Source organism: Malania oleifera, chromosome 9 (genome assembly GCF_029873635.1).
Source record: "Malania oleifera isolate guangnan ecotype guangnan chromosome 9, ASM2987363v1, whole genome shotgun sequence".
NCBI classification, from domain to species: domain Eukaryota; kingdom Viridiplantae; phylum Streptophyta; class Magnoliopsida; order Santalales; family Ximeniaceae; genus Malania; species Malania oleifera.
In genome coordinates this window covers 80,488,069-80,632,247 of record NC_080425.1, presented here as the reverse complement: position 1 = coordinate 80,632,247, position 144,179 = coordinate 80,488,069, and the positions used below count along the sequence as shown (strand labels likewise).

Below are 144,179 nucleotides of genomic sequence, written 5' to 3'. Positions count from 1 at the left end.
CGACGAATACAGGGGATTCGTCGCCGAAGGCTTAAGAGAATTCGTCGACGAATACAGGGGACTCATCGACGAAGAAATACCGAGAGAGGGTTTGAGTCGACTGAATTTCGTCGACGAAAGACGGACTCGTCGACGAATCCTGTTCTATAAGTATGGAAAAATCCAGAAATTACTTCATTCTTAAGAAATCTCTATCCCTCCTCTCTCTCTCTCTCTCTCTCTCTCTCTCTCTCTCTCTCTCTCTCTCTCTCTCTCTCTCTCTCTCTCTCTCTCTCTCTCTCCCTTATCTCTTCGTTTTTGGCCCCTCCAGTCGTTGGATCGAAGATTTGAGGCTACCACGACGCTCCTAGCTAAGTTCTCTACGAGTTTGCCGGAGCGAATCGTTGGGGAAACGAAGTTAGGAATCATCTCTAAGTTGAGGTAAGGTTTTTTAAACCAAATTTGATCTTATGGTAGTTATAAGAAATGATGTACGCATGAAAATACAAAAGTTTAATACTGGGAGTTTCAAGTTTTAGGGTATTGATCAGGAAATCCTACAAGGGTTAGACTAGATTGTTTTGGGGGCTTTCTCAGTAGTCAGATAAGGGGATAAACTAAGCTAGTTTTGTTTTGAGAAAATGCATGTATTTATATATATATATATATATATATATATAATTTATATTTGGAAACTACTGTGGAAATGATGGTATGTTGAATATGTGAAAATCTGTTAGTGTGGCATGAGTATAAAATGTTATGAGATACTGTTTCTAGAAATGTGTTTGTGATATGGATTTTTATGGTGGAAAACCAACGTATGGACCGAGATTTTTATATGTTTTGCTAGCATACGGGCCGTGCTATGTGACTATGATTTGCCAGCGTACGGGCTGTGCTATGTTTTGCCGGCGTGCGGGTCATGCTATGTGACTGTAATTTGCCAGCGTCCGGGCTGTGTTATGTTTTGCCTACGTACGGGCCGTGCTATGTGACTATGATTTGCCAGCGTAAGGGTTGTGCTATGTTTTTCCAGCGTACGGGCCGTGCTATATGACTGTGATTTGCCAGCGTATAGGCTATGCTATGATATGTTTGCCGGCGTACGGGCCAATGATTTTCATGATACACGTATATATGCAAAATGATATGATTGATGTGAAAATAAATGATATAAGATATCTATGTATCACGATTTTAGTATATGTTATATGATATCAGAACCTGGTTGGCTTGGTCTAGGCTAGCACTTGCACGGTACCGTTGCTGTGTGTCCATGGTCTTCGTGATCATGATCTTTGTGTTAACGCCGCTGTACGGAGTAGTGTGAGATTGAATGGTCGATGTGGTTTATAAGAAGTATGATGATCGCCCCTGGTGTATGAACTAGGTCTGGCAGACCCATCAGACTTACAAACTATATGTTTGACTTGGCAGTGGTTGGCCAACCATTGTCAGGTCCCGCCTTCAGGCCACACAACCCAATCATGTGAGGGTAATACATGACAACAGTCAGCTAACCTACCAGGAATGTTTTTGTGATATTATTATTGTATGAGATGAGATATATTTATGAAAATGCAATATGTTCTGTCATGTGTTGATAGATATATGTTTTCCAGATTTGACGAAATAGTACTCATTGCGTTATGTATGGTATATGTAGAACACAGAATACTCATGTTACCATACATTGATATTAGTTTATTTCCCTTACTGAGAGGTGTCTCACCCTTAAATTTTATTAACTTTTCAGGAGTCCCAGATAGGAGAGCGGGAAAAAGCCCCACTGATATAATATTGTTTATCTGCCCTTTTTGAAGGGTAAATTTTTGTAAGGACGGTTAGATTTTGCGGAGAATGTCCCTAGATATGATATTTGGGATGTATATACTGAGATACAGTGATTGTAGTAACTCTGGTGTTGTAATGCATGTTATGATGAGATGTATATGATTATATGTTTTCTGCTACTTAAGCTTCTGCTATATATTCTGATATATCCCTGGTACCCACGGGTCCAGGTGGATGGTGACCTACTGAGCTGGAATGTATGACGTTGATATTATTATTTAAAAAAAAAATATGTGAAAAATGAGCAAGTCGTGACATAAAATGTGGTGTGCTTAGGAATGATATATGAACTACTAAATCAATGTGTAAAACAAGTCTTTGGACTTGTATTTATAAGCAAAATGGGCTACTAGCCCTTTTATGGTTGTTAGGTAAGTAAAATAATTGTTTTCTCTGAAAACTAGTTGTTTATAACCGTTGGGACTTGAATCCCGACACAAATCGTCGACTATTTGACCCGATTTGTCGACTATTTGCCCCAATTCATTGAACATTCACATTCTGGCTGAAATCGTCGACGAATCACCCCAAACTGTCAATGATTACCCCAAACTTAAAAAAGTCATCAACATGAAAGTTGTGGAATTTTTTCTTAGCTTTCCATAGATACTAAGATGGTCATTTTTGGACTTTTCTAATAAAAGTTATGCCACAAATACCAAAAAGTGTTCAAAAATTTTGATAGGTGCATAACTGAAATTTTAAACCTAACCAGGACCAAGTCTGTACAAGATTATAATACTAATAAGATTTAAAACTTGTCCTTATGAAAATATACTTGATTTAATTGAATCTTTAGGTACATAAAAATAGTTTTGAATCAACCGGAACCATTATATAAAAGTTCACAATACCAAAATGTTAAAAACTTGTTCCTTATGAAAACATATTTTGAGTATAGGATTCTTTTGTCAAACTATTTGTCTTATCTTTCAAAACTATGATTGTTGAGTTTGTGACTTGGTGAAATCCTATAAACTCATGTGTCCTAGTATGCGTATGCATTTTGCTTAACTTTTGCTCAAAAATCATGCGTGAAACAAAACTGCAAAAGTTACAATGAATACAACATCAAACACTCCTCATTACATATAATACATATGATTCTACATTAGTTTCGTTGGATGTATTTGAGTTCTTCCGAGTGAGTGTCCTTCTGATCTTTCCTATTCGAACGTCTACTCAGTCCGATCTTTGCCTTTAATCTAGTAGTTCATGTATTTATCACTTGTACATGTACTAAACATGATCTGCAAAGATAGGATATACTAAAAACCACAAATAGGTTAATATCATCAAAACACATTAAATATGATTATGAAGCCATCAAGGCTAACGAGGATAACATCCAAGTAGTAGTAGTAGTAGTAGTAGTAGTAGGGTTTAGACTATATACCGAGCCGAAAATAGCCCATCTCTAGTCTCCTCTTGAGATTTAAACACGAATCTTCAATATAAAAATCTTAAATTTTAATCACTAGAAATGTATCGTAAAACGTTTGATTAAAGTTATTAATATCCAAAAGTTTTTGCATACCTATGTCAGTAATGCAATTGTATGTACAAATAATGTTTATATTCAAATAGTTCTTATTTGAAAAATAGTATATCTCAGATTATTTTCATACTCAAAACAAGGTTATAAAATCAAAGAATAATTTTTTATAGAGGTCTTTGTCATGCATATGACATCCTAGTTAACAATAAAATAGAATTCCCAAGGTGAGAGATGTTGGAACCTCACCTTAGGAATTTTATAGGCATATTATCAAATTATTCTTCAATTTTTTTGTTAAATTATTTTGAAAAAATTATAACAATCAAATGAATAAGGAAACGGGTATGACAGTTAGAAATTTGAAATTAAATTCACTATTTTATTACATTTCAACATTTTATAATTCTTTTGTTTTTTCCTAATGATTTTTTTTAGGAAAATAAAGAAAATAAAAATAATAAAAAATTATTTTTTATTGTATTTTATCTTTACATCAAATAACATAAAAACCAAAAAAAAAAAAATTATTCTAGTAAAATTAAAAAATTAATACAAATTAAACGTTAATCATGTACAAGATCAAAATTTTATTCATTGATTTTTTTATAAGTACATACATACATATACATGGAGCCTTGACAATCTACTCTACATTTCTTAGAAAACCTTCAAAATATTCTATATAGCTTCATTATGATGATAATTCTAATCATAGGAAATATTAAGGAATGTTTTTCATTAAAGCTAGTGAATTAAATACAAACACCTTATTTTAGTAACTTCAACTTAGAATGTGGAGCTAGCCACATTCAATTTATCTTATTCAAGCACCAAATTATTGAGGCTTCATTCCAAATTTTGAAAATGTAAAGGAAAAGAAAAAGGAAACATAAAAAAGAATTACAGAGGAAAATGTGTGAAAAAATATTATTTTTAGTTTGATAATTAATAAAAATTATCATCCCAATTGTGACTATCATGTTTGATGCTTCTTGCAAATAAGGATAGCGCTACAAGCAACACATGTCCTACTTTTCCAAACCCTAAGAATAATAATACCATTATCAAGGTTAAAAGGAGCAATACAATCATTGTTTACTAAGCAATAAAAGTTGTTTCTGGTCCTCCGTGTTCAGTTCTTTTTCATAAACCCTAACAGTCACTTCTTTTATATTTGCATTTTCAGTTTACTAAATTACCATGATATTGTTTATTGAAACAATTACATTTGCAATGAGCACCATTTGCGACCAAAAGATGAAAATGGACAAAAGATGCGAAAGAAAAAAACCCTATTTCCATTAAGAAGTTCAAAGTTAGCAAGGCATTGGAAGTAAATTGTTGCATGCTCTATGGAATCGTGGTCTAAATGGAATTGAAATTTAGGATTGATTCCTATTTCGAGATTTAGTTTTGTAAATGAGAAAGGGCTTGTATTTCAATGACTTCCCATTAAGTTTAAGCCCCTTATTCATTAGGCTATGCTGGCCGAAGCCACGCGGTATTGGAAATCACATGAAGGCTTTTTGAGGTTTTGGGTTTTGTGCATGATGTGGAAATTTCCATTTTGAAAGAATCACTTGAAATTTCTAGCCAAACAAGTCATGGTTGTGATTGCCGATCCGTTTGAAATTGAGAAAGTATTAAGAAAAGAAAATAAAAATAGAAAATTTTTTTCTTTTTCATATTTAATAATCAAATAAAGTGAGAAAGAAAATAAAAAATATATCAAACCAATCAATAAAATTGTAATTTTTTACATCCTTAACTTTCCATCTTAGACAAGAATACACTTTTCATTTTTTTCAATTATCTCATGTATATATATACCCTTGTAATCCTTGTAATATTTGAGTATCAATAGAGAAAATTATTTTTCTCCAAATTTTAACATGGTATCAGAGCATATATAGTTCAAAACCTAATTTTCTTCCTTTTCCCTAACCTTCCTTGCCCACCGTTTCTGAACGCACGCCCGGCCTTTCTCCGGCGTTAGTCGTCTTCGTAGGAATTATATAGGAACAAGAACAATATTTGATTCCTTTTTGAAAGGATGGAAATGAATTTGTTTGTAGTGATTAAGGGAATCCAAAACCAAGAAATGAGTTATTTATACTAAAAAAAAAATAATTTCATGCTTGTACCTAATTCTAATCATTATCATTGTTATTAGAAATTTCAATTGAAAAAAAAAAAGCTCATTGTTCATTGTTCAACGATGCATAACGTGCCATAAAATCAACTCCCCACGCGGATCGAGACCCCTCATCAATAAAAAATTAAACGTCAACTCCAGAGATCGAAAAAGAAATCTTTATTGGTTCTACCTCCTATTTTTTTAAGAAGAGGATGAATCCTTTTTATCGAATGATTTGGAAGATCTGAGATGAGAACCACCCACCATGTCCCTCCTCATCCATGTGGGCATTTCGGAAATCCTCATCTTTCCTGGCTGGCATGTGTATATATTTTATTCCCGAAACGGAAAGGTTGATCAATTTCTGCATTATTAGTGGAATCTTTTTCATAGGTCAAAACTTAGAAAAGTCAGAGTCAACTATTGAACGTCTCAGATTTCATCCGTCCTATGTCCATGCATGTGGACGCCAGCTCCCATGCATTACGCAACCACACAGGTGGCAGAAAATATTATCCTTCTTCTTCGAGTTTTTTCCCATTTTATTATTAAAAATAAATAAAATATCAAATAATACTCTGATTGGAAAAAAATTTCTCAAACTAATGCTCGCGTAATCTCGCAACTTGATGCTGCAAAATTTAAATTGATGGGCCGCTGGAAAAACGACGCGTGGCAAAGAGATAACTAAATCTTGCAACTCCAAACTGCGAGATTTAAAGAGAGCAGCCAGCGGGAAGTTGACGCGTGGCACGGAGGGAGAAAATTTCGCAGCTCCAAACTGCAAGATTTAAAGGGAGAAACCAGCGGGAAGGTGATGCGTGGCACAAATCTCGTAGCACCAAGTTACGAGATTTGTCTATATTATGAGTTAAATATGCATTTTTGTATTACATCAATTTTATTATGCAAGTAATATTTATGTAGCAATATGATAATAATAAAAAATGAATACTAAAATAAAAGAACTAGAACATTTTTAAAAATTGAAAATATATTTTTTAATTTAGTGGTAGTTGAGCAAACGCATATATAATATATTTTTTCATAAAATTAATTAATTATTTTTGAATTATTTATATTTAGAACTTACTTTAATTTATTTTATATAACAATATAAATTAAGAAATGATCTAAAAATTGGAGATTTTTTTTAAAGTTAAATTCCAGCTAGTCGGTGAGTTCAAAAATAAATTTTATTAAAGTTAAAAAAACTCGACCCGAGTTTTGTCTGTAATAATGATACAATTTTTTTAATGAATACTATATAATATATATATATATATATATATTTATATATTTCTGAATATAATATATGGATTAATTTAAGGTATTCTTTAAAAATTCATGAGTGCTTCATCAATTTAAAATCCAATTGAAATTAGGAGTTTAAACTATTGGACTCTTTTCCTGTTGAAAGTGTAGCAGTCAAAACATTTTTCTTATTTATTATTTCTTTTTAAAATTTTTTAATTTTCAAGAGCATAAAACTTGTGTCATGTGTGAAATGAATAGGCAGCTCTTCTAGACTATGTTCAAATGGAACAACATTGTACGACTGTTGTACTGATTTGTAATTAATTAAAAAATGTAACCTAATTAAGTTACCTTCAAAATTTATTTTATTAGGGAATTATATTAGGATTTAAAAAAAATAATCAATTATTAGATGCATGAAGAGTGTGGACTATTGCGTAGAAACAATTTTAATAGAAATTCAATTTACAACCCCTGAGTCATCAAGGATGGGATTGTTAAAAAATATTTGAAAATCGATATAATTCAAAATTTTAATTTTAACTAAATTCAAAACTCGTTTAATAGATTTGTTCGGTTCGGTTTTGATTTTTTTTTAATAGTCTTTAGTTATCACTTCAATTTCAACTTTAAATCTAATTAAAGCGTGACATAATAATTTCTTGCATGTAGTGGTAAATCAAGTTAGAATTTTTTGAAGGATGGAGGGGAAGAGATTGGGACAAAATTGTTAAGTTTCCACACACACTTAAATGTCTAATTTGTTTTCAATGTCTTGGAAAATTATTGGAAAATTAGCTTAAAAAAATTTATGCTATTTTTTTTTTAATACACAAGTAATCTTACTTTGACTGCCCACGACACAAAATATATCGCCAAGAGTAAAATCCATTAACCAAATACCATACAAATTTTAGCGATATGAATTTTGCAGTAAAAGATAATTCAATTTCAAGAATTAACTTAACTAGGCATGCAAATTTTAGCGATACGAATTATGTGTCATTTTTTATATTTGGCAGTATTTAATTCTTTGGAGTAAAAGTCGAATCTTTCACTGTTTAGTTAAATAAAAGTTATTTCATTCATCTCAATTTAATTTGGAAAATTTATATAAAAAAACTTCAAGAGTATGAAGTGTGCACAAGACACATGACTATTCAAATGAAATTAAAATAATCAAATATTATACAAGTGAAATAAAAATAATCAATGATATATACAAAAGAATAAAAAAATAATCAATACTATACAAATGAAATCAAAACAATCAATCATATACATACAAATCAAATGCAATGAAAATAATGCTAAACTACTCTGTGCCACAGCGAGGTCGTCTTCGGGGTCGTGGTGGTGCTGTCTGCGTCTACCCTCTTCCTGTTGGTCAGCAACATCAGGTGTCCTCTCCCGTTGTCCTGGATACGGACCCTCGCCGCCAAGAGGTACTACATACTCATCATCATCCATGCGGAGCGCACGCGGTGAGAACTGATACGATGTCTCAGGACGTGAACGAAGCAGCATAGGGGGTGCATCAACCTCCACCCATCGTCAAAATGCTCGAATCAGATGGCCCTGGATCAATCTTGTAAAAATGCATCGCCGCATCAAAAAAACTATATACAAAAGAAGAAAGGTCTGAATAAGTCACAAACTGCATACGAAATAAACGCGACGGTCCAGCAGCATCGCCGAGTTGGGTCCTTCTCGGACACCTTGTGCGATTATGTCATTCTTGATGACATATACTACACGTGCTCCTCTTCCTACCTTCCCTTGCGTCCATCTCATTGTGTATATGGGAGCTCCTAGGACGACCTTTATGTCGAGCATACGCTGGATTTGCCTGTATAGTCGGCAACGAGGATGCTGGCTAGTACGCCTCGTGCATAATCGAATGAAAATCCGCCGCATATGTCGCATAGTGTTCGGTGGTGCTCCAACAAGACTCAACGTACTGCATAGCATTCAGACGTGTCTCCGCACATGCAGCGAGAAGGTGGGAGCATGGAAAGTGCAACGCTTGCCATTTCCCACACGAGCATTCGTGCGTATCCTGAATGCGCAGGGTTTGCACGTTGTTTCCTTTATGAGGTCCCAACTACGCAGTCGTAATGCTAAAAGTACCCCTAGACCGGTTGAACGTCGTCACGCGATGTCCGATCGCCTTCAACTTCCTTCTTTCCATTGCTAGCAATATATGAGGAGTGAATGCATTTCCTCCCGATATTGCGTTACGAGCAGCCTCCCGTCCGCTGTTGAAATAATGTGCAACGCGATAAAATGTCAGTTGCACAAGGGCAGTGATTGGGAGGCTACGAGCGCCCTTCAGCACGGCGTTGAAACATTCGACGAGGTTAGTCGTCATGTTCCCATACCTTCTGCCACCGTTGTGGGAATGAGTCCACATATGAGGACAAATCTGATCAAAAAACGTCTTCATGGGTTCCCCACCCTCATCGAATATCCTCTCCATCCATATGTTGAACTTTTTTACCTGATGCTCCCTTCCCGCTCGCTCAGCCATTCGCTTAAGATTGACACTATGCACTTTCGTGCTGAAGTTGCTGACCACGTGTCGAAAGCAAAATCGGTGGTAGGCACGTGATGGTTGCCAATCGGGATTGCAATGCACTGCAGCGAGGATCCCTAGATGCCTATTTGATAAAAGACAAATGTCATCCCTGTCGGTAATTAAATGAAGACAACACATAAATCAATTCCATGTGTCCAAACTTTCCTCTTGCACAATAGCGAATGCAAGGGGAAATATTTGCCTATTTGCATCCAAGCACGTCGCAATAAGGAGTTTTCCCTTGTACTTACCATACAAGTGTGTCCCATCTACACATATAATAGGAGGAAAATAGGGAAAACCCTGAATAGATGCTGCGAACACCCAAAGTACTGATAGAAATGTTACGGTCTAATCGCTACCTGGTATAGGATTCCACCTCCACTTGACAACAGTATCAGGATTATAGGCACACATTGCTTCCATCCACCTAGGCAAAGTCTGATAAGACTTCTCCCAATCGCCGAATACTTGGGCAATTGCCTTTTGTTTGCCCAACCAAATCTTCTTATATGAGATGGAATAACCGAAACGACAATCTATGAATTCTTTCAATGTAGTGATAGAGGTCGACGCATCACCCCTTATCATATTCACAATCTCCCTAGCAATGAGGGACGACGTGATTTGTTTATGGTCTTGTGAGAGAAGTTCATTCAAGCATGTGTGCGGACCATCATATTGAGTGATTTCGAAAAATCAGTGTTACTGATGATACATCGCATGCAGTCTCCAACTGCAATCGGAGTTCTTACACCTAATAACCCATAACAGTGGGGTCGACTGCACAACGTGGAAGTCATGGTGTGTTCGAGCGTGGTATATTCGCACAGCAGCTATCAACTGATCTTTCAACCCAAATAGCATCCCTTTACTCAGCTCAAACGATTCATCCCAACGAGTTTCCCGTATAGAAAGCTCCTCACCATGTGACAAATCTGCAGCATCTACGTCAATTACACAATACATAGGAGGTTCGTCAATGAACTCGGTCGTATACGTCGCATCATTCGTTTCACGGGGGGGTGGGTCCACTTCATCGGGGAACTCGTTCGTCCCTTCACCAATTTCCTCCTCATACGTGTCATCTTGTAAATGAACATCATTCGTAATGTTCATCCCCTCGTCTAGCGCATTAATCGCTATTACGAACAACGATTCTAGTTGTTCTACAGAAACTTCTTCGCAAACACCATGATAATCCGTATCAATAATAGGTCCTGCATACGTCTGCGGCTCGAACGACGATCCCGAACATTCGTTCATATCCACAACAAGCATCCCACCAACATGTGGATCTTCTTCCTCCGCTTCAACCACACAAGTGGCAGAAAATACTATCCTTCTTCTTCGAGTTTTTTCCCATTTTATTATTAAAAATAAATAAAATATCAAATAATACTCTGATTAGGAAAAATTTTCCCAAACTAATGCTCACGTAATCTCGCAGCTTGATGCTGCGAGATTTAAATTGATGGGCCGCTGGAAAGACGACGCGTGGCAAAGAGAGAACTAAATCTCTCAACTCCAAACTGCGAGATTTAAAGAGAGCAGACAGCGGGAAGTTGACGCATGGCACGGAGGGAGAAAATCTCGCAGCTCCAAGCTGCAAGATTTAAAGGGAGAAACCAACGGGAAGATGACGCGTGGCACAAATCTCGCAGCACCAAGCTGCGAGATTTGTCTGTATTATGAGTTAAATATGCTTTTTTTTATTACATCAATTTTATTATGCAAGTAATATTTATGTAGCAATATGATAATAATAAAAAATGAACACTAAAGTAAAAGAACTTGAACATTTTTTAAAATTGAAAATATTTTTTTTAATTTAGTGGTAGTTGAGCAAACGCATATATAATATATTTTTTTCATAAAATTAATTAATTATTTTTGAATTATTTATATTTAGAACTTACTTTAATTTATTTTATATAACAATATAAATTAAGAAGTGATCTAGAAATTGGAGATTTTTTTTTAAGTTAAATTCCAGCTAGTCGGTGAGTTCAAAATTAAATTTTATTAAAGTTAAAAAAACTCGACCCGAGTTTTGTCTGTAATAATGATACAATTTTTTTAATGAATACTATATAATATATATATATATATTTTTATTTATATATTTCTGAATATAATATATGGATTAATTTAAGGTATTCTAAAAAAATTCATGAGTGCTTCATCAATTTAAAATCCAATTGAAATTAGGAGTTTAAACTATTGGACTCTTTTCCTGTTTAAAGTGTAGCGGTCAAAATATTTTTCTTATTTATTATTCTTTTTAAAATTTTTCAATTTTCAAGAGCATAATACTTGTGTCATGTGTGAAATGAATAGGCAACTCTTCTAGACTATGTTCAAATGGAACAATATTGTACGACTGTTGTACTGATTTGAAATTAATTAAAAAATGTGACCTAATTAAGTTACCTTCAAAATTTATTTTATTAGGGAATTATATTAGGATTTAAAAAAAATAATCAATTATTAGATGCATGAAGAGTGTGGACTATTGCGTAGAAACAATTTGAATAGAAATTCAATTTACAACCCCCGAGTCATCAAGGATGGGACTGTTAAAAAATATTTGAAAATCGATATAATTCAAAATTTTGATTTTAACTGAATTCAAAACTCGTTTAATAGATTTGTTCGGTTTGGTTTTGGATTTTTTTTAATAGTCTTTAGTTATCACTTCAATTTCATCTTTAAATCTAATTAAAGCGTGACATAATAATTTCTTGCATGTAGTGGTAAATCAAGTTAGAATTTTTTGAAGGATGGAGGGGAAGAGATTGGGACAAAATTGTTAAGTTTCCACACACACTTAAATGTCTAATTTGTTTTCAATGTCTTGGAAAATTATAGGAAAATTAGCTTAAAAAAATTTATGTTATTTTTTTTTTAATACACAAGTAATCTTGCTTTGACTACCCACGACACAAAATATATCGCTAAGAGTAAAATCTATTAACCAAATACCATACAAATTTTAGCGATATGAATTTTGCAGTATAAGATAATTCAATTTCAGGAATTAACTTAACTAGGCATGCAAATTTTAGCAATACGAATTATGTGTCATTTTTTATATTTGGCAGTATTTAATTCTTTGGAGTAAAGGTCAAATCTTTCACTGTTTAGTTAAATAAAAGTTATTTTATTCATTTCAATTTAATTTGGAAAATTATATAAAAAAACTTCAAGAGTATGAAGTGTGCACAAGACACATGACTATTCAAATGAAATTAAAATAATCAAATATTATACAAGTGAAATAAAAATAATCAATGATATATACAAAAGAATAAAAAAAATAATCAATACTATACAAATGAAATCAAAACAATCAATCATATACATACAAATCAAATGCAATGAAAATAATGCTAAACTACTCTGTGCCACAACGAGGTCGTCTTCGGGGTCGTGGTGGCTGCCGTCTGCGTCTACCCTCTTCCTGTTGGTCAACAGCATCAGGTGTCCTGTCCCGTCATCCTGGATGTGGATCCTCTCCGCCAAGAGGTACTGCATACTCATCATCATCCATGCGGAGCACACGCGGTGAGAACTGATACGATGTCTCAGGACGAGAACGAAACGGCATAGGGGGTGCATCAACCTCCACCCATCGTCAAAATGCTCGGATCAGACAGCCCTGGATCAATCCTATCAAAATGCATCGTCGCATCAGAAAAACTATATACAACAGAAGAAAGGTCTGAATGAGTCACAAACTGCATACGAAATCAACACGACGGTCCAGCTGCATCGCCGGGTTGGGTCCTTCTCAGACACCTTGTGCGATTGTGTCCTTCTTAATGACATATACTGCACGTGGTCCTCTTCCTACCTTCCTTTGCGTCCATCTCATTGTGTATACTGGAGCTCCTAGGACGACCTTTATGTCGAGCATACGCTGGATTTGCCTGTATAGTCGGCAACGAGGATGCTGGCCAGTACGCCTCGTGCATAATCGGATGAAAATCCGCCACATATGTCGCATAGTGTTCAGCGGTGCTCCAACAAGACTCAACGTACTGCATAGTATTCAGTCGTGTCTCCGCAGATGCAGCGAGAAGGTGGGAGCATGGAAAGTGCAACGCTTGCCATTTCCCACACGAGCATTCGTGCGTATCCTGAATGCGCAGGGTTTGCACGTTGTTTCCTTTATGAGGTCCCAACTGCGCAGTCGTGATGCTAAAAGTACCCCTAGATCGATTGAACGTCGTCACGCGATGTACGGTCGCCTTCAACTTCCTTCTTTCCATTGCTAGCAATATATGAGGAGTGAATGCATTTCCTCCCAATATTGCGTTACGAGCAGCCTCCCATCCGCTGTTGAAATAATGTGCAACGCGATAAAATGTCAGTTGCACAAGGGCAGTGATTGGGAGGCTACGAGCGCCCTTTAGCACGGCGTTAAAACATTCGACGAGGTTAGTCGTCATGTTCCCATACCTTCTGCCACCGTTGTGGCAATGAGTCCACATATGAGGAGAGATCTGATCAAAAAACGTCTTTGCAGGTTCCCCACCCTCATCGAATATCCTCTCCATCCATATGTTGAACTTTCTTACCTGATGCTCCCATCCCGCTCGCTCAGCCATTCGTTTAAGATTGACACTATGCACTTTCGTGCTGAAGTTGCTAACCACTTGTCGAAAGCAAAATCGGTGGTAGGCACGTGATGGTTGCCAATCGGGATTGCAATGCACTGCAGCGAGGATCCCTAGATGCTTATTTGATAAAAGACAAATGTCGTCCCTGTCGGTAATTAAATGAAGACAACACATAAATCAATTCCATGTGTCCAAACTTTCCTCTTGCACAATAGCGAATGCAAGGGGAAATATTTGCCTATTTGCATCCAAGCACGTCACAATAAAGAGTTTTTCCTTGTACTTACCGTACAAGTGTGTCTCATCTACACATATAATAGGAGGAAAATAGGGAAAACCTTGAATAGATGCTGCGAACGCCCAAAGTACTGATAGAAATGTTACGATCTGATCGCTACCTGGTATAGGATTCCACCTCCACTTGACAACAGTACCAAGATTATAGGCGCACATTGCTTCCATCCACCTAGGCAAAGTCTGATAAGACTTCTCCCAATCGCCGAATACTTGGGCAATTGCCTTCTGTTTGCCCAACCAAATCTTCTTATATGAGATGGAATAACCGAAACGACAATCTATGAATTCTTTCAATGTAGCGATAGAGGTCGACGCATCACCCTTTAACATATTCACAATCTCCCTAGCAATGAGGGACGACGTGATTTGGTTATGGTCTTGTGAGAGAAGTTCATTCAAGCATGTGTGCGGACCACCATATTGAGTAATTTCAAAAAATCGGTGTTTCTGATGATACATCGCACGCAGTCTCCAACTGCAATCGGAGTTCTTACACCTAATAACCCATAACAGTGTGGTCGACTACACGACGTGGAAGTCATGGTGCGTTCTAACGTGGTATATTCGCACAGCAGCTATCAACTGATCTTTCAACCCGAATAGCATCCCTTTACTCAACTCTAACGATTCATCCCAACGAGTTACCCGTATAGAAAGCTCCTCACCATGTGACAAATCTGCAGCATCTACGTCAATTACACAATACATAGGAGGTTCGTCCATGAACTCGGCCGTATACATCGCATCATTCGTTTCACGGGGGGGTGGGTCCACATCATCGGGGAACTCGTTCGTCCCTTCACCAATTTCCTCCTCATACGTGTCATCTTGTAAATGAACATTCGTGATGTTCATCCCCTCGTCTTGCGCGTTATTCGCTATTGCGAACAACGATTCTGGTTGTTCTGCAGAAACTTCTTCGCAAACATCATGATAATCCGTGTCAATAATAGATCCTGCGTACGTCTGTGGCTCGAACGACGATCCCGAACATTTGTTCATATCCACAACAAGCATCCCACCAACATGTGGATCTTCTTCCTCCACTTGAACCACATGCTCAATAGACGTTCCCGGCTGCCCATCCGCGACGACACCCATGTGAGGAATGTTTTCGACATATAATTGCACAATCAAATATGTTGTCTCTACGCAATGTGCATCCAACACAATGCGCAAACCGTAATCATCAGTTACAGGAACAACCTCATAGAAGACTGTATCATGATGCCCTTTAATCGGGTATCTTGCGGTTACCCGTAATGCATATTGATTTGGATCAATATGCAAGTACTTGTATATCTTCGTATACAATTTAGTTAATTTACACCTATGGCCAATTCAAATAGGTCGAACTGGAGGAATACTATAACTAACATCGGTTTGTCCGATTATAATGTGACCCCCCATGTACAACAATACCGTCACCGGAATACTGCTTGAACTTCCTGCCATCTAGATCAACGCTCGGGAAAGATAAAAGACCTATGCAAAACAACAATTATATGTATAAATGATATACTAAGTCAATAGTAAACAAGAATTATTTTCACTACGTTCATGTGCATGCAATCTACCCTAAATGTTTCACTTGTCACTTCAAAAATATTTTTGCATGCATTTCTGACTTTTCTACGAAAAGTCCTACCGAAATTTCAGTAGCATGCCAGGTGTAATTTGAACATTTACCCATTTTTACAATGATCCTGAAACGTTTGCAAGCAATATAATAACATAGTTTGAGCATGCGAGAACCTATGATATCTACCAGCATGCAATTCACATCACTGCATCAGCCATGTAGGAGACATTTAAATTCGCACTCGGAAAAAAAAAAAAAAAAAAAGACTTATTCACTTGATAACAACGTATTTTTTATACTTATAATAAAAGTGATTGTCCTAATACTACTTGTATAAGAAAACGTTTGATAAAAGTAGTGGTGATGAAAAAAAAATCTTGTGTTAAAAAATATGAACCACAAAAATTGAAACACTACTTTTTTTTTACGAACCCTAACTAACATTTTGAAGCAACATAACGCATTATTCATAGTTGTACCTTTATTTGAAAGAGTTTTGTTAATTACCTAACTAATAATGATGACAATGGTAATATTTCTTTTACAACATATTTTTCTGCATAAATGGATTAGTTGATTATGAGTTGGTCAAATAACAATAAACTTAAGCACGAGAGTAGTTGTGAATGTTTATTCATAAATCCAAATGGTTATAAGTGCTCGTTGTTATATATATGTGATAGACTCAGTTTACTTAAAAATTTCTCGTTTTAAATGAACTGTTCAAAAATATAAATTCTAAGTTGAGTTCCACTTTACTTAGTCTCTTTGACTTATGTAAGAGATGAACTTAAGAAATAAATTTTAGAAATTAATCATTCTTAATAATACCTTACTAAACGTAACTACTATATTTTAACGAAAAAAACAAAACTTGATTCATTTGCAACTTCCCTAATTTTTAAACATAACATAAAGGAGTCGGTGTTCAAATCCTTTTAAATTGTCATTATTTATTTAAAAAATTAAGAAAAACAATTGTGAATTAAACAGAAACTTTAACTTTATATTTCATAATAATATATATTAAATGGACCAACCATAAACGATAAAAGTAGCTACTCGTAGTATATAGGTTTGATTAATTAATTAAAACTGGAACCATAAAACTACTAAGCAACTATAAAATATTTATAAAAATTAAAGAATTTATTCCATAAATATTTTTCCAAAAAATATTCTTAATTTTCAAGAACACCTTACATATAGTTACCACATAATAATCGTTTTGCCTGCACATACCTATCACTTACAAAACCTATGTAGACACACTATAAGTCAATAGAATAAATTTCATTTGATTTTTTTCATGACGACGATGATCTCAAATATCAGACACCCACATGATACGAATTAAACAATTAAATTCGACAAGTAAATATAAATATATTAATAATAAAGAAATAAGAAATTTCATTCTAGGAACAAATTAATCGATACATACTTGCAACTATATATGAACTACAAACTTGAGAAAGTGATCAGCTTGCATAGTTGGAACTTGCTCTGCTGCTTAAATAGTGGGAAGGGTGGCTGGATTCACTAAATAAGAATGTGATTTATATGGTGCAATATGTATAATAAAATAATTATTCTTAAATTTTTTCTTAGTATTATGTATGTGAGCTAAATTTAACAGGCAAGCAAAACATGAAAATAAAAATATAAAAATTTAAATAAATTAAAACTAACCTTCGTCTAGATGCAGCAACAAACCCAAATTAATCCAAACGAAATTATGAAATAAATCCAACTCAAAACAGAAAATTTCTCAGTAAGTAAAACAATAAATTCATGTTTTTACTAAATAAAAGAAAACCTACCCCATCTTCTCCCTTAAATAGTCTCGCCTTCGCCCGAATGGTCACCTGCAAGCTCGAACAGTCACCTGCAAGCGCAAACGGTCACCTACAACAGCCTCTCTGCAATCTGTTTCTCCTGCAAACGGTCGTCTTCTGAGCGCTCGGGAGTGTTTATGAGCAGACGAAGCAAATCTTGCAAGTCTATCCTGCGAGATTCTCCACGTGTCACACGCAGGGCCATTTCGAAGACAAATCTCACAGCTTAGTGCTGTGAGATTTTGCCACACATCACCTTCCCGTTGGCTGCTCCCTTTAAATCTCGCAGCTTGGTGCTTCGAGATTTGCTCCCCTCCGCCACACATCACCTTCCCGCTGGCTGTTCGGTTTAAATTTCGTAGCACCAAGCTGCGAGATTTAGTTCTCTCTTTGCCACGTGTCGTCTTTCCAACGGCCCATCAGTTTAAATCTTGCAGCATCAACTTACGAGATTACGTAAGCATTAGTTTTGAAAAATTTTTCCCAATCAGAATATTATTTGATATTTTATTTATTTTTAATAATAAAACGGGAAAAAACTCCTTCTTCTTCTCATTGTTATATTTTTTTTATGAGACAATTTCTAGCATCGTTTTGCTTGTCTGATCACTATTTTTTATATATACACCACTCACCAAATTGTTGTTCATTATATCTATTAAATTTGATGGGTCGCAGTGCTCTCACGAAGGCTTTTTGAGTTTTTGGGTTTTGTGTATGATGTGGAAATGTCCATTTTGAAAGAACCACTTGAAATTTCCAGCCAAACAAGTCATGGTCGTGATTGTCCATCGGTTTGAAACTGAGAAAATATTAAGAGAAAAAAATAAAAATAGAAAAAATTTTACTTTTTCATATCTAATAATTAAATAAAGTGAAAAAGAAAATAAAATCTATATCAAACCAATCAATAAAATTTTAGTTTTCTAGGTCCTTAATATTTGATTTTTGTTGATTTTTAATCAATATAAGAGCAAATTTTCATTTTGAGTAATATTTAATATAGAGAGAGAATATAGTAAAAAATGAATTTTCTTCTTTTTTTTTTTTTCCAAATAAAATTTTTAATCCAGTCTAGCCCAGAGTAAATTATGGCTTATAGTGTTGGAAGGAACCATAAGAGACGCTGTGGATATCATATGGGCTATCAGTTATTATATTTCATTTTTTTCATCAGCTCTCGTATTACATTTTATACTAATTACTGCTACACTGATGATTTAATGTTCAAAATTAAATATTATGACAATTGCGAAAAGAAATAATGTTGTGATAGGAGCATTTTTGAAAAAATATTTTGTTTTTCATTCCACTTTGGTCACTGCAAGAATATCAAATCTTAGAGAAATAAGGCCAAAAGTCTAAAATTGTAATTCAGTCATTTTGCAAGAATACCAAATCACAACAATTGTATTTTTGACAACAGATTCATTTTTACCTCAATTTATTTCATTATTTTTACTTTGATAATTCCTACTTTGGTTTACCAAACACCTCAACGGCCCATTTTATTGAAGCCTAATGGTTCGGTAACATAGATTTCGTAGATTTCAAGGAAATTCGATATAATTTTAAATTTTATCTAAATCCACATAAATTTAAATTCAAAATGGCAAAAATTCATGCTCCCTAATGTAAGATGGGATAGAAGCACAATCTTATCGCGCCCACAATTTTGGAACATGAAGAAAAATGAATTTTATCAACAAAAAATACTGAAGGCTTATCATTTGGAGTCGAACTAAAACATTACTTGAAGGTTTCTTTTGCAACCATACTGCTAAAGTGCTAATTTATGCATAGGTTTTAGTCTAAAGACAACAAGTACAGAAGGCCCTAAGATAAATATGAGCTTTGGTAAAGCATAGAGCACGACAATGCAGGAAAAAATATAAAAAGAGAAAGAGACTAAGAATGGATTATATTTTGTCGATGGGTTTTATCGAGTAACAAAGCTGATAAGGGTCCATAATTCAATTATGATAAGGGTCCATAATTCAATTACATAATGATGAAGACAAGCTAAAAAGGAAAGAAGTTACCTGTCGTTTGATGAAATTTTGCAAAGCCCATGTTTTGCATCTATCATTCTTCTTCCTGTTTCTCTCTATTCCTCTTCCTCCCTTCTTCTTCTACTTCTTTGTTCCTTTTTTCAGTTACTTCTCTCTTCCTTTAACTTTTATTGTTTTCAATATTGCTCCTTGGTGCACCCTCAGTCAGTCCATCATTCTCCATAACTTGAGAGTGTAGAGTTCTCCGCCAATGGTTCATGGTGAATGATGCTGCAAAACATTAGCTTCATTGTTTTTTACAGCAAAGAAAATCATGTTTTTTCAGCAACAAGTTTGCAATTAAGGATCACAATTACGTATCTTGGAAAAATATTATTTCCATTTCTTGGCACACAATGCCCCTCTTGATAGGAAATTCAAACACTACTGCCCGGGAAAACTAAATACTGTTTATACAATTTAGTTTTCATGGAATTTAAAACGCCAAATGCCCCTGTGCTTCTGTGATGTAAACGATCAGAACCAAATCAAAATTGAAGTAGAAGAAAAGGAAGCTTTATCCTGAAGAAATTGACAATTTCCAAAGCCCAGAAACCAATTGCAGCACTGCTTCAGCGACTAGTTTCAATGATGGACCACAACAGTAGTCATAGCCAAGCCATAACTGTTGGCTTTGTCAAGAGTAGTTATAGTTCAGAACTTGGCTCTTCTAGGTTGTCTTCTTCCAAAATAGGGCACCCACTAATGTCCAATTCCTTTAGTGTGGTCAACTGAAGGTAGCGCGGCAGTGCCTTTAGCTTGGGACAGTCTTCAACTTTTAGTGACGTAAGACATGGCATTACCTTCATATCTATTTCTTTGCCCAATCTTGTTCCCACATCCCACTCTTCCCATTCGTCCATGCCACTAAAGCCGAGTTCCTTCAACTTTGGAAACACAATTGTGCCGTCAGCACCTTTCTCTTGTCTGTCATCATCATCAATCTGTATTCCTAAAAACTCAAGACCCACCTTCTTCAAAATAGCCATGCCCTGTATAATAAGTAATTCAAGTGATGGCAATATCCCGAGAGGAGGCAAACACGCACAGTTCTTACAGCCTTTGATGTTAAGTCCTCGCAGGTTAGTCAATGAGGTAATCCAGTTGGGTATCCGGGTGCCTCCATAAAAAGATATCACTAAAGATTCCAAGTCTGGGGGTGGCTGTAAGGCTTTAAGTACCTCATAATCCTTAATTTCATCCTCACCCTCTCCAGAGAATTTCAATTTCAAATAGTGGAGGCCATTCTTCTTTTTCAGTTCTGCTTTCTCAGCTTCCCATGCTTTTACCACATTTTTCAACCCACTTATTTCAAGGCTCCCTCGAAGGTTGTTCAGATTTCTCAGATATCCAATCTTACATGCTTCACTATCATCACCAGAACCGACACAGAAACCTTCTAATGTCCGAAGGGAGATTAACCCACCGATGCCTTTCGGCAACACTCTTAGACTTTCAGTTTTCAAAATCTGAAGATGTCTCAAGTTAACTAGATTCCCAATTCCTTGAGGTAGCTTTTTCAGATCCGGACACCAATTGAGGTTCAAGGTTTGCAAATTACACAAGTTGCATAATGTTTCTGGCAAAACTTCAAATAAATTATTGGATAAGTTTAGGTACCTCAAATGTATCAATCTCCCTACTTCGAGTGGAACTTCAATTGCATTACCACTCAAATCTAATGCCCGAACAAATGCCATATGATCAAACGGATCACATGGGGCTATGAACATTCTTGAGAAGGTTAGCAAGAGGGTGCGTAGTTTTTTGGTGTTGTAATTGGAGGAACGAAATGGGGCCATTGCTTCACATTCTACCGTTAAATGACGGGCTTTTCCACAAGACAAGTCCATCTTGAGCTGTTCTTTGCCATTGGCATCCACAATAACACATTCATTCTTTGTAAGGAATTGAGCGAAGTCATGCACTAGATCGTGCATCTTGCATAAGATTATTCCGCCAGACGAATCTTTTTCAAAATCCTGGAAGAAAGAGCGCATTGCCAAGTTTTGGAAGTAATCTTCGCCGGTTCTCTCCATCTCCAAACTTCCTTCCATGCCAAGAAAACCTTGTGCCATCCACAGTTGAATCAAATTGTCCCTCTCAATCTCGCAATCTTTTGGAAAGATGGCACAATATGAGAAGCAACGTTTCATTGCAGGAGACAAATCATCATAACTCAACAGCAAAGCAGGGGAAAGATGTTTTTCAACAACTTCCAGCTGCCATATTTCACTGCCCAAAACATGCTGCCAATCTTCTCTATTGTCTTTCAAGCGCATGAGACTTCCCAAAGTCTTTGCAGCAAGGGGCAAGCCCTTGCACTTGTTTGCTATTTCCCTCCCAATTTTTTCTAGTTTCTCAGAATCCTTCTTACTCCTCCCGAAGAATGCTATCTGACTAAACACCAACCAACACTCCTCGTCCGACAATGCCTTCAAGGAATGCACGCAGGAGCTTCCCATCATCTTCGCAACCCTCTCGCTGCGTGTAGTCACCAAGATTCTACTACCCCGGCCGCCATCGCTGAGAGAGTGTTCCAGTGGTTCCCACTTCCTGTAGTCCTCAGTCCACACATCATCTAGCACAAGAAGAAACCTCTTTCCCATGATAGATTTGTGAATGCGCTGTGGCAAACCTTCCCAGTCAAGAGAACTAGCATAACCCACTTTCAAGCCACTCTCTTCGTCCAGAGCCTTAAGAATTGCATGAGCAATCCTTACCTCATCAAAGGGATCTGACACGCACACCCAAATCTTCTTCTCAAAATGACTCATCACTGCCTCATCATTGTAGGCTAATTGAGCAAGCGTCGTCTTCCCCATCCCCCCCATGCCCACCAAGGAAATGAGTTGGGGACCCTTATCTGCCTGACTGCTCTCACCCAACAACTTCCCCACTATAACGTCCTTGTCTAGATCTCGACCTTTTATTCTCGATACATCGACAAAAGATGCAGATCTCTGTCGCGCGGGTTCTTCAGCGACAACCCTTGTGGATTTAGGGATGAAACTGTACCTATCTTTCTCTTTAGAAATGGCATCCAGCCTACCATTTATGTCTTTGATCTTGAGGGCTATGTCACGACGCAGAACAACTCGACTGAAACAAAAACCAGGGGAAGGAATTTTGCAGCATACCTTCTTCCTGGGAACATTTGGAGCAGTTTCAGCTTTTTCACCAAGTTGTAATTGGAGAATCGCAGTCCTCCACTCATCCAACACGTCCTCTGCATCGTAGGCTACGTCCTTGAGCTTCTCTAGCCAGAGTCTCACCCCTTCTTCATGGACTTGTCTCTTCTCGGCATCTGTGAGAAGGGCTCCGATGGCCTCGAGGATGGAGGTGAGCATTTGGACCTGCTCTTCGACGCCCACAACCAGCCTCACTTCATTTTCGATCTCCTGCTGCATGACTGAAACCAACTGCCCCAGCACTGCAGAAACAAGAGCATCAGCCATAGTTGGAGATGGTGGTTGACTGAACAAGAAAGGGAAAACGGAAACTGAATATGTTTCTCCAGTTAGCAGCCAAGGGAAAGAGAAGCAAAGCAAATATACCCAATATAAAAGCAAAAGGTCTTGAAATGGCACAGCTCCTAAAGCAGAAAATGTTCTTGCCGCTTTTTTTATTTTTATTTTTTTACTATAAAAAATAAATTACAAATATGCGTTAGTTTTTCTTATCAATTTTTTATTTTTATTATAAGTTTTTAACTGTTTGGCAATAAAAATTAAAATTCAGATTTTATTATTTTTCAATTATTTTGATAATATGTTATCATAAATTTTAATATCCAAAAATATTTTTTTTAATTCAATTATTTATTTTATATATTTTTAAATTAAAATTAAAATCAAAGTTAAATGATGATATGAACTTAAATATAATTAAAATAAATATATACATAAATTTTAAAAAATAATAATAAATTTAATTATAAGATACTTTTACTATTTTTCAATTGTCAAGTCCAATAAAATTTTTATTGTAAAGTAAATTTTGAAAGTAGAATAATTAAGTAAAAGTAGAACTATCTTCTTATAAAAAAAAGTAAATTTTTAGTTTTTATTTCTAATTTTTTATTTTTATTTCTTTAATCTTTTTATAGTAATACCAAACGTCCCTTAATTTTATATTTTTATGTGTTAGTAGTCTATTGTGATCATAGAAAACGACAATCTATGATTTTATTATAACATACTTCACTTGTCGTGGGGAAACTATAAGTTATGATTTAATAATATTTCTCCCGACTAAGCATGATTGTTCATAGTCACACGACACAAAACTAGTTTTGAAACATATGAGGTTGTCCACAAAGGGGTCGCCAGCATCCTCAAATCATGTACTACCATTAAAAAATTATCTCATTAGTAAATTAATGAGTTTGCATTTGGTGTAAGCTCATCTATCCGATTGAGTTTGAATTTTGAGTTTTAAATTTTAAAATTTTGAATAATATTTAAATTATATTTTATTTAAATTTATCTAATTTAAACTTATATTTTATTTTATTGTAGTAAATTAAATAAAATCCAACAAGTGCTCCTTGTGGTATTTGTGAAATTTTTGGGAGCAACTTATTGGTTTATTAGAGGGAGTAGACTTTTCGATAAATCATTGGTATAGAGAAGGGAATAAAGTGGCAGAAGCCTTGACTCGACAAGGTGCGATGGGGAGGAATAATTTGTTTACAAATAGTAGTCAACTTCCTAGAGTTATCAATGGTTTGTATAAACTGGAGAAGATGGGTACGGCGTATATGAGGTATGTTTAACTAATTTCTTGTTTGTTTTGGTTTATACTTTATGTTGTTTATCTTTTATTTGTTTTATTGGGGGAAGTTTGTTTTATAGATTCTTGTTTTGTTTTATTTTGTTTTGTTTGGACTTGTACCCCTGTTTTGGCTGGTTGTCGGTGTTATTTTTTGGGAGGTTTTTTAAAATTTTGTCTTTTATTTCTTCCATTGATTGTTTTGTAATCATGGTATTCCTCCGCCAAAAGTAAATAAATGGAGGTGCCGCCCTTCTTTTTTTAAAAAAAAATTAAATTTATCTTTTAATTTTAATTTCATAAAAATAGGACAAAGGTTACGAAGGAAGATAAAAAAATAAAAAACACTAGTTAGAGATTCAAACACACACACACACACTCAAACACAAACAATACACGGTCAATTGGGCTAGCAATTAGCAAACAACACCCATACCTCATTCTAGCAAATGGATAATGCATAGAAAACTTAATTCCAAATCACAAACACAGGAATGTATTGAGTCTTAAGGTAGTGATTGGGAGCATGAATTTCAGAGCGTGAATTTAGATTTTGATAGATTTGGATAAATTTTAATATAATTTTATACATCATATTATTCATATCCAATACAACTCTAAGTCTAATGTCTCTCCAAATATGGGGTAAAAGTATTTTAACCCTATATTTAGAGAGATCTTGGATTCAAAATCGTATTGTATTTTAGTAAAGTGTTCTATAAAATTAAATTAAAATTTGTTTCTATCCATCCAAATTCAAATCCAAATTTCGAAATTCATGTTTCCCAACATAGAGTGAAAGAATTCTTATCACTCACACAATCGCGAGCCTAAAGTGAACTTCATGAATTCAATTTGAACCTTGAATGGCGAGAATACTCTTAATATACTATTTTCGAGAAGTCAAATGTCTTTTATTAATTTAATTATTTATACAATAATTCGTACTATCAAAGAAAAGTTGGTGATTTTGGCCTTTGTTCTTTAATATATGTATATATGTCACAAGAATGGCAAATTTTCTTGCACTCTAATTGTCAACTTATTTCCATTATTTAATGAAATTATTGTCCATCATCCCTTGCAGGTTTGTCTCTTGTCTTGAACAATAAAAACACTTTGCATCGGTGACCTGTTACTGAACTGAGCCCACCAACCCATCCAAATGGAAAATGAAGGAAGATATTTTTATATATATAACCATTGCAGTCTATCTAGTCGTAGGCAAGATGAAAATTATCCTTACAAGCAAGAGGTAGATAGTGGGAGAAGACGCCCCGGGCATTGGCACAGTGGAAAGCGGCTGAGCAATTCAGTAGGAGCATTGGGGATTCGATTCCTGATTGATGTACCCAGTTGATCTGTCCAGCTAAAGCTAGGGCAGCTGGAGATCGATTCTGTGATGTGTTATGGGAAGTGGATGGCCCAAACGTCCAACATGGCCGTGACTAAGTTATGTCTGCATTCGATTAACCGGGGGGGTGAACCAGGAGGGAAGGCCGCTATCCCGTGGGTTTGGTGCTGCACTAAAGGGTTCAAAGGGCTCGTCAATGGTTGGAGTTCCCACATTGTCAAAAAAAAAAAAGATAGTGAAAGAAGCCATCAGAAGCAACTACTTCAACATAATGACTTAATGAATTAGCATGTTTGGTGCGTTATTGTTTTTTTTTTATTCTATTTCTGATTTTGTTTTTCCAGAATAAAAAGCCGAAAATTTTCATATGTAGAAACATTTTTTTGGGGTTAAATTATTCATTTTGTACACTATTAAATTAAAATTAAAATTAAATGATCATATAAATTTAAATATAATTAAAAATAAAAATATACATAAATTTTAAAAAATAATAATAAAGACAATTACAAAGTAATTTTACTTCTTTTCAACTGTCATGTCCAATAATTTTTTTATTGTAAAGTAAAATTTGAAACTAGAACAATTAAGTGTAATAATAATAATAAATTTTATTTTTATTATAGTAAATTTTTAATATGTATTATTTGTAATTTTAATATTTTAATCATATTTTTCTATATTATGATTTAAAGATGAAAATAATTATGTTTTTAATTAAAATTTTTATTTGTATTAGTTTTATAAATGTTAATCAAACAGGTTGTTGGTTTCTAGTTTTTAGTTTTTATTTTTAGTGTTGGGTTTTCATTTTCTTTTCTCTAATTTTTGACAATAATACCAAACGGCCCCTAAAATGTTAGGTTGTTTAGTGTGATATTAGTTTTCTATTTCTTCTTTTTATTTTTATGATAATGCATTTGTTTGTGTTGTTGATTTTTTTTTTTTTGTTGTCAATTTTAAATTATTTTTTGAGTAACACTTAAATCAAATTTTAGTTGTTTTGTCAGCTTCTTCATGATACTTTAATATTAAAATTAAATTTTGTTAGTTATATTATTATTATTCATTATATATAATACCATTTTATTAAAATAAAAATATAATGATTATGTGAATTTAAAATATTATTAGGATAAAATATTCATAAATTTTCTATAATTATGGAAAACTAAGTCATTAAAAAGTCAAATATAAAGTAATTATTTATAATATTGTAAATTTATATTAATTTTTCATCATTTTAATTAAAATTTTAATTGTTATATGATTTGAACACTAAAATGAGAATTTGTATCCGTAAATTTTTAATTTATTTTATTTTTGAATATTAACTAAATAAGTTGTCATTTTCGGCTTCTAGTTTATATTTTTTTCATAATTTTTGTAGTGATATTATTTTAATGTGAACTTGAATTTGTAATGAATGAAAATAATAACACAAGAAAAGTATACTCAAACTAAGTTTCTAATTAGAAACACCGCGGAAACAATTGAAAAACAAATCCTTCAATTCCAAAAATTTGAAAAAATAGGTGGGACTTCCACTCCCTACTATCAATATTTTTTTTTTTTATTACGCCAGGTTTCCTTCGCTCACTGGGTGCCAACCCTTGTCAAGACTAGTCCCACGCCTGCGCCAGCCGAACCCACAGTCATCATGCAGAAGGTAAATTCGAATATGCAGCACAAGTGGCAAGAATCGAACTCAGGGTTATACCAATAAGTGGCCCCCTCCAAGCCAAGCCCAGAACATCTCTTAGCTTACCATCCACGAAAAACTCGCTGGCTCCTCAAGGGCAGTAATCGGATTTGAACCTGGGGTAATACCTCCAAGCGGCCCTCCCGACCTCGCCCTTGCCACCTGGCCATGTGCCCGGGGCCAGTCCCTACCTTCATTAGCTACATGAAACTAATTTTTTTCTCTAATATAAAATTGCATATAAGAAATGAAAAGGACCTGATGGTATGAAAAGGGGATTACCTCGTTTTGGTCATTTTTTTTTGCAAATGTCAAATTTATCATTATATAAATTTTTTTCTTAAAATAATTAGGCCCCTATCTGAAATTCAAAAAATATTGAGGAAAGAAAAGAAAAGGAAAGGAAAATATCAAGAAATTTACATTTCCATGTTTGGTTATCAAGGAAGGTGAGTAAGAAAATAAAATACATACCAAATTTATGAAAAAAATAATAATTTTATACATTATAAATATTTTGTTTTTTTTTATTTTTAGTCATATTAAAACAAACTTTCATTTTTTATATATTTTACAGAGGAACTGTAACGCCCTGAACACTTAAACCCGAGTTCGACGCGTTATACCTGATAAAATCTCTAATAATCCACATACTAATATCATGTATGAAGCGAAAAACATAATTATAATCTTCCAACGAATATAATACCAGAGTTTACTAATTCTAACTATAATTCATAATAAATCATCCATCACCTGCATTTCCATAAATCTACATAACTCTCAAAATATTTCAGTATTTTCACAATCATTCCTTATTCAACAGTCTTAAAATATAAATATTTACATTCCCTAAAATTAACATAGAAATATACCATTTTCTTTTTCTATTTTTCAATAATGCTATAAAAACCTCGAACTCTCAAAATTCGATTTCGAGGAAATCCTGAAAAGAATAAATTCATATTCGGGTGAGACACATCTCAGTAAGAGAATAAATCATATATTAAAACAGTGTGTGGCCAACATGAGTCTATATAACAACAAAATATTTAACATTTGAAAATCATTACCATAATTTCTGAAATCATTCTTTGAACCTAATCAATCACATGTAAAAGATTTAACCCACGAGATTACCTAAGGATAGGTGTGATTACCCGCCCATACAAGTAGCACCCTTCTGCTCTGATACATTATGCAGCTACTGCCACACCTAATACAGCAGGACACTTGCCTTTCTCAGCAAACCCTCAGGCGAAGAGTATGCCCTACCCAATCATAACGTGTTCTACGAGCATAGATACTTCTAATATCATAATACATTGTTCTTTCTGTAATTATTCAATCATTCACATATGTTTATATTCATAACTTTAACATTTCATTTCATTTCACTTTAAGTGATTTTTTCCCATTTTACATTGTTCACATTTCATATTTTATTTTTATTTCATTCATTTTCATTTTCATTTTCATTTCATTTCATTCCATACCCAACATCTTTCAGTTGTTTTACCAAACATTTTTCAGCTATTATACATTTACCCAACATCTTTCATTTGTTTTACCCAATATCTTTTAACTATTATACTCAATATTTTTCAGTTGTTATACATTTACTCAACATCTTTCAGCTATTTTATCCAACATATTTCAGCTGTTTATATGATTGCATTAACACACACAAGCAGCATAGTTCATATCATATTTCATTTTCAATGTATTACTTACTTAACCTGCATCTTATACATTTAACATATATTTCCACACAACATTCCTATTTACTCATGCCACACAATTTAACAATAAAATTCATACACTATCTGTAAAATTAGTCAACTAACATTTAATGTTTATATACTGAAAATATCTTTCATTTCTTATATAATTATCTTGAAAATATTTTTCCACTTTCATCAGTTCATTTTCGCATATACGTATCTAATAAACAGCCCTAAATTCAAAACAAAAATAAGTTAAACAGTTGACATTTTAAACTCATACCGAAACATATACACGTACATATAATATAATTTATTTTTTATTAAATTCATAAAAATTCTGATTTAATATATTTTTTTTTCCTTATCTGGTTTCTTGAATTACGCCAATAGGGACCCCAAAAAGATGCCTGTGGCACTCATTCGGACTCTGAAATTAAAAATTCTAGTTCCATGTAATTAATCATGAATAAAATATTATTTTAATATTTCTTAAACCATAAATTATAAATAAATAAATATACTCTTAAATATAGTCAAATTACCAAATTTCTCAAATTTCACTCTCGCTTTAGAGTGAGGCCTAAAAAACCTCAATTGAAATTTTACTTATGTCAAAATAACGACGATTGTGACTAGAATCCTATGGTGGTATCTGATCATCGATTTGACTGAAAATCTAACAAAAAATTGAGAGGTGGAGACGGAGAGGCGACAGAGAGCACAGAGAGAGAAGGAGAGACGTGCCAATTGTTTCAGGAAGCTAAAAGCTTCTTGAAGTTGTTTTTTTTTCTTTCTTTACTTACTTAACTTAACTTACACATACTTTTATATATATATATATATATAATCACCATTTTACTTTATTTAATTAATTCAAACTAATTATGTTTAACTAATAAATTACTAATAAAAAATTTTAATTTAATTTAATTTTTTTTATATTTCCTTTATTTGTTTATTTAATATATTAATTTAATAATGTTTAACTAGTTAATTGATTAATAATTTTAATTTATTAATTTTTTTTAATTTTTTTTCCTATGTTATTACAAGAACATACAAGTGAAAATGAATTTCCTCTTTAATTTTCTTTCCCCAAATAAAATTCTTGATCTAAACTAACCTTTAATAATTAAGGATATTAGTGTTAAAAAAAAAAACCCAACTCTCTAAAAATGACGCAGTTCAAATTTCAAATCTCTATCTAAAGTAGTTCTATAACTATCCATAATTTAGTCCTCATAAATCATCATAACTATTACTTTAATTAAATTTAGTTATTGTCAACTTATAATTATTTCTTACATCATTTTCTTAAAATAAATATAAATTTTAAAAAGAACATGACTACTTATAATCAATTCATACATGTACATTTAATTTTAATTAAAAATAATATATTTTTTATTTTTTATTTTCTGTATTCTTTTAGTTTAAGTAATTTTATTTCCTAGGTCAAATAATCATTATTGTGTATAAGGCTTTCTTTGGCCTCCAAAAACCCTAGTTTTAAATTCTGTCTAATTTTGAATTTAAAGCCAAAACGAAATTATAAAAATCAATTAATTTTTTTGTACAATTCGTAAAAATACATTTATCGTTATGGCATGTAAAACTTGAGATGTTGCTCTCATTTTTAAAGAATATAAAATAAATACATAATATTTTTTAATATTACTACATTGCATTGTTGTTGGATTTATGGGCTTATGAGTTACACATAGATCTTGAAAGTTCAATTTGGTAGGATGGTGGTCCTACAACATGCACTTGGGGGTGAAATAGGAAAATTGAGGTTTTCACCAAGGGTTTGTTTTGGATTAAACCTTTTGCTTTGGATTAAATGTTGGATTAAAATTCAATTATGGGCTTATATGTGAAATAGTTATGTGTTGTGGATTGTCTAAAAAGGAAAGACTCTATTTAAAAGTGATCGATTATTTTGGATTATAATGGATTTTAATGTATCCGAAACGGTTGTAGACCTTTAATGTGTAGATATTTTAATGATTATTTCTGTTTATTATGATGGGCGAAAACGAAAGTACACATATATGGCAAATGGTTATATATATAATGGTTATAGTCCCCGGATCGCATGGACGGTTCTATAATTTTTCTTTTGTCATCTCATCGCTAAAAGAGAGTACAGAGAACGCAGAAAGAATTCTTTGGGCATTACGTATTGATTTGGATGGCTACTCACACGGTTCGACACATCTTGGAACGTTATGGATTCAAGTACGCTTCCGCATTCAGTTTAATGTTCTTGATAATTTGACATGACTGATTCTGACATGATATGGTTCTCATCAATTAAAAAAAAAAATACTCTTTAAGTTCTTACAAGTGGTATCAGAGCGGTTTCATGTTAAATCATTGGGAAATAGTTTCTCAATTTTGGGTTGATTTGAATAAATTTATTTTATTTTTTTTAATATGGAAATTTGAATCCAATAATAATAATAATAATAAGAACTATATTGGAAATTTTGTTCTTTGCAGGGATCGTGAGATATTTAGTTGTAGTTTAAATTTAGTTATTATATTTTTGAGATAAAGATTTGGTTTGAATTTTTATTTTATCTTTTAGTAAATTCGAATCAAATAAATATTATAGCCTAACAATTTTTAAAGGGAGGATGTATATATATATATATATATATATATATATATGTCTTTAAAAATACCCATATTTGAATTTATTTTATAACTTTCATCCTTTGACCATCGTCGCCAAAGTGACCACTCCTGTGGCAATCAATTTTGTTTTAAAAAATAAACGTTTTGTGTGTGTGTAACGTATGTAAAATTGATCGGCCCAAAGGAAGATAAATTTTTTGACAGAATTGCAAGTGCACCTGTGGTAATAAATGCATGATAATTTTTCGGTCTATTTAACATTTGAATAATAATTCGGCCCAAAGGAAAATTTATTATTCGACATATTCTTATTATCAACATTTGAATACTGCACCAAGATATCACTTACAAATTAATATATTTGTCCAAAGATAAAATATTAATGGAGTACATGATATCTTGAGATGAAAATTACCTATTTTTGAATTTAATTTTGGTTCAGGATTTTATGTGAGCTTGTTTTAACTTTTATGGTTGTTTGTTATTCTCTATTCAGCTATGACTCCTACTAATATTACATCCATCATCAATTATATTCTTATGCTAAATGGCTCGAACTTTAAGTCATTGATAGAAAACTTTTTAATTATTCTCGGAGTCATGGATCTCGACCTTGCATTAAGGATTGATTCTTCCCCACCTATTACAGACAAAACTACCTCTGATGAGAAAAGGGATTTTGAAAGGTGGGAGAAATCAAATCACATGTGTATGATGCTCATGAAGAGAATTATTCCAGAAGCATTTAGGGGCACTATGTCAGATAAAATAATTACAGCTAAGGATTTCCTTGCTAATGTTGAAAAGAGGTTTGTCAATAATGAAAAGTCTGAAATTAGTACACTCTTGACAAGCGTAATTTCAACGAGGTATAAGGGTAAAGGTAATATTAGGGAGTACATTTTAGAGTTGTCTCATCTTACTTCTAAGTTGAAAACACTTAAGCTTGAACTCTCTAAGGACTTGTTAATGCATTTGGTATTATTATCCCTTCTAGCACAGTTAAGCCAGTTTAAGGTGAGCTATAACCATCACAAAGAGACCTGATTTCTGAATGAGCTCATCTCCCACTGTGTACAGGAAGAGGAAATACTTAAGCAAGATAAGGCAGAGTGTGCTCACCTAGCCTCGACCTTCAAGGAAAAAGGGAAGAAGATGAAGAAGGATAAGACTGTTGCAAATACAACACCTCAAAAGAAACAGTAAAAGAAACCTACCCAACAGGAAGGTACAAGTTGTTTCTTCTCTGGAGCTGAAGGGCATAGGAAGAAGCAATGCACCAACTATCATGTATGGCGTGCTATGCTTCTTAATTTGGTTTGTTCTGAGGTTAATTTAATTTCGGTACCTGAACACACTTGCTTCTGGTTCTTTATCAGGTTATGGTAATCTTTATATGATAGATACAATTGTTTCATTTAATGAACCCGTGCATTTAAGTACACGTGGTACCAAGAGAAAATTAATCGGGGCGAATTCAGCTACGATATGGCACAAGAGATTAGGTCATATCTCCAAATGGAGAATGGAGAGAATTGTGTCAGGAGAAATTCTAGACCCCTTAGATTTCACAGATTTTAATGTTTGTGTAAATTGTATTAAGAGAAAACAAACCAATAAAAGGAGATTTGAAGCCAATAGGACCTTGGATGTCTTAGAACTTATACATACGGATATTTGTGGGTCATTCCCTACAGTTGCTTGGAATGGTCAATAATATTTTATAAAGCTTTATAGATGATTTTTCCATATATGATTATATATATCTCATTCATAAAAAGTCACAATCACTGGAAGTGTTCAAAAATTTTAAAGTTGAAGTTGAAAATCAACTCAACAAAAGGATTAAAACCATCAGATCTGACCATGTTGGTGAATACTATGGTAGATATGATCGTTTAGGTGAACAACATCCAGGGCCGTTTGCTAAATTCCTATTGGAATGCAGTATTGTCCCTCTATACACTACGTTGGGTTTGCCCACTATGAATGGTGTTGTTGAGAGACGAAATAGGACGCTTGAGGATATGGTGAGGAGTATGATTAGTCATTCCACCTTACTAGAAACACTCTGGGGAGAAGCACTTAATATTGCAACATATATACTTAACAGATTCCCAACTAAAGCGACTGCCAAAACCCCTTATGAACTTTGGATAGGTAAAAAACCTAGTCTAAACCACTTTCATATTTGGGGATGTCCAGCTAAGGCAAGACCTTATAGGCCTAATGAAAAGAAACTCGATTCAAGGATAGTGAGTTGTTGTTTTATTGGGTGCTCTAAAAGATCCAGGGGGTACAAATTTTATGATCTTAGAACTAAGTCATTTTTTGAGTCAGGAAATGCCCTGTTCTTTGAGGATATCGAGTTTGCGTAGGGAGATAAAATTAGGGACTTTGTCTTTGAAGAGGAATATGTAGATATTCCCACATGTGTTGTTGGCATTAATCAAGATTTTATTCTTGACCCTGTTAAAGACACATTAATTCGAGACAATGTTGTAGAACCTCCCACCCAAGAAATTATTCCAGGAGAACACACTCTTACACTTAAAGAAGTTATGCCATTAAGAAGATCCACTAGAGAGAGAAGAACTTCTGTCAAGCCATGGAAAGTTCTAATTTTCATAAGTGGATTGATGCCATGAATGAGGAGATTAAGTCCATGAAGGACAATGACATGAGGGATCTTGTCCCATTGCCAGAAGGTACAAAACCCATTGGTTGTAAATGGATATTTAAGACCAAGAGGAATTCAAAAGGCAATGTAGAAAGGTATAAGACTCGTCTTGTTGCGAAGGGCTTTACACAGAAAGAAGGCATTTATTATAAAGAGACTTTCTCTCCAATTTCCTCGAAAGGCTCTTTTAGGATTATAATGGCATTAGTGGCGCATTTCAATCTTGAGTTACATCAGATGGATGTAAAGACAACATTTCTCAATGGTAACATTGATGAGACAATCTATATGGTGCAGTCAGAAAACGTTGTGTTAGAAGACTCAAAGAATATGGTTTGCAAACTAAAAAAAATCCATCTATGGACTCAAACAGGCATCTCGACAATGGTATATTAAGTTTCATTGGGTAATTATCTCGTTTGGTTTTGAGATGAATTTAGTTGATGACTGTGTATGTCATAAGTTTAGTGGGAGCAAGTATACTTTTCTGGTTTTGTATGTTGATGACATCTTGCTTGCCAACAACGATATAGGCTTATTACACGAAACCAAAAGATTTATAGCTAAGAATTTTGAGATGAAAGATCTTGGTGAAGCCTCTTTTGTGTTAGGGATACAAATACATCGGGATCGTTCTCGGGGTACTTTAGGACTATCATAAAAGAGCTATATCAAAAAGGTTCTTAAAAGATATGACATGCAAGATTGTAAACCAGGTGATACCCCTGTGGCTAAGGGATACAAATTTAGTTTCAATCAGTGCCCTAACAATGATTTTGAGGTAAAGGAAATGCAGAAGATTCCCTATGCTTCGGTTATAGGTAGTCTAATGTATGCTCAGGTTTGTATGCGTCCGAATATTGCATACGTTATTGGGATGTTGGGCAGGTATTTAAGTAATCCAGGAGCAGACCATTGGAAAGCAGCTAAAAAGGTCTTGCGGTACTTATAGAGAACAAAAGAATGCATGCCACGTATCGGAGGTCAGATAAGCTTGAGATCGTTGGGTATACTGACTCTGATTTTGCGAGATGCCGAGATAGTATAAAATCTACATCGGGCTATATTTTTTTGCTCATTGGAGGTGCCATCTCTTGGAAGAGTGCTAAAAAGTCTCTTATAGCCTCTCCCACCATGGCAGCAAAGTATATAGCATGTTATGAGGCGTCTAATCACGGAGTATGGCTGCGGAATTTTGTCATAGGGCTGCACATAACAAATAGTATTGATAGACCACTTAAGTTATTTTGTGACAATAAATCTACAGTTTTATATTCCAACAACAACAGGAGTTCAACGAAGTCGAAGCATATATACATCAAGTTCCTAGTTGTTAAAGAAAGAGTTCAGAGTAGTCAGTTGTCTATAGAGAACATTGGTACAAATTCTATGGTTGCGGATCCACTTACTAAGGGATTGCCACCTAGACAGTTTCATGAGCACACTACTCAGATGGGTGTCAAATTTCTAGATGATGTTCAGTTTTAGTGGGAGTTTGTAATTATGGAGTTTTTTTTTTCGATATAGACATGTTTTTTAGTTATTCCAATTTATGGATTATTTTGAGGTTATTTTCTACAAAAATAAAGTTTGGTTTTCACACTCTGATTTATGTTATGGTTTTCACAAAGGCCGCCTTGATCCTATGTTAGTACAATTGATGGACCGGATTGGTTATAGATACATTTCGGTATGCTAGCAAAGTTGAACTCATTTGGTTATTTTTTGCAATACATAATTATGAGGTTACACATATAGCCCAAGTGGGAGATTGATCAAAGTTCAATTATGAGCATATATGTGAAACAATTATGTGTTTTGGATTGTCTAATAAGGAAACCCTATTTAAAAGTGATTGGTTATTTTGGATTATAATGAGCTTTAATGTATTCGAAACGGTTGTGGGCCTTTAATGTGTAGATACTTTAATGGTTATTTCTGTTTATTATAATGGGCGAAAACGGAAATACACATATATGACCAACGTTTATATATATAGTGGTTATGGTCCCCGGATCACTTGGATAGTTGTATAATTTCTCTTTTGTCATCCTATCGCCAAAAGAGAATACAAATAACGCAGAAGAAATTCTCCGGACATTATGTGTTTATCTGAAAGGTCATTCACACGGCTCGACACATCTTGGAACGCTATGGATTCAAGTATGCTTTCACATTCAGTTTAATATTCTTAATGATTTGACATGACTGTTTCTGACATAATGATTGTTCTCATCAATTAAAGAAATACCTTTTAAATTTTTACATTAAATACTATTAATAATAAAAGATTTTTTTAATATGACTAAAAATTAAGAAAAACTAATTTTTAATAATGTGTAAAATTAAAATTTTGTTTTTAAATTTGGCATAATTTTTATTTTTCACTTTTCTTTATAACCAAACATAAAAAATAAAAAATAAAAAAATTGATATTTTCCTTTCCTTTTCCTAATATTTTTCGAGTTTCAAATGGAGTCTAAATGTGATCCTATTAACAATTTGGTAAATTGCACAAATAGTCTTGAAGTACTCTAGGTCAAGTTGCACATGGGTCCGAGAACTTCAATTTCTTTTCTCTAGTGGTCAACCACTTAATGCATCGATACATATGTTTTTGCATTACACAATTAAGAGGGGGATCTAGTACTCTTATGCTATGTTTGGAAACATAAATTTCAAACCTTCGATTTTGATTTTGATGGATTTAAATAAATTTCAATACAACTTTATATTATGTTTTATCTAAATCCAATACAAATCCAAATTTATAAATTCTCCAAACATAGAGTTAGTGTTACTGTCAAAATTGTATCAACGGTCTCATCAACCTTGATACTTATGCTAATGGTATAATTTGTGTCTTAAAAATAAAAAATAAGAAAAATAGTGTAAAATTTGGATTTTATATTGAATAAAAAACAATACAATCTTTAAGTATATTTATTACAAGTTCATTAAAAATTCTCTTGATCTCATTGAAATTGGATTTTTCTATTCGAGAGCTTGTGAGCGGATTCTCAATTGTGAATGTGTGTATCCTTCGAACACCAGAATTGACGATTAGTGGAAGATGAATTTTTGTTGATTCTTCATACTTCAACTTGATTGTGAAGAATGACTTGTTTATATGATGAGCTAATCGTGGAAGAATTATTGAGAAACTTGTTATTCCTCTTTGACTTCGTTGATCCTCATAATCTCTAAGCGTTGATCCTCTTCCTTTTTTATTTTATTTTTTTGTCTTTTTTGCAACCCCCATTTCAAGAAGTCAACCAACGCTTTTATAAGCTTAGGCTAGGGTTGAGTTAACTATATCTTGTTATGTGTCCTTGAATTTGAAGTTTGGCTAATAAGGTAGCTAGTAATATATTTGGTTAAGTCTATTTTCCTTTGTTAAGTCATTATTCATGAAGCTTAATATAATTTTTTTATTAATTTGAGTCTATTAATATAATTAGTTAGATATTTATGCATTTAATTTGACTAATTAAATTATTTATTTAAAGTTTGCAATGAAAATTTTTTTGTCTACACCTAAAAATACAAGAAAGGGGAACGGCTTAGGAGGATACAATGGCCTTGGAGGATTTCTTCAAAGCTTTAGAGAGAGAGAGAGAGAGAGAGAGAATCTAGCCTTATTTGATAGTAAATTTGACCTTATTTGAGAATCAAACATCCCTTTTATATACATTTTCTTACATGGTAAGCACGTGGCAAGCCTTGGATAGTGACCCCCTTAATTGCTTTAAATTCTCCTCACATATTAGCTTTGTGTTTTGGGGGGATCATCGTTTCTATTACTTTTGGACTGCAGAAGCAAGCCCAATTAGATGAGATTGCATATTTGAGGGTAGGACATTTCCTTGTTATGATTGCTCTATATATTTTTAGGATAGGCAATCTTAGTTATAGGGTTCGCCCGTGGCTAACATGGTCTATCCTTTTTCTAGATAGGCATTTGCTCGTGCAATTAATATGTTGTTGATATACTTGTTTCTTCTCAAGGAAGTGTTTTGGTAACATGGTCAATATGTAACTAACATGACATACTCCTTTTAGGAAAAGCGCTCTTAGCCATGTGGTCAACACATAGCCATGTGGTCAACACCTGATTGACGTGACTCTTGATTCTTATACTTAGTTTTTCATTACACATAAGGTATTTGAGCAATAGAACTCTACTTGCTCCCTCCATGCATGCACAATACTAATTTAACATGTGAATTAACTAAATAATTCTTTAAATAAATATGTTCTTTTTCACATGCAAATTTGCTTAAAATAATTACCAAGTATTTAAATTCTATTTTGCTTTGTCTCCCATCGAATCATGTGACATGTGATCTACCATTGTTTTGCTATAAATTATCAAAACTTGCCTAATTTTTTTTCTTTTCTGAATAACCTTCTCTTCTGGTTTAATCCCTCATTTACATATGCAATAGGGAAATATGAATAAACAAATCATTATAATTTTGCGTTTTGCATTTTTATAATTGTTTTGAATTCTATAAATAAAAAATGTAAATTATTTTGAACGATTATACAAATCATTATAATTTTTTGAAAACTAAAAATAAAAAATAAAAATAAATTTGCATAATTAAAATGGTCTTTATATTTTTCTTTCTTTAGGATATGTGCAATTGGAGTACCCGATAGATGCCTCCGGGGTCTGCTTTCATGTCCTTAAACAGACTCGTTGCATCTCCTTTTTGAACTTCGCGGGTTTTCGCATTCCAGCCCAAGACCCATGCAATAAACCCTAGAAAAATCATTGCCAACACTTCACCCTGTCATGCAACTCTCAGAAATGCGGGCTCTGCGGACTCTCTACTCCCAGAAACACCTTCTCAACCCCACCAGACGTACACCCGGGAAGCCTTCTTCCCTCGCCCTCTGCAAATCCTCGCAAAATCCCCATGTCCCCCACCATCGCACCAGACTCATTCATTCCACCAGCGGCCGCCACAGTGAAGAATCGAGCCCCAAAGTCGATGGCCCCAAGGGATGGAGTAGTTCAAGTTCGTGGATTATTAATAATAACAGTATGGAAAGTGATGAAAACGCCACTATTTTTACTGTTTATAATCCCGTCTCCGGCCAGCTAGCAGCGCAGAGAGGAATAGAAGGAAGTGATATTCAAGAGCCGGAGCCGAATAGTTCAGAGAAAGGTGAGATTTCGCGAGAAAGATCGAATGGGAATTTTGGAAAAGTGAACTCCGTTGGTGGGTATCGCGAAATTGTGCGGAATAAGAAGAAGGGGAAGAGTAAGGTTTGCTGGGTGTGTGCAGATTGTGGGCATTCGGATGGACAGTGGTGGGGAACGTGCCGAGCCTGCAATAGCGTGGGCACGATGAAGCAGTTCTCCCCAGGGGAGGATCGTGGTGGTGGGGTGTCGACGAGCGGGTTTGAGGTGTCAGAGAGTAAAGTGAGGTCGTGGCTACTGCCCCAGCCAGACAAGATGCGGCCTATACGGTTGACTGAAGTGAACCGGGGAGATGATCAGTTGGATTGGCGGATCCCTTTGTAAGTTTTTTGTTGCTGGTAGGCTTTACAATTTGTGAATTATGCCTTTTAGTTTATCTGTCTTGTTGTACTTTTGTTTGGAATTCAGATTTTCTGCAGCAACCGACATTATTAGAGATTGAGTTGGAAAAGAAGAAAATGATGAAGCTATAAAAGAAAGCCCTGAAAAGTCTCGGAGAACTTAGTATCACACTCAAAAATCACGAGAACAAGAACTGAAGCAAAAATTAAAAACCATAAAAAGAAAACTAAAAACTGAAAACTAACAATGTTAATATTTCTAAAACTAAAATGAATCAATGACTTGATTGCTCATGTTTGTCCTTGAATTAGATAACAATTAAAAAATGTTTAAAATAATAAAAATACAAAAAGAACACAAATTACAAATATTATTATAAAAGTAGACATTATTATAGTTATTTTCTTAATTACTATAATTCAGAAAAAAACAAAAAAAACTAATGTTTTGATGCAGCGAGAACAATTTTTTTTTTTTTTTTCATTTTAAAGAAAAATTTTGGATGTCTTTATTTTAATTATGTTTTAAATTCATGCAGTCATTTTATTTAATTATTTTTAAAAATTATGTATAAAATGAATGATTTAATTCCCAAAAATTAATCATTTGGATATTAATGAATTCTGGCAACTGAAAAATAGTTTTCAACTTTTTTTTTTCTAAAACAACTGAAAACTGAAAAGTGAAACAAAAAACTAGCAATGTGAACAAGTGCATGCTGCACATTGTCATAACCTGTTTCTTCACTGTATATAACTAAAATAGAAAACATGAATGATACCAGACATCCCCTTTCGGCTCAAATGACGAGTAAACATAATTTCTTAAGAAACAAAAGAGGAGAGGAGACAGCATGTGACAGGTCTCTAACAGGGCAAGTACAAGCTCTTATATTTCCATGCCACTTGACTGGGCTACAATTTGTAAAGGCTGTGTTGGCAATGTACTGATATTGCTCTAAAACATAAATAGTTGGTATCTATTGTTAGTCTTACATTGAAATTTTCTCATGCTTGTTACATGAGATTAAATGTTGCCCTTGTGCCTCATTTGTAGTTACATTTTGATGTACAAAAGAAACCAAATTCTTTATAAATGAAATGTGCTAGATTGTCCATTAAAATTGCTTTTTCATTATGGTACATAATTGAAAATTTCACACCATGCCGTTGATGAAATTCTTATGCTATATTATGGAATATATGCATGATGGTTTTCTTTACTATGTCATGCCAAGTGTTTGGTTTGTATATTTACGTTCGGTATTTTAGGCCTGGACTCTTTGGAACTGAAGTTGCTAGGGTGCTTGGTGGTGGTCTTGTCCCAGGTATTGTTTTTGAATTCTGATTGGGTTTGGTTTACTTGTTTATATTCTTGTGCTTATTTTTTGTATGGCATTTACCTTCAACTGATTTATATTTAGTTTGGTATTACTTTTAGCTTTACGGTCTTTAACCTGAACCTAAGTTGTTTGCTAAAATGCAATCCATGCTAAGTTTTAGAAAATGTTTTGCTCATGATTATCCCTGTCTTGGTTGCTTGTGATGGATGTTTTGAGTAGGATGCTCTTTAGATGCAGATCTTTAGGTTATTTGGAGGGTTATTGTTGTAGGTCTGTGTTTCCCATCATCAATTTGTTAATGACACAATTTTGTTCTTCAGTTTGTTAATGACACAATTTTGTTTCTTAAAGAAAGTTTAAAGGTTCTTAACAATGCCCCAACTGTCTGCAGATTTTTGAGGTTGTGTTGGATCTTAGGATTAACTTGTTTAAATCTAGTTTGGCTAGGGTGAATATGAGTGTGCATGTTCTCCCTCGTTATGCTTCTTTGGCTGTTTGTAAAATTCAGGATTGGCCTTTGACTTATTGAGGTCTTCTGTTGGGAGGAAATCTGCTTTAGTTTTCTTTTCAGGATCCAGGAAGTACAAGTATTTTTCTTTAGATGGTCGTATTACATTAATTTCAGTTTGTCTTTCTAGTATTCCCATTTATTCTTTATACCTTTTCAAGATTTCTTTTAGGGTGGTCAAGTGTTTGCAGAAGTTGATTAGAGATTATTTGGAAAAGGGTGAGGGAGGAAAGAAAGAGTCATTTTGTGAGTTGGGACATTATGAGGAAGCCTAAATCTAAATGGGGCTGGAGGATATGAATCCCTTTGGCATAAGGTTATTAAGACTAAATACAGATCCCATAGGAATGATTAGGATGCTAAAGAGAGGGGGGGGGGGGGGTGGGGTTGGATTTTTCTCTTGCAAGTCCTTGGAAAAATTTTCTACTTTCCCTTTTTTGACTTAATACAGGGCGGGGGATGGTTCTAATGTTCCTTTTTGGGAGGATGTAGGTGGATAGGGTACAGGCCCTTTTTGAGGCTTTCCTTCGTTTACTTGATCTGTCAAACATTCACGATGCCCTTGTTCTACATTTTTTGACACTAATATTTCTTGAAATCTTGTTTTTTGGTAGTCTCAGTGATAGGGAGGTGGATGAATTTAGTTCCTCAAGTTATCAGTTTCAATTTTCTTAGGACAAGAGAGTTTGGTATTTTATAGTTTTAGTGTTTTCTCTTGTAAGTCACATCCTTATCTTATTTCATCCCTGTTGAATTATTGAGTAAAATTGAAAGACCTAGTCACAATTATAGTTCTCTCCAAGTACATAAAAATGACCATGTTACCCGTACTAATTCACACATGCTTATTAACACAGCAATAATGCACAGCAGTAACATGATATAACCACTGCAATTATTAACACTTCCCCTCAAGCTGGAGCATAGATATCATATGCTTCTAGCTTTTTACAAAGGATTTAACCTGAGCACCGCCCAAGGTTTTAGTGGATAAATCTCAAGTTGGAATTCAGACTTAACATGAGTCATTGTAATGAGCTCCTGCACAAGTTTCTCTCAATAAAGTGAAAATCAACATCAAAGCTTCTGCGCAAGTTTCTCTCAAATAAAGTGACAATCAACATCAATGTGTTTTGTCTGCTCATGGAACATTAAAATGGAGGCAATATGAATATTGACTTGATTATCATGGATCAGCTCCATAGGCGGAGAATGTAAAAAACCAAGTTGGAAGGCCTAGGCTCCTTTTAAGGTTAAGGCTTTTTTTTGGTGCCTGATTTTGAATAAGGTAAATGCTACTAACTGTTTGTGGGGGAGGAGGCCTAATAAGGCCTTATCTCCCAATCTCTCTGTGTTTTGCTAGCAGAGTAGTGAGACTGCTGTCCACTTTTTTTTTGCGATTTTCTTTAACTTGGAAAAATTATAGAATTACCTTTTAACATTGTTAACAATGTTGGGTTAGTTGAAGCACTGGGGAAGACCTGTTTCTTATTTGATTTTGATGTTTTTTCAGAAGGAACAATGCTAGAATAATATGCTTTGTGCTTTAATGGCCATGTCATGGTGCATTGGAAAAGAATTTGATAATTTTTCAGGGAAAACCCTCCCCAGGTGTTTGCTTTTGAAGATGGTGGTCTTCTATGCTTCTCTTTGGGCTTTAGTGGCTGCTGCTTTTACAGGATTTCCAGTGTTTCATATCCAAAGTGACTGATGATCCTCGTTATATTGATTTTTTGTAACTACTGTTGTGTTCTTTTGTAGTTTTGTTTTTTCATTTTTTTTTGCACGGACGTCTGTTCCTCTGCTTTGTGCATTGTTTCTTCCTCCAAAGCTTTTCTCTTCTTATATAAGAACTGTCTTTGGTCAATGCCCCCTTCCCCTACTGGTGCTCTTGTTTTGTGTCAAGTCGGATATTAAGAGCCTAAATTGCTGTTTATCTTTTTGGTTGTAGGTTCATTGGTTCTGGTTGGTGGTGATCCTGGTGTTGGTAAGAGTACGCTGTTGTTGCAGGTAATTTCTTTTTCTAAATGACTAGATTATGGGCTTTGCTTTGAGCACATCTGTTTGAGTTCAAATTCTTTTCACTGGACTGCTTATGCAATTGAATTTCTAGGATTCATTTAATTTGTAATTTTCTTCTTTCTTGTTAGTAGCTCTGTACTGATACTGAATCCTAATTTTGAATTGGAAGATTGCTGCAATGATAGCTGAAGGATGTGGGTTTAATGCACCAGCGCCAGTTTTGTATGTTTCTGGTGAAGAGGTTAGCACATAACTGCTAATTAAGTAGCCCTTCAATCATGCCTTCTGACATCCACTTCCTAATTTTTTGTTTGGGATATTTGCTCATTTTCATGTCCTAAAGTTGTGTTGACTGCACATGAAAACAAAATTATTCAACTTCTATATCATCCTAACATTGCTTATTCTTTTTCATTAAATAATTTTTTATATTTAATTTCTAAAATTGAATCCAATAAGCTTCCATAGGCACTTCTTTGTGGTATTGTGGTCTTACGATTTAACACAATTTAATTCACTTTTAGAAGTTTTTTGTCACATTTTTATTTTGAACAGGGAAGCTTGCTTCAAATGCTCTTTTAATGAAGAAGATTTTTTGTTTCCTTGTAGTTTTAAAAACCCTAGAATTTGGTGCCATAACAAAGTTACATTTCTTGGCTAGAGCTAGTTTGCCATAGAGCTCTGTATATGATGGGATTTCAAGTGCATTTGTTTACACTTAAGAGGCTCGATATAGAGCCAGTTCACTGAATGGACTCCAAATTAAGAGACTGATGCTGTTTGTTTACTTCTCTGAATATCCTTTGAACACCTCTAATTCAGTCAGCTACAAAATTGTTGCTGAATGTCATTCCGATGCTTGTGTGGCCGTGTACCTCTCCCTTTTTTCTGTCCCAGTTACAGATCAGTGTTCTCCTGGCAAGCAGCAGTTCTGCATAAATCCAGAATCAAGGCGGTTATACTCCTTGCAAGCGTGAAAGAGTACAGGAGAGCCAGAATCATGGTGGCCCTCCTCTTCCTCACGCTGGCCTCTCAGTTTCTAGCTAATTGAAGTCTCCCATGAAATTGATGAAAAATCAATGAAGAGTAACAAAACTGACAAAGAAATCAGTTAGGGCTATCAAAATTTGGGGTTGGGTCTCCGCTGTTGCTGCTGCTATTGAGTATGTATTTCCAGCATATCTCCATGGCCAGCTGCTGTTTGTTTTTTGGGAGGGGTGGGTCTAGGCAAGAAGACTCCAATGAATAACACAAATCAGCAAAAAGACCACCTCCAAGGGAGAACAGCCAGAACAAAGAACACCCAGGAAAAGAAAGACAAACTGGCAATGAATCTCATGGCCTACTGCTGTTGCTTGATGATGAAATTGATGGAGCTACAAATGATCCCGTCAATTTGACTTCTCATCTTTATTTTTCTTGAATATTTTCAGCCTATTTTTCATTTCAAGTCCCAAATTTGTGTTCAATATTTTTTTATTTTTACCGAATTTTTCTTGAAGTTGAATTATTGTGTGTTCAGATTTTTTTATTCTTATTACTTTTTTTTTTTTTTTTTTTAAATTTGAAGAAAGCAATCAATTTTCTGTTCAATTTGGGTATTTATGCTCTTGGATTTTTATACTCTTATTTTTTTTAAAAAATTACATTCAAATGTTCACTAAACAAGTTATGCTTTTTCAGCGTTTAGGGGTTCAATCAACCTCTAAATTGGCTCATAAAATTCAAAGGTTCATTCATTGTTCAGCACTTAATGCTTAATTTTGTCAAACACCTCCTTTTTATACGAATACAATGGATTTCAAAGTTGAGCATTTACACATATTGGATTACTACATCATTTGATTGGATAGCTTTTGATACAGCAGGAATTTCCCCATCCCAAGTTTGTTATCCAATAACATGAATTTGGCAGATTTCACAAATCCGAAGTTTTTATGAAATCTCATCTTTTAAACAACTCCTTGTCCAAACACACCTTTGGTTACTTCAACTTCAACTGCTGTTAAGAAGACTGCAATTTTGGTTTGACTTTGCCTGTACAGGCATCATTTGGTTTTACCTCTTCACGATAGGAGTTCCATAATATAGTCTAATTTTTTTCTCCCAACCATCCGAGTTGCAGAGTGTTGAACAAATTGGAAACAGAGCAGACCGCATGAAGATTGGAACAGGAGAACTTTTCCTATATTCAAGTACTGATATTGAGGTGCATGCTTCTTGACATCTTGCTAGCCTATCATTATATCCCTGAATTTTGATCTATATCACTTGTTCTCTGAAATTTGTCTGATTATATTATTGAGTAATGTAGTAAAAGTCTATTCTTGAAAGGTTTATCTAAATTATTTATTTATTTATTTCTTTTTTGTTAGTGTCATATGAGAATGACCTTAATGCCAAGTAAAGGAGCAAAATATTTGGATTAAATCAAATTGAAATGATTGCTGATGCATCTTTAAAAAATTTCTTTGATGCTATCTTTTCTCTTGAAGGAAACAAACTATACCTGCTCTATGCTGAGGGATGTGGACCATAAGATGATCAAGAGAGCATCAATGGAGTCTTCTCGCTTCAGTCATATAATGTCTATGTAAATGGAGGATAAGATGAACTTGAAGACAAATGCTAATGGAGCCTTCTGTTCAAAGTCTTGTGTTGTCTAATGTCTAAGTCTTCATGAAGAATTAATGCTAACAAATTGTAGTAGGTGAGGAGGCTTGATAAAGCAGTTGGCCTAGATAATTGTATGATGTGTTTAGCTTCCAATGAGACAAGTGAGCGTTTGTTTCTCATTGTCAGTCAGCCACACAACCATGGTGAAATCTTTTTCTTACAATTTTTGGAAATGCAGTTATTGTCTTCATGATGTGGGTGAATTTTTGGAGGTTCTTGACATGGTGCTAGAGTCTTAGGGATCATTTGGAACTACTTATGCAGAAGTGTTTTTCAGAAAAAAATGTTAAATTTAATAAGTGTTAAATTGGAAGAGTGTTGAAAGTTATAAGTGGTGTTTGGTTGTATTTAACATAAGTGGTATTTGGATACATACTTCTATTATAGGGTTCTATATGATTCTTTTTAAATATATTTTAAATTACAAATATTGATATTTTTTAATTAACATTAATAATTATTTTAATTAAAATTTAAATATGTTATATTAAAAAATAATATAATATTATTTTAATTAATAATAATCTTGTTATTAATGTATATTTGTAACATATTACTATCATGTTAAATCATGATACAAATAATGTTATTAATTGAATTTAAAATTTTAATTTATTTAATGTTAATTTAAATTAATATATAGTTCTTATTCAATCTAGAGTTGAATTATAATAACTAATATGTATTTTGAAATATATTTAAAATTTTAATATTTTTATAATTAAAAATTTAAATGATAATTGTATTAATTTTATAATTAAAATTTAAATATTTTCTATTAACTCAAATAATTTATTAATTAAAAATAATCTTGTTAGTAATGTATATTTATAACATATGATTATCACATTAATTTATGTTAAAAATATTATTAATAATTAAATTAAATTATTTAGTTTATTGAATGTTAATTTAAATTTATAGATGTTTTTTTATTCATTCTAGAATTTATTATATTTTTTTTAATAATTAATAAGTTGTAGTACATAATAAAATAATAATGATTAATTTTTAATTAATAATTTAATTAGTAATTATGTTAACTATTATTCTTAATTAACATTTGAACATTTTTATTGAGTAAAATAATATAACATTATTTTTTGATTTCCAATAATCTTGTTCTTAATTTATATTTATAACATATGATTATCATATTAATTTATGTTAAAAGAATATTATTTATTAAATTATTAAATTATTAAATTTAATTTTTAATATTAGTTTAAGTTAATAGATGGTTTTCCTTCTTCATTTTAGAATTTAATTATGTTTTATTAATAATTAATATATTATAATACATCATAAAATAATATATGATTATCTTCTAATGTATTTTTTAAATTATAAAATAGCCACTCAGTTTTCTTGTATTTACAAAATTGACCCCACCAATGAAAAGTGCCGCTTATAAGTGGCCAAAAAAGCTATGATAGATTGCTTCTCAAAATTCATTTGAATAGTTCTCAAAAAAGTGGTTGTAGAAAAACACTTTTTTGTAATTAGAGTTTGCCATAGTACAAGCCAAACGCCACTTTTTTTTTATTTTATATATTTTATAAAAGTGCCTATTTTAAGTGATAAGTGTTTTAAGCACTTTTTTTTTTCTAAGTGCTCCCAAATGGAGGCTTAGAGATGAAAGGATTTTTGAGTATGTAGAGAAAATGGATTAGGGATATCTTTCCTCAACTGCCTTTGCAGTTATTGTCAATTGTGAACCCGAGTCTTGGTTTAAAACATGTGTTATACAAATTGTCCAATTGTTTTTCTATCTTTTCACTGGTGTTGATGTCTTGACTGCCATGATAAATTGAAGCTTGGATGTGGATGCAATGAAGGATATTGCAGTGGTGTCTGAGGATGTTGTTGCTCTGTTAACCTCATGACTCAATAAGTTTACTAACATGCTTACTCTATACAAGTGCTTGAGAGGGTTTCCAGGTTAAATATGAATCTTTATATGAGTGGGCTTGATGATCATAACTTAGAAAAGGGTTTTCTATCTCACTTTGCAGTTGCAGAAGGGTGCATTGTCCATAATTGACCTATTTCCAATTTAAGTGTTTTGTCAGGAGGAAAACTTAGAACTTATCCATGTAAAACCTGATTGTTGAGAAGGTATGTAACAGGTTGGATGCTGGGGGGAGGGAGGGGGGGTGATCTTTTTTCACTTTAAGGGGTCATGTTGCTTTAGGCTTCTTTGTTCTCCATCCATCTACCCTTTTTTTTTTTTTTTTTTTTTGGAATTCATGTGCAAATGGCTCATAGGTGATAGAAGTTGACAAGAGATTTTATGCGATTAGGGGAGAGTGTGACTAGATGGATTGTTTGGTTAGATGGGATAAAGTTTGTAGGACAAAGCCTGTGGGCAGGTTGGGTTTGGGAAACCTAATGTTTAAGAACAATAGTCATTTGGACAAGGCATTCTGCAGTGTGAGGTACATCATAGTGGTTGGGATGCTAAGGCACTTATTAATGCCAATCATGCGAGTCCTTGGACATTTTTTTTTGCAAATTTCCTGTCTTTTGCTTCCATAGGTTGTAGTTTTGCATTGGCCAAAGTTACTCATTGTTAGTAGGTCAAGTTTCACATTGGCAATGTTTGAAGCCTATCAAATTGATCTAGTTTTGGGAGGGTCAATGGATTGAGGAAATGCTAATTTGTGTGATGCTTATCCTTGTCTCTTTCACCTTTTAGTTGCCATAGTGCCCCAATCAATAGACATTTGATCTCCAAAGGGAGTGTTCTCAACGAAAGGATTTTGATTGAGAGAGAAACAGGGAACTTTTTCCAATTGTTAGGTGTTTTGATTCCTTTCATTCTTCTTCTTGGGACCTTGGATGCTTAAGGAAAATTTTGCTGTAAGCCATTCTTTGATTATGGGTCTAATGATGTCTCTTATTTGGAAAGCTATTGTTCCTTCCAGAATCAAGGCTTTTAGATCTGTGTGGTCTTTAACAGGAGTAACATCAATGATCTACATAAAGAAGAGGGCCATATAAAGCTTTTTCTTCAGATGTGTGTTATGTGCTTGCGAAGTGGTGAGATGAAACTCTCATATCTTTTCTCATTTTTCATTCTCTTAATGCATGTTAAACAAACTTTTTCAAGTTTTTGGGTGCTTTGGGTGTCTCCTCCATTTTGAAGAGCTTTTTACTCCAGAAATTATGAGCTTTGATTGTGGTAATGAGGGGACACTCTTTGGAGATATTCTACTTCTGCTGTGGTTTGGTGTATGTTGTTGGAGCAAAACTCTGCAATCTTTAATGGGTAAGTGATGTCTCCAAACTTGGGGTCGGGCAGGGTAACTTTTTGGCTTTACTTTGGCACTCTAACTTCGGCATGTTTAAAGGAATGTGGTTGGTTGAAATGAAGATAGGTTGGAGGGCTTTGTTACATTAGTAGTTGTTCTATTTTTCTCTTTTGATTTTGTTTAATGCATTCAGATATCTTGCTCCTCCTTTTTGCACTCTTTTCTTTGCCTTAATAATTTTTGTGGAAAACGTCTTTGGGTTTTGGCAAGAGCAAGAAAGGTTTCATGTATCATTTTGGATGCCCTAGGTTTCTTGCGGATCTTTTTTTGATCATTTGATTCATTCTTCCAGGCCTTTTCCTCGTTACCTTATTATTTGGAAGGATAAAGTTCCCTCTAAAGTCAAGGCATTTATTTGTTTGGTAGTTCTTAATGCTGTTAACACCAACAATCTGTTGCAGAGTTGGATACCTCTAAAGCTTTATTTCATGATTGTGCATTTTATATCTTGAGAGTTCTATGACTTTCTCTTTTTTTTTTTTGGTGGCATTGTTAAGTTTCTTGGGGTTTGTTGACTAGGTTGTTTGGTTTGTTTAGAGTGATTTGGGTACATCTGGACTCAGGGGACAGATTTTTGCTTATTTCAGTTTTCAAAGGAGAAAAGATGGTAATCAATTATGCAAGTGTGGGTTTTTGGTGTTCTGTGGGGAATTTGGTTGGAGAGGAATGCAGGAATCTGAAAGGTAGTGGTTTGCTGTTGTCTTTGCTTCGCTAAAGGATTTGGTTCTTGGCTTCTCTTAAGGCTTTTTCTGTTATTTACTTTAAGGGGACTTGTTTCTCTGATTTTCAATGTGGTAAGTTATTTTGTGATTTTATTTCTTTTTTCTTCTTAGTTGTATCTTTTGTCTTTTTAGAGGTTTTCTTATCTGCAGCTTTGTATATTCTTTTATCTCTAAATGAACTTCCTTCTTTGTTTTATTTAAAAAAAAAACTGATTAAATTGAAAACACATCTTACTTTAGAGGAAATTAATTTTTCATTTGCTATTGCTGCAAATATTTATTTCAATTATTTGTTGTGTGCATATTCATAACATAGAGCCGATGCATGGTAACTCCTTTCATTTCAAGCATATCCTAATTGACTTAAAGGTTCAGCATTTGTTGCTCCACAACATTGGGAGATTAACATATTTTTGAACAGTTAAGAACGTAAGGCATAAAGTAAATTGAGGATAAGAATTTTACTCTGTTTTATTACTATATTTATGTATGAAGCCTATTTAGTTTGTTTGCTTTCTTTCAGGACATACTAGAGAAGATTCAACATGTTTCCCCTCGAGCATTGGTTGTTGATTCCATTCAAACAGTTTATTTGAAAGGAGTGACTGGAAGTGCTGGAGGTCTATCGCAGGTTTTAACTCAGATTTTTACTAATTCTTTATTTATTAGTTATGGATGAATGACAGGGATTGAACCCGTAAATGGTGGATTCCGAATACGTTGCCCTGATGCACTTGACTAAGTCTGCCTTTTTTTGGAATTATGTTGTGCTAAACATTTTCTGTCTTGAAGTAACCTATTTCTATATTATGCAATTACTTTGTTAAGTAATGCTGATTGGCATGGTCTATTGTCACAAGCTAAGCTTGTTTAGGGCATTATGCTTGCCTATGACTGCTTGTCTTGTGTACAAGGGATGGGTAATCATCATGTAAATAGTAGTGCAGGTTTTGTTCTTTGAGTAGGATAATTCCTGAGTAAAAAATGAGAGTATGACTCCTCGATTAATTTGATATTTCCTAGTGTCGAAGCTAGAATACCGTAGTAAGCTCTTTATAGCTTACTGTGACTCTCCTTTGCTTTCATGTTTACTAACTATTTCCACTTTATATGCAATTGATGTTTGTGAAATTGTTCATGCTGTGAAACTGCAGTTTATTTTCAACTGACTAGTTATGCTAGTGTGCCATAACTGGTGCTGCTCAGCCCTTCACATGGTGTGAAGTGTTCGTCTTGTGACACATATCCTACTTTCGCGGAGTTTTCACTTCCTTCTGAATTCAAACCCGAGGTTTGGAATTTATTGAGGAAGATTTAAATCTTGCGTATGTATACAAGACCATGATTGCTGCTGATCATAAAGGAGGCTGATAAAAATTGAACATTGCAAACAAATCTTCATTGGTTCTTGATCCCAAAAGGCATCATGACAGATATGGTTGTGCTCCAGGTTGACAAAGGACTATTGATCTCATGGATATTGATGGATTGAGCAAGAGTTTATTCAAATGAATTGGAAGGGGCAAAGGTTTTCTTAGACAAATGTTGGGACTTGGTTTGGACTGCCTTGCCATGTTGTGAAGAAGAGGGAAGGATTCATAGAGTTCCAGGGTACTGATGAGAAAGCTGTGGAGCATTTGTGCAGAGAAGTAGGGAAAACTGCTTTTTATGCCTGGTGAATAGCAGCAGTGGTAGAAGATGGAGCATTTTATTCCCGTGTCACTACCCAAAGAAAATGTGGAGGTTTGTAGAGGAAGTCTTCTTATGGTTTGTGGAGGATGGGAGGGCTTCTTCACCTTAAGATAGAGGAATATTATTTAGTGAGGACTCGGAGGCAATTGTGGCCCCACAATAATATGGAAGTGGGGGAGGTAGAGGGTGGGGTGATCAGCATCAACTCTAAATTGTGTCTCATGTGTTGAATTTTTAGAAAGGGCATCAGTTGGAAGATTTGGTGGAGGGGGTGAGAAGAGGATTTCGAGGAAGGTGGTGGAACCTAGATGTTTGAACAAATTGAGTTTGAAAGGTTCCCTCTTGTTTTAGGGCTATGTTAGGACTATTGAATAAGAGTAACTTTCCCATTTGAGTTCCCTTTTCGGGAGGAACGTAAAAGGTTTTGGAGGAGGATAGCTGTGGGAGAAGAGAGATGAAACTCCTGTTAGATTGGTGATTGCAAAGCCGGGGCTCCATTGAATACAGTACAGTGTAGCACTAGCAGGTCTTCCAAATTATCTGTGGATAAAGAAGTTTTTTGATCTATCAGTGTCCTCCTTGTGGTATTCGTGGAAGCTAATGAAGATTGGCCTTGCAACAGAGATGGACAGGCAAAATAGGGTAATCTTTCACGGGGTGTAGCTGGGGCAGTGTGACAAGATCGCAGCAGGTATGGAGAAGTAACAGCAGAAGAGCCAAACCATGCTATTGTTGAAGTTGAACCAATGGGTGTTCTTGTTCTTTGCAGTTCATTAGGCATGGTGGAGCCTGAGGCTGGTTATTGGGGGGTATATCCCAAACACAGCAGCAGATTACCAGCTGGCTGAGGTTTCAAGCTGAGTTGAGAACAGGCTAAAAGGCTTCAGTAAATCCCCATGGGCGTCTATTGTAATTTTTGAGACTCAGGTGATGGATCTTCTTTTGAGCTTGGAGAGAAGTTGGAGAGTAAATATCAGTGAAGACAGGAGTAAGAGTAGAACTCCTCATGGGAGGAGGGGGAGAGAAATCAAGTGACTAGCTTGGTTAGAGAATATGAAGGGAGAAGTGACACGGAGGGAGGGGTTGAAGGAAGGGGGGAAGTGGGCATGAAGTCTTAAGGCAAGAAAATAATGAATGGTAGGATAATTTTGTGAATTTGAGAGGCCTCCATGAACCTGACAAAAGAAAAGTGCCGAAGGGTTTCTTAAGGAGGTGGAAACCTGAAGTTGTCTGTCTTCAGGAAACAAGAATGGAGGATAACTCCAGGGGATTTATTCAGTCTATTTGGTTTTGTAGAAGGTTGGATTGTACTTCTCTTGCAGCTTGAGATATTTTAGATTGGATCCTTGGGATTTAGGATGAAAGGCAGGTCAATAATATTGAAAGGTGGTTGAAATTTACTTCATCCTTTGCTATTTTTAAATTTCAGGATTCAATGAAGTGGTCTTCTTTGGGGTTTATGGTCCTGCAAAAGATATGAAGGGGGAGAGCTTCAGGAAAATCCTATTGAGTAGAGGTCCTTGTGGAATAAGTAGGTTACGCTTAGGGTACTTTTGTTTCATGGGAGGCTTGGGTGGGTCCCTTCACAAGCTTGCTCAGGCTAAGGGAGTTAAAATGCATAAAGATAAAAAACTAAAAGAATAAAATTTCACCTATGTCCTACTAGTTGCTTATTGATGGCAGGCTGAATCAAGGATAGGAAGTTTTCATGCCCAATCTTAACTAATCTTATAAAACCTTTGCCTGCTAAATAAATGCTCCTCATTGTATAGGATGGGATTTTAACGCTCTCTGATGAAGTATTGCACAATGAAAGAAAAGGGTGTAGAAGGACAACTTCAACCATTAGAGAGTTTTCCCCTTTTGTTGATGAGATGAGCTGACTGACTGCCCAAGAAGGAGGACATGTTTTTGATGGCCACTTTGTCCAAGATTGACAGGTTTTGGTTTTGAAAAATTAGGAGGACATGTTTCCTCATATTTTTCTTGAGTGTCCCCAAGACTGTAAAAACAAAGATAGCCCTATGCCTAGAGATAATAAATGTTGTTGGTGTGTATGCTCCCTAACTAGACGTCGTAGAAAACCTTAAAAGACAATTTTGGGATGATATGGATAGTATTATACAAGGGATACAAGAGCTTGAAAAAATATTTATTAGAGCTAATTTCAATGGACTCATGGGAAAGGATAATAAAGGTTATGAGAGGATACATGGAGGCTATGGAGATTGGGATAAAAATGAGCTTGGTAATATGATTTTAGATTTTTCCATGTCATATGATTTGGTTCTAATGAATACTTGCTTTAAGAAAAGAGAAGAACACTTAATAACCTTTAAGAATGGACAAAATAAAATCCAAATAGATAGATTTTTTCTTAACTAGGAGGGGGTATTGTTTATCATGTATGGATTGTAAAGTTATATAGGTGAAAGGTTGACTACACAACATAAAGTCCTAGTATTAGATATATGTACTAAAAAATGGAAGAGAAAGAGCAATGTAAATCAATGCAAAAGAACTAGATGAAGGGAGAAAATATAGTAAAATTTAAAGATAAAATGACCAAAGAGGGTAATTGGGCAATAGGGGATAAGGTAGGTGCGAACACTCTTTGGAATAGGATGCCTAGCTCTATTAGAACGTTAATACTTATAAATAAAACAAAAAATTTTCAAAATTGTAATTACTATTGTGAAATTAAACTTATGAGCCATACGATGAAACTGTGGAGAAGGGTATTTGAATAAAAACTAAGATTAGAAACGAGGGTCTCAAAAAAATAAATTTGGTTTTATGCCTAGGAGGTTGACAACAGAAGCTATTGATCTTTTAAGAATTAATGGAAAAGTTTAGGGAAAAGAAGAGAGACTTATATATGGTTTTTATTTTTGACCTAGAGAAAGTCTATGATAGAGTACCTAGGTGTCACGATCCCTCTTCGGTTGTGTACTAGGGAGATCTTGGACTTATAAGGAGAGTTTGGGCTCCAACTAAGTGAGGTGCCTTTTATAAGACCAACCCACGAGGCTAGTGGTACAAAACGGACAATACCTCACCAGAGTTGGGCCTAGGAATGTTACATTTGGAATCAAAGTCTTTGGGGGGTATTCTTATATGAGTGGATTCGTCCTGGGGCGACTATCATGTGAGTGGATCTACCCAGGGGGTACCATCATGTGAGTAGATCCTACACAGAGGTGTAAGCCACTTTGACGAGAACGTTAGAGATCAGACGAGAGGGCTTGTTGTAGTCTCATATCGAATGTGTACTAGGGAGATCACGCTAACAATGATGTCAGAAATTGGACGGGAGAGTCTGTCACAAACTCACATAAGATATGTACTAGGGAAATCATGCTGACGAGGACGTCAGAGATTGGACAGGAGAGCTTATCACGATCCCACATCGGATATGTACTAGGGAGATCTTGGGCTTATAAGGAGGGTTTGGGCTCCAACCAAGTGAGGAGCTTTTTAAAAGACAAACCTGTGAGGCTTAGTAGGCCAAAGCGGACGATACCTCACTGGAGTTGGGTCTAGGACTGTTACACTAGGGAAGTTCTATGGTACGTTTTTGAAAAGAAGGATGTTTGCAATTAGATATACTTATGTCATTAAGGATATGTATGATAGAGTAATGACTAGTGTTAGGACTATATGAATAGAGTCTAGAGAATTTCCAATTATAATAGGTGTACGTCATGTTTCTACCTTGAGCCCTTATTTTTTGCTTTAGTGGTTGATGAACTCACTAGGAATATTCAAAATGAGAAACCATGGTGTATGTTGTTTGTCGAGAATATACTTTTGATTGATGAAAGTAGGAGTGGAGTAGAATCTAAGTAGATCTATGGAGAATGCCTTTCGAGTCTAGAGGTTTTAGAATAAGTAGAATTAAGAAATAATATATGAAATGTAGTTTTAGTTATGTAAGGAGGAATATCGATAATAGGATTAAACTTGATAATTAACAAATTAATAGCACTAGAAGATTTGATACCTTGGATCTATTATGCAAGCAGGAGGAGAAATTGAATAGGATATAATACATAGAGTTAAAGCAAGTTGGATAAAATGTAGGAGTGCTTCGGCGTGTTGTGTGATTGTAGAATACCCTTAAAATTAAAAGGAAAGTTCTATAGGACGGCTATAAAACCAGCCATGATCTATGGATTCGAATGTTGGACAACTAAACAACATATCCAAAAAGTAAGAGTTTTCACAATGCGAATGCTATGGTGGATAAGTGGTACAACATTAAAGGATAAATTAAGGAATAGACATATTCGCACTTAGTTAGGCATGGCACTGGTAGAAGATAAGACAAGGGAGGTGCAACTTAGATGGTTTGGCCATTGTGTTGAATAATTGGGTAAAATGGAAGGCCTGAACTCGATGATAGGCCTCTCCCTCTATTTATAATATATGTCAAGTACAGTAGGAATGACAATAATACCCGTACTAATGACAATAATACCCGTACTAACTTACACTTATTACAAGCGAAACTCTAACAATTAATAATAATGCTAAATGACTAAATAACCATTAATACTCCCCTTTAAGCTGGAGCATACATATTATATGCTTTTAGCTTGTTACAAATGAATTTCACACAAGCACCTCCCAAGGCTTTAGTAAACAAATCACCCATGTCTAGCACTAACTTACTATTGGGACTGTTGATTTAGGTGTAATCTCAAGAGGGGGGGGGGGGGGGGGTGGAATTGGGTATTTTAAAAAATCTTTGAAACTTATTTAGCAATCAATCCTTATTTCTATGTTTAACTAATTAATGACTAGAATTTGATGTTGATTTGAATTACTAAATCAATGAATTCCTTTTTACCCATTTAAGTGCGTGTAAAGTTATTCAACATACACAAGCAAGCTGGATATTGAAATACGATGCGGAAGATAAAAAGGATAAGGGAAAAGAGAATGCAACCGCGATTTTACGAGGTTCAGCCAACCTGGCCTATGTCCTTGCCTTGAGCAACTCACTCAAGGATTCCACTAAAATCCCTGCTCCTTAAATTGGGATGGAGCTTCCCTTACAATTTGCTGCTTACAAGAGGCATAACTCCCTCCTAATCCGCTGCTTACAAGAGGTACAACTCTCTCTTAATCCGCTGCTTACAAGAGGTACAACTCCCTCCTAATCCGCTGCTTATAAGAGATACAACTCTCTCCTCAAACCCGGTTCACAAACCAAACCATGAATACAATTTAATCTACAAAACACTCAATGTTGCTTCAAACAAAGTTAGTCAGTACAATTCAAAGGCCTAGTACATAATCATATGATAAAACTTGAAGCTCAGTATGAATGAAATGATTACATCGTTTTATGAATGAAATGCTACAATACACAATTTCCCTCTTTAACCAAAACTCCCAAGTAATGATATATTTAAAACCCTTTGGAGAATTTTAGGTTTCTTAGTTCACTTTGCAAAAATGCACAAATATATTTGATGTGAACTTATTAATAAAAACTTTGTCTTGAATATTAAATCAATCAAAATCACAAAGCTTTCTTTCAAATATTCAATCACAACACGACCTTTGCAATATGCAAATATATATAGATATGCATTCCAAAGATCAAAAACCAATGTAATCTATTTCAGAAAATATCCTTTAACAATATATGTATTTAAGAACTCCAAGGATATCTAATCAAGTGGATTTGTAATATTAAAAGTATCGAGTTTTTGAATGGAAAAACTCACTTGAACCTAAAATATTTAATCAATAGCTAAAGCTCTTTTCAAGTGGTAATCTTATCAAAGTGATTTAATATATATATATATGCACACTCAAGATCAACCTCTTAATACTTAATCAAAAATAGATTTTGCAATAATAAGCTCTATGAACAATATATATATATTCTTGAATCAAAAAATATTCAATCAATAGCCAAAAAAAATAACTTTCTCAAGTAATGATCTTGTCAAAAGCAATCTTTATATGTTTATGCACACTCAAGATCAATTTTTCTAACGATATTCAATAACAAGTGATGAGATGAGAAACTCTTGAAAATATTAACTTGAATGATCAAACCTCAATACTAGAATGAAAAACCAGATGAGGAAATGAGTTCTCTTCGAGATTCTGAGTTGATTTGTCCAAGCTCGATGAGTAGAAGTTGAAGTGTAGGCAATTGTATAGCAATAAGAGCAAGTTTCTCAATATTCTTTCAATAATATGTATTCTTCTCTTTACGTTGATCTTCTCTTTTGTCTTGGTTCACACTAGGGTTTAGATGATGTATATATAGATGCTTTACCCTTAGAATTGATCTCAACCGTTGGATCAAAGAGATAGCTCGCGAGTTCTTTTAATAAAAATCTGAATTTTAAGTTTTCCCGCAAGTTCAGGCAACCAAAGTGGGGTTCAGGCTCCTAAAGTGGCGAGTTCAGGCGCTTGAAGTCCAAGTTCAGGCAACTGAAGTGCCTCGGCCTGATTCTGTTTTTCACCCTTAAATCTTTAGGCTACCAAACTTAATCTTCAGGTTCCTAAAGAAATTTTTTAGGCGACTGAAGTTGAGTTCAGGCTACCAAAGTACCCTTTTTCTGAATTTTTATTTTCTAAATTAAAAATCTGCTTTGCTCTCTTTCTTGACTCTTTTATAAAAACATTTTCAAGGTTTTAACAATATTTCTAAGTCCATGAATGTCCCCCAATGATGTTCATGAAATGCATGAGTCCTAAAGTCATTCTAGGGTATATGTTGAGCCTCAAATTAAATCATATGAAAATGTAAGTACATGAGTTCTAAATACCCATTCCCAAGATGTTCTTGAACTTTGCCGCTTGCATCTTGATTCTCGTACTCTTTGAGTTCCATGGATCTTGCCAAGATATGTCAACTTTACTTTATAGCTTCCATGACTCGTTATCTTTCCGTGCATGCTTAATATAGGTCCTGTTCACAAACTCAATGCACAGATCAAATACCAAGTGATTTGTGATTATCAAAACCGGATTGGATTCGAAGAGTCAACAGGGACACATGGGTGTATCAACAGGTTTGGATCTCAACAGCCCCATCTCAACTAAAAGATCAAGAACATACTTTCTCTGTGACAAAACAATTCCTATACGAGATCTTGATACTTCTATATACCCAAGAAGTACTTCAATGGCCCCAAGTCCTTGGTTTGAAACTTTGCAGGAAAAGCTTCAGGTCTTGGATGCCTCGATGATCATCACTAGTGATCATAATGTCATCCACATGCACAATAAGCAAAATCTAGCCTGATGGAGTATAATGATAAAAAAAAGAGTGATCTATTGTACATTGACAAAGACCAAACTCAAGTACTATAGCACTACAACGGCCAAACCATGCTTTTGGAGATTGTTTTAATCCATTCAATGATTTCTGAAGCTGACATACCGAGCCTGACTCCCCCTGAGCAACAAACTTAGGTGGTTGCTTCATATATACCTCCTTATGAAGATTACTATGTAGGAAAGCATTCTTCACGTCTAACTGATGTAGAGGCCAATGACAAGTGGTGGCTAAAGAAATGAACAAACGTGCTAAGGCAATTTTAGCGACCGGAGAGAATATGTCTGAATAATCCAAACCATAGACCTAAGTATACCCCTTAGCAACAAAGCAGGCCTTCAAACAAGCCACATAACCATCATGATTGACTTTCACAGTGTACACCCAGCAACAACCAACCACAAATTTATCAGGAGGAAGAGGTACCAAATCCCAAGTATTATTATCATGTAGTGGAAGCATCTCTTCAACCATTGTTATCCTCCATCCAGAATGAGATAGGATTTTAGAGATAGATTTTGGAAGAGCAACGGAAGACAAAGTACTAACAAAATAGTAATACGAGGGTGACAAGAATCATAACAAACAAAATTAGAGATCGAGTGTTGGGTACAAGTGTGTTTACCTTTTCAAACAGCTACGGGAGGATCAACATCATGGGAAATAAGATCATCAGACGACAGAACTAGAGGCACAGTAGTAGAAGCTGGAGGAGGCACTCCCCCCTTGAGTCTTCGTTTGTATACCTGCAAATTGGGACAATCCAGGCAACAAGAAGGACTCAAATTGGATGAAGATGTAGGAGGATTGGGCATAGATACTAGGTTTGGATCTGGAAGGCAAGGCAAAGGAAGAGAATCATTAAGGTCAACAGAACTCAAGGAATTAGAGTATTATGGTGTAGACTCAAAAAGGTGACATCAGTAGAGACAAAAAATCAATATAAAATAGGACTATAACATTGATATCCTTTTTGAGTATAGGAATAGCCCAAAAAGATTAATTTGATAGCATGTGGATCCAAGTTATCCATTCTTGGAGTTAATTGATGGACAAAGGACACACAACTGAATATACGAGGAGGAAGGGAGAACAAAGTAGCCTTAGGGAAGATAATTGAATATGGGATTTTACCGCCAAGTATAGAAGATGGCATTTTATTGATGAGGGGCAAGCTGTGAGCACAGCATCACTCCACAAAACTTTGGGGACATTTATTTGATACAATAGGGTACGAGCGACGTCAAGAATGTGTCTGTTTTTCTGCTCTACAACCCCATTTTTCTGTAGAGTGTGGGCACAAGAGGATTGATGGATCATACCAAAGCTAGTCATATAAGTACTGAATTGGGTACTTAAGTACTCCTTAGCATTATCACTATAAGGTATCCTGATTGGCATCTCAAATTGAGTCCTTATATGGTAACAGAAGGCCAAAAGATATCAAACAGCTCGGAACGATCTTTCATTAAATATAACCAAGTTATCGCAGAGTAGACATCAACAAATGTAACAAAGAATTGAAACCCTAACTTTGATGTGACATGACTAGGGCGTTAAATATCAGAATGAACTAGCATGAAAGGACTAACCACTTGTTTGTTGACTTAGGAAGCAAAGGGAACACAATGATGCTTGCCCAATTGACAAGTCTCACACTCAAGATTAGACATAATACTCAATGTAGGAATTAGGACGGATGACCAAGGCGACAATGGATTTAAAGGGGTATAGCTGCGACTGCGCAGGTAATGGGTGGAGAAGGCGACGCAAAGTAGTAAAGTCCACGAATCTCATATCCTGTGCTAATGTCTTTCTTATCTTCAGATCCTAAGTAACCACATAATTAGGAAAGAATGTGACAGGACAATTTGTTGATTTTGTAAGCTTACTGGCATGAGATTGAAAGGAGATTTAGGAATGTATAAAGCAGAAGAAAGTGATGGATGGAGTAAGATTTACTGTTCCTATCCCTTTAACTACAATAGTGGAACCATTGGCAAGGGTAACTTGAGGTAGATTTTTAGGATATTGGAGATTGGAAAAGAAGTTGGTTGCACCTGTTATATGGTTAGTGGCTGCAGAATCGATAACCCAAGGACTAGTAGGAAGGATACCAGATGACATATAGGCTGTAGGATTACCTTTCTGGGCAAAAGACGCAATGTGAGAATATCCTTGTTGAGACAATTGATACTGTAGAAACCTTGAAATCTTGAATACTCCTCTGATATAGTGACAATATGTGGTTCACTCAAAACAAGTGATTAATGGGGGAACCATACTTTTGGGTTTTGCAAACTCCATCTCAACATGCACAAACTCAGACCAATGACCATAAGATTAGTTGGAACAATTGGAACTACCATGAACAAGGTGACCAACCATGAACAAGTCACAAATAAATTAGTACGAGACTGCCACAGCACCAAGAAACTCAGACACAGCCCCAAGAAAGCAACTCACAGTACTGAAACCATTGGAGGAGTGAACAACTGAAACTACTATGGAGAAATCACCACCTAACTTATATAACACTGCTATAGCCTCACAAAAAACAGCTTATGAGTACTATCACTGCGCCAAGAAAGTCACCAATGATTGTTACTAACACCAAACAACAACTGATGAATTACCACGAGTGCATGGTTAAACAAAGATTGGATCTTTGAGCAAAATAGATGTCCGGAAGCTTGATATTTTTATATATGGAAGGAATTGTATCATTGAATGAAAAAACACAGCAAATCCCACTGTTTCAGACTCAATAAACTCAATAACTGTTGATAAACTGCTTCACGAAGCATTAAACAACCATTCCTTGGGTGCCACACTCGAGCAATAAAAAAAATGGTGAGATCTTTGGGCAAAAAACATCACGAAAAACTCCAAAAACATGTTAATAGAGAGATTGGATCACTGCTGGATCATTTGAGGTCAAGACCATGCCTGAAAGTGGTTTCACGTGCTGGTGCGTGGGGTCGACCCTGGCAGCCTTCATCCGGCGCATGAGACACTGCCTGGAGGTGGGATTTCAGTGGGGGGCAGATCGGCAGTGTCTGTGGGTGACTATAGTGTTGGTTTTGACAAATCTATAGTGGATTTAATGTTCTGGAACTGGCAATGTCGCCCAGAAAATTTCAGCAACTGGTCTGACTTTCTGCTGCTGCTGGCTGTTTTCTAGGGTTATAGTATCACTGAAAAATCTTCTATGATGATAGACGTGCAGTAAATTTTGGGTTTTAGGCTTCAGTTTGATGGTGGTGGTAACACTTAGGGTTTAGGTTTCAAAATCATGCTCTGATACCATGTTGAATAGTTGGGTAAAATGGAAGACCTAAACTCAATGATAGGTCTCTCCCTCTATTTATAATATATGTCAAGCACAATAGGAATGACCATAATACTCTTACTAACTTCCACTTATTACAAACCAAACTCTAACAATTAATAGTAATGCTAAATGACTAAATAACTATTAACAAAAATGTAGGCCAACTAGTGCACTAATGAGGAGGAGCAAGTTAGCTATTGTTATTGGTATTAGAAGGGGTAGGGTTAGACCTAAAATAACATGGAGTGAGTTAGTGAGGAAGGATTTAAGAGCTCTTAAACTAGGTGAGGAAAATGCCCTTGATTGTGTGAATTGGTGGAAAATAATTCATGTAGCCAGCCCTACCAAGTGGGACTTAAACCTTGTTGTTGCCTGGCCGAGACCGCTTTAGACCACTCTCCAGTCATGGTGGATGGGGGAGATACAGCGTGTGGGAACTTTCCATGTTGATTTGAATGCAGTCCAAACATGAAGGATTGGTGGCCTCAGATTAAAGCTTGGTGGAACTCTTCTTTGCAGGAAGGATCTCCTAGCTGCTGCCTAGCAAAAAAATCTGATGCTGGTTCAAAGTGGCTTGGAGAATATAATGAGGAGGTCTTTGGCAGAGTGTAGGTTAAGCTGTCACGGGTGCAAAATGAGATTAATGAGCTTGATAGTCTTAAAGTTGAGGTGGAAAATCTGATCTGCTGGAGGCAGAAATCCAGAGCTTTGTGATTGGCTGAAGACGACAGCATCACCAGGTTTTCCATCAAACTGCTAATTCTCATGAGAGGGACGTGTACAAAAAATGTTATGATTGACTGGATCTGTTATGTGGAGGGAGATAATGTATTGAGGGACGGACTGCTAGCTTTTATGGATCTCTTTTTGAAGAAACATCTGGTAGAACCTCTTTTGGTTGAGCTTGCTTTCACCACCATCAGTAATGAGGATAGATCTTTGTGAAAGACCTTTTACCAAGGATGAAGCTGCTGTTGTTCTCAATACTTGTCCAGGGGACGGACTCTGTGCCAGACATCATGTTTGTGTGTTTTCCAATGTTTTGGCATTATCAACAAGGATGTAAGGGCAACTTTTCAGTAGCTTTTTAAACATGGGAAATTTGAAATTTTGAAGAAGAGCCTTAAAGCTACATTTATGGTGTAGACTCCAACAAATGGAGGCTGGAGGGGCAGTTCATATTTCAGATTTTTGACCAATTGTAGGAGTATGTAAATTCCTTGCCAAGGTTCTGGAATTGAGATTAAAAGAAGTTGTTGGGAAAGTTGTCTTAGAAGCCCAGAATGCTTTTGTCCCAGGCTGTGAAACTCTAGATGTAGTTCTTGTAGTTGATGAGTGTGTGTACTCGAGGATTAAAAAGGCCAAGCCCAATCTCATTATATATCCTGAGGATTTAGTTATAAAAAATTTTTATAGGATGAGCATTAGAGCACATTGGAAACAATGTATTAGATTCTGTATTCCATTGTGTATTTTCCCATTATCTTCATTTGATGTCCTAGAGGTTTCTTTCCTAGTTCTGAAGGGCTAAGAACAGGAACATATATCCCCACACCTTTTCATCTTGGTGATGGAGGTTCTGATTTGGCTGTTGTCAAAGATAGATGAAGCGATTTTCCTAAAAGAATTTAAGGCTAGCACTTAAAATAACTCAAGCGTAGAGGACTAGGACCCAGTTCCCAGCTTTGTTCATAATAGCAACTCAAGCTTAGAGGACTAGGACCCAGTTCCAGCTTTGTTCAGAGTAGCCAATGAAGGTGCTTAAGTAGAAAATGGGTTTTCATCAATTGGAAATGAGCTTGTGTGGAACTTATTAAAAAGGGAAGTATATCACGGGAATTAGAGGAGATTGAAAATCTTTTCACCAAACTTTATTGCATCAGAGTTGATTCCAATGTGGAGGATACTGCAAGGTGCCCTGGGGGGAGAGGGGGAGGGAGATCCCACATTTGACTGGGGCTATTATAAGAAAATCAGCAGAGGCAGTGGAGTCCATTTTCCCTGGAGCCGTTTGGAGGACGAAAGCACTCAAAATAGTTGCATTCTTTGCTTGGCGGGCTGTTTGGTAATCTGTACTGGTAGGAAACCTTCACAGGAGAGGTGTGATGCGTGTAAGTTGGTGTTCCATGCATAAAAAAATGGGAAAAACTCCAATGATTTTGCTGCTTCACTGCCTGTTTGCTCTGGTGCTTTCTTTTGTAGTGGTTCAATGATAGTTGGTATTCCTTCGTTCTTTGGAAGATTTAAGTGTGATGGGAGCATTAAAAGGGTGTGGAGTTTAGTCCCTCTTTTGTGCAGCTTGGCACACTTTACTCTTGGAGAGAGGAAAAAGAAAAGCCTGTGAAGGAAAATAGATGTTTGTATGGAGATTAAAGGATTTATTCACTGACACTTTTTTTTTTTTGGAGCTCTAGGAATTTAAGACCGCATTTCATTTTAATTTTGGGTTTCATTTTAAAAATCTTGGTTTCTTTAATTTGTCTTTCTGTACTTGGGTGGCACTGCTGTACTTTCTCTTTGAATATGATTTGTCACTTACAGAGAACTTACTTCTATTGGTATTGAGTACTTCTTGATTCTTGCTTCCTGAATTAGCCCTCTTCTCACTTTCATATTTCTATCTCTTTTCTCTTAACACTTTTTACGTCATCGCTGTTTCCCAACACTAATGGTTGTTGGAAATATAATTTCTACCTTCTTTTTAGTTTGTGGACTGAAAATAGCAGAACCTATTGCGCGAGTGAAATTGTTGCTGATCTATAAATGTGCACTGTCCAGGTGATATCTTGGGACAGTGAATATGTGCTTACACTGATTTGGTCCTTGACAGGTGAAGGAATGCACATCAGCCTTGCTGCGTTTTGCTAAGAAGACAAATATTCCTGTTCTTTTGGTGAGCACATGTTATCCAAAAAATTTAATTGATCATCTGCTTACTTTCTTCATGTTTTAGGTTGCGACTTGAGTTGGACTTCTAAAGGCAAATTCTTTTCAGTAAGAATTTTTTTGGAGGTGTAAAAGTCAGTCTTACAAATTGATTGTGTATTGACCTGTTTTGTTCCTATTGATGGGGAAGTTTCCTTTCTTCTTCTTCTTTTTATTTTCCCTACTCTCACATCAGACACCTAATTGAAGGGATATCCCTAACATGAAGCCTAACTGTTTTACTTTGAATATTTTGTTTTTAATGTAATTGTTTTTCTGTTCAGTACCCTTTACTGATTAATAGTTTATTAATATGATTGACAAGTTCAATGCCACAATAATTGCTTCAAGCCTTCAATGCGAAATAGGATCATTGTTTATTATTATGGCGGTTATAGTGCTAGTTGATATTCTGAAGAAATGTCAATTTATTGTTTTGTTCAATATTCTGTTTAAACAAAACTAAATACTAATTTATTTATGCTTTTCAGATTGGACATGTGACAAAATCTGGAGATATTGCGGGTCCACGTGTCTTGGAGCACATCGTTGATGTTGTTTTATATATGGAAGTTGGTATCTTGTTGCATTTCATTATTATTTTTTCTGATATTTGGTATTTGGTAAATTTGCTTAGTGATTAATTCCTGTATTCTTTATCTCCTTCAGGGCTTCCATTGTTTGCTTCTCTGGTTGAGATGAATAATTTAATGTGAGGCTAGAATATCTGTTGGGAATTTATGAATTATTTCCATTGATGGAAGCCATACTATATACAAGTATGACACTTCATCTGCTGTGGTTGAACACAAAAACAAATTTGAAAGAAAGATGCTATTTGCACTCCAAAACTACTATTAGCACTTCCATCATTTTTTTTTCACACAATGAAAGACGAATATGGCAAGTGAAAAGACAAAAAAAAAAAAAGATAAATAAAAGGGGATAAAAGTTAAAGTGAAGGGGGTAAAATCATAATTTAATGCATTGAAAATAATAAATGTGTGCCAATATCGTTTTCTGGAGTGCCAATAATGCCTCGCAATCAAATAGAGTTATAGCAGGAGGATAATATAATCACAATTCACAAGGAAAGAGAGCCCAAGTGTGCATACATGGGACATGCAGGAGAACCAAACTTGCTTTGTGGTGGTCTCCATGTGGTTCCTTGACATGCCTTCTGAAGCTCACTTCGTGTGAGCTTGGACCTTGGAAATTGGAAGAGGGAGTGATATAGGACAGGATGCAGGTGTTTGGATGGATTATTTCAACCCTATTTGGTGACCAATTTCAAAGAATAGGGTCAACAGTCGAGGGATTGTTGGGTCCTAAACCAGAATTCATGTGGTTAATTAGGAGTATATTATTTGTGTTTAGTTTGCTTGTAGAAGGTTTATGTGTATTTTGGGGTTGGTATGTAATGTATGTGCGTTTTAGGGGTTTATTTGTAATTTCATGTAATTTAGGCTTTCTTATAAACAGGGGATGAAAGCCATGTAAAAATGGTATGACCAGCCGATGGGATTTGAGCCAAAAAATACACAATAACTATGAATGGAGTGACAAGCATTGGGATCACTGGTCCAATCCACATCAGAAAACACAGTTAAATCAAAGTTGCCAAAGGGATGGAGAACCATACCCTGATCAATGGGTGGTCTATCTACTCACAAAAAATCGTGACAAATGAAATATAACACTGCCTTTAATATAATGGATGCATCACAACTTGCCATCAAGTGGTAGTTGGGTGGGGCATGTATTGGTGCATGAATCACAAAAAAGGAAATATTTGGGATTATATTTTGCAGCATTAAGAAGTTCCCCTTTAGCCACAAGACAAGCCTTTAAAGCATCAACAAAAACTTTGGGATTAACTTCCACAGTATCAAAGGGCAATCAGTTAATATAATTTTGCATCTCTTGTTGCATGGAACAATAGTGGGGAGCCTTGTGGCCCGGGGACGCCTTTCTATCTCTTGTTGCATGGTGGCTCTCCAGCCGAGATGGGGCGTGACCTCAGAAAAGGATTTTGGGAAAGAAATTGAAGATAGATGACAAAAGTATAATACGAAGGTCAGAAAAGATCATAGGACACAAAATTTGATATGGGATGAGAAGTGCTAGTGCACTTACTATTGGGAACAGCAATTGGAAGATCTAAGTAATTAGGAATTGGATTAGTGGACCAGCGAGCAGTTGGCAAAGTATGTGAATCCAAAGTTGAAGTAACTTATTGACAATTTTGTGAGAACACACCTACAAAGGTGAAAATGGATGACTAGAAGAAAAAGAGAAGATGAAGAGATTAGGGGTTTTGACAATGACTTAGGGACAGGATTTGCAATAGGAGTGGGCAATGGAGAGATTACGGAGATCTGCAAGAGTATGTATTGTAATGTTGTATGGAGTAAACTTAAAAATGGAACATCAACACAAACAAAGAATGGATTCAAGATAGGACTATAACATCAATACCCTTTTCTATGAACAAGATCCAAAAAATGCATTTTATTGCATGAGGAATACAAGAAGCAAGCTCATGGACGAAGGAGATGCATCCAATTATATGGGGTGCCAGCAAAAAAGGGAGGTTCATGAGAAAAGAGAGTGGGATGGAGAGACTTGCCGCCAAGAATCAAAGAATGCGTATTGGGAAGAGAACATGCTCTATGAATTGCATCACTTAAAAAACTTTTGGCATTTTCAAGAACAATTAACAAGCAACAACTACAACAAAATGCCTATTCTTTCTTTTGGAATTTCCATTCTATTCTAGAGTGTGAGAACAAGGTAACTGATGAAACATGCTAGAACTAGTCATAAGAGTACAGAAATCTGCAAAGTATATAAATAGATAAGTTGATAATCAAATCTCAGTTTCAGCACAAAGTGCACAAAAATAGAAAGTTACTCAGAATGATCTTTCATTAAATAAAGCTATGTAGTGCTTGAATTATAATTAACAAATGTGATAAAATACCAGATCCCTTATAATTGAAGTAACATGACTTACCCCAGAAGAAACATAAAGGGACTTGTTACCTGTTTGTTGACTCAGAAAGTAAAGGGAACATGATGATGTCTTTACAATTGACATGATTCCCACTCTAAACTTGAAAAACAACTCAAAATAAGGACTTCTTTCTTCCAGTTATTAAGGGATAATGTCCAAGATGACCTAAATCTGCTGCAGCAGTGAAATTGAAGCAGAAAAAGAAGTCAGAGCGGGCAACAAGTCAAAATAATAAAGACTATTGGATTCACATTTTCAGCTTAATAATCTCCCCAGTCTTTAAATCCTGAATGAGAAAATAAAGTCACTGAGCAATTCAAATGTGTAGTAAGTTTAGTAACAGACATAAGATTAAATGGAAAACAAAAGAATTTAAAAAACAGATGGAATAATTAGGTTTCACAGTCCTAATGTGACTAGCAAAAGTTTAAGATCCATCGACAACAGTGACATTAGGCAGCAAGTTCGAATATAAAAATCTGAGAAATATTAGAGGTACCTGACAGATGATCAATTGCAGCTCCAATCTATAACTAGGATCTTGAAAACTGGATGAAATATAGACCATGGGTTTACCTGGATAGGTGCCTACAGTGCAGTGGGAAGAGATGCTTGATACAGCTGAGATGTAGCATATTCATCCTCTGATACTGTTGCAGAATCTGTTCCACAATCCATGCTAACAGGCGCAGTTGAACTGGCCAGAAGGGTTAGATGCCACAATATTAGCAACTCAAGATGGTCAACCAATCAAATCCCAAGGTCACATGTATGCTTCTCTAATCGACCGCGAGTTATTTTGCCCACCTAAATCACAGTGATTTCCACGTCCACCTAAGACCACCAGATTAGCTCAGTGATGGTTGTGTCTCTGTTACAGATTTCCTGATTGTAGAACCAGAATCATGCAACAAATCATTTTTGGGAGAACCAGGATGCATGAAATACCTGAGAATAAACACTTGTAAATGAGGTGATCTTGGTTCCTCCTATGATTTGAGATTTCACCAGATCAAATTTTGGTATTAGACCAGCTAAGAAATTTAGCACCACCATTAGTTCCCTTTGTTTCTACATTTCATAAACATCAATGATAAAAAATTGAAGAACATTCAGCTCCTCATAATACCATTTCAATTCCTCAAAAGTAAATTGTGACTGATTTATCTTTTTGTTGCAACTAAAAGAAGTCTGAAGAGATATGTAGCAACTCAATGTAATCCCATATCTCCTTACATGTTTCCAAATGTATACGTGAATCAGCAATATGTGACTCCTGAAGAGTTCCATAACAAACCTGTAAGTGTCTGTTAGATGATGTTGCTTCCATTGACCAGTAAGATAAACTTTAACTACCCTTGACCACAGATATAACTACTATCATTTAACCTATAGGTAGTAAGTTGAGGAGGTCGTAGGTATCTCCCTTTGTCTTTCCTTGCATTAAATATAAAGCAGGAGATGGTTATCAGTTTTGCTCTTGGAAGGATCATTGGCTCAGGCATTTTGCTTTTTGGTTGATTTTCCTTCTCTCTTTTGTCCAACTTTGCGTGCTGATGCATCTATTTCTTCTACTCTGATTATTGATAGTGATGTTGTTTCTTGGGACTTTCATTTTCAAGATATCATAATAATATGGAGATAGGGATTTTCAACATACATGCTACCAAAATATATATGTGTATATATATATATATACATAAGGAGATAGGGGAGCTTTCACCACTTCTTGGTTTGTTGGATTCCTATTGGTATTCTTGCTGTGGAGATGTTTTAATACTTAGTGTTTTCTTTTGTAAGTTCTTTTATTCTCATCCAATTTGCTCATTCTTTTCCTCTTGCTAATCGATTATAGAAAAGCTGTGATTCATATCACCAAAGATCTGTTGCAGATTACAAGGCCTTACATTGTTCCATCTCCGCCGGGTGTGTGTGTGTGTTATGTCTTATGTCAGCAATGCGGATCATGCTTGCCTTTTTCTTTATTGCTCTTTGACTTGGTGTTCGTGGAATGAACTTTTTGGCTTGTTTGGAGTGTTTTGCTGATTGATTTTAAAAGTTTTTCAAGGAAAAAAAAATTTGAGGACTTGTGGATCTGTGGTGGTGCGAAGATTTTCTGTTCTATGGATACTTTGGCTTGAGAGAAATGCTCATATTTTTTTGAGACCAAACTTTTTCTGTTGATTTGATTTGGGACAGGATAGTTTTCTCTGCTTTGTGCGGGTTTTCTCTGGCTGGCTTTATTTGCATGATTTTTATCTTTTCTTCTTGTATTTGTTTTTTTTTTCGGTTTGGAAGATTTCTCATCCTTGTTGTAGTTTTTTCACTTTAAGAAATCTCTCTTTTCCTATATAAAAAAAGGTGGTGACAAGGTGGCCACAGTATTTTGCACAGTCAGGTGTTCTTGGTATCTATTGGAAAACCCAAACAAATTTGCATTAACTAGGTGAATGCAGATATTGTACTAAGAGATAAGCACGCTGATGGTGCACCAACCAACTATAGGAGAACATCACATAAACAGTGCTGAAACAAACTTCAAAAATTCACCAGAAAACTGTGAGACTGCATTATGGTAGCCTCTCACTATTATGATACAATATATTAGGGGTGTACTCGATTTTTTTTTTTGTTCAGTTTTTCCCAAAACCAAAAACTGAACCGAAGCACATCGGTTCTTATATTTAAAAACCGTTACCGAACTGTAAACTGACAGTTCGGTATAAAATGAGTATGGTTCTTCGGTCTGGTTTCTGGTTAATAACCAAACTTAACCTCCCCAAAATATTATTAATCAGGGCCCGCTTAGAATTGTTAAATGGGGTTTATGAGTGGGCCAAACATGAGAGTCAGTTCTCATACAGCCCAAGTGGAATGCGGATGAGGGGAAGAGGAGGTCTGGCTTTATAGGTGGAGACGGTTCCCCCAAAAGTAATGGCCAGCCGATGTGGGATGTGGGAATCAAGGGGAATGGTGAAGAGTGAAGGCTGGGACTGGGTCACTGACTCATGCGTCCAAATCTGAATCATCGTCCGTGTTTGCCACCCACGAAATCCTGAGAAAACCAATGTAAGTCTTAGGTCTGGGATATTCGTGCAGTTTAAAAACAGAGGAACTGCCAGAAAGTGTGAGAAAATACAAAGAAGAAGCCTTTGCATGCGTCTGTCTCTTGGGCAAAGGCAGAGAAAATGGAAGAAATAGCCAAAGAAAGAGAAAAACTTTTTGGGTTACTAGAAAAAAATGAGTTTGTTTCCAAAAAAAAAAAAAAAACAAAAAAACAAAAAGAGGAACATTTCGTTTCTTCTTGAAGCTGATTATTTTTCAAGAGAAGTAAAGAAAATGGAACATAACGAAAAAAAAATAAAAGGGATAGACTTACCAGGGATCATTGCGCATCCACCACCTTGATACCTCGCATCGATGCTGCGTGCTACTGCTGCCGGCACTCTTGCTGTGTGCCTTCTTCCCTTACCATTCCTGCAAAGAGAGTTGCTAAGTAGTGGAATTTTCTTTCTTGATGAAGTGTCCTTTCACTATTTAACCCACTACAAACAGCAGGTGCAGTGTGTGCCTCCCACATCGGTAATAGATGGGAGAAAACCTCTCATCCTCATGCATAAAGGGTTCTACTCCCTCCACCTTTTCTGCCATAATTAAATATTTGCATATATTATAATAACGAATAAAAAATATTAAATAATTGTGGGTATTAAAAGTAATAATTTAAGAGTTATAAATTTGGTAAAATCTTATAGATAAATACATAATTCGGTTTTTTTGGTTCGGTTTTTCTGTATAACTGAAACTGGAAATCAGTTTTTTATATTTGGAAAACTGAAACTGAATACCGAAATTGAAAAACCGGGCCAAAATGTTAGACAGTTCAGTTTCAGTCCGGTTTTTGCTTTTTCTTTAATTTTGGTACACACCTACAAATTATACAGGAGTAAACGATCTCCTTAGACAATAATATCCCCTTTTCTATGATCTTCAACAGCAACGCAGGACAGGGATCAATTTAGAAATCAAAAAGGTAGTTGGTGTAATCAAGCTTGTTCAGAACCATGTTGTTGAAGTTTGGTAACAATCAAAGTTTGAAATTGGGTTGCAAGGGAGAGGATTGATTGATAAGTTATTCGGGCTGGAATATTAAGGTATTCTGATTTCAAGAGGCCATGAAAGCAAATCCTTGTAGCTACGCTACGTGCAAGTCTAGAATATTTGTTGTAACTAGTTAGTCATTTCATTATGAAAGCTGTACATAACGCGCACACACATCAGTACAACACGTCTGAAAGTCTGAGCTTGTAGAAGTTCCTAGTGTATCTATTTTCCATTTAAAATTTTTTTATATGATTTATTTGGATGATAGAAAGCAGTATAATTTATACACCTCTTAGCAATTAGTATGGATCTCCCTTGATGAAATTTTTTAGTGTTGTAAGTTTGTAATGAAAATGACGAATTTGATCTATCCAGAGTCCTTCCTTTTGGTTATCACAAGAATTGCTGCAAGATCAAAGCTGATTTTATTGGTGAATTTTGTGTTATTTGCTGACAAGTGGCAATCAAGAATGGTGCATACTGTGCATTATGTGATAGCAGTATTGTATATTCCTATTCTACTTAGATAATTTGGTAGGTACAATTAAAAGTTTGATAGTTCATTTTTCTCAATGCCGTTATCCTTGTATTTAGGGGGAGAAACAGTCATCTCATCGTTTGCTTCGATCTGTGAAGAACCGTTTTGGCTCCACGGATGAGGTATGGTGATACATACATGGATATTCATGTTTATGGATACTAATATGCACCTCATGCCATTTTTATTTGAAATTTGCATAGCTCTTACAAATAGGCCATATTGTCAGATTACCGAATGACAAAAGCTTATGCTTGACAAAACAACAGCAGCAAAAGAATGTCTTGAGTTGCACTAGGCAGGCAGGGTCCGTTATGTGTATCCTTTCAACTGGATTTAGGGCAAGTTCTTTGTTGGAGTGTTCTCAACCCTTTCTTATTACCCAAGTTGTTTTATGCCTACCCCTCCCATTGCCATGGCCTCTACCACCAATAAATCATTCTAAGTAGCACACTGTATGATCTATGTGCTAAACCATCTACATCAAACTACCATGATATTAACTTTACTCCTGTATTGATGTGGATGTGCAGTTTTTACTTCCTAAAAAATTTATATTTCCACGCTGTAATTCTCATTTCGACCTCATATTCAAGTCGAGTGTTAATATGCAAGTGAGATGCTTTCTTAATGCTTCTTTTCCATCCATTTCCTGTGTTCAAGGCAAATGCTATGTTGAGGATTGATGGTGGTATGGGTCACAATTTATTGTTTTTCTTTTGTTTTGGGGGCGGGGGGGGGGGGCCGGGGGGGGGGGGCACTCTTACCATCCTGCTCAATATTTGGCTGCCACGTTTTCAAATGTTGGCTTCTTTTTAGAGTGATGCATTTTGGTTTGCTAGTGTCTCATTTGAGTCTTTTTATAGCTAAGGTCATTAATGACTCATGTTTTGGTTCCATGGTGTTTGAAGTTGTAAGTAGACCCATCGTCACCTATTTGACTCTAAACTATGGTTATTGTTGCTCTCAAATGTCAAATCTCTATCTTTTGATTGCTTGGTATGCATTGTTGGCCTGAATCCCAATAGATTAAGTTTTAGGATAATTGGTGACCAGGCTTGGTAGTAGAGCATAGTTTTCTAAAGTTCTTGAATTCAACTCTTGCAACCCTAGATTTGATGCCAAAAAAAATTGTCTACCCATGTTTTTGCTTGAACTGCTTTGTTGTTGAATTTTTACCTGAAGTTGCATGAGCTTGTGGGCCCAACTTTTTTTTGGGTGCTATAGGCACGGGGTCAAGTGTACATGTGCTTGATATACATTGTTAGCTCATTCCTCATTGAGGGTATTTACTATGAAATTTTGTATTTTAAAAATGAGGCTAGTTACCTCCCTAATATATCATTCAAGGAATTCAACCTTTTCAACCTGTTTCCATCTTACTAGTCTCTTATTGTGGCAACCTAACCTTAAACTCAAGTAATCTTATTCCATTATCTGGAGATTTCATTTGGTGTCATCATTCTTTCAAGGTGGAAAGAAAGGTTTTTAATTTCGATTGATTGGAGAATGACTCAATTCACATGACTGAGTTTGCAGGTAGCTGAATGTCATTTGTGGTGTCGAATAACTAAGAATTTCAGTGTGTCTTGCATCTGATTATGGTGTTTTAGTATGGGCATTGTGGGCTGGATAAAAGTATTGGTGGTTTGCTCTTTAGATGGAAGGAGGTTTTCTTCACTTGACGCTACTTGGGAACATGTTTTTGTTTTTGCTTTTTTTGTTTTTTTATTTTTATTTTGGTGGGGTGGGGGGGGGTGGGGGGAGGTGTTGTTTCAAGAGATACAATCAAGGAGGTCAAAATAGTTCTCTTTGTTTCCAAGGTGTTGAAGCCAGCGGGTGATTGCTGCTCTTCAGTAACTCAAAGGAGTGTTTTGCTAGGGAGGAGAGACAATTGAAGGTTGGAGAGATGATATTTTGCTATGGCCATTTTGGTAGATCGAACAAAGGGGAATGGTATGTGATGAGAAGCTCAATTTGATCCTATGTGGGTGCTCTTTGTTCATTCCCATTGAAGGCCGCCATAGTTATTGGCAATTTGGTGATTTGCAACCGTTGGGGCCTTGTTGTGAAGAATTCAGGAAGGGCTCTGATAGTTTGGCAAAATGTTGAGAAGGTGAGGGGATTTTGAGATCTGATTGGAGATAACAATTTTGTGGCTAATTTAAGAAGTTGGGATCACCATCATGGGCCTGAGGCTAGTGAGCCTATTCAAGTTAATAAGTAGGGTCACTTATTGGGCCTTTATGGATGTCGGGGGAATGTGCCTATGACTATGGATGATATAAGCAATAAAAAATGTGGTTAAAAAAAAAAAGACACTGCAAATATTGGCCGAAGAAGTCCAAATTGAAAGGCAGTGTGGATCTAGTAAATTCCACAGGGCTGTAGAGATTGCATTGCTTGTTCTTGGTAATGTTTCAATCAGTACTCAAGTTTGAGGGGCTGTCCAAGATAAATTACGGATGGGGTTGATGAGCTTGATGATGAGGAAGGAGGGAAACACAGATGATGGTCCTAAACAGCTTTTGGATGAGCAGATTGATGAATCACCACCAGAGTATGAGGGAGACAAGGAAAGTTTTGAGTGTCTGATGACGACTTGGTGAGCTTGTGCAAGTTGTACTGGGGAGGAGGAAATTAAAAAGAGCGTTGTTTGCAATTTTAATAGAGTCCTCTATTCTGAATCTTAAGACTGGAGACCAGTGGTGGATATAATCAATTTCAGATCTCTTAGCTCTTCCATTGCATACTGGCTAGAGAAGCCTTTTGAAGAAGCAGAAATCCTTTAAGCCATTAGAGATTGCAATGGGGACAATGCGCCTTGCTCAGATGGTTTCTCTTTGGCATTCTTCAAACAAATTGGGGCTTTCTCAAGCATGACTTCCCAACGCCTTTGAGTTCTACAGATCAGGTAGATTTATGAGTAGTATTAATGCCATCTTTGTCACCCTGATTCCAAGGAAAAATGGGGCTACAAATATCAAGTATTTTCACCCAATTAGCCTGGTGGGAAGCATCGATGAGATCCTTGCTGAAGTCCTAACCGAGAGGATAAAAAATTGCCATTCCGGAAGTCTTGGGGCAGCACCAGCCCACCTTTGTGGCTGGTAGACAAATTATGGGTGCCGCCCTTGCTGCAAATGAAGTTGTGGATTCCTATTGGAAGGAAGCAAAAGTGGTGTCATCTTCAAGATTGACATGGAGAAAGCCTTTGATCACATCAACTAGAACTTTCTTCTGTATATTCTTAGGAAAATGGGCTTTAGGGGGCTTTGGTGTATTTGGGTTACTCAATGCATAAAAACTACAAGCTTCTTAGTGCTCATGAATGGTTGTCCATTTGATTTCTTTTGCTCCTCTAGGGGCTTAAGACAAGGGGATTCCATTGCCTCCTTATTTATCTTGGTGATGGAGGTGCTAAGCCTCATGTTGAAGAATGCTACTAAAGGAGGGCTTCTTAAAGGTATTTGAGTAGGCAGGAATGGGACATTCGCAAAGTTTCACATCTTCTCTTTGTGGATGATGCCTTTTTTTTTTTTTGCAAAGGTCACCCTCTACACATCCTCAACCTTTAATGCATTTTGGTAGGGTTTGAGGCTGTCTTAGGCTTGAAAGTCAATCTTGGAAAAATTGAAATTATCTCGATTGGTGATATCATTGGGGGGGGGGGGGGAGTGGATTAGCTAACATTAGTGTGCCTCTTAAGCATGTTAGGGTGTGACTTTGGAGGTGGGGTATTGTGTTTTAGAGTGGCCTTTGACTTGGGGGTAGGATCACCCTTTGGGGCGCAATCCTAGATCCATGGAGTTTTGAAACTCAGTAGTGGAAAGAATGTCTATAAGGTTGGATGGTTGGAAGGGGGCACTCTTTTCCCTTGGAGGTAGGATCACCCTTATTCAAGCCTATTTATCTAGTATCCCCTTATATTATTTGTCTATTTTTAAAATTCCAGTGGGGGTTGCAAATAAGATTTGAGAAAAATAATGAGAGATTTATGGTCTGGAATTGGGGGTTTTTAGTATCACTTAGTTAGGTGGGATTAAGGTCCTAAATTTTGATTTCTAACTAAAATTTAAAGGCTTCAAAAGTACAAAAATTTTGATATTGATATTGATTTTGATTTCAATCATAAAAAAATAATGGAAATTTGTAATAAAGCACGGAATTCTTCGATGAAGCTTTACAAACTATTAAATAGATAATGCATAATTTTAGAACTAAAATATTATAAACAAAATATATCAAGGACGATTATGTGTTGTATATCAAAGCTCTACTTTGGGGACTTTTGCAAGAATCTAATTTTAGGACTATAGGAGGACATTCTAAAGAATTTTCAATCATGATAGGTGTACATCAAGGCTCTACTTTGAGCCTTTGTTTGTTTGCTTTAGTGATTGATGAACTCACAAGGAATATCCAAAGCGAGATCCCATGGTATATGCTGTTTGCAAATGATATTGTTTTGATTGATGAAAGTAGGAGTTGGGGAGAATCTAAGTTAAAAATTTGGAGAACAATGTTGAGAGTTTAAAAAGGCTTTAGGATAAGTAGAAACATGAAAGATATATAAAGTGTAATTTCAGCCATGTAAGGAGGAATATTGTAGATAAGATTAAATTTGATGATCAAGACATCAACAACACTAGCAGATTTCAAAATGGAGTGCTTTGGGTGTGTTGTGCTATCATAGAATACCACTAAAATTAAAATGAAAGTTCTATAGGACTGCTATAAGACCAGTCATGCTACATGGATCATAATGTTGGGTTACAAAGAATCAACATATTTAAAAAGTAAATGTGGCCGAAATGTGCATGCTAAAGTGGATGAGTGGTGTAACATTAAAGGAAATTAGGGAATGAACACATTCGCAATAAGTTAAGAACAACATCTATAGAAGATATGATAAGAGAGGGGCAGTTTAGATGATTTGGGGATTTGAAACGCAGGCCAAGTAATGCACTAGTGAGGAGGAGCGAGCTAATTATTGTTATTGGTACTAGAAGAGGAAGGAGCAAACATAAAATAACTTAGAATGAGGTAGTGAGAAAGGATTAAACAGCTCTTAAGTTAGTCGAAGAGAATGCCTTTGATTGAGTGAATTGGCGGACAAGGATTCATATAGCCGATTGGCCAATCCCACTTAGTGGAACTTGAGGCTTGTTATTGTTGTTTTTTCATTTTCTAGAGAGGATTTTGTATGCTCTTTTTTTTTTTTTTTATAAAAGTTTTAAAGACTCTCTTTAACAATAAAGTCTCTTATTTTTCTAACAATTATACATATATATGTATGTATATATATATATATATATATATATATATATATATATATACATATTTCAAGGCTGTTCAAAGCCATTCTGTGTTGGTTAGGCTGTGCTTTCTCCAGCCAATCCGGCCAATTCAGTTTGCTACATCCCTAAAGGAAAGCAGCCTATTGAAGCATGGAAACCAACTCAAATCATGCTCCATGGGTTGGTTAAGTTTGGTTGGTTTGAGTTTAGAGACTTCATACAGACAATGGAAGCGGAGGCGTCTCTCTCCAAGTAACATAGTAAAACCAGTCACCATCCAAAAGTTACATTCCCCCCACCCCCCCCTTCCCATATTTTCTCATCAACCAAATAGAATCCAACAAAGTAATTTTATTTTACTGAAGGATCCATGTTAGTTGCTAGACTTTAGGAGGAGCCTTGGTAATATAGTATTGATATTGACATTGAAGACTCACATGAAGTTGTTGAGAGAAAGGGAGGCAGCAACTTCGTGGTGGGGTGTGCAGCCAATGAGTTGATGTCGATACAATGGCCGTTGTTTGTGTGTTTGAGACCCAGCTTGTCAGATCAGGTTATCTTTTTAGATTTTTAAGCACACAAAACCCTCTAGTGTATATTTGAGATTTTTCACCATCAGTCAATTCGTGATCAACTTGCCACTTTTGACCATTGCTAAATTTTTTTTGGGGGGAGGGTGGTTTTGTGAGAACAATAGCTTGAGATGAGGGAAAGGGAAAATATCTCAAAAGCTACCACAACATACTTGGTTACCTATAACCTAGAAGGGACCCAAACTGGTTTTTTTTCTTTTTCCCATAACCCATGGAAACCAAGCAATCCTGGTTGGGCATACCCTTTTACATGTAGGGGTTTATATAAAGGTGAATAGACCACAAGTGGGGTGTTAAGGAATGTATACTTTGTCTGCCCACAACTTAACAACTTAAACTCTAGGGTCTAGTGGTTGTTTAACAGTTGGATGAAGCTATCTGGTCTTGGTATGTCCTTGTTCTCATTTTTCGGGAACACATTGAAAGTTCATTGTTGTGGGTCAAAATGGTGAGCTATCTCTAGCTCATTTTACATGGATTAGTGCATTACCTTTGAGCTAGCATTTTTATGGGGCGAGAAGGGCAGGAAAATTTTATTCTGATGGGCTTGCTAAGGGAGCTTCGGAATGAAGAGTTGGTGGAATGTTTGGTGGCTAAGTGGTTGTAGGGATTTTATTAAGTACCTTTCTATATGGAATTTTCCTGTTGTGGTATGGCTTTCATCCTCATGGTTGGGGCTCTTATGTTATAAGTAGTCTTGGCCTAATGAGCTATTTGTTTGTGTTTGTGTGTTTTGTTTTTTGTTTTTTGGATGGGGTTGTGGTGGGCAAGTATTAAATTTTATGAAAGGGTTTTAAGAAAAAATGCATGACAATTTATAATTTTAGAACCTGTGGTAGATCAGTTCCTCCTCACTAAGTCTATGATCAATGTTGTCGCCCCATAATCATATAAATTTTGGTTTGTGCCAAGGATCTTGTGTCAAAAGTTTTGGATGGGACTCTTGTGTGGGGCATTTGCCTTTTTATTCGTTGTTCCTCTTTTTGTTGGTCTTAACTCTTAAGTAAACTTGTTTTGCTCCTCTATCATAATGGCCCCAGTTGAAACTTCTCAATTTCAGAGGAAGTTGTGTGCTAGTAGTATTTTTGGCGATGTGTCCATCACTTTAATTTCTCTGGTAACAGTTACTCTCATCATTCAAAGTCTTATTTGGCAGTGGCCTTAGGGAGCTTAACACCTGCAACCTCTTTTAAAAGTCGAGTAGGGAAGGACCGTTTGTCTCCTGGCATTGCTGGCATTTGAATTTCAGTATGAAGGATAGTGAAGCAATTTATCATAGTTTCTCCTTCATTTATTCTCTCTATCCATGTCTGCTCCCTCTCCCCCTCCTCCCCCAGACCTACCACACCAAATGCTTGTATGAGGCTAGGGGTTACTGCAGAGTTGTCAGGGCATTGGCTGTGGCACTTTTCATAATGGATTTGAACAGGTTCACACTTGTTTTCCCTCTTTACAGGAATCTTACTGTGAAATTGCCATGCAAGGGTAGGTTAAAGCAATATAGTATATAATATCAGATGTTTTTTTGTTTTTTTGTTTTGGAGGGGGCTGGGGGTGTGGAGGAGAAGCGGGAAGGAACTATAGTTGTTGTTTGGCGGGGACTGCTCTGACAGGACTAGATTACTTTTGGGAAGTCTTTTAGTTTATTTTCATTGCTATGGTAATTTGTGGATGTGACTTTCAAGTCACCTGAATTGTAAGCTGAAGGGTCCGCAGAACTCATCTCACATAGTTAACGAGGCCCTAAATAATTCACATCACATGGATTCTGGATTTTTTTCTGATCCCAAGATTGGCCAACCTCGATACGAGCTTTCCAGTTGGACGGGAGCCCTTGAACTGAAGAATTATATTGGGAACATGATCCTTTATAGCTTTGATTTTCTGCATTTTCTGTAGCTGTTTCTTTTGGTATCGTTTTCTGTATTTCTCTTAGTGATTTTTCTTCTCTATTTAGTTGGTGTAGATTCCCTTCTCCATTTTGTTCCTCATTTTTCCTTTACTACCCCCCACCTCCCCCCTCCCCCCCAAAGAAAAACCACCTGAACGATTCAGCCAATTGTATTGGTTTCTTTTTACCATTTGTTTTTTCATGGAATAGATTTATGACAGCATTTAGGCTTTTATGCATAAAAAATTTTTCTTTACCATTCATACACAAAAGAAAAGTCCTATAAGTCTGAAGGATATGTTGAGTTGAAGTGAAATATTTTTACTGCACCATAATAAAAGTAACAATGTGGTACATCATCTTTGTTGCTCTTTATTGACCAAAGCATAGTTTCTTGATTTCAGCTTGGAGTATTTGAAATGTCACAATCAGGACTGCAAGCTGTTATGAACCCCAGTGAGATATTCTTAAGTGAGCAGCACCCAGATTCAGACTGTTTAGCTGGACTAGCTGTCGCTGTAATAATGGATGGATCCAGGGCTTTTCTTCTTGAAATTCAGGTATTTCTTTCTACCAGTTTTCTCTTCACGTCTCTGTATTTTTTTCTTCTTCAAATATATATAAATTATGTTTACCTTCTCTAACTTGGTCATTATCAATTTAATGAGTTGATGAAGTCAAATTTCCTAGCCTCATTTTAGGATCAGTGTCATTTAAATTGTTTGAATATTGAATTTTGTTTGCTTGCCTGGGGATTATAGATGCTGGATTGTGTTGCATGGAAGTTCTATATTTTCAAACCATCATAAATGTTCTTGATCATTATGTGCCTGAAAAGTACTTGCATGTCCGTAGTTATCTTCAGAAATTACTTTTATGGGATTTAATTAACTACGATCTAAGTTCTCTGCCGGAAACCATAATGATGTGTGGAACGTAGGATAAGCTAAAAATTTGTGGTTGGCTTTGTTGAGTTGGAGATAACATGAATGTAAAAAACATAATGGGGATATTCTTTTGATCCATAGTCAGTGGTAGGGTTTTATCTTGCATAGTGGATCTCCTTGTTGGAATATGTTTAATGAAGATGCCTTTGATAGAGTTTGTGGCCTTCGTACTTGATAGTCAAAAGATTCCTCCAGTATGGGTCACTGGCTAGTCAGTCTTTTTGGACCAAAGAGATGCTTGTATTACACTTGATGGATTTGGATCTCACTAGGGGCAGGAGCATTGCCTTTTGTTCGTTTCAGATCAGCTAATTTGGAAGCTGATACTATGGATGAAAGGGCTAATTAACGTTAATAATTGTGCAATGGCAGGTTGGGTGAGATTCCTTTTGGGTGGATTGGTGTTTCTACCTTTCCTTAGAGAATGATAATATGTGCTCTGCTTTGTGCACTTCTTCCTTCCTGATTTCACTCACTACAAAGAAGACAAATTATCCAATTATAAAGGCCTTAATGCAGAGCCTATAGTTGTTCAAAATTGCTTCTAAACTAGGAAGTCATATAAGAATAGAACCTTGTGTTAGTTAAATTTCAATGCATCAAAATATGTTCAGATTAGTAATTCAAAGGGGGATACTGAACTGAGAATTAAAGTTGGTGGTCAATAAATTCAAAAAGGTAAACTTCATTACTTTGGATCAATCATTTTAGCAAAGCGGGAGAATTTTTTTAGGACAGCTCTAAGACCAGTTATATGGATAAATGTTGGGAAACTGACAATTAAAAAAGGTGCTTAGTATGTTAGGCTTTTACCAATCAAGGATGAGGGAATGTACTTAGCCTTAGTGTGCAGGGGAAGAGATTTTTTCCATAACTCGTATCTATGTGGTGGCTTGCTCATAGAACAGAACAATTTAGAGAAGTACATGTGTGGCAGTTTTCTCCTGAACCCTGAAGACTACGATTATTCTGAATTTGAGTAGGTTTGACTGTTGTGAATCTAGAGTGTTTTTATCTGCTCTAATTGTTCGCCTTTTACCGTTGGTGCCAATTACAGTTGCTTGCTGACCCATTCTAGGATGGTGAAAGCACCAATCAATTTGGCATATACATAATGTTGTATTTGTGTGGCTCTTATACTTAGTGGAGTTCATAAACAAAGGAAGGAAAAACATATGAATGAGGTCTTTGTGTTGTGTAGCAGGGGACTTGTCAACGAGTGGGTTTCATTCATCGATGAGGAGATACCGAGAGCTAGAAAAGTTCAGACATTTGAGATACCAAGAGCAGAATTTCAGCACTCGTCGATGAGAAGGCATCACTTGTCGACAAGTGCTCTCGGGGCTGCGAGAATGAATTCAAATTTTGAATGGGAACGTTGGGATGGTTGGGTATTTGGAGGGAAACCTCTATGGGCTTGTTAAATATACTATTATGAGTATATTGTAGAGAGCTGAAGGGGAAAGGAAGAGTGAGATCATTGAAAACTCATTGTATTGTATACTTTGATCTTCACAGTGAAATCTTTCCCGATTGCACCCTTGGATGTAGGTTTTTGCCGAACCACGTAATTCCTGGTGCCGTTTCTCTTATTATTGCTTTCTTTATATTGCTATGGTTGTGGAAGTATTCTATATTCACCATTTAGATTGTTGCAAGTGTATGTTTGATTCTTTACACAATATACGTATTCCGCTGTGCATTGTTTAAAGGGGCATTTTTCGCAACAATTGGTATCAGAGAGAAGTTGTAATGGCCTCTACATTGAAGGATCTCTTGGTGCAACAAGGTATGGTGAAAATTTTATATAGAATTCAACCGGATAGCATGGATGTAGCGACTTGGAATGAATTGGGAGCAACCATTCAACTTTGTTTGGCTAATGATGTATTGTATCACGTCATGAATGAGAATTCTCCGAAATTAGTTTGGCGAAAACTGGAATGCCGATATATGTCTAAGGGTTCGTCAAAATCTGCAAGTGTAGTGGCAGAAGATTCAAAATGTAGTGATAAAGATATGCTATGTGTTTCATCGGGTTCGGAGTGCCTCACGGGTGATTCTTGGATCTTAGATACTGGATGCTCTTATCCTAGAAAATGGTTTTACATCTACAGGTCAGTATATGTTGGTTGTATTTTGATGGAAAATGATATTTCATGCAAAATATTTGTTATTGGAAATGTCAAAATTAGAATGTATGATGGTGTTGTAAAAGCCATACGTGATGTAAAGCATGAATTGGGTCTAAGGAGGAATGTTATTTCATTGGGTACTTTAGACTGTAATGGATATTGCTACAAGTCTGAATGTGGAGAAATGAAAGTGTGTGAAGGTGACTCGATAGTGATGAAAGGAGAAAAAGTAGCAGGAAATATCTATGCACTACAGGATGTCACGGTTGTAGGTGGATCTGCAGCTGTTGAATTTGAGTCAGATATCTTGTGGCATATGTGGGTAAAGCATATGGGTGACTACATGTATTCAGATGTTTGGGAATGGATGATGACAGTATCAGGGGATAGACATGTGTATTTCGTGTGTTTATCACGAAGGGTCTTGATGTACTTCATGCAGTGGCTGAGGTGGAGAACCAGATTGGGAGAGAGATTCTCAAGTCAAGCATTGGAGCTGAGTACGTTGGTTTTTTTCAAGGAGTGTTGTGAGCTGGGCAGATCATATGCAGGGCTTGCAGGGTACTTCTTGGTGAAGTCAGTGAGTATGACACGTTTCTCGTGTGACCGATCGCCAAAGGTATCGCTAGATGGGAGAGTTGTAGGTGAATTATGGGCAGGTTTTGTGATAAACTACTTGGTTGTGAGTGGATGTCCACTGGTGCACTATTCTAGTGATGAGGGATCTAGGCTTGGTGTTATGTTTGGACAGTATACTTTTCTGGGGTATTAGAAAGGTGAGTTCAAGCTGGGTGATCATGTGGCAAACAAAGGGGTGATTGAGGATATGATTTTTGTTGATGAAGTCATGGAGCAACGTACTTAGGTAAAGGAAGAGAAACAAATGCCAGAAAATTGCAGTAGTAGCAATCATGTTATTCAAGTGGAGTTAGGGACTCAGGGCAGAAATGCAGGGAGTTCTATCTCGGGTCAACAGTATTACGGTATGAATGGGCGTGTGATGCAGGTGGAGCTACAAACTCAGGGCAGAGATGGTATTGGTCATATTGCATGGAGTTTCAGCTTTGGAGACCAGAACATTCACGGTGGGCCCATGTACACTATCAAACCACCACTCAGGTATAAATTTGGCATTCTGGTGTTTCATGTATTCATTACTGCCAGCAGTAAGGTTTCTACTATTTTTCAAGTTGCAATGCATGACAAAGGGAAAATAGGTGGATGATTGCTATGGTGGAGAAAATGGAGGTATTGCATTTGTACCAGGTGTGTGAGTTGGTGAGGCTTCTAGTTGGGAAGAGGATGATAGAATGCAATGGAGTAATGTATCTGCAGTGTGTGAATAATATGTTATTGGCTGGAAATGTATTAACTGAGGCTAATCAGATGGGAACTCTGTTGAAAGTTTTTGACATGAATCTGCTGGGTATGACCAAGTTGGGTCTTGGTTTGCTGATTCTCATGGACAAAGCTGTAGGGAGATTAGAGTTATCTCAAGGTGGTTTTGTAGACAGGGCTATAGGGAGATTCGTGTTATTTCAAGGTGGCTTTATGGATGGAACTGCGGGGAGACTTTGTTTGTTGTCTTAAGGGGGTTCTGTGGAGAATCAATATGGAATGTCTATCACTTGGTACCCAATGACGGGTTGTGATGTTCGGGATATGTCAAAAGTCTCCCATGGTTGTGCAATGGGGTGTTTTAGTAGGCAACATAGTGAACTGTCAGTTGTTAGATTTGTTGAAGACTATGCAGGGGGCTTTAGTGATATAAGGCTTGCAACAGTTTTTTTGTTAATTGTTGTGGGAAGGACTTGTTGGAAGCCTAGAGTGAAGTTTTCAGGTGCTGCTTCTACAATTGTATCGGGGTTGATGCTAGAAGTTGAAGCTGCCATCGGCAAGTTCAAGTGGCGTTGCTTGGACTTGGTGCATGTCTCCAAGTGCTAGAAAGGAGAAAGTCCCAACCGAACGTTCTAAGTTCAAGGTGGAGCAATTAGATATGTTTTTCAGGTTCTCCTAAGGGGCGTATAATCGTCAAGGTGGAGATTGTTGTATTTGTGTGACTCTTATACTTAGTGGAGTTCATAAACAAAGGAAGGAAAATCATATGAATGAGGTATTTGTGCTGTGCAGCAGGGGACTCGTCGACGAGTGGGCTTCATTCGTTGACGAGGAGATACCGAGAGCCGGAAAAGTTAAGACATCTGAGATACCGAGAGCAGAAATTCAACACTCGTCGACGAGAAGTCGTCGATAAGTGTTCTCCAGGGGGAAAATGAATTTAATTTTTGAATGGGAATGTTGGGACGGTTGGGTATTTGGAGGGAAACCTCTATGGGCTTGTTAAATATACTATTCTAAGTATATTGCAGAGAGTTGAAGGGGAAAGGAAGAGTGAAATCATTGAAAACTCATTGTATAATATACTTTGATCTTCATAGTGAAATCTTTCCCGATTGCTTCCGTGGATGTAGGCTTTTACCGAACCACGTAATTCCTGGTGTCGTTTCTCTTATTATTGCTTTCTTTATATTGCTATGGTTGTGAAAGTGTTCTGTATTCACCATTTAGATTGTTGCAATTGTATATTTGATTCTTTACACAATATACATATTTCGTTGTGCATTGTTTAAAGGGGCATTTTTCACAACACATAAATATACGCATACAACTATAAGAATCAGATTTCCTCAGCAGTTTTCGTGGCTTTTATTTGCTTACTGTTCACCTTCATCACTCTTTCTCCTACAAGTAATTATCTAATGATAGGCATAGTTTCTATGCAGGCATTGTGTTTATCTGGTTCATCAGTTGCAAGGCACACTAATGGGGTTCAAGCAAGCAGAGCTGACATGATAATTTCGGTAAGTCATTGTTAAAGCTGTTATCAACAATTTTTTAAATAACATGCTTGTCAAATGCTGTGGTAGTTCTTAGGCCTATTTATAAGATGTGTTCAACTGATAACTATATCAATGCACTGTCATTTTGTTTTGTTTGTTACTAATATTACAGCTATTACACACAACCAGGTCATTACATTGAGCAATTAGGAAGTTAGACCTTTCGGCAAGCTTTACCTGGTTGAAATTAGAGATAGTCTAGTAATGGGATCGTTGGAAACATACGGGGAAGTGGTAGTGAGATGATATGGAAGTAGGGAAATGGTGATTCCTAGTATATTGAGTTTGAAATATTTAGGAAGCATTCAAACCTAACTTCCAGTTGCAGACCCAGGTTACTCTAATTATTTCCTAGTAACGTGTTAATGGAGTTTTTTGATGGACTAATTATATATCCCTACTATTATTATTGAAGTTGTCTGAGCATATTTTCTGGCATTAATTCACATACATTCGGCCGGCTAGAAAAATTGCACAAAAGAAAGGAAAATAATATATACGAGTTTGTTTATTCCATTGTCGTATGTTTTTTGGATATAAGATTATTTATTTATTATGAATAAATTATCCCTTTATTTGCGTATTTCTTGTAAGCTGGATTAATTTAAAAATTCTGAAATGACGAAATTAGTGGTTGAGCTCTAATTAACGCTTGGTTTGTTGTGTTTTGGTCTATATCATGTAATTCTCAACTGCTGGGGGGAGGGGGAGGGAGGGGGTTTTGGCTGTTGTGGGAGTGTGCGGGTGAGAGCTTTTGTTAATTAATTTATCTCTAGATTGTCATTCTTCACTCTAAGTTGGTTGTGCATATATCTATTTTATTGTTTCTTTTTGTTCCCACTTTGATTGACTGCTTTTTTGATTGATTCATAAATTTAGTAAAATAGCGAACGACCTATTTAGGATAATCATTCGATTTTCCTTGTAGAAAATTTTTACCTATTTAGCATGATTGTGTTTTGTTGGTAGAAAGGCGTTGTTTCTTACTAGCTATATATCGATGCATTTATGCGTCATGGTCTGAACACTTCATACATTGTGAAAGGCCATATGGCACTAATTGTAGCACCCTTGCTTAACTAGTGCCCAAAGTATACCACGGTTTCATCACATGAACTAATTCATAACCATCGAATATAAAGTGGAAGCAATAAACAAATAAGCAAGTAGACTCGGGTGGTAAATAATAAAACAACGTAATTCATTCTTAACACCTCCATAAGCAACGCGTGTTTAGCGAGGGAGGCAAGAAGGTTAAACATGTTACAAATGCTAGTAGTTTTACAATGATTGATAAACTTTCACCTTCTCCTAAATAGCTTTCTACGCTATCCTAGCTTTGGCATTAGGAAACATAAAATTAATTGAGGAGTTATTCTCATGTTTTATGCTAATGCATTATCATTATCCATGAATAAAGCGTGTAGTACTATTTACATGATGGTTACCCATCCCATGCAAACAAGACAAGTGATCACAAGCAAGCTTAATGCCTTGAACAAGTTAGGCTCGTGACATTCTCCCCACTAGGTCGATGCCCTCGTAGATTTTGATGCCAAGTACTCTTCAACTTTGTTCACGAATAAATCCATGTCTTTCGCTTACATATAGCTGATTTCTTCATCTCCAAAACCTTTCCACTTAATTAAGAACTTGTGTCGCTTGTTCCTTGATGTGAACTCTTTGTCTGCAAGGATGGCTTCAACTTCTCTTTTGTTAGGTTGTACTATCTTCAGTAGTTCTTTGGTTAACAAACTTCTACCTGGATCTTCAGTGTCGGTGATGAATGGTATTAGATAACCACTTTACACAAATGCTTAAGCTATTACGTTATGGGCCAATAATGTATATCAAGCCTTAATACTCCCCCACATGTGTAGCTTGACAAAGCTATTTCCACCAGCTACGGTAGTGGCAAAGCACTACTGAGCAATTCATTTTAAATCTTAGGGGAATGAGGGTTACTAGTGTCGTTATTCATTCATTTGACATTATCGCCAAGCCTTAAGCTCTGCTTTTGGGAGGACCCTACTAGTTGGTATTTATTTAGTTGTTCTTGCCAACACTAGCAGAGATAAACAAATGACAAACAACACCCATTATAAGGAATAAGATAATTCTTGACAAGCAAATAATAAATGCGGGGCAACAAACTAGAACCTAGGACCTCTTGGTAGCTTGGCTCCTGTACCATGTTAGATTCACTTTACCCAAAAGCTTAAGTTGTTAGGTTGTGAACTAACAATGTATATCAAGCCTTAACAAATGACTTGAGGCAGCTAACATGAAACACATAATACACATTCATCCAAATTGGAGGATCAAATTTGTAAGAGTAGTACAAATGGGGACTAGTCCTTCATATTTGCAAAGTAGTTTCCTATCTCAACTTTGAAGTAACTTGATCTATTTTGAATGGAGTTTAATGAGCACCAAGTCACCCATGTTGAAGTGCAACTTTTCCCTTGATTTGCCCACTTCTTCATTCGCTTGGAAGCTTTATCCAAGAAAGCTATGGCAATCTTCGTGTTCTATCTCAATTCTTTGGAGAAGATGTATGCTCATAGACTCTTTCCTATGTAAGTTTCTTACCCATTATGTGAGGTAATAGCGGCTACTGGCCTGTTACAAGCTCAAAATGACTCTTGTTGGTTGTTGAGTTTTATTGGGAATTGAAATAGAATTGAGCCACCTCAAGTAGCTGCACCCAATTCTTTTTGTTGGCATTGACGAAATGGCACTTGTTGTCCTCTAGTAGTCCATTGAATCTCTATCTTATCTTGGGTGGTAGCTTGAAGAGATGTCAATTTGTGAACCTAGGATTTTGAAGAGTAATGTCAAGAAGTTCCCTTTGAATCTTGTGTCTCGATCATTGATGATATCTTTGTGAACACCCAGGGCTTAACCACATGTTTGAAAAACAAGTAGTCTGTCCCCTCTTTTGAACAACATTTCGGTGCGAGTATGAAAGTATCGTATTTCAAAAACTTGTCTATAACCAGGAGTATAGATCTTCATTTCGGACTCTAGGTAGGTTGGTGATGAAGTCAAGTGAGACACTCCCACAGTATCGTTGGTAGTTGAAGAGGCTCTAACAGCCCTGTGATCTTTTTTTGCTCCATCTTATCTTGCTAGAAGGTGAGACATGTTCAAGTATATTCAACCACCTCATCACGCATGTGTGGCTAGTAATACCTTTGCTTTGTGATTCCATTTTTGATGGCTTGCCCACATGGTGTCATAACACTCTCTTAGCAATGCTTTCCTCCAGTCTTCAGCTCAACACACAAAGAGTTAGTTACCATGTGTCATCAACGATTTATCGTCTAACTAGAATTGGCACACTTTGCCCTCTTCCACCAACTTCATTAGGCTTTAGGCTACTTGATTTTTGATTAGGTTCTCCTTAATGTTCTTACGCGTTTTCATGGTAACCTTACTGTCAAGTGTGTTACTAGTTATAAGGTTGCAAGCTCAACCTTCTTGCTCAATGCATCCATGACTTGGTTCACGCACCCTCTTTGTGCTTAATAAGAAAATGAACTCCACTAGGAATTCTTGCCAATGGGCTTGCTTGGGTGATAACTTAGGTTGTGTAAAAATGTTGAATAATTGGGTAAAATGGAAGACCCAACTTCAATGATAAGTCTCTCCCTCCATTTATAATATATGTCAAGTACAACACCAGTGACCATAACACCCTTACTAACTCATGCTAACATAACCAACACATAAAAATAATGCTAAATGACTAAATAACCATTAGCAGTCCCCCTCAAGCTAGAGCATATATATCATATGCTCCTAGCTTGATACAAATGAATTTCACACGAGCACCTCCCAAGGCTTTCATGAACAAATCAACAAGCTGAAACTTAGATTTCACTTGCGTGTAATGAGCTTTTGTACAAGTTTCTCCTGAATAAAGCGGCAATCAACTTCATTGTGCTTTGTCCACTCATGGAAGACTGGGTTGTAGACAATACGAATAGCAACTCAATTATCACACTCCAACTTTATAGGCTGAGAATGTGGAAAACTTAGTTCTTTCAACATGTTCTTCAACCAAACAAGTTCACATGTAGTGTGCTCCATAGCCCTATACTTTGATTCAACACTTGACCTAGCCACCACAGTTTGTTTCTTACTTTGTCAAGACACTAAATTACCACCAACAAAGATACAATACCCAGTTATATGCCTAAATATGTAATAGACCTGTACCTGGTGCGCCTTTGAGATATCTTAAAATGTGAATTACTACAAGGAACTATGTTTTTAAGGAATCGAGAAACTGACTCATAACACTTGTTGCAAAGCATATATTTGGCCGATTAACTATGAGACAATTCAAATTTCTAACAAGTCTTCGGTATCAACTTGGGTTAGGCAACAAATCACCCATATTTGGCATTAACTATTGGGATCCATGGGCTTATCAACAGGTTTGGATCCTAATAGCCGTGTCTCATCTAAAAGATCAAGAACATACTTCCTCTGTGACAAGACAGATCCTGTACAAGATCTTGATACTTCTATACCCAAAAAGTACTTTAATGGTCCAAGTCTTTGGTCTAAAACTAACTTTATAGAATACGTTTTAGGCCTTGGATGCCTCAATCATCGTCACTAGTGATCACAATGTCATCCACATACACAACAAGCAAAATCCTACTAGATGGAGTATGACGATAAAATACAGAATGATCTATTACAGACTCGTCAGAGGCCAAACTCAAGTACTACAACGCTAAATTAGAGAAACTGTGCTTTGGGAGATTGTTTTAATCAATACAATGATTTCTTAAGTTGACACATAGCCCCTTGAGCAACAAACCCAAGTGGTTACTCTATATTTACCTCCTCATAAAGATCACCATGTAGGAAAGCATTCTTCACATTTAATCGATGAATGACAAGTAGTGGCTAAAGAGATGAACAAACATATTGAGGCAAGTTTTGCAACCATAGAGAATGTGTCTGAATAATCCAAACTATACACTTGAGTATATCCCTTAGCAACAAAGCGGGCCTTCAAACGAGCCATAGAACCATCAGTGTTTCATGTTATACACCCAACGACAACCAACCACAAACTTATCAAGAGGACGAGGTACCAAATCCCGCATATCATTATCAGGTAGCGCACGCATCTCTTCAACCATTGCAGTCCTCTACCCAAAAAGGAATGAGGTTTCAAAAATAGATTTTTGAAGAGCAACAAAAGACAGAATACTAACGAAACAGTAATATCTGGGTGACAAAAAAAATCATGACAAACAAAATTAGAGACTGCATGTTGGGTACAATTGTGTTTACCTTTTTGAACAATTATAAGAAGATCAACGTCATGGGAAATAAGATCATCTGAGGAGGGAACTAGAGGCGCAATAGTTGAAGCTGGAGGAGGCTCTTCTCCCTTTCGTTGGTGTGTGTATAGCTGCAAATTGGGATGATCCAAGCAATGAGAAGGACTCAAATTGGATGAAGATGTAGGAGAATTGGGCGTAGATAATAGATCAGGATCTAGAAGGCTAGGCAGAGGAAGGGACTCATCAAGATCAATTGAACTCAAGGAATCAGAGTATAGGAGTATACTCAAAAAAGATGATATTAGCAAAGACAAAGAATCAATGTAAATTGGGCTATAACATTAGTATCTCTTGAGTATAGGAGTAGCTCAGAAAAACACATTTGATAGCACGACTGTGCAGGCAATGGGAGGAGAAAGTAACTCAAAGTAGTAAAGCCCATGATCCTCGTGTCTTGTGCCAATTGTCTTCCTCGTCTTCAGAACTTGAATGACCACAAAATTTGGAAAGAAAGTGATAGACTAATTTAGTGACTTTGTAAGCTTACTAACTGACACGAGATTGAAAGGGGATTTAGGAATGTAGAAAATAGGAGAAATAGAGATAGAAGGAGTAGGATTTACTGTTCCTATCCCCTTAACAACAATAGTGGACTCATCAGTAAGGGTAACTTGAGGTAGCTTTTTAGGATGCTGGAGGGTAGAAAAGAAGTTGGTTGTACCTGTTATATGGTCAGTGATAGTAGAATCGATAACCCAAGGACTGGTGGGAAAGATATCAAATGACATAAGGGCTGTAGGATTACCTTTCTGTGCAAAAGATGCTTGTTGAGACGATTGCCACTATAGAAACCTTGAATACTCCTTTGATATAGTTGCAGTACGCTGTTTACTCAAACAATTGAGTGATTAGGGAACCATACTTTTGAGATTTGCAAATTCCATTCCAACACTCACAAACGTAGACCAATGATAAAAAGATTAGTTGCTGGAACAATCAGACTTAACTACGAACAAGGTGGGCCACCATGAATGAGTCACAAATAAAATCAGTACAAGGCTGCCATAACACCAAGAAATTCAGACACAGCCCCAGGAAACCAACACACCACACTGGAACAATTGAAGAGGTGAACCACTGAAACTACCACGGACAAATCTCCGACAACCTTATCTAACACTGCCAAGCCTCGCGAAAACAGCTTATGAACTCTGCAAGAAACCAACACACAGCACTGGAACAATTGGAGAGGTGAACCATCGAAACTACCACGGAAAAATCACTAACAAACTTATGTAACACCACCTTAGCGTCATCATCTCTTTGTGCCCCCTCTTCAATGGAAGCTTGTAATGCATTGAGAGATGACTTGTGCAGGCGATAATCAGCAATTCTATTAGGGTCTCAACATAAGAAGTGTGCCAGCAACATAAGAAGCATGCCAGCTTACCCTTACCACTGGGTGTATTGAAAGACCGAAATAATGAAGCTTCCTTTGAGTTTGATGCCTTGGTGTCGACTCCTCCATGTTTGGGATCTTTCTTGAAAGACTTTCCACTATTTCCACCCAACATGCTGCTCTCCTTGAACATTGTGAAACTCTCTCCAATGTAGTCATTCAAGCATTCCACAACTACCTGTGTAGCAGGCAAGTCTTAAACTCTTTGTAGATGAAGCCAACTATCAAGCACAAATCATTCATTCTGTATCTCATCCTACTTGGCATGCCGCCATAGCTTAGTATCACCACTCAAGTACATTGTTGCTATGGGTGCTTCGCCTCCTCTAAGCTTGCCCCTGCTGCAAGAAAGAATTGCTCCATTTCAAATTGTAAATTCTCCAACTCCTTAGCATCACAGGCACCCCCATATTCTTGGGGTTCTAGCACCCTTGTTCTTCCATTTTTTATCCTCATAGAATTAGAATTCGCAATACCATGCACCATCAAGTTCATCTTGGCATTAAGATCCCCCATTTGAATCTCTAAAGCTTTTATTGTAGCACAAAAGTCCTTTGACATTTCAATGATAGAATCATGTTGATGTTGTTGTGATCTCTACAATACATCAATGCGTTCAGAAAGTCTGGCCATCTCCATGGCCACATTGTTGCTTTTCTCAGCTGGCACCTCTTGCATTTCAATTCCCTTGATATTGGTTTGCATACAATGCTTCAGACAATTCCACAATACAAAAGCAACCGAATTCACAAAGCAATTAATCAAGCTCTAATACGAACTGTTGTGAGTTGACCAGTTCACACCTTGTGAAGGGTCGTGCTGGAACTAGTTGTAGCACTCTTGCTTAACCAGTCAGAGAAATAGTATACCGCGGTTTCACCATGTGAACAAATTCTTAACCATTGAATATAAATTTAAGTGGAAGCAGTAAACAAGTAAGCAAGTAGACAAGAATCATGTGGTAAACAGTAAAGCAACATAATTCATTCTTTACACCTCTGTAAGCAACGCCTTTAGTGAGGGAGGCAAGTAAGCTAAACACATTCATAAATGCTAGTGAATTTTACAATGATTAATGAACGCTTACCTTCCCTTAAAAGAGTTTTCTATATTATTTTAGCTCAGACACTGGGAAATATAAAATTGACCCGAGGAGTCATACTCCCATTTTACACCAAGGCATTATCACACTTAATGAATAAAATTACTTGATGGTTACCCATGGCATGTACACAAGACAAGTAGTCACAAGCAAATATATGCCTTGAGCAAGCTCAACTCGTGATAGTGTGCCATAAACAACTGTTTTTTTTTTCCCACATACTTTCAAAATAAGAAATTCTAAATACACAAAGTTGATAATAGATTTTGTTTTTGTTTTTTTTTTAATTTTTTAAATAATAATACTGCACTTGGGTGCGTAATTAATGTTCTCTACATATTTATTGAACACAGTAACTTTTATAGCGCATTAAATGCACATATTTATGGTACCCCAAAATAATCTGTAAGAATGTATTAATTATCATTGCAAAGGAGCATTGTTTTTCATACAGGAGCTGCCTCTTTTTCTTTTGTTAGAAGGGAGGCAAAGCCTTGGGGACATGATCACACATCCAACACCTTGGAAGAGCAGCTAGATGTAGGTGGGAGTGCTTACCACAGAGCTTATCCTAAGCAGAGCTTATCCTTCTCCTTTAGCCTCTTCTTTTATTGTGCTGAATTCAGCCTATTCTGCCTCATCTATCATACAGGAAATGAACTTTACATAATACTTGTAGATTTGATTGTCAATAAAGGCTAGAAAAGAAGATAAATTTTGTATTTTCAATATTTTAGACCTTGAGAAACTAAAATATCTTCAGCGTTGCATCAGCTGTATGCCTTGCTTGAAGTGAGTTTCCAACATTAAATGCAGGTTTCCTAATTTTTCTTGTTGACAATGTTATTCTAAATTCAGGGATCGGGGCTGAATAATTGATCTCATTGTGCTGCTTTTATTGCAGCTTGCTTGGATGCTGGCTGAGTATATGATACTGCTGATACTGCAATAATGAACTGACGGTTTTATGTATCTCAATTTGTAGGTTCTCATGAAGCAAGCTGGTCTGAAGCTCCAAGAGAATGTACTTTTAACACTTGTTTTTTCACTTTTTGCCTTCTATAAATTGATTTGCGAGTTTTCATCTTCCATCTTGTTTTTCTCTTCTTGGTCACTTTTTTGAGGGAGAAATTTAAAATTTTAGAAGTGCCAAAATATGTGGGAATGAAGCAAAGGTTTATGGAGATACTGGTTGAGTGGAGAATTATCATGATATTAATTGTGAAACTTTTTTAAGTAAAGGGAAAATTTGAATGAATAGAATGTGGCACACATAATGACACCGATCCACATGATTTTATAAATATGAAAATGCACCTGCTGATATTGGAGTGTAGCTGGTGGGCTCAAGAAAAAAATGTTTGAATGGAAAGATGAGGAAAGATTTGAGGAAAGAAGACTTACTATACTCTTATGAATGCTAATATCTAATCAAACAATAATGGTTTATGTAGGGTTCTTGCCATCTCCAAACTCTTTTAAAGAAGTATATCTAAATGATATAGAATACAATGTAGTGGATAAAAAAAGCTTCAGTATGTTGAATGTTGCATGGAGTTCATCATCAGAGCTTATTTCTTTTTTCTTTTCAATTTCATTATGCAAGGACAAAGAAGCTTGTCCTCCAATTTCACAAAAAAAAGTGCTAGTCCCAAGAAAAACTGGCCAGTTCCCATAAATTGATGACTTTTTATGTTCCGATGCGTAGAACCTAAACAAAATTGAATTGACCATTTTTCAAGAGCTAGACCTCAGCATGTTTGATTTGAAGAGTTTGATCAGAACTCATGTCTTTGTGCATGTGTTTTTTCAAAAAAAACTTGTTTCAACTGTGGGCCTTTGACACTTCTTTAAAACAAACTTTTGGAAAGATATGTTGTTTTTGGGATTGTTTTCAATTGTTAGAAAATCCCATGGTCAAAAGCTTAGAAAAATAACAATTTTTTGTTTATTGAAAATGGCCTGTTTTTGGAAAGTTATTGAAAAGAGCTTTCTAAAATGCCCTCCTAAATTTGTTTTTTGGTGTTGTTTCATTCTCTGTTTTTTTTTTTTTTTTGAAAATGTTGAACTTATATAGAAAACATCATTCAGTTTGTGCTTGAGAATGGACTATATTTTATTTTCTGGAAATCCAAGACTGTACATTTTCTTTTCATATCAACTCAAGTGATAGTCAGGATTGTTCTGTGCATTATATTGTGTGTTCATTTTTTAAAAGTTTTTGAAAATATTCTTTCCCTTTTCTATTGCAGGCCATCTTTTTGAATGTTGTTAGTGGGGTGACGATGTCAGAGACTGCTGGGGATCTTGCAATAGCAGCAGCAATATGCAGCAGGCATGTGTGCTATTGTATAATTTCAACTCAATTACCTGTGTCAACCTTTTTTTTTTTTTTTTGGATAAAGATAATAATTAAACAAATTTAACTAAAAAATCTAATTCCTTTTGGTCTATGCCTTTTCACTTGCACACTTGGTAGATGCAACTTGAGGTTATCAAACAAAAAATATACAATACGGTGATATATTTTTGGTGTTGCCTAGAAGTTCAGACTTGTAACAGAAGATCTTGTGCTCACCAAGTATCTCATCTGAATTTTCTTTCATCTTTTTCTTTCTGAGTCTATCTAACGATGTTTCAACTAATTGTTATTGTTGAAACCTCTTATGGTTCAGCTTCTTGGAGTTTCCTATTCCCTGTACTGTTGCTTTTATTGGAGAAATTGGCCTTGGTGGGGAGCTTCGCATGGTATGCCTATTCTTTCATGTTAGGCCACTTGATGTGTTTTCAATTTTAAATTTAATTCAGACACTGTTACAACTTTCTGGATGTGCCCTATAGTAATTCAAAGATACTGCTATTGTTTGTGAATTTGGATGGTGATGCTTTTGAGCAACTGAATTTATTCTCAATATGAGACTTTTGAGCTATAAGGAATGGTGGATTCCCTAAGCTTGGCCCTTTGCATGATTAGTGTTAATCATAATAGACCATCTCATTATTTGTACATATGAAACAGATACATGTATTATTGTGTATTAGAGAACATTATTCATTTCTTTCAGACCTATTTGGAATTCAAAAAATATTAGGGAAAGGAAAGGAAAACATCAAGGAATCCAAATTTTCATGTTTGGTTATCGAGGAAAGTGATAAAGTAAATAAAAAATATACCAAATCTATGAACAAAAAATTGATTTTACACATCATTGATATTTAATTTTTCTTAATTTTTAGTCATAGGAAAGCAAACTTTTATTTTTGATAGTACTTTATATAGAAAAAAAATACAATAAAAAATAAGTTTTCTTCTTATTTTCCTTTCCTTTACTTTTCCCAAACAAAATCCTTAATCCAAGACTCCTTAGAATCTTGGGGAACAGCCCCTCCATGCAGGAGTAGGTTGGGCTATTTTGGAACCCCACTTCCTAGGACCTTGCTTAGCCAGAGTTGTAGGTAATAGTCTTGTTAATACAATTGTTTTTAAGAAACAAATGTCATTTGTCAAAAAGAGCTTTCTAATCATTGCATTCTAGATATATTTCTACCTCGAGAACTGTGTATTAAAAAAAAAGAAAAAAGAAAAGAAAAGAAGGTTCCAAAAATCTGAGGTCAATTGCTAGAAGTGCCCTCACGCTGAATATATAGTAGTCATTCATATTATTACATGCTGAAATCTTTTAATCGTATTGGAAATTTACTTGCATCGCACCAGAATATTGGTTTTTGTTTGTTTGCTTGTTCACCTATTCATGTGTTTTTTTTTTTTCTTTTCCCCTTTGCAACGTCTGCAGGTACCCAGAATGGAGAAGAGGGTAAGCACTCTGGCAAAGCTGGGATACAGAAAGTGTATTGTCCCCAAATCAGCTGAGAAGCATCTAGCAGCTGTAGATTTTGGTGAGTTAAAGATTGTGGGCTGCAGGAATTTGAAAGAGGTAATCAACAGTGTTTTCACAGCGGACTAAATTAAATCTGATGTATATATTAGTTATTTTGTAGTATTTCTGTATATAATGTAACAATATATTGGCATATTGCATTTGGCATCTCTTAGAGAAAGCCCATTTCTAACATTTAAATTAAAAACAGTACTCTCCCCCCCACCCCCTTTTCAGCTGTGTATGGAGCTTTTAAAACAAAGAACTTGTCTTAATGCTCAATTTCTGGCATTGGCTTTGAGTGAAAATTATAGTTTTCAATTCTCCCCTCCAAAGAAAAGTAAAATTGGCTTATTTTGACAAAATTCAGTTGGCCAATTTCTGGAGGGCAATTATGGGTTGTTTGAATTTCAAAAAAAATCAGGGAAAAGAAAAGGAAATATGAAAAAATATTTTATTATTATTTTTGTGTTTGATTATTAAGAAAAAAAAAAAACTAAAAATAAATCGAATTAGTTAATAAAATTTTAATTTTACGCATTATGAACACTTGATCTTGCTTAAATTTTAATTATATTAAAATAAATTTTTATTTTTAGTAGTGTTTGAGTATTATAATAAAAAGAAAAATATTGATTAAAATTTTTATCTCATACGCAGGGGACGGTTAGCCCAGTCATAGGCCATGACGAATGGCAACGCTTAACATACAAGTATATCCCTAGTCCAACGTTTACCAATTTAATGGAATTTGGTTGGTTTAGGGTTGAGCATGTTTTTGTTTTAAGGAATTAGCAATAGAATTTTGTCAATGGGTGGTATTCCTTTGTTCATTTTTCACTAATGGGAGTGAGAACATTGCATGGATATAATATTTGTCAATGGAGGCATGAGCATGCTTTCTTGCCTCTGAAACGTCCATTTCAGTCTTCTGTCAAACCATTTTTTGATGACAATGAAGCTTTGCATGTTCCTGGTTTTTTTATACCTTAAATTCTTTATTTGATGGTTGCAAGCTTTTATGCTTTTATTATTCCACTCGTCCTTTTCTTTATTCTTTGTTCCAGAATTGCCGAATAAATCCCACGATGCCGAGTCTTTATTTTCTGTTTATTTTTAAGACCCGTTTGAATAAAAAATTTTAGTTGAAAAAAGAAAGAAAAAAAAAAAAGAAAATTCATTCTTCGCTATATTTTTTCTCAATATCAAATGCTACTGAAAAGTAAAAATTTGTTTTAATATTGCTTAAAGTTAAGAAAAATCAAATGTAAATCTATTGATTAATTTGATATATATTTTTTGTTTTTTTTCTTACTCTCCTTTGATAAACCAAACATGAAAAAGTAAATTCTTTTATATTTTGCTTTCTTTTCTCAAAGATTTTCTAAGTTCCAAAGATGCACTTACCGAAAGAGGAGGATTATCATTTTACTTCTCTCATGATTATTTGATTTGCAATAATGAAATAGAAATGGTCTTCATAATTCTAAAAATCTTTCATTCTGGCATGTGACTCTGTTTTGTTGGTTTAGTGGATAAATTCTGGGAAGTGCTCAGTTTGGAAATTATGGGATTTGTGGGAAGAACTTATGTTAGCATTGAGAGGGATACAATTTAAAGTGGATCATGTTTACAGGGAGGCGAATAAAAGTATAGATTTATTTGTCAAACAGGATGAATCTGGTATTTCTCGATCATATAGTTACTAGGATGATCTTCCACAATAAGTCAGGGGAATGATTCGATCAGATTTGCTGGGATTTCATTCTTTGCGCTCATAATGTTTTGTGTTAATTTTGGGGTCTTGAAGTTTATTTTTGATGTCCAAAAGCCTCAAGATTGAAACCACAATATTCCTCTACTATAAGTGAGGGGTTTTCTAATAAAGTTAGGAGGTGCCGTTCTCTTTTTTTATTTTTTTAAACCGAGAATCTGTATCTTCCTAGTCATATTTTGATAAGAAGAAGAAGAAAAAAAAAAAAAAAAAACACCCTTGATGCTTTATTATGGTATTGTATTTGGCTTGTACACCTTGCAATCATCGTTGAACCCTTTGATAAAAGTTTGGGGATGCCATTTTGGTGTCCTAACAACATATTGAAGCCAAGTGCCATGTCAGAGCACTTGAGAAGTGATCACAAATTTACATAATCAAACCCCAATCGCTAAAAAATCTCACCCTAGCCTCTCTTGCAGGAGCATTAAGAGCCACAAACCGTCCCATTGCTCTTCCATATGTTGGGACAAATCTACCATTGGCATTTGTAGCAACATGAAAAGCTTATTGCGAGCTGGTTCAGCCAGTGCCACTGGCCATCAAGCATGCTTGGAAATTGCTAAAAATAATACATACACAAAGTGGTTTTCACTAAATTATTGCATGAAAAACATTGCAGAGGGAACCTCCATACCAACATTCAGAGTAACAAATATACCAAGGCTTTCCGGCAAAACTATTGCATCAACATGCATGATAAACCCATTACCTATAGTTCGGCCAATTCAACGTTATAACAACATGCTGAGCCACAAATTTCACAGCACACTGGGAGGAACTTCAATTCATGGGGCATCCTATGGGGAGGAGAAAAAAAAAGAGTTGCGCCATGAATGAGTTCCCTATTTCACCCTTTCTGTCTTGAACTGCTAGGTCTCTTTGCGCAATGGCTTGTTGCCCACAGGATACTCCCCATCTAACAGAGGGGTTTGTGGTTCATCCTTTATCCTGTTTTCAGTGACATCTTTACGGCTTAAGAAGCTTGGTTGATTGGTTGAAGACAGAAGCCTTGCCCACATCCTGTCGGTAATCACCACTTTGTTCTGTCTCTCAATTATACGCTGCACATTGCCATGTGATGATGTAGTCCAACATGAGCACAGCCAGCATGCATTGATATCAAAACTAAAGAGAAATATCAATTGTATACGCTATTAACATCTTAATAAAACACATGGGGATCAACCGAATGAGTGATGAAAGATAGATCATCAATTCTCCCATTGAATGGTAATAGGATGAGGGTGTAATACAAGAAAAACATTAGTAACCATCCAACATAAGATTCATAACCATCTCTTCTATTAAACGTCTTTTTTCCTGAACTAAATTTAATTAAATCCCATAATATTAATGGCAGTAATATGCTTAAGTTACATATGCGGAGTGACTCTCCAGCAACAGCTGTGGGCAGGCTTGTCAATGCAACGAGCATAAACTACCTTTGCTACTCAAGCAAGAGCAGCAGAAATTGGCGTCAACAAATAAGACAGTAACCAGGCAACTAATTAAAACATACCAGGAGACCCTCATTACCACAGTTGATATGAATCCAACAAAACCATTAACAATTAAATCTTCCATTCTTATCCACATTTTCATTTGAAGTCCATAAATCCAAACCGCGTTCAAGTTGAGTATGTAGAGCATGATGAGATTTGTATGGTCAGTAGTTTCGACCAAAGAGCATTACGAATATCCATCAATTGAGGACAGGCCCCCTTACTATAAGGATCAGCTATAAGCAGGAATTTTTTTATAATTTAATATCATTAGCAACTTTGGAGTCCCAATTAAAATTTAAGTAGGCAGTTACAAATGTTATCTGCAAGCAACTTGGAACACTTGTATTCCCTTGAATCACTCAAGGATAGATGATGAATAAACATAAGGGCATTGTGTTGGCCAAGGAAGAACTTACATGGAATGGAATGTAAGCATGTCTACCATTAACAGGTCCAACTGTGAAGCCTGTGTATCCTGCCATTGCACCATGAATGGCACTGTGAGCAAGGAGTGTGCAGTATACATTATCTGATGCATTGCTTGGAACAGCGCGGATCATGTATGTAGGATCTGACAGACAAAATAGAGCAATTTAAATCATTCCCTTCGTGACTTCTGTATGGAAAAACATAAAGAAAAATGTAGAGGATATTAAGGTGAAATTAGAGGAGACCAACCTATGTATTTAAGATTTATAGCCATTTTTTTCCGTTTTGAGAAATGGTCCTACAAACAGAGAGTTAAGGCAGTGAATGTCTGGCAGAAATTCCAGAGGACAAGAATGAAGATAAATTCATGCATGTCATCTCCAACTAGACTGATTTCCACTTGGATAAATAAAACAACTGAAAGCCCAAATGAACATTGTTACGGTGGACCACATGCTGGTGAGTGATCCTAGTTTATTGCCCTCAGTACCTGACAATGGTGCCAACTGGAAATGTAGAATACACAAGTCACTCTATTCAAATCAGCAAAGTGCAGCATTTTTCACTGATTTTGCAGTTGAGATTGATTGTTATTAATGTTCTGTGATTATAGGAGAAAACAGAAAAAGGAAAAATCTTGTAAATTAGATTAATGGACATTTAAGAATCTATTTGCTTCAGCAAATTCCTACTAGAGATTTGGGATATTATCTGAAGGACTGCACATAAACATGCACTGTCAATACAAACATCCCAGACACCAAGCAGACAAAAATGAAACATGTCTAACTAAGGATTTCAAATGCAAAAATGATGCAGCATGTGTGGCAGAAATACGTATTAGAGATCTAACAGATTAGGAATAATTGCAGTTACTTTAGTTGCAGAAATGTCACAGTGGATGGTATGAAAGATGCCACTGGTGATCCTCAAGCCACACTTCAAGATATCAGGAAGTTCTGAGCATATCAAAATTGACAAGCAAAATGATAGGGGAAAATTCTGTATTACTTTTTCATTGTCTGAACTAACGTAAATACAAGTATATGACAGCCTTGCAAGTTAAATGCCCTAGGAAACCATTCCCCTCCTCCCCAGAAAAGCCCCACACTGGTTAGAAGAAACTCGCCTGCATGTGGGTTGCCATTTTTTATGAGTCAAATAACTTGGCATCACTTAACATAAGCTCCTGTATTCTCATCAAGAGTTCCAATCAGGCCTTCCTTCCCAAATGACCATAAATAGAAAAGGAGTTGCATTTATTTCTCTAGTTTCCTATACTCTGATTGTCTTTTTCAGCATCCGCTTCTTTGTAGGTAATCATGTAGGAAATTTTTCCTATAAGGAACTCATCTCTATGACTTCCATTTGCTGCAATGATCTCACTTATCATTTCCAAACTTGCAACAGTTATCAGCAAATTCTTTTTGGCTCATGTTTGTAGATTTCCCTAGAGATTGTTGAACATCTTGCACATTCTAGCATTCTAGGCCTCCAAAACTTGTTTTTGTTAACGTCCCACTCTTGATTTGGCTTTGGTAGCAAAAACTATTTCATCAATTTCTTGTACAATATAGCAATTTTCAAAAGCCTTGTTGTGGCATACATTCATGGGAATAGGGTAAAAGTTAGTGACATAGCTTGCATTTGTTGTAATACCATTCATAACTTTAGGATAAATAAACGTACAGAGGACTTGTATCTGTTATAACTTGATTTTTAATCAAGGAAGTGCTTGGTAGTTCCATTAAGCCCCCCTTTCTTTTCTCTGTGACATTGTTGATTTGCCTTATCAAACTACCGCTCAGAGTCTCATCTTTCTCCTTGTTTGTGATGTCAACATCCTTCATATAATTTAAAACCAGCTTCATTTTGTCACCATTTTCGGCCTAAAAAAGTAGTATTGCAATGCTCATCATAGACGGCACTTCAACTGATCATTTTTCCATGAACGACAAAGTAGAATATGGCATGTGTCCATCACTACTACATCACACCAAACATACTCTATAAGAGATTCCAATTGAAATATTTCATGCACCTTGCTGTCCTGTGTACTTCCATCCCTTTATTCGACCAAAGAATGTGATATGGCTGTGGGTGTTCCATCACTTCAAAGCTTCAATTTTCCACCACAACTTCAGCAAGCATATTTTTGTAACTTCCATCGTCACTCACTAACTTACAAAGCTTTCTTCCTACTGTGCATCGTGTAATTGTGTCTTATGCAATCAATCATCCTTCATCTAAACCATTTGATTATCTGTCAATTCACTCTTATTTTGACAGTCTTATTACCCATTTTATCAACCAAGATCTGCCATCTGGTAACAAAAACTACGGGTTTTCTTGACATCCAGAATAATGTATCTTTGAAATATGGGTGGGCAACCATATTTACTAATTGAAGCTTGAACAAAGCACCAGCATGCAAATCCAAAAAACCAGACCAATACTTTGTTTAAAAACACAGAAGAAGCTTGAACAAAGCACCAGCTTGCAAATCCAAAAAACCAGACCAATACTTTGTTTAAAAACACAGAAGGAATAACTAAAGAACACAAGACAAACAATCCAAGATAGAACAGCAAAAAAATCAAGCAACAGAAACAAACCAAATCTGACATAGTAGGATTAATTGCAGTGGTATTTAGCGGCGAAGAGATCTTCCTGCTAAAATGTGGCAGTGAAGGTGTGGAAGGTGCCATTGGGTGAATCCTCAACCCAAACTTTCAGATCTCAGGAAAATTTTCAGCAAATAAGAATTGATAAACAAAAGGGAAACGAAAAATTCTGTATTACTTGTCCATTATCTAGACTAGAATAAATACAAGTACATGACTGCCTTGCACATTAAATGAGCCAAACTACAGCTGTTTTTATCTTCTCTAGAATCAATAGACCTTATAAATGAAATTTGTAAATAAAGTCAGGCCTAGGAAATGATACATTTTGACCATACTAAAATAATGACACTTAGATAACAATAATTAATAACTATTGTTGCAACTAATGAGGCAAAGAGTGGACTGATTTCTAGAAAATGTTAACTGCTACTTAACTGGTTCAGTGCTGCTTCACAAAGCATAGTTTAAAATACCTTATTATAGCATTTATACCTTAATTCTATGAGATATCCAGAACCCAACATCTTGCAGCAACTTGTTTCCCGAAGCATCCTGCTGGACGGTTGCGCGCATGCTATCAGAAAGAAGCTCTTGTCCAGCACCTTCGGCTATTACAACAACCATATGCCCATTTTCCTTCAGTCTTTTCTCCATGAATTCAAAAAGTCCACCTGGTCCTTCCAAGTAAAATGGCAATTCTGGAATCAAGCAGCAGTCTACATCTCGACTGGCAAGAGTGGCGTACATTGCTATAAATCCTGTACAGTATTAGTGAAAATTTGTAAATGTGCAAAATTACCACTTTGCCCTAAATTATAGAATTGATCGAAGTTAAACGTGCATGTACATATTAATTAAATTAAATATTGATCATATCATGTGTGTATTCTTCCAAGAGGTCAACATTGATGGTATGTGCTGGGATTGGCCGTAGAGACAAGTAGCAGGATCTCTACCAATCCTGGTCTTGGGATGTTCTAGAGAGTTTTGGTTTGGTGGGCTCAAGCCAAGGTTCAGTGGGTAGTGTCATGTGTTTCCTTTCTTTTTTCTCATTCGAACCATCTTTCTTTCCATTAGTTGATATGCATGTGTTAATCTAGTCTTAGAAGATGATACCTTGCAGCATTATGTCTCCCCTCTATAGATACCCCCTAATTATGACAGAGAGACTTTATTGGCCTTTGGAGACTGGAACCATCTCTTTGTCTCTCTCTCTCTCTCTCTCTCTCACCCCCCACTTTAGATTCCCACTAGTTTAGGGAATCCCTACAGCCATCAGAATTTCTTCACCCACCACAATTCACACTTGAGCTTCTCAGGAACTGCATGACTTTCCTCCCGAGGCCCTCTCCAGAACATCCATTACTTGTGCACAACGAAGCTCTCCTTCCTTCTCAAGACCTCCACAAAAATCTATCAAAAATTGATTTGTACCAGGATACATTAGATTAGATCCCTTCATGGCACAGTTTATTTCAGGAAGCATGTACAAACACATTTGATCGATATGTGATTCAGACAAATTTAGACATTTTTTAATCCAAAAGAAAAGAAAAAACATCAGAATTTATCAATCAAGGTGGATGTTTGAAGGCAGCCTACGACACAAACTAGGTTTGACTATTTTCTGGGATAAGATGCCTTTGAAGGAATGCCACCTAGCTATTTTTACGGAATTGAAAGTTGGGAAACTCAAACACAACATATTCCTGCAAGCTTAAAATGACGTGCTTTAGGGTAGAAAGTAGAGAGGTTGGTTGCAAGGGCTTGGAATGATTTGAGTCAGTGCATTGAAGATCTGAGACTACTCCAAATAAGAATCATGAATCTTGTAAGAGGGAAATTATTTAAATTATTCAAACCCATTAATTAATGTGTAAATTGATGGAGGACAAAAATCAGCAAAAAGAAGAAAGTTAGAATTGAAATATGTAGAGATGAAACGTCCAGAAAAGAGGATCCAAAAAATTACCAACAAAAAGAAAGAGCATGGAGGAGAAAAAGGAAATTCCATCTGGTAAATAACAATTGATTTTACAAGAAAACATCCCCTGCCCATACAGTTAGCACTGTTAGGAAAAAAGAACCAAATTCCCGAAACCTGTGAGAAACAAAATAGAGAAAAAATAACGCCAAAGAAAAATCAATCACACGCACAAGACAATATTTACGTGATTCGGCAATTTTGCCTACGTCCACGAAGTTGCAGGGATTTCAATATTATCAGGAAGAAAACACAGAGAGTGCAGCGATACAATGCTCTCCCTCTCGCTCTCTCGCAGGTACAAGCACACGAACCCTAATCACCCGAAAGCAATCCTTTTTATATGTTGCGCCTAGGGTTCCGTTCCGAATGGGCTCCAAAATTTTCCCAGGGGCAACCCCCACGAGTACGGCTTGTGCCGCTTAATCCATAAGCGCTGCGGCTTGGGCCTTACGGCCCAAGCCTTCGCTCCATGGACTAAGCCTTAGGATAGAAATCTCTAACTAAAGAGGTCGGGTCGTCATCCAAATTAAAACACAACTAGGCTCCACAAAAGCCCAACAAATCTCCCACTTGGAGACTAGTTCAATCACCAATATCGATTGCAATCCTCCTAAACAAACAATCCCTCATCCTTGCAACTCAACCTCCTCTCCTCAAGCTAGAAGACCAACTGAAGCTGCACACAGCTTCAGTTTCTCAATAGTAACGCCCTTAGTCAACATGTCTGCTGGGTTCTTAGATCCACATATCTTTTCAAGTATTACAAGCTTATCTTCAACAAGGTAACGGATAAAGTGATGGTTTGTTTGTATGTGTTTCGACTTTGAATGAAAAGCCGAATTTTTGGCAAGAAAGATTACACTCTGACTGTCACTGTGTAGAATGCCCATCTTCTGCTTCTTACCCAATTCTTCTAAAAAACCATGTAGCCAAATCATCTCCTTTCCAGCTTCAGTTGCTGCAACATACTCAGCTTCTGTAGTAGACAAAGTAACAATCTTTTGCAAATTTGAAGCCCAAGATATAGCTGTACCACCCAGCGTAAATACAAATCCAGTAGTACTCTTTCTACTATCATTATCACCAGCAAAATCAACGTCTACAAAACCCTGTAGTTTCAGACTTGCACCAGTGAAGCAAAGACATGTATTTGATGAACCCCTCAGATATCTCAGAATCCACTTTATTGCCTCCCAATGCTGCTTTCCTAGCCTACTCATGAATCTGCTCACAACTCCCACTGCATGTGCAATGTCTGGCCTTGTACACACCATAGCATACATTAAGCTGCCAATAGCTGAAGCATAGGGCACCTTGCTCATATGGTCCCTTTCTTCTTTTGTCTTCGGTGACTGTTCCTTGCTTAGTTTGAAATGACTACCCAATGGTGTGCTCACTGGTTTAGATTCATTCATGTTGAATCTGCTGAGAATTTTCTTGACATACTCTGACTGTGAAAGCTTCAATGTACCATTAGCCTTGTCTTTAATAATTCTCATTCCAAGGATTTGTTTTGCAGCTCCCAAATCCTTCATTGCAAACTGTTCTGACAATTGCTTCTTCAGATTATTAATCTCCTTAATGCTAGACCCTGCGATAAGCATTTCATCTACATATAGCAGTAAAATGATATAAGAATTGTCAAAGAACTTAACATAACAACAGTGATCAGCTTCACATCTCTTGAACTCAATTTTATGCATAAAACTATCAAACTTCTTATACCACTGTCTTGGAACTTGTTTTAGACCATACAAGCTCTTTCTCAGTTTGCAGACTAAATTCTCTTGTCCCTGGACAATGAACCCTTCTAGCTGAATCATGTAGATGTCTTCCTCCAAGTTACCGCGAAGGAATGCCGTTTTCACATCTAACTGCTCAAGATGTAGATTTTCTGCAGCCACCATTCCCAGTACCAGTCTAATTGTTGACATCTTCACAACTGGAGAAAATATTTCCGTAAAGTCAATGTCTTGCTTTTGCTGAAACCCTTTGACAACTAATCTGGCTTTGTAGCGCTTGCTACCATCATGTTCGTTCTTTATTCTGTATACCCACTTGTTGTGCAGAGCCTTCTTCCCTACTGGCAATTCAGTTAGTTCCCATGTCTGATTCTCCAACAGGGAGTCCATCTCATCCTTCATGGCTAACTCCCACTTGCTTGAACTATTGTCCTGCAAGGCTTAATCATAACACTCTGGCTCACCACCATCAGTTAGCAGAAGATAATTTAAAGCAGGTGAATAACGCTGTGGAGGTCTAGTGGCCCTGGAAGATCTACAGACCGCAGCTACAGGTGTAATTTGAATTTCCTGCGATTCTACATTCTCCTTATCATCTTCACCCATTTCCTGGACAGTATTTTCAGTCAACTCATCTAAGTTAATAAACTCAGAATTTTTCTGGTCTATCGCTGTGACATCTGACACTACGGTTGACCTGTCCTTGTACATAACCTATTCGTTAAATATCACATTTCTACTTCTGATGATTTTCCTGTTTTGTTCATCCCAAAACCGGTAGCCAAATTTCTCATCACCATAGCCAATGAAATAGCATATTTTGGACTTTGCATCAAGTTTACTACGAGCATCAAAATCAACATAAACATAAGAAACACAACCAAAAACTTTTAAGTAAGAAAAATTTACCTCTTTATCGCTCCAAATCTCTTCACGAAGTCTAAACTCCATGGGAACTGAAGGTCCTCGATTTATCAGATAAGCTGCAGTACTGACAGCATCAGCCCAGAAAGTTTTTGGTAGTCCAGCATGTAGCCTCATACTCCTAGCACGCTCATTGAGAGTTCTGTTCATGCGCTCAGCCACACCATTCTGCTGTGGTGTCCCAGGAATGGTCTTTTCCATTTTGATTCCATGTGCAGCACAATACTCTCTGAACCCTCCATCTATGTACTCTCCTCCGTTGTCTGACCTCAAACACTTTACTTTCAAACCTGTCTCTGTCTCAACCCTAGCCTTCCACTTCTTAAAAGTTTCAAATACATCATATTTATTTCTTAGAAAATAAACTCATACCTTTCTGGTTGAGTCATCAATGAAAGTAACGTAGTACCTTGAACCCCCAAGGGATGCAACAGGAGAAGGACCCCATAAATCTGTGTGCACTAACTCCAATTTTTCAGCCTTCGGTGTTCTGCCACTTTTCAAGAAACTCACCCTTTTCTGCTTTCCTAAGATGCAGCTTTCACACAAGTCAAAATCAACGGACTTCAATTCTGGTAGTTTCCCTTTTGACAGCAGCATCTTCATCCCCTTCTCACTCATGTGACCAAGTCTGCGGTGCCATAAGCTTGTATCAGTACTTGCTTTAGCAACTGCAATTGTATCTCTTGGACTTGAGGTCATGTATAGAGTACCAGATTTCTTTCCACGAGCCAATACTCTGGCTCCCTTTGTAACCTTTCAAGTGCCACCAGAAAACAACATCGCATGCCCTTCATCATCAAGCTATCCGACAGAAATCAAATTCCTTCTCAGGTCAGGAATATGTCGTACCTTCTCTAGTAACCAAACAGACCCATTTGGTAGTGACATCCGGACGTTTCCCATACCCACAACATCCAAGGTTGTACCATCAGCCAAATACACTTTACCAAAATCTCCTGCTACATAGTTCTGTATAATTTCATGGTGTGAAGTAGTATGAAATGAAGCTCCTGAGTCCAAAACCCAATCATCAAGTGGACTGTCTATTGCAAGAAGTAATGCATCCTGTACCTCTTCTGTTATAGCATTAGCAGAATCATCCTCACTCTTCTTCTTAAGACTTTTGCATTGTCTCCTAAAGTGACCCGTTTTCCCGTAGTTCCAGCATTGTCCCTTTTGGCCAGGTCTGGATTTACTTATGTTTCGATTATAGTTTGTGGATTTTGATCTACCTTGATCTGAATTTCGGTCATTACCTCTGCCTCTAGTCTCAAAGTTTAAGGCAGAGCCGGATCCTGAGGTTTCGCCTGCATCTCTTCTGCGAATCTCCTCAGCCAGAATTAAATCTTGTATATCATTATACTTCAGTTTTTCCTTTCCAGTAGAGTTGCTTACTGCCATCCTCATTGCCTCCCAACTGTTTGGCAATGAAGCCAAAACGATCAGTGCACGAATCTCATCATCAAAATCAATTTCTACCAACGATAATTGATTTGTGATAGTATTGAACTCATTCAGATGTTGTGCTACAGATGTGTTTTCTACCATCTTTAAATTAAATAATTTCTTCATCAAATGTACCTTGTTATTTCCTGATGGTTTTTCATACATACCAGACAAAGCCTTCATCAGATCTACTGTAGTTTTCTCCTTCACGACGTTGTGTGCAACAGACCTGGACAGAGTTAATCTTATAACTCCCATTACCTGTCTGTCAAGGAGAGTCCATTCCTCGTCCTTAATAGTAGCAGGTTTTTCTCCTAGAAGCGGTAGATGTAACTTCTTCCCATAGAGATAATCCTCGATCTGCATCCTCCAGAATCCAAAGTCTGTGCCATCAAACTTTTCTATTCCAGACGCCTTTCCTGCTTCCTCTACCATTGCTCCCACTCAAACCTAACCCTAGGCTCTGATACCAGCTGTTGGGAATAAAGAACAAATTCCCGAAACCTGTGAGAAACAAAATAGAGAAAAAATAACGTCAAAGAAAAATCAATCACACGCACAAGACAATATTTAAGTGATTCGGCAATTTTGCCTACGTCCACGGAGTTGCAAGGATTTCAATATTATCAGGAAGAAAACACAGAGAGTGCGGCGATACAATGCTCTCCCTTTCGCTCTCTCGCAGGTACAACCACACGAACCCTAATCACCCGAAAGCAATCCTTTTTATATGTTGCGCCTAGGGTTCCGTTCCGAATGGACTAAGCCTTAGGATAGAAATCTCTAACTAAAGAGGTCGGGTTGTCATCCAAATTAAAACACAACTAGGCTCCACAAAAGCCCAACAAGCACTTGTCACCAAAGACTTGATAATCCAAAGCCAAACTTTTGCGTATAAAGTAGACCCTAAAGCATAAGGGAATGTGCTTTCACTGATCAATAAATGCAAAAAAGAATATAAAACATAAGACAAAAATGAAATAAACAAAATAAGACTGAATTTTGCTTTGAACATTGATATAACAATGTAAAAAAAGAAGCCATCCTGACATAGTTGGCCGTGAAGAGGATTGATCAATGGTGGAGCTACTTACTGGAAAGGAAAGACAAGACAACTTTTCATACAATTCAACCGATCTAGACATTTGATGAAAGACACAAAAGTCAATTCTCCCCTTCCATTTGGCAGCTTATCCTAAGATCTCCTAACAAAGAGGTAAAGAGGTAGGTGCAAATTAGCAGCTGCTTGTTTTTGGATAGTGAGGTAATCTATCTACGCAAACGAGGTGCGCGCCCCTCCTTCCTACTGGTTCTTGAAAGCCACACTTTCTCATATATTTTATTCTCCCTCTTCCATGAAGTCTGCATCAGACGATAAGTGCATGAGAAGCTTTCTGTTTGAAGTAGATACTTTGCCTAGTAGCAGAGAAAGGGACCTATTGATTGACGAGCAGAGACTGCAACTGTTCCTCTATCTGTTGTAAGAACCTAAAACTAATTAACAAAAACAAAAAAAGCGATAAGAGTTGGATATATCCTCAAGATACTCCCTTTGTTGTCCAGCTATTTTTACGGGCTACAGCAGCTTGCAAGTTTTACCACCACTTAGAAAATTTAGCTCTATATCCAGTAAGCACCTTGCATGCAAAGAAACCACAAGGGTTTAACAGAAAAGTCATCGTAGGAATAATTTGGGACAACAACATCATTTTCCTTACTTTGTTATTAGGAGGCATGACCATAAATCAACTAGTTGCTCCAAGCACCATAGGATGAAATATTTTAGGTATTTTACTCCAAAAATATTTCCTAGTTCCCATCAACTAGTTGCTCCAAGCACCATAGGACATCAACACCATCTCGAAAGTAATCTTTTGGGTCATTTACTCCAAAAATATTTCCTAGTTCCTAAATAGGAGGCTAAATACAAAGGTTTGGAGATTACCACTATGGCGGCCCATTAACTTGACAAGACCAACACCATTCTCTATGCTTTCAGCTTCAACATGGGCTGCATTAATTGCTCGTTGAGCCTCCTCAACAGCAGTGTCAAAGCCAAATGACTTGTCTATAACCTGTATGACAAAGCATTTAGCATTATATCAAACACTAGAAAGTTTCAAGACAAACCCGATTCTTAGCCTGGAGTTGCAGCAAATATACTGCCACAAACCATTAATTGAGCAAAGGCACAAAATGTACCAAAATGTCATTATCTATAGTCTTGGGTATTCCAGCCACTGCAACTTTGAGACCACGCCTTCTAATTTCCTGTGTTGCAGATATTATGCTTTGAGGATTGCAGAATAATGCAAGCTATTGCTAGGGCAGTAGGGCTTTATCAAATTGCATTACCTCAAAAATCACGGAGGCCCCTTTCTGAGTTCCATCTCCTCCAATTATATATACCTGAAATGTGGCAGTCCATCCATCTTAAAAGTTAAAACCATATTTGGAGTCATGCACCAAAGGTAAGAAACGTATGCAAAATAAAAGAACAAAATAGTATGCTCCCATTCCATCTAATATCTACCAGCTTAATTCCCATTCCATCTAATATCTACCTGATTAATTCCTCTATCTTGAATACTGTCGACAATTTTCAAGGTATCATGGCCCCCTCTTGATGTGCCAAGGATTGTACCACCACGTTTATGGATATCGTTGACCACCTTTGGGGTTAGAGGAATGGTATTCCGAGAATAGAAACCTCTGTATCCTCCCTAAGCAGAGAAAACTATCTCATTAGTCAGCTCCATTAAAAGTATCCTATGCTCCTATGCATGTTGCAAAAGACAAAGTAAACCAGCCTTTGCGATTTAGGACCAAACTATTGAAGCACATTTAACCATCCCACAAACATTTCATGGTTTTCGGTTACAATGTGTCTTGCAATACTATTGAAGATAATAACAAACTAATCATACACTTGGGACCATGGCAAGCCCACTGCAAGCTCTGCAGATTGCAAACATTCATTTACTACTATTTTATAATTGAACATATATGTGAAAGGCAAAATGGGATAAAATCACTTAATCCTTTTTAAGTGAATTGCACTAAAATATAAATGCTTACCTCAATCCCTAGAATTTTATTCACGCCATACATGTAGTATAGACCACATACTATTTCCCTAATAACGGTATTCAGACCAGGGCATAAGCCACCACATGTCACAATGCATGCATGCACTTCATCTGATTCAAAATACACCTGAAGAGCATCAAGAGCCAGAGTCACCAAACTAATTGCACTGATACAGAACAGGGCATGCATAAAAATAAAATAAAAAAAAACCTTTTTACGAGGGCCAGCTCGCCGAAAATGGGTCCCTCTTGGACTATTCTTATGAACAACAATCTACAAAAAGGAATAGAGATAATGAATTAGAGATAAAGTGACTAGTGAAAATCATATTAAAAATGCAATAGACTAAATGTGTATAATAGGATTTTTCGGTGCTAATAAATGATACAGGAATAATTTCAGAAAATTGGCTTATTAAAGTAAGTTGTTGAGGACAAAAGTTTACCTTTTGGGCGACAGAATCATCATCATTGACAAAATACTGCCTGGTAAAAAAGAACAGTACGTCTATGAATAATCAATTCTAACAACCACCATCATTTAAGGCGTCCATGACTAAGAATTAAGGGACTTACTTAACAACTGAATACGAGGGATTGTCTTGCAATGGATTGGGATAAGCCTGCATAAACCATCAACATTAAAAGGGGGAAAAAGACAGAGCACAAAAAAGACTAAGTTTTACTGGCTATCGTCTTTGAATTAAATAACAAATAAACAAGTGTAACTCCTCGAAAAGAAAGAGGTCATTTTAGCTGTGAAAATGACGATGTTCTAGTGGGCAGAGAATATTTCTAGAAAGAACATAAAAAGAGTTATTCTTTTTTCCCTTAAATTAACCGAAGTAAAATGATGAACTCCGAAGGAAATGAATTCTCACAGAAATTCCCAGGAATTATTTTTGCTCGGAACAAAACAAAGACAATCTACCGAAAAAGAAAATTCAACTTTACCTATTATCCATCAAATCAACACGTCATATGCGTGCGTGTTAGCATGTCAATTTATAAAACAATTTTGCTTCAAATTCAGAATGGAGAAAACTACAACAGATATTATTCATTATAAATCGAACATTAAATCGAATATGCCAGCTTGAACCAAAACCGTGACGAAAATTTCGAGACATATTTTTATAGCAACGAACTTCAAGACATGAACAAGAGAGAGCGAGGGAAAGAGCGATCTAAAAATGTTCCCTTGGAGAGCATCCAAACTTGGGCTCCATGTTGAAGATCTCAGGTTCTGCCTTGAGAAGGGGGGTATGGAGATGGAATGAGAAATGGATTACTCTCTGTTCCTCTAATGGACCAAAAAATGAGACCCAGAAATAAAATCAGATAACAATAAAGAAATTCATAATCACTGCTTCAAACAAATTCCATAACTCTACTAAACTTCATACCGCCATCAACAAACTTAAGAAACAGAGCACAGAGAGAGAGAGAGAGAGAGAGAGAGAGAGAGAGAGAGTACAGTGAGACCAGAGATGTAGTCAGTTAAATGAGGAACATCTTCGAGCACATAACCAGCATCACCGTTCACAGTTTTGGGCACCAAGTTCTTCCGCCCTTCCATTCCTTCTTTCGCCTTATCTCTGCCTCTCGAACTCCCACCAGAAGAAGAAGAAGAAGAAGAAGACCCAGAAGAGAAGCCGATGAAGTGATTCCTACTCGCAGGATAAGAGTTGGCAGGGTCGAAGCACCGAAACCTCGGAATGGGCGATCGCAGAACACCTAGAAACTGAGCCCATCGACGCCGGCGACACCCATCGCAGCGGGGCTCGCCGGAGATGAACAGGGACGGCGCGAAGGTGATGGAAATGAAAAAGACGCCATATTTCTAGCCGTTGATGGACGGACCGGACGCGCTCGTCAAGCACCACACTCTGAAAAAGGGAATTCCTAATTTTTATTATTTTAATTTTGAAAAATATTCTGAGGGAGTATTTATTGCATTTGAGAGACTCCAAAACTAACTGGAAAGTGCGCGAAGAAGCCAGGGACATAATGGGCCAATGGGGAATATGGGATTTGGGGTAGGATTATGTGAGGGCGTCTCCACCCGAGTTGCGGTGCAACTTCGATGTCAACCGTTGATGACGGTTGGGGTTCTGGGACGTGGGGCCCAATTTCGTTGAACGAGAATATTCCGCAAGATGCCAATTTATGGGGGCAACGCACGCCCGTGGATTCCGTTAGAAAACATACGCAAGATGGAATAATAAATAAATAAATAAAAGAAATGCAGAAATAGTATTGTATTTTATTACCCAAGTGTGCAATGAAATTGTTGTTCTTAGGATACAAACTCAAATTAATAATATTATTTATTGTATTCTTTTGCATCTAAATCGTAAACGCATAAAATAATAAAATTATTAATTTAATAAACAAAAGTAAAACAAAAAGAAATGGGAGAAAGAATATTATGAAAAGAGAGGGACAGAGAAAATAAGGGATGATTTTTTATTTAGGTGATATTTGTTGACTTGTATAGGTATATATATTAAAAAATTTAGAACTTAGTCTTAGAAATATTCTTACTTTTATTTTATTTTTCTTAATTATGAAAAAAATTTAATTTTTAAAATATTTTTAGAACATTTATATGAAATAAATGAATTAGAATAAATGAAAATTTTTTACTATTTTTTTAAAAATAATTGTACTATTTATTTTTATCTTTTAAATAATTAAAAAGGTCGCATCTTTTTTTAAAAAAAATAAATTTATATTAAAAAGTTGAAAAACTATTTTCATCATTTTTCTAGATTCTAACTATTATTTTATGAATTTGAATTTTAGATATTAACTTGTGTGAACTATATGTAAAATCTGTTCTAAATAAAAAAAAAATCAAATTCAAAACCCAAAATTTGGAGTTCTAAATATTACCTTGTATAATTCTGAAGTATTAGAAAAAAGAAAAGAAAAAAGAAGAAGCTATTTTTGTGTTTTTTTTAAAAAATATTTTAAATAAAAGATAAAAAATATTTTGCACATTAAAATCAACTATTTATTTCTACTTCTTAAATACAAATATTGAAAAAAGAAAAATAAGTTAAAATTTTAATAATTATTTGAAAATTTTAAAACTAAAAAAATAAAAAATATTTCTACAACTAAATGTGCACTTAATTTTGCGTGAACTAATGACCCTACTCCAATGTCCTCAGTCAATTGTGTTTTAGATTTAAAGAAAATAAAAAAAAAATTTCTTTATATTTTTTAGTGTAAGGAGACTTATGCATGAATAGATAAAATTTAATCATTTTTTTATATGAACAGTCCAAACTAATTTTAAAGGTAATAAAATTTAGTAAAATAACAGAAAACATTATAAGTAATATGTTCGAATTCTTATAAAAATAATATATGTCTCATTTTGCTGAAAGTAAAGGAGTTGGTCGAATTGATAATAAAACTAAGCACACATGCTTTTTATAACGTTAAAAATTATCGAAAGTTATTATAATATTTATTTATTTTATGATAATTGAGTTACAAATAATTTGACTTCATTTTTAATCTTAATTGCCTATAGTAATAATGTTGACATGATAGGTCATACCCAATTTTGATAATGACAAATATTCTTGGTACTGATGATTGCACTAAGACTTGCATGCAGGTTCATTGTGCACGTGTATTCGGACTGAAAGATATATCATGATGGTGTGCGGTGTTCGTGTCGATGAATGAAGAAGTCTGGGTTGTATTTGTATTTCTTTTTCACTTTCTTCATTCTGGGATGTTATATTATTATGAATTGTACATTCCTATGACTTGTAATAATTTGCATCATGCATGATAAGTAGGTATGCTTATTGACCCTAGTTGAACTTTAGGTACCTACACAGACCATAGAAAGACGTTAGGGATCACCTTTCGGTTGACCTTTGGTCGATCGATGCCAGATTTTTTTGGTAGGATAAAAAGTCCTTAGATCCCTAAACAAATGCACAAACAGTCCCCATTTCACTTACATAATCAGGGGAATTAAATAAGGCAAAATTGGATTTTAATTGAAAATCTTGAGAGAGCTCGGGCGACTGAACCCATTGTGTTTAAAACGCTTCGGGTGATCGAACCCTAGACAAGTCAACTTGTTGACTTTTGTTCGGACACCTGAACCTTTTTGAACGTATCTTCCTCGGGCACCGGAACGAGTGTTAGAACACTTTTCAACTACCCAGGCACCCGAACGATCACGTTTAAAATGGGTTCGGGCAACCGAATTGGTTGGTTCGATTAACCGAACTTGGAATTGAGCACCCGAACCTCGGACATTTAGCTACTAACTTTGGTTTAGCCAACTAGTCCTTAATTCGGGCACTCGAACTATTAAATAATGGTGTTGTGACTGAGTCTGTTTGGGCACCCGAACCTCTCGGGTTAAAACATTTTTACTGATAATTTTAAAGGGGTAAATGGGGTTAATTTTTGTAAACCTGTTTTAAACTTTTCTAATTATTCTCATGTAGTCCCTAACGGTCAAAAAATCTTCCTTTCTTATAAATACATGTTCATTTGTAATAATTAGCAAGAATTAGTAAAATCATTAACGACAAATTTTCTCAAAATCTTATTTTATCCTATACTACTCTCATACACTCAAAAACTTCATTTTCCTTGATTATTCAAGAATTGTGAGTGTATTTATAGTGCTTGTGCTTTATTCTCTATTTGCTTCAATACTCTCATTTGCTTGATTGTTGATTGATTTTAACTTTGAGAGTATAGCATTAAGTTCTTCCACCAATTTTATTTGATAAATCTTGAGTGGGAAGACTTAGAAGGTTGTGGTTCTTGCATTGTCATTACAAGATACCTAAGCCTATATTTTTGTGTGCAAAAATCATTTTCAAAGCTTGCATCCAAACTCATTATGCTTAGTATATTGAAAACTTCTTGCTGAGTTTGTTTGAATCAACTTACTAGCATATTTGAAACTTTGATATGATATTGTGATATTCGAATATTCTGTTTCAAATCTTGCTTAGGTTTACACGCTTGATCATTGATTGATTATCTATACTTATTTGAGCGTTTAACACACATTAGAACACTGAACATATTTACATATCACACGTGCTTGCAATGTTGCTTGAGCTATACTGGTGTACATATCTACATGTGAAGAAGCGTATTTTCGTGTACAAAAATTTCATATCATTTGTTGTATTCCAGGCGTGGGCCTAAAGAGGGAGAGTAGCCCCGTGGAAAAGTCTCGAATTAGCTTAAATTCGGTTAGGATAGTTAGATGCGCCACCTTGGTAAGACGTGTTGTATTAGGTGCCGCTCCACTCGTTTAAGTGAGTCATAGTGGAATCCTTGTGCTGGTGTAGCCAAGGTGGGGAAGTAGGTAATTTGACCAAACCTCGTTAACATATTGCGTGTACTGTTTACCTTTTCACACTTTTCTATTACTGCACATGTACGCTTATTTATTGATTGCATAGATTGACCCTAGGCTTGTATAATACTGATGTTAGTGGATTAACTTAGGGGATAAAATTTTTAAAAACAATTCACCCCCCTCTTGGGATTGCAGCAAAGCTAACAAATAAGTTTAATACAAATAATTTAACCTCATTTTTAATCTTAATTGCCCATAGTAATAAGTTGATCATTGAAATATTGAATTGAACCCCTTCCGGAGGAATTGGAAATATTTAATGAGTTAGGAATGATGAACAAAGGCGCAAGAAGGAAGAATTACAGCCCCCATGGGCATGGCGCAGTGGAAAGGCATCAGCACGTAAGAAGGAGTATCGAGAATTCAATTCCAAGTAGATACACTCATGTAACCAGAGGTACCTATGGATGGTTAGAGTTTACTCTGTGAGCCAGTGGGGACCATGGATGGTGAGAGTTTGCTCAGTGAGCCTGTGATGACAAAATATATATATATATATATATATATATATAATTAAAGTACAATAATAATAAAATAATAAAAATGGTCATTAAGTTAATATCAATACAGAAGTGTTTTTCTGTAGGATCCTTGATTCCATGTTTGATGCCTAAGAAAGACCTTATCTTAGCGAGTGCTCAGAGACCATTGCGGCTCATTCGCTCCCTGGAGGTCGGCCTGGTCAAAATGGAATTTCATAAGATAAACAAGATAGATACTGTTTGTACACGTAAATAAGTACATAAAATAATGTTTTGACTGATATAATTTGCAGAAATATATGATAAAATAATAATAATATAGGTATCCTATGCGGGGCCCACAAGACTGTGTGGGGCCCACATGAGTCCCGAAGCCGTGTGGAGGTTTACACGAGTCTCGAAGCTGTGTAGGGCTAATAAAATCGTATAAGGATTATTGGAGTTAAGTAGGATCCATTTGGGTCTCGAAGTAGTGTGGGATCCACAAGACCATGTGGGGCCCACATAAGTTTTCAAAATTCAAATTTAATTCTTATTCAAAAATAGATAATAAAATAAATAAATACTAAAAATGGTTCAACATTAATAACAATGATAATAATAATGATAATAATGATTAAGAAAAATAATAAAATAATAAAATAATTAATTAACTAATTGATTAATTAATTAGGTAAGTAATTAATTAAAAATTTATTTAATGGGAATGGTGGCAAGCACTCCCACATTACCTCCATCCTCATCCCATACTCAACCCATACTTTGCCCATTCTTTAATTTTAAAAAAATCATAATTTCACCTATCTCCCCACACTTTTATAAATTTCATTTTCCTATAAATAGGAAGCTCTCAACCTTCATTTTTCACAACAATTTTTCCAAGGAAGAGAAGGATTAGTGAGTGAAAGAATTTGTGGTGGAGAGAGAATTTTGAGTAAGTTCTCACTCACCCACTCTTTCCGATCTCATTTCTTAAAGAGAGTTATTGTGTTCGTAGCACGCGGTAAAAGAAGAAGGTAAATAAATTTTGATTATGTTAGTTTTTTTTTTATTTAAAATTCATACCCGGGTTTATTTTGTAAGTAAATTTCAATTATGTTACTTAATTCCATAAAATTTTCATGAGTTTATTTTTACGTATATTTAATTATATCAGTTCTATCTTTAATATACTTGCATTTATTCTTGGGTTAAGAAATATTCTAATCCCCTCGGGTAAATTTTCAGCATTTCTTTTTATTCAAAAATAAAATTATATATATTTTTAACACAAAAATTGTGTGGCATGAGCTTATTTTTACTTTGCATTTTTATGAAAATATGAGTAAAGATGAGATTTTCACGATATTATTTTAAATTGCATAAATTATAATAAGATGATTTTAAAACCCATTATGACAACGAAAGTTTAAAATTACAGATGTTCGGTACTGCAGCTTAAAATTTAAACGGATCAGAGTTCACCCACACTGCTTACAGAGTGGTTATTTATGTTAGTGGATTTCTCCTGAGTGTACACTTGGTTCCGAACCAGGACTTAATAAGGAAAATATCACTTAAAGTTTACGTACGTTGATTTAGTTTGGTCGGCTAGCCAGCTAAGTCCAGTCTTCGGACCGCACAATCCAGTCATGGGGGTAAACATGACTTACGGCAAACAGGCCTAAGGGTGGTTTTTACAATATATGTTTATACATATTTAATTACGTGTACAAAGTTACTGATGATTTGAAGGAAAAGTATAAGTTTATATGAAAATGATCATTTTAGTGCTTAAATGACGATCTAAAGAAAACGTATAAGGAAAAGTATATGTATATTTATCATTAAATATTTATATAGTTTTAAAGTTAAAAGTTTAATTTAACAGTTATAATATATGATTATAAAATTTTATTGTTATAGTTGATGGTAAAAGTTTTATGTAGAAATTTTTAAATTTATATTTATTCTAGAGACAGTTTTGAAGTTATAATGTTAAATATTGTTTTACGAAATTTTTAAAAAGCTCATTTTTGTCACACACTAATAATAATCTTATTTACTTATTGAGCGTCGTCTCACTCCAATCATATTTTTATTTCAGATAACTCTGAAGAGCATATTGGAAATCAGGCTTAGCAAGCATGCGGGTGAGGATAGAAAAATAAAGATTGTTTAAAAATATTAGTATGATGCCAGATATTTATGCTTATGTAATTTTTCTTCTTTTGAAATAAATGATTGTAATATGGATAATTAGTGCTCTGGTTTAATAATAATTGAGTTTATTTGCTTCCGCTGTAAACCAATAGTAAAAAGTTAATATCCCAGACCCTTCGAGGTCGGGGTGTTACAGAGCCAGTGGGGATCATGAATGGTGAGAGTTCTCTATGAGTCAGCGGAGATTGTGAATGGTAATGGAGATGTGTCCCGGGTGTAGGATTGGCCAAACGTCCAACTGATGCACGTAAGTTGTGTCCGCATTCAGACTTTACTCTGATCAGCAAGACCTAGGGGTGGAGGATGCCGATCCGTAGGTTTGATGCCGCACTAGGGGGTTCGAAGGGCTCATTGGTGGCTGGAGTTCCTATGTAATAAAAAAAAAAAGGAAAATAAAGGAAAAAAAGAAGAAGAAGAAGAAGAAAAAGGAAGGAAGAATTAGAAGTTTAGGAGAAGAATGAACATTTCAGTATGAAGAGAATAAATTCAAAAAAAAAAAAATATGCTTATTATATAGACTTAGATATATGAAACATATGATAATATATTTTTAGGTAAAAGGCATTAACCCCTCCTGAGGTTTAACAAAAACATAATCATCTTTCCTGAGGTTTCAGACATTTGAAGGATCTTTCCTGAAATTTATCAAAAAGACACAAATCTCTTCTTATATATTTAACAAAAAAACAAGTTTTTTTAGGGGAGGGTTGTTTCTTTTTGACAAACCTTAGTGGAAATTTGTGACATTTTTGAAATCTCAAGGAAGGTCTATAATATTTTTAAAACCTCATGGTAGTTATCTTTTTATCAAATTTCAGGAGATGTGAGTGTCTTTTGCTCTATATTTTTGGCAATGTATGCAAAGCACAACTTACTTATTTCAATAATTTGAAGGAAAAGGTCACTTAGTAAAATTTAGGAGTCATTTAGTATCACTATCAAAAATTAGAAAAACAAAAATCAGAAACAAAAACTAAAACTAGAAATAAAAATTAAAAATCGAAAACTATGCACTTGTTTGGTTAATTTTTATAAAATTTAAATTAATTAAAAATATTTATTTTTATATTTAAATCAAATAATATTATGAGCATGTGATTAAAATAATAATATTGCAAAATAATACATATTGAAAAAAATACTATAATAAAAATAAAAATTATTATAATTATTTTATTTAATTGTTATACTTTCAAAAGTACTTTACAATAAACATATTATTAGACACAACAATTGAAAAATAGAAAAAAAATATTTTGTAATTGGCTTTATTATTTATTTTTTGAAATTTATATTTAATTATATTTAAATTCATATAATTATTTTATTTTAATTTTAATTTAAAAGTATATAAAATTAATAATCTAATAAAAATTATTTTTGAATATTAAAATTCCTGACAACAAATTTATCAAAATAATTAAAAATCATAAAATTTAGTTTTCAATTTTTGACCAATAGTAAAAAAATTAACAATAAAAAAAACACACTTGTTATAATTTTGTTATTATTTAAATTTTTTTTTTTTAAAAATAGCAACAAGATCAAATAGACCCTTATTTATAGACTTAGGGGTGGCAAAATGGGTTAACGGGTCGGGTTTGGATGGGTCATACACGGGTCGGGATTAAACAAGTTCGAGTTCGGATTCACCCGTTTATTAATAGGTGGCTAATAGGTAAACCCAAACCCGCCCGTTTAATAAACGAGTCAAAACGGGTCACCGTTTTAAATATATAATTTATTTATTTTAAAAATTTTCATATATATATATTTTTTAAAGTACTCATTCATTTGAAATGAAGGATGCAGGCAGTGAAATTTATCAACACTCCTCCAATTACAACCAACAAGAAAGTTGGATCAGTATGAAAGGCATTCCGTTGCATCTAAGAAGCAGAGCCACATTTGGAGCAATAGCATTTGTTTGCGGAGGTTTGAAAAGTGACTTGAATCATGTCGATTGGCTAGAAGATACAATAAGATTCAAGGTGAACAAGAACAAGGTTAAAGAGATCCCTGAAAGTGTCCTCATTTCTGAAGAATATCTGGCGTTCAAAACACAAATCACACTAGAAGCGTATGTTCGCATTCATAAAACAAATCGGGGGGATCAAATAATGATGGAGCTAGAACTGAAAACAAAATTCCCAAAGGATGTCATGGTCGGGGAAGAAAACACAAGAATCAGCCTCTTCACAAAGGGCATTAGTTGCAGCAGTGAGACGGAAGACTTGAAGCACTAGAAATCAACAGCTACAGGGGAAGGTAGAAGATGAAGGGTCTTCCACACGCCACAAATGCAAGTGAGTGAGATAAGAAAAGGTTGAAAAGTAGCATCTCGAGCGGTTGGTTTAGGGGTGGCAAATGGGTAACGGATCGAGTTCGGATGGGTCATAAACGGGTTAGGATTAAATAGGTTTACGTTTAGGTTGACCCATTTATTAATAGGTGGCTAATAGGTAAACCCAAACCTGCCATTTAACAAACGAGTCATAAACGGGTCGTCCGTTTAAAAATGTAATTTATTTATTTTAAATTCTTAAACATTATTTTTTTTAAAAGATCTCCTTCATTTGAAATGAAGGACGCAGGCAGTGAAATTTATCAGCACTCTTTCGGTTACAACCAAGAAGACATTTGGATAAGTATGAGAGGCATTCCGCTGCATCTAAGAAGCAGAGCCACAGTTGGAGCAATAACATATGTTTGTGGAGGTTTGAAAGGTGACTCGAATCATGTTGATTGGCTAGAAGATTCAATAAGATTCAAGTTGAACAAGAATAAGGTTAAAGATGTAGAGACCCGAATAATTATAGTATTAACTAATAAAAGAAAAGAGAGAAATAGGGAAATTTTTAAAAGGAATTTACAAGGTCTCATCGACGAACATAGGGTGCTCATCGACGAGCATCCTTCTTGGGTTTGTCGACAGGGACATTCATCTTGTCAATGAGAAGTTACCAAGAGGGCATTTTCAGGGCCTGAATCTCGTTTGTGAGGAGTAGGCGTTCGTCAACGAGTCTACAACTTAGACTCGTCGACGAGGTGACGTGGCTTGTCGAAGAGGCCACGTGGACAACATTTTATATATAGCCCTAAAATGAATTTTTGAAGGGAAATTCATTTTATAATTCTTCTCTCTCTCTCTCTCTCTCTCTCTCTCTCTCTCTCTCTCTCTAAAACGGTTTCTCTGACTTCTCTCTAAGATTTCGGCTCTGTCTCTCCCCAGTTTGATGATTAGAAGCTACCACAGTGATCTTGGGGAGATTCTCTACAACATAACCAAAGCGGAATGTTAATTTGATAAGTTTGGGAACCATCCCAAAACCAAGGTAAGTAGATTATGTGGGTATTTTCAGTATTACTAGTATTATTTGGGGCCAGATTTAGTATTTTATGAGAATATACTAGTGTTTTGTGGAATAAATTTGGGGTACCATATTTTCAGGAATATGGTGTTTTGGGCCCCTATAGTCATGGGTTGAGGACCCCAGCAAGTATTCGTTTAGGAGCCTAGGTAAATTACAGTTCAAGGAATTATGGATAAGCAATCTTAGGAAAGGTGGGTGTATTAATTTACTGAAAAATTTGTATATGTAAATGCAGGTTTTTGGTTTGGTACACTGAGTGTGCGAGAGTTGAGTGGAGGCCAGCCTCTTAGTTAGATAGGTAAGGGAAATATGCTATGCTAGGAATTTTAGAAAATTTATCAAAAAATTATGTATATATCAGTTTATTATTCAGTTTTTCCAGAATATTATTATTATAGTAGGAGTTGCAGATTTTAGAGCATAAGAGTTTAATTACTTAATTGTGTGGCATAAGCTCATAATAGTTTAGTGTAGTATTTGTACAGTGTTACAAATATCATGTTTTACAGTATATTAGGAGAAAATATCAATATGTAGTTTTCAGAAAATATGTTTTATAGTATTTTTTAGAATGTCATGACTTCTGAACCATAACACTCAGTTATTCAGCTAATTAGTCAAAAATTCAGATTATGCAGATCAGTTTAAAATGTTATGGTTATTACAAAATCATGGTAAACACAGTAAGATAATTATAAGTATCAGTACTAAATAGTATCAGACCCTGAGGAAATATTCAGTCAGATTCAGACAGTAGACCACAATACCATTGCTATTTTTATATTAGAGTGCAACCACATATCTCAGATAGTATGTGGATTTCGTCAACCATGTCTATAGAGAGATTGCAGTCTCCCTAACATTCTTGGTTGATGAGGCTGGTTTGACGAGGTAGAGATTAGTTATCGAACCCAGAGAGATTGTAGTGGGCCGGATTGGCGATTGGAAGAGTTTCAAATTGACTTACCTAGTGGGCCAACCAGTGTAAAGTCTCGCCTACGAGCCACACAACCCTGTCATGAGGGGTTAAATCATGACATTAAGCTCCCAAGGTATTATCACAATTGTTTATATATATATATATATATATATATATATATATATATATATACAGTTTTATAGTACAACAACAGATTTATTATAATATTAGAATTATGTGTAACTAGAAAACTCAGGCATACAGATGTATTTTAAATTATAATAAATGTAATCTGTACTATATACTAGACTAACAGTTTTACAGTTTTAGTATTATATCAGTATATTAAATGTTTAACTCAGTAGCCACACACTAGTGATAGCATATCTCCTCTTACTGAGCATTGTCTCATCCCAGTGACTTAACATTTTTTAGGTGATCCAGCTAGATGAGTAGATTAGGCTCGCGGGTAGAGAGGTTCTTGCGCTGCCCTTTTGAAGGGTGAGTGTTTCCTACGTGTTGGTTGTTTGGGTAGATCCCAGGGTTTTTGATGGATGTCACTGGGAGTTTTGTAATGTATATTTTGGGATTTTTTTTTAGATTTCTGGTATTGTAAATATAGTTTACAGTTTTATGTTTACCACTAATTAGGAATGTAATGTGAATAGAGTTTTCCTCAGTGCTCCCTTGGGGCTTGAGATGTTTTCAATGGATAATACAAGGAGATTTGCTATATATGTTTACGTGGGAAAAAAATGGCATAAAAAATCAAGTTGTTACAATTTGGTATCAAAGCTTAGGTTGCTAGGTTTTGTAAATCGTAGAATGCAGCAGAAACAATACCAGGATATAGGAAAAGGACTTGAGGTTTTGTTCTATGGTTTGGGTACAAGATTTTTGTGGTGGTTTTTGTGTCTTTCCTGGGGTGATGATTTCAGGAAAGTCATGGTAAACTATTGATGAGTCGTGTGTCTAAGTTGCAAAATTGCATTTTGAGTTAGGACCAGGGAGGGTAGTTAATAGTGAATATGATATTTCAATTAGATGAAATAAATTCAATCTGTATGGGAGATAGGGTCCTTATAGTATGTTCTTCATTTTTCATGATGGACCTAGGGAGCAGTAGTACAAATGCTAGGGTTGACAGAGCAGGACCTTCTAGCATGGCGGGTAGAGATTCTGATGTAGTACTGTGCGGCGTCACCCAGCAAGTGATGGCTGAGATGGCTAGGAGCACGGGGGAGCGTGGTTGCATGATCAAGCAGTTTGCACTTATGAAGCCCCCATCTTTTGCTGGAGAAGTTGACCCAATTATGGCTGAAAATTGGGTTTAGGACATTGAGGAGATATTGGTGGTGGTTTCATATACAGATGAACAAAAGGTGTCATTTGCGTCATTTAAATTGACAAGGGAGGCAAAACGCTAGTGGAGATCGACAAAGATGATTAAGGAGTAGAGGCCTGATCCCGTGCCAGTGACGTGGAGTCGGTTTAAGGAGCTATTCTTAGAGCAATATTTACCTACTATTGTTCGGAGTGTGAAGGCAGTAGAATTCCTACATTTAGCTCAAAGGTAGATGACAGTATCACAATATACAGCACGATTTATTGAGTTGTCTCAATTTGCCCCACACTTGGCACTAGACGAGGAGAAGAAAGCAAGGAAATTTGAAGAAGGTTTAAGGCATAATTTGTTTGAGCAGGTCATCGGTTTTCGAGCTCATACATTTGCAGAGGTGGTGGATAGAGTTGCTGTTATCGAGAGTGGCATGCAGAGGGGTGCTGCAACTTAGAGTCAGAGGAAGAGGCCCACGCCTCAGGATTTCCAGGTGGGTTCTAGTCGGGGGCCATGGAGGGGAGACCTATATGGAGGTAGTCAGTGATAGATGATGGGGCGCAGTGGTTTTTAGGGTGGTCAGTCTATTACTATTTGTCCTAGATGTGGCTGGAGGCATCTAGGTGAATGTAGGATGGGAGAGAACGTCCACTATCGTTGTAGGAGACTCGGGCACAGGTCTTGGTCATGTCAGGGATTGTTGGCCCAAGCACTAGCTCCCAGACCATTTTGAGGTGGTTATCAAGCACCTCGTGGAGGCTAGCAGAGGAACACAACACTGGCAAGGGTCTATGTGTTGACGCCGAGTGACGCCGAGGTAGCTGGAGTTGTAGTTACAGATATCTTTACAGCTTTTTCGTATAAAGTTGTTTTTTTTTACACAAGTGCCACCCATTCTTTTATTTCATCGGCGTATGCTAAATTGACTGGGATTGAGGCACGGTTGTTAGATGTCGCGTTAGTTGTAGCTACGCCGATTGAATCAGTGGTGAGGTGTAGGAAGGTACTTAAGGATTTTCCAGTGGCCATTCAAGGAAAAGTACTGCCAGCTAATCTTATGATATTAGACATGCAGGGGTTAGATTTAATATTGGGTATGGATTGGTTAGCAGCTAATCATGCCAGTATTGATTGTCATTTGAAAGAAGTGATTTTCAGACCTCCTGGTGAGAAAGAATACAAATTTCTTGGTTCACGTGTGCACACTTTGCCACAGCTTGTGTCAGCTATTCAGGTGAGAAAACTGATTCAAGATGGTTGCCAGAGATTTGTTGCCTACATAAAAGAATTGCCAAAAGAAGAATTGAAACAAGTCGATGTTCCTGTGGTCAGAGAATTTTCAGATGTTTTTCTAGAAGAACTACCTGGTTTATTACCAGATTGTGAAATTGAATTCACCATGGATCTTCTACCAGGGTCAGCACCGGTATCTAAAGCACCTTACCGAATGGCTCCAGTTAAGTTAAAGGAACTGAAAGATCAATTGTAAGAATTTTTGGATAAAAGATTTATCAGGCCCAGTGTGTCACCCTAGGGAGCACCAGTTCTATTCGTGAAGAAGAAAGATGAGACCATGAGGATGTGCATAGATTATAGGAAAATAAATAAATTGACAGTCAAGAATAAATATCCTCTTCTTAGGATCGATGATTTGTTTGATCAGCTTCAAGGGACCCAGGTGTTGACTTTTTGAGTTCGATCTCTGTTTTTTATGCTAACAAAGCATATGTATCTTACTTGTGCACTGAGCTTATGAACAAGGTTAATTCTTTGTACGCATGAATGGTAAAGATACAGTTGATGCCATAAGGGACTCAATGCTCACATCGTATGATGGTGTATTGGAGAAGCAAAAGGAATGAAGACCTATTTTCATTTGTATTTGCATTCATTTTTATTGGTCTGTAATAATTTATATCGGTCTGTAATAAACTCTGCATGTCATGCATGTAGGTATTTGTAAGCTCAACAAGATCGTTTAACCATAGGGATCGAATGACCTTAGGGCACCCTTCGGTCGACCTTTAGTCGACCGACGCTAGGTTTTTGGGCGTACTTGAAAAGACCCTAATTTCCTACACATTGTGCATAAAGTTTCCATATCACATATATTATCAGGGAAAATAATTGAATTAAAAATTATACTTAATAGGAAAAAATTATGAGAGGTCAGGCGGCTAAACCCTAGGTGTTCAAAACACCTCAGGCGCTCGAACTGCGAGAAAGTCAACAGTTTGACCAGGCTTCGGGCGACCAAACCTAAAATCACCCTATCGCCCTCGGGTGAATGAACCCTTAGAAGGTTACTTTTCACCAATTTGGGCTGCCGAATCTTCACGTTCAAAAAGGCCTCGAAGCGACCAAACTTAGTTTCGGGCACCCCGAATCGCGCAGTAAATGTTTCTGACTTTTGTTTAGGCAACCAAACTTAGACTCGGGCGACCGAACTCTTTAAAAATGTTTTTTTGACTGAGTCTATTCGGGCACCCGAATCTCAGGCCGAGCACCCGAACCTTCTTGGGTTAATTAAATTTTTACCGACGTTAAATTGATTAAACAAGGTTAATTTTGAAAAACTTTTTTAACAAATTTAAGAATACCCTATGTGTCCCCCAATGGTTATAATTTTGCTATTCTCTATATATAGGGGCTCATTTGCAAAATTAAGATGAGATTAGCCAAAATAATTAGCAAAAATCCTCTCAATCTCAAAATCTTATTTTGCCCAAAATACTCTCAAATATTTATTCCCTTGCTAGATCTTGATAGTGTGAGAGGTTATTGTTTGTTCTTGAATTTATTATATAGTGCTAATACTCCCATTTGTTTGGTTGATTGTTTGATTCTTTTTTGGGAGTTTAGTTAAGTTTATCCCACAGATTTCAATATTATAAATCTTGTGTTGGGATAAACTAGTAAGCTTAGGATATTTGCATTGTTATTGCAAGTATCCCATAGCTTTGATTTTGGTATGCAAAATAATTTTCTACAAGTTAAAATATTTTCAAACTACTCTTATGCTCATTACATTGAAGGAAAATCTTTTGAGTTAAGTTTGAATATTTGATTAACATCTTTGAAACCCTAATCTACTATTGAGATTTCATTTAGTTTGTTTCAAAGATACAATTTTCTTAGAACACTCTTAACATTATTGTTATCATATCTTGTTGAGTGTTATTTGCACATATATTCACATCATTGAGCTTACATTACCTATATTATTGATGTGTATGTGATTGCGCATATTGGGCACATATCTGCTTTACTTAAGAAGCATAATCATTGTACCGGTTATTTTGTGAAGAATACTATTGTATTTCCAGGAGTGGCCTGAGGAGGCTTGATCTAACCCGGAAGGATCAGGTTGGGGTTAGCCCTATGAATTTGACCTAGGGCCTTCTCCGCCCCGCAAGGAGAATTTGTAAAGGTTGATGTCAGCCCTGTGCTAATTGACTTGGTTGTATTAGGTGGCACTCCACTCGTTAAGTGAGCTTTAGTGGAATTCTCGGACTTGTGAGCTAGAGGCAGGGATGTAGGCAGTATTGGTCGAACCCCAATAACATATCGTATGTGCACTGTTTATATTTTTACAATTTATATTTACTGCACATGTATGTTTTATTGTGAATGATTGTGTTTATTATTGTATAGACAGATCCTAGGTTGCATAATACTACTAATCTAGTTTAACCCAGGGACAAATTTTTAAATACCCAATTCACTCCCCTTCTTAGGAATACACCAAAGCTAACACCAGGTCTATTCTAAAATTGACCTTCGGCCGGGTTACCATAAGGTGAAAGTTAGGGCAGAAGACATTTCGAAGATGACATTCCAAACTAGATATGGGCATTACGATTTTTTGGGTGATGTCACTTGGGTTGACTAACGCACTAGCAATATTTGTGGATTTAATGAATTGGGTGTTCCATTAGTTTTTGGATCAGTTCGTTGTAGTTTTTATAGATGATATACTGCTTTACTCGAGGAGTTTTGAGGAGCACAAGCATCATGTGAGGTTGGTGTTGCAAACATTGAGAGAAAGAAAGTTGTACTCAAAATTCAAGAAATGTGATTTTTGGCTGAGGCAGGTTTCTTTTCGTGGCCATATGATCTTTAGGGATGACACATCAGTTAACCCGAGTAAGATAGAGGCAGCGGTGAGTTAGATGAGACCAAGGAATGTCCAAGAGGTTAGAAGTTTTCTGGATTTGGCAGGCTACTACTGATGCTTTGTTGACGATTTCTCCAGATCATCGAGTCCGCTGACGCGACTCACGAGGAAAAATTTAAGGTTTGAATGGACCGATGACTGTGAACAAAGCTTTCAGGAATTGAAGTAGTGGTTGGTCACCGCCCCAGTGTTACCTATTCCATCAGAAGAGAATGGGTTCGTGATATATAATGATGCATCCCCGAAGGGACTTGGGTGCGTATTGATGTAGTACGACAGGGTTATCAATATGCTTCTAGGTAACTTAAAGAATATGAGAAAAACTATCATGTGCATGATTTGGAACTAACTGCAATGGTGTACGCTCTAAAGATTTGGAGGCATTATCTGTATGGAGGGAAATGTGAAATATTTACGGATGACAAAAGTTTGAAGTATTTTTTCACTCAGAAGGAATTGAATATGAGGCAAAGAAGATGGTTGGAACTTATTAAAGATTATGACTGCACTATTGGCTATCATCTAGGCAAAGCAAACGTGGTGGCTGATGCATTGAGCTGAAAGTCAGTGGGAGTAGTATTATCAGCAGTGGAGATTCAACACTCTATTCTGATGGATTTGGAGAGATTAAGTGTGGATTTGATAGAGGATGATCACCTGTCATTCATTGATAACCTGGTGATTCAGACTACGTTGCAAGAAAAGATTAAAGCTGGCCAGAATTTTGACCTAAAGTTAGCGGAGTTAATAAAGAAAGTGCAAGGTAGATAGGAGGAGGATTTTAGCATATTAGATGACGAAGCCTTGTGGTTCCGTACCAAACTATGTGTTCCTACAAATGCCGAGATCAGGAAAACTATCTTGGAGGAGGCTCACACATCCCTATACATCGTACATCCAGGTAGTACTAAAATATATTGAGATAGATGTGAATCCTTTTGGTGGAGCAGCATGAAGAAGGATATCGCTGAATATGTAAAGTAGTACTTGATATGTCAGAAGATAAAGGCTGAGCACTAGATACCTGTGGGGCAGTGGTAGCCATTCTTCATTCCAGAGTGGAAATGGGATCACGTCTCTATGGATTTTGTTACTGGACTACCACCAGTACGATAGGGGTTGAATGTTATTTGGGTGATCGTTGATCGTTTGATGAAGATTGCTCATTTTATCCCTATTAAAATCAGTTATTCCATGGATAGACTGACAGGAATATTTGTTCAGGAAATAGTTCACGTCCATGGTGTACAGGTATCTATAGTCTCAGACCGAGATCCTCGGTTTACTTTATGATTTTAGAAAAGCTTTCAAGAGGCTATGGGAACACAATTAGCATTCAACACTGCTTTTCACCCTTATACGAATGGTCAGACTAAGAGGACGGTCCAAATATTAGAGGATATGCTTCGTGCATGCGTGCTAGATTTTGGGGGTGGCTGGACCTAGTTTTTGCTGCTAGTTGAGTTTGCTTACAATAACAGCTATCAGGCAAGCATCGGTATGACATCTTACGAGGCGCTTTATGGTAGGAGGTGTCGTTCTCCTCTATTTTGGGATGAAGTAGGTGAGAGACGAGTTTTGGGTCTAGAGATGGTGTAGCAGGCGTACGATAAAGTCCAACTAATTAAAAAAATAATCAGTACAACTTAGAGTTGGCAGAAGAGCTACGCAGACACTCGCCGCCAGGAGTTAGAATTTGATGTGGGGGATCGGGTATTCTTGAAGGTAGCTCCTCTGGGAGGGGTTATAAGGTTTGGGAAGAAGGGCAAGCTGAGCCCTACGTACATTGGCCCTTTTAAGATACTTGAGAGAGTGGGGTCAGTTGCCTACAGCCTAGCTCTGCCACCAGCTTTGTCTAGAATACATGACGTATTTCATGTTTCCATGCTAAAGAAATATGTCCCAAACCCATCTCACATAATCAGCTATGCATAAATAGAGCTTAGAGATTCACTAGCCTATGATGAAGCACCAGTACAGATTCTGGATTGAAAGACACAGGAATTGCGCACCAAGGAAATTTATCTGGTGAAAGCTTTGTGGAGAAACCATGCTATAGAAGAAGCTTTGTGGGTGCTTAAGGAAGAAATTAGATAGAAGTACCCACATTTACTTAATGAAGTATAGTATTAATCAGTGTTGTTTAGATAAAGACAAAGTTTGTTTAGTGTAGAGTGATACATATATGGTTGTATTTTAGATTATAGGATAGGTAATGTTTTAATTTTGGGAGAATTTTATTTTATGAGTATATTTGTAATCTCCTAGGACCTTGAACGTAACCATGGTATTCCTCCGCCACAAGTGAGGGTAATTAATAAAATAAGTAGCCAATTTTCTTCAGAGGGTAGTGTATGGTATAGGTAGTAAATTTCTAGGACGAAATTTTTATAAGGGGAGAATGTAGAGACCCGAATAATTATAGAATTAACTAATAAAAGAAAAGAGAAAAATAGGAAAATTTTTAAAGGGAATTTACAAAGTCTCATCGACGAACATAGGGCGCTCGTCGATGAGCATCCTTCTTGGGTTCGTCGATGGGGACATTCATCTCATCAATGAGAAGTTACTAAAAGGGCATTTTAGGGATTGAATCTCATCAATGAGGAGTAGACGTTGATCGACGAGACTACAACTTGGACTCGTCGATGAGGTGACATGGCTCGTCGACGTCACCTCGTCGACGAGGCCACGTGGACAACATTTTATATATAGTGCTAAAACGAATTTTTGACGGGAAATTCATTTTATAATTCTTATTCTCTCTCTCTCTCTCTCTCTCTCTCTCTCTCTCTCTCTCTCTCTCTCTCTCTCTCTCTCTAAAACGGTTTCTCTGACTTCTCTCTAAAATTTCGATCTCGTCTCTCCCTGGTTTGACGATCAAAAGCTACCACAGTGATCATAGAGAGATTTTCTACAACATAACCGGAGTGGAATGTTGATTTGAGAAGTTTGGGAACCATCCAAAAACCAAGGTAAGTAGATTATGTGAGTATTTTCAATATTACTAGTATTATTTGGGGTCAGATTTAGTACTCTATGAGAATATACTAGTATTTTGTTAAATAAATTTGGGGTGCCATATTTTCAAGAATAGGGTGTTTTGGGCCCCTACAGTCATGGGTTGAGGACCCCAACAAGTATTCATTCGGGAGCCTAGGTAAATTACAGTTCAAGGAATTATGGATAGGCAATTTTAGGAAAGGTGGGTGTATTAATTTACTAGAAAATTGTATATGTAAATGCACATTTTTGGGTTGGTACATCGAGGGTGCGAGAGTTGAGTGGAGGCCAACCTCACAGTCAGATAGGTAAGGAAAATATGCTATGCTAGGAATTTTAGAAAATTTATTAGAAAATTATGTATATATCAGTTTATTATTCAGTTTTTCCAAAATATTATTATTATAGTAGGAGTTGCAGATTTTAGAGCATGAGAGTTTAATTACTTAATTGTGTGGCATGAGTTCATAACAATTTAGTATAATATTTATACAATGTTACAAATATCATGTTTTACAGTATATTCGCAGAAAATATCAATATACAATTTTTAGAAAATAGGTTTTGTAAAACTTGTGAGGCATGTCAGAAACTAGGGAAAATCACAGCAATAAAAGAAATACCTATGTCTTATGTTTTGACTCTTGAAATCTTTGACTATTGGGGAATTGACTTTATGGGACATTTCCCAAACGCTATTGGAAATTCTTATATTCTAGTTGCTGTGGATCATGTTTCAAAATGGGTGGAAGTTATATCTTGTAGAACAAATGACCACAGGATTGTCATCCTGTTTCTTAAGGAGTTATTTCCACGTTTCGGCATGCCCAAGGCGATCATTAGTGATGGCGGGATGCACTTTTGTAACAAACCATTTGAAAAATTAATGCAAAAATATGGAGTTACTCATAAGGTCTCTGCCCCATATCATCCTCAAACTAATGGTTAGACCAAGCTAGCCAACAAAGAAATCAAGATCATACTTGAGAAAATGGTTCGTCCTAATCGAAAAGACTGGTTAGAAAAGTTGGTTGACGTACTTTGGGCCTACCGAACTGCATTCAAGATGAATTTAGGGATGTCTCCCTACATGTTAGTTTACAGTAAGACATGTCATTTACCCGTTGAAATTCAATATCGTGCATTATGGGCTATTAAACAGATTAACTTTCCCTTGATGATGCCAAAGGTTTGAGAAAGTTGTAGGCATGTGAGCTTGAAGAATCCAGGAGAGAAGCCTATAACAATGCTCCTTTAGCGAAGGAACGCATGAAGCTACTGCATGATAGGAAAATCAAGAATAGACACCTTTTCCCGAATTAGCAAGTTTTCCTCTACGACTCCCAATGACATATGTTTCCTGGGAAGCTGAAGTCCCTATGGGGTGGTCCGTACATCGTTAAACATGTTCATCCTAATGGCACAGTAGAGATTATGGATCCAAATAATGACAACAGTTTCACAGTCAATCGACAACAACTCAAAACTTTCATGACTCCCTTCGACTCAAATGAAGAGGTCTTGCTTCTACAAGACCCTAGGGGAGTCTTCTGACCTCTCTCTCATTACTTTTATTTTTATTTTTATTTTTATTTTTTTTATTTGCATTTCTCTTTTCTTTTTCTATTGCATTAGTTGGTAGTGATTTTCTATATATATATATATTTTTATTTTCTATTAGTTTGTTCACCTGTGCACAGTTTTTCTATTTTCCCTATGTTTTCATATTGAGAATAATATTCCACTTTATTTGGGGGGTGAGAATTTACATGTGATACTCTGCAAGTCCACTTGCTGAGTTTTGTATTAATAAAGAAAGAAAGAAAGAAAGAAAGAGTATTGAGGATAGATGATTATGCCATGATTAACACTAACGTATACCCTTCACATACTTGCATATAACCTAAGAATTACACACTCGAGTCATTTATGGGTAGTTTCTCTTTATATGACTTTGTAACTCCATGAAGAATTGATTGGTTATTCATTTGTGTTAATACGGCTATGTAAATGCTTGTATTTACATGGTATCTCATGAGACTGAATAGACACATTCATGTGATTCATTGCACTTAGGGTTCCTTGTGAGCACTAAGAGAACACCTGTGGTGACTATAACACCTTGTGAGGCATCCTTGAGTTATTTATCGTTCTTTTGAGCGTTAACATCAAATCAAAGTTCATGAAACTTAGTTCTCTTTTCTTCTGGATGATTCTTTGTACACTAGTCTCTGTTTTTGACTTGCTAGCCTAGAGGTGGCATCTAGTGGGAAGATAGAAACCTAAGTCTTGTAGTCTATTCAAGATGTGAAGGCTGAGTCACCCCTAGAAATAGACTTAGTTCATGGACTACTGTTCAAATTTAATTCTCATTGGTGGTATGAAGACAATGAAAGAAGTGTAATGATTGTCCTAATTGATAATGAAAAGACAAAAATTGAAGAATGAGTAGAAGAAAGAATAAAAAAAATATAAATGCACATGAAATGAAAGGTTAATACCTGCTCCACACAAATACCACAAAAAGTTAAGGACACGACACATGTTCTCCATATATGAAGACTCTTCAATCGCTTAATGCCTCAGATGCATTCACGCCTAGTTTGTGAATAAGTTGATATAGGGTGGTTTTGGTTAGATATGACGAGTAGGTGAGAAGATGATAGGGTGAAGGACCCGACACCTCACAAATAGGTTGGATCATTTTCAAACTAGTCCACTTCATATATTTAGCATTTGCTCCTTACAATATGTGGGATGTTTGATCGCGACACTCCTCCTTATATATGATGAGTGAACCTATTCTTTTTGAGTGTTTTTAAGGGTATACCAGTTAGGTCGAGTCAAAACGACCATTCTATAGGTGTCCACTGGTATCATGGGTGTAACGAGTCATACACATTACACATACCTCGTGATTTCACTTGTTTATACTCGGATTTATATGACTATATTAACTCTGAAATGTACCACTAGTTAATTTCATGTGAGTATACTGTTCTTAATAACTATATAACGATGAAACTTGCATGAATGACTTACTTTGGGGTTGCGTGTATTGTATATGATGAGCTTGTGCGAAATTTGGTTATATTCCTGTATGTGTATTGGTATGGTTGTGTCACATGTGCAGTCATTTCATGTTTGTTGGAGTTAGTATTTGTGGGCACCGCCCTAGAATTCATTCACGTTATTTGCTAGAGACTAACAAAACATTAGTTGGGGGTGTGATTACGTGCTTAAATTGCGTAATTAGGTATTTTAATTCATGCATTGAGGAGTATATTTTTAATTAAATTCCTAATTACTCTCAATATTTCAACATTGTGTTCTATTTATAATATTTGAGTTTTATTGAGTAATTAATAAATTTTTGATATTTTTTTTATTGCAGGGCAATTGTTGGAAGCTAAAAGCACACTATTTCTTATTTTGGGCGTAACTTTCTCGTTTGAGCTCCAATCGAGACGATTCAAAATTTTGTGGTAATATAAGGAAGAGCTCTACAACTTTTGTGTTTCAAGATTTGAGAGATACAGGCTCTAGTATGGTCAAACTTGGGCATGTTCTCTAGGAGACGGAAAATTAAAAAGGAAGTAACAAATGAAGAAAAAAAAATTGATTTGACCCGACCATGCAATTGGGAGAACTCTCTTTATATATATTATCCCTCATGCACAGCACCCGCCCACTCTTCCTTCTCTCAACTCCCCTCTCCTTTCTCCCTTCTCTTCCTCTGTCTTTCTTTTCTCTCTAACACTTCCTCTCGACCCTTCTCTCTCTCTTCCCTTCTCATCCCCTTCAGCTCTCTCTCTCTCTCTCTCTCTCTCTCTCTCTCTCTCTCTCTCTCTCTCTCTCTCTCTCTCCCCCTTACTTCTCTTCCTCTCTTGTCTTGCTGCCTACTCGAACCCCTACTATCGTATGCTGTTTGCTACCTGCTATATTTTTTTTTGTTCCCTTATTGTGTTGCTGTCAACCCGAGAGGTTGCTGCTCCACTTGTTGTCCAGAGCTGCTGCTGCTACTAGAGGAGAGCTAAAGCCGTACTCTTGCTTTGCTGTGCTGCCAACCCGAGAGGCTTACTTTTCCTTTACTGCTGCCACGACCAATTTCTACCCTCAACTAAGCCGCTGCTGCTGCTTCTCCTCTTTACTTCAAAGCCCCTATTGTTGGCCCTTCTTCTTCTTACTGCTGTCACAAACCCGAGGATCAGAAGCTTCCTTGCTGTGCTGCAATCCAAGGCCCCTACCGAAGCCCCTTGCTGCTGCTTCAACACTCAAGGGACACTCAAGGGACAACTTGCTCTCTGTCTCTGTCTCTCTCTTTCTCTCTCTTCCTTTTTATTCTTTCTTTTAAACACTTGATTGAATATTGTTATTTTTTTTTCATAGAATTTCAATTAAAGTTTAACCTTTTGAATTTTGTTGGGTTATTTTTATTAAAGACAACTTATTTATTTTCTCTTCTTATTTAATATTATTGTTCGAAGTTAATTTTTGCTTGAGTTATTTTTTTTTATTGATTAAAGTTTGATTTGGTTTCTTGAAAAAAAAAAGAAGAGAATAAAATACAAAAAGAGAAAATACCTTCTTTAAGATTTAAATTTGTTTTTTTTTTTTTAGAATTAAATTTTGTTGGGTTCTCTTTAAGTTAACTTTAGTTTAATTAAAGTTCGAACTTTTATCATGTTTCCGATTATCGGTAATTGTCAAAGAGTTAAATTTTTGTTCTTGATGGCATTAAAGTTTATTTCTTTTGTGTTGATTGAGGTTGTTAGGATTGTATGTTTAATTACGAGTTTGTGTTCGATTGAGTTTTTTTAATCGCACGCTTAAATTACGTAGGAAAGTGATCATCTTTAGTTTTTTTGTCCGAAGTTCAAACGTGGGTTTTAATTCTTACTTGGCTGATTAAACATATGATCATTTCTCATTGGTAATTTAGTTGTGAATTTAGTGCGTGTTAAGATTCATAATTTAAATTGTGCGTTGTTTTAATTCATCAAAAGAAAATCTCAAATATCCTAAAAACCCCGAATTTGAACTATGTTAAGTGACCCTTTTGTTTCTTATTTTCTAATTGGAATTTTGTAAAATTTAGAATTAAACTGCATTCCTTGAGGAGACGATTTAGCCTTTGGGCTGAATATTATAAGACTGAACTCCTATACTTAGGATAGCTTCCGAGCTATTCATTTTTTGAGTGAGTCAATCGGTGCTCTGGATCTCTTGAAATGTTAAAAGATTATAGGGGTGAGACACCTCTCAGTAAGACGAGATAAATTATTGTCATGGTGTGGCAACATGAGTTCTGGTGTAGCATAACTTATAACGTTTAAATAATTAGGTGGTAAATCATATAAATCTGTACTCATACATATACTTATATATTTAGCAACATACATGCTTTTCTTCATAAACACACTTTATCATAATAGATTCCTATGTGTAAATAAATCGTTTAATATATCTATACACACATAAAACTTTCCCTGGGACCTTCATAAATCTCATCATATAATAACCCCACATGATCGGGTTGTGTGGCTTGTAGGCTAGACTTAGCAATAGTCGACTTACCATGCTAAGTCAAACATAAAGTCTATAAGTACAATTGCCCACCCAGCCTGGTCCAGACACATCATGCTCTTTGCAACACTTCGCAGGCTAGACCCAGGGGTTATCCTGCTCTCCACAACACTTCATGGGCTAATCGACTATCCAATACCAACACTATCAAATAAGTGTGGTTGCATTGACTGATTTGTGCACCAAGTCTGGTCCGAACCCATCTTGCTCTCCGCAACACTTCTCGGGCCAGACACATGGGGGTATCCTGCTCTCCGCAACACTTCTCGAATCTTGCTAGCTAACTACGGTACCGTGCTCAAACATACCTAGTCCATCAGGGTTTTGATATCATATAGTATATTTTATATATTATAACTATAACATATCTTATTTTTCATATTTTTGCCTAAAATCTATCATATCATAATTTCTTTATAAAATTTATCATATCATAACTGATTATGGCGTAAGTCGAGTGAATTGTCATGACACTGGGCCGGCTAAGCTGTCACGGCATAAATCTGACTAATTTGTCATGGCATTAAGCCGACTAATCTGTCATGGCGCTGGGCCAGCTAAACTGATCACGATGGTAGGCCGACTAAACTGTCACGACACCAGGCTTGCTAAATTGATCATATCATAATTTCTATAATATTTTTAACATTTTTTGAAAAATCATTATCAAACCACACATGTTCTGTATAATCATAAAAATAATCTAACATGTTTATCTATTTCATAAAATATTCATACTCAGGCCACACAATTTGGGTATTATTCTAAAATACACTATTTTCCTGAGAAAAATATGCTACACTGAAAAATAGTATTAAATCTTCTTCTAGGGTTTACTCAACTCAAAATGCACGTTTTCCCAAAAATATACATTAATTCATGAATGCCATTTTTAAATGCTTGAATTCCCAGTAAAAATCATAGATATAAATTTTGTAAACAAATATTGTATTTTAATCGGTAATTTTTAAAAAAATACCTGACATAATCTATCCCCTTACCTAATTCCTGGAGAAATGCCTGCAGGAATCCTCTTAGCCTTACAAGGCTTGAATTCTTGTTTTGATGCTAACAAATAAGTGGAACTTAACATTTTTGGTTGAGTCGTGATATTTCAGAACTCACAAGGATCACATATGTGAAAGTAAGGTCAAAGTGCTCACAAGTATCAAATGAAACTTAAAAAAATCAAAGCATGGATTTAAAGATTATTTAAATAAACCTTGAAGAATATGAGAGCATGATGTTAAATAGAAAGTTCAAAGAATATTAAAGCTTGAAGACCAAGAAAGAGCCAAAACAAGTATGAAGATTTAAGTGTTTAAAATGTCAAATGTCTTAGAAGTCTTTTTGTAAGTACTTTAATGTTTAAATATCGTTTGAAATATTTTGAAACTCTTAGATTAATTTCTTGGACCTAGATACCTTTTAAAATACTTGGAAAATATTTTTATAAGGTCAAAAATTATTTTAAAAGGTTAAAATTATTTTTGGAATGAAAAGCACAAAAAATAGGATTTTTCAAATGCTGTTAATTTTTCTACTTCCACATTGATGAACATTTTTATCTATCAAAAACTCATCATTTTAAAAAATGTTCAACATGAAAGTTGTATAATTTTCTCTTAGATTTTTATTGATACCAAGGTCAACTAATTTGGAGTTGTATAGAAAATGTTATGACAAAAATACTGAAAGGGCATTGAAGCTGTCTATCCAGAAGACTAAAGTTTTTCCTGTTGAAAACTTGAGGAGACAGTGTACCTTTAGAAGACTGAAGTGTGAGTTCAGTAGTCTGAACCTGCAACTTTAGAAATCTAAACTCCAACTTTAGTCGTCTGACCTTGTGTCGAGACTTGATTTTTCAGTGCTTTAAAAAACTTCTGAAGACTAAACTCGAGACTTCAGTCATCTGAACACTATTAACGGGAAATTTTTTTAAATATTTTAAATTCAAAAACTGAAAGCACTTTGTTCTTACAAAGTTCTCTTGCTCACTCATTGCAAAATTCTTTTTCTAAGATATTTCGAAGTGTTGATCCTTACTACTATGAGTTTCTACTACCAATCTTCATCTAAGAAAGAATTTGATGAATTCAACACTTGAGCTTCATTATATTTCATATTTATATTTTTACATTGAAGTATATTATGCTGAACTTGTACTAACCTACTCTTTTCAGTGTACACATAATTTTTTTTTTATTTTCTTGTAGATTGACGACTCCAAGGATTGTTTGGATCATTGGCTAAGCGTGGGGTATCGCTTAGAGAGGTGTAGTTCTAGCCTAATTGAGGAGTGAACGAGTAAGGGGATATCACTTGGAGAGGCAGGCTTTAGCGTACTTAAGGAGTGTGTAAACGGTGTTGTTTTGCCTAACAAAGGAATTGATTTTAGTGAATCCTTTGGTGGTTTTCCAAAGACGAGGACGTAGGCAAAGGATAAGCTGAACCTCGTAAAAACCGATTTCACTCTCTCTTTCCCTTACTCTCTTTACATTTAGCATATATAAACTGCATGGATGATTTAATTTTCTTAATTATACAAACTACGTAATTTGAAAGTTAAATAAGCTTAAATTTTAATTTTGATTTGGGATTACGGAAACCAAAAGGGAGTACGTTGGTTGATCAAACTTTTGCGAAAACCTCAAAATGAAGTACGCCGGTTGGTTAACACCCAAAGAAAAATTAACTAAAGAGTTTATTTAAATTCTAAGTTGTTTGGGAATTGAGTTGTGGTTTGCATTGAAGGAATGATTTAATATATACAGGTCTTGGTTTTGGTTCGCATTCACTATAGGGCTTGAATATAAATCATATACACAGGGCTACATACAACAAAGCTGAATCTATCAAAGTGCCGCATCTTGATTGAATATATTTTGTTTGATTGAGTTTTGTTTGATTGTTTACTTGAATTGGTTGGTTGTGGATTGAAATCTTTGAAAGAATTAAAAGGCTTAAAAATTCATTAAAAGATTTGAAAGAAATTTTA

At 35.8% G+C, this 144,179-nt stretch overlaps 3 protein-coding genes across 7 annotated transcripts; 1 reads left to right on the top strand and 2 right to left on the bottom strand.

The window, feature by feature from the left end:
* Positions 1–19,552: 19,552 nt before the first annotated feature.
* LOC131164864 (putative disease resistance protein RGA3) lies at positions 19,553–23,273 on the bottom strand. Its single transcript, XM_058122379.1, has one exon. It carries the CDS (start codon positions 23,155–23,157, stop codon positions 20,347–20,349), a length of 2,811 nt encoding a protein of 936 aa, XP_057978362.1. The 5' UTR covers positions 23,158–23,273; the 3' UTR covers positions 19,553–20,346.
* A 15,956-nt stretch (positions 23,274–39,229) lies between these two features.
* LOC131164415 (uncharacterized) lies at positions 39,230–100,136 on the top strand. 5 transcript variants are annotated; one of them, XM_058121580.1, is made up of 16 exons: positions 39,230–40,110; positions 41,404–41,459; positions 43,934–43,992; positions 44,174–44,245; positions 46,130–46,213; positions 51,240–51,347; positions 65,882–65,944; positions 66,468–66,548; positions 73,691–73,756; positions 81,823–81,978; positions 87,284–87,361; positions 96,259–96,297; positions 97,526–97,608; positions 97,949–98,021; positions 99,068–99,208; positions 99,812–100,136. In XM_058121580.1, exons 1-16 carry the CDS (start codon positions 39,380–39,382, stop codon positions 99,944–99,946), a joined length of 2,025 nt encoding a protein of 674 aa, XP_057977563.1. In that variant the 5' UTR covers positions 39,230–39,379; the 3' UTR covers positions 99,947–100,136. The 5 variants fall into 5 exon arrangements, with proteins under 5 accessions (XP_057977563.1, XP_057977565.1, XP_057977564.1 ...); XM_058121582.1 differs by lacking the exon at positions 99,812–100,136 and having other exon boundaries at positions 99,068–99,433; XM_058121581.1 differs by lacking the exon at positions 73,691–73,756 and having other exon boundaries at positions 39,231–40,110.
* A 1,218-nt stretch (positions 100,137–101,354) lies between these two features.
* LOC131164212 (ATP-dependent 6-phosphofructokinase 3-like) lies at positions 101,355–116,622 on the bottom strand. Its single transcript, XM_058121233.1, has 13 exons — positions 116,158–116,622; positions 115,257–115,303; positions 115,127–115,166; positions 114,892–114,954; positions 114,670–114,807; positions 114,156–114,314; positions 113,947–114,000; positions 113,794–113,862; positions 113,537–113,666; positions 105,982–106,247; positions 103,112–103,160; positions 102,850–103,004; positions 101,355–101,989 (listed from the first exon to the last, which is right to left on the bottom strand). Exons 1-13 carry the CDS (start codon positions 116,257–116,259, stop codon positions 101,798–101,800), a joined length of 1,464 nt encoding a protein of 487 aa, XP_057977216.1. The 5' UTR covers positions 116,260–116,622; the 3' UTR covers positions 101,355–101,797.
* Positions 116,623–144,179: the final 27,557 nt, after the last annotated feature.

What these genes read in the sequence shown, in the direction of transcription:
- LOC131164212 (XM_058121233.1), bottom strand. Translation starts at nt 116,259, where the DNA reads ATGGAAGGGCGGAAGAACTTGGTGCCCAAAACTGTGAACGGTGATGCT. An exon ending in ACTACATCTCTGGTCTCACT is followed by an intron (nt 115,304 to 116,157) that starts GTACTCTCTCTC and finishes TGGTTTATGCAG; the next exon opens with GCTTATCCCAATCCATTGCA. An exon ending in ATGATTCTGTCGCCCAAAAG is followed by an intron (nt 114,955 to 115,126) that starts GTAAACTTTTGT and finishes TCCTTTTTGTAG; the next exon opens with ATTGTTGTTCATAAGAATAG.
- LOC131164415 (XM_058121580.1), top strand. Translation starts at nt 39,380, where the DNA reads ATGCAACTCTCAGAAATGCGGGCTCTGCGGACTCTCTACTCCCAGAAA. An exon ending in AGAGTACGCTGTTGTTGCAG is followed by an intron (nt 43,993 to 44,173) that starts GTAATTTCTTTT and finishes TTGAATTGGAAG; the next exon opens with ATTGCTGCAATGATAGCTGA. An exon ending in ATGTTGTTTTATATATGGAA is followed by an intron (nt 66,549 to 73,690) that starts GTTGGTATCTTG and finishes CCTTGTATTTAG; the next exon opens with GGGGAGAAACAGTCATCTCA.
- LOC131164864 (XM_058122379.1), bottom strand. Translation starts at nt 23,157, where the DNA reads ATGGCTGATGCTCTTGTTTCTGCAGTGCTGGGGCAGTTGGTTTCAGTC.